The sequence below is a fragment of the Nyctereutes procyonoides genome, unplaced genomic scaffold, assembly GCF_905146905.1.
Source record: "Nyctereutes procyonoides isolate TBG_1078 unplaced genomic scaffold, NYPRO_anot_genome, whole genome shotgun sequence".
Lineage (NCBI taxonomy): Eukaryota > Metazoa > Chordata > Mammalia > Carnivora > Canidae > Nyctereutes > Nyctereutes procyonoides.
The window spans coordinates 43,267,744-43,411,922 of record NW_026575042.1 but is presented as its reverse complement, the minus strand read 5'-3'; the positions used below and the strand labels follow the sequence as shown (position 1 = coordinate 43,411,922).

Sequence of the window (144,179 nt, the reverse complement as noted above, 5' to 3'; positions counted from 1 at the left end):
GTCTTTCAACAGTCCAGTACAGCAGGGAGAAAAGGGAAGGAGACAATATGACTCTCATCTCCATGAACACTCCTCAGAAGTTGAACACTATACATCCTCTTAACTCCCATTGCCCAAAACCTAGTCAAAAGGCCAAATGTGGTTGGACAGAGGCTGGGGGACAGCCTGTATTCTAGCAGTCTCTGTCTTGAGATTCTCTAAATGAGAAATAAGCAGATAGAAGATACTGGGGGGGGGGGATAATCAGTCTTTTCTAGAGTTTCTAAATATTCACAGACTTTTCTGAAAGATGTCCTTCTCAGAGGATATGAGGAAGCTTCCTAGTTCATGAGTGTGGTTTGAGCCTGGCAATGGTACCCATCCAAAGGGGATTTTGGTATGAGTGTTTATGTTTTACACAGGATTACAGAAGGAAAAAACAACAAACTCAGTAATGAGAACTAAGTCACAATGACTGAGGTTGGATTTATGGTAGTTAGTAAAAACTATTAAAGATATTCTTTGTTAATTTTTGAAAATTTCTCTATTGTTTGAATCTTATTCTACTTATATATTACTTTTATATTTAGAAAATTCCTTTTGCATTGGTAGAAATAGGAATTATTTCAGTGGACTTTATTTTAGGAGTTTTAGGTTCACAGCAAAATTGACCAAAAGGTCAGAGGTTTCCCATGTATCCCCTACTCCCACACATGTGGCTTCTCCCACTATTATCATAACCCATTAGTGTGAACCTATTTGATACATCTGATGAACCCACACTGACACATCATCATCACACAAAGTCCATAATTTACATTAGGGTTCACTCATTGTGTTGTACATTCTGTGGGTTTGGACAATTTATCATGCCACGTATCCACCGTTACAGTAACATAAAGAGTAGTTTCACTGCCCTAAAAATACTCTGTGCTTTGTTCATCCCTCCCCCTCTCACCCACTGGCAACCTCTGATCTTTTCACTGTCTGCTCAGTTTTGTCTTTTCCAGAATGTCAGATAGTTGGAATCTCTTCAGATTGGCTTCTTTTGTTTAGTAATATGCATTTATGATTCCTCCATGTCTACTCATGGCTTGATAGCTAATTTATTTATTTTGTTAGTCTTTACTTGTTTGATTTTAGACTGGCTTAAAATATCCCAGTACCAAATTGACTGTGTGAACAAAGCAGCTAAGCGAGATAATACGTTACAGGTTGAAGAGTGTGAATTTCACACCATTAGTGAAAAGGGGAAACACAAAAAAATATCAAAGAAGCAAAATGATGAAATGAGTAATTTAGAAAAAAAATGTTCTGAGTTTAGTGTGGAAATAGATTAAATAGGACAAGAATGAGGTAGGAAATCCAGTTAGGTGCTTTGATAGCAATGTAGAAAGCTAAAGGTAGACTGAGAAGGAATTTGGAAGAAAGATCCATGTCCTTAAGAGAGGAAATTGACAGGACATATCCCATGAGGCATGATAGAGAAAGAAAGTTAAGAAAAAAGGCCTGGTGTCTAGCATGATCTTCAGGGTAGATAGTGGTAGAGTTTACTGAGGTAGAGAATACAAGCAGAAGAGCAGTTTTGTAAGAAGTCAGGATAAATGTGTTTTTGGTCTTCTTGAAAAGAAGACATCTGTGGGATGTCTTTAGAATCTTAAGATATAGAGCAGGCTCTCAGTATGACCAGTCTTCCTGCTTGCCTGTGGACTTTCAGTGATAAATCAGGAAAGTCCTGAGAAAACTGGCATGAGGGCAGCCCAGATGGCTCAGTGGTTTAGCGCTGCCTTCAGCCCAGGGCGTGATCCTGGAGTCCCGGGATCGAGTCCCACATTGGGCTCCCTGCATGGACCCAGCTTCTCCCTCTGCCTGTGTCTCTGCCTCTCTCTCTCTCTCTCTCTCTCTCTCTCTCTCTCTGTGTGTGTCTCTCATGAATAAATAAATAAAATCTTAAAAAAAAAAACTGGAATGAGTTGGTCACCCTACAGACTACAGGTATGGATTTGGGCATTGTCGACATATGGATGTTGAGTAGGTTCAAGGATCATCCTCAAGTCACTCTTGTCCCCACTTAAGTATATTTTCTTTTAGAATATGCTATAACAACGTGTAATTTGCAGCTCTACTGATATTTTATGTATAAAATTTTATATATAAGATACGGTATTTCCCCAATGCAGTTTTAAGCTCCATAACAATAAGGACTATATCAATATCTTTCTTTCCAAGGAATCCAATTGAAGATATTGAAACTAGCCTTTAGTAAAAGGAATTGATTGACAGGTACAAAAATTCTAAAAGGGTACCTATTTGAGAAAGAAATAAGAACGGAATAGTAATGATGTATGCCAAGTCCTTCAGAATTTTACCAATTTTTGATCAAAGGCTTCTGTAAGGATTGCAGGTATAAGAGTACATAGAATGAGATAATTCAAATTATAAACATTAAAGCACTTTCCACATTTTGCTTTAATTAGCCACTGATACTCGACTGTTACTTTTCTCTTTGAAGTTCTATTCAGAACAAGGCTTTCTCTAAAGATACAAATACAGAGCAGTGAGAACACTGAGGATTAAGTAATTCCTTAATTGTTGAGTGGAAAGACACTTTATGATAATATTAGGGAAACACTGAAATGTTAGCTCTGATGAACTTAATGAAACTTGTCCTTTAAATGTTTCAATCCCAATAATTAAAACCTGCTCTTTTGCTCATCAACTGCTCCTCTCTCCTAGATCTCCCCACCGGAAAACACACATTCTTGTTCCATACCTCCCTAGCTATCACTTCATTCTCTGTTGTCTTTTAAAGTGAAACTATATAAAAGAGTTGTGTATATCCAGATTGTGGTCTTCTCCACCTCTGGCGTTTCTTCAGCAAGTTCCAGTGGGGTCCCATCTCCACCACTACTTGAAATGGCTTTAGTCAAGATCATCAATGGCTTCTATCTTACCAAATAACAGATCTTATCCAATCTCTCAGCAGTGTTCAGTAAAGTTGAACCTTTCCTTTTCCCAATATTTTAATCTCTGGGGTTCTATTTAACTACTATTTATTGATTGTATGTATGCCAGGAATTGTTGCAGGTACAAAACAAAACAAAACAAAAAACACCTTGATCTTATGGAGAACTCAGACAACACTACTGTAAATAAATGAGTAAAATTTATAGTGCATCAGATACTGCTACATGCTATAGAGAAATGAAGCAAGGAAGAAAATTAAGGAGAATTTGGAAAGGGGGTTGCCATTTTATTTTTTGTTTTTATTTTTTAAAGATTTTTTTTTTTTTGAGAGAGAGAGAGACAGAGAGAGAGAGAGAGAGAGAGTGCACCCACAGTAGGAGCAGAACAGAAGAGCAGAGGGAGAGGAAGAGGAAGAAGCAGGCTCCCTGCTGGGCAAGGAGCTGATGCAGGACTTGATCCCAGGACCCTGGGATCATGACCTGAGCAGAAGGCAGATGCTTAACTGACTGAGCCACTCAGGTGACCCTGGGGTTGCCATTTTGCGCATGATGTTCAGGGAAGATCTTACTGCAAGGGTGATATTTGAGCAAAGAACCTGAAGGAGATAAGAAAATAGGATCACTTATGGGGGAAGAGCATTTCTGGCAGAGGCAGCAGCCAATGCAAAACACTATAGTTGGGGAGAACCAATTGTGTATGCTTGGGGCATGGTGATGAAGCACAAGCAGAATGGGTAAGGGGAAGAGATGGGATCAGAAAGATAATGGTGCAAACTATCAAAGGCCTTGGGGCCATGGAGAAAGGTTGACTTTAAAACTCCAGATGAGATGGAGACCCAAAGCAAGGTGTTGAACAGAGGGGTGACATCAACTACTAGTTGTATTTATAGGATCACCTGGCTTCTGGGGGGACAGAGTAGATGCAGGAAGCTATTCTAGCAACTCATGCAAGTGATGGAGGAGGTTCGGACAAGGGTAGAAACAACTGGTATATTAAGAAGTGAGAGTCTGGATATATTTTGAAAAAAGAGGTACATAATTGTAATATTTAGATGTCCTGATTTTATCTTTCATCATTGGATGTTGCTTTTTTTTTTTTTTTTGGATGTTGCCTCTTATTCTTCTTTTCAGACCTATATTCTTTTCAGCCTCTAAATGTCAACCTGTTCAAGCTTCATCTTAGTTCTTATTCTGCTTTCTATCCACGTCCCTATCCTAGGTGATCTCATTTTGTTCAATAGTTTTAAACACTTATCTGCTGATGACTACCCTACCACCCTAGACCTTTGTTGCTACCATCAAACTCCAGGCTCTTAAATTTACCTGATATCCATTTCATGGGTGTCTAATAAAAATATCAAACCTAACATATCCAAAACAGAATTGTCTGTTCTCACCCTGTATCCCCAATCTTAGTCCTTCATTTTTTCCCCCCTGTGAATAACTCTTTCAGTTACTCAGTCTAAAAGTCTGGGTTTGATGTAAGCCTTGTTTACCACATACCATCACATTCTACACTAATTATAAGATTCTACCTTCAAAATATATGTTTCACAAATCTGTCCCCTTTTCTGCATCCCCATCTGAATTTCTAACTAATCTAAAATCTTCTCTCCCCTGAACTATTACAACAATTCCCAGCTTGTCTCTCTGATTCTATTCTTGCTTGCTCAGTCTACTCTTTACCAGCATCCAGTAGGAAATCCTGTTGTTTTCTTGTCTAAAATCCTTCAATGGTTTCCATTTTCTTATACCATAGTCTTAGGGTTCTACATTTTTGGCCTATATATATATTTTTTGCCTGTATCTTTCAAATTATTTTATATTACACTCTTCAAGCTTACTGTGCTCCAGAAACACTGGCCTTCTTTCTTTTCCTGTGCTAGGATAATCTTATTCCTGCCTCAAGGCCTTTGCACCTGCCATTCTCTCAGCATGAAATAGTCTTGCCCCATATCCTTGCATAGCTGCCTTCTTGCCCTTGGTCAGAATTTAATTCAAACACTGCCTCCTCTCAGAAGGCTTACCTGACAACCGTATCTCAACTATGTTCCCCTCCAACCCTCAAGTACTCTCTATTTCATTATGGACTCAATATCATTTACTACTGTCTGAAATTATGTGGACCATTTATTCGTTTACTGTTTTTCTTCTCCAGCTAGAATGGAAGCTACATAAGAAAAGACTTTATTAAACAAGAAACCTGGTCACAGCTGTAACTCTATGCCTAAAACAGTGCTGCCTATATGGAAGTCAATAAGTATTTACTAGAAGAATGAGTGAATAAATATTATTCAACTTATATGCCATGAGAAACAATTGTGGGAAATGAACTACAACTTTTAAAACAAGAATTAAAGGGAAAAAAATAACTTGGAAGGACCATTAGGTCAGATGGACTTTAAACTCTTACAACTCTGTAACACCCCTCTCTGAAAAATTAGGTAGATTGCCCGACTTTCATTGAAATGCTATCTGGGTCAGACTGTTTTCAGAATGACCACTATAGCTCTGGCTAATTGTGTTCCTACTTCAGAGCTGAACCTGATCAGCCTTCTCTCAGTTTATCTGACACCATAGGTACTGAGGAAGCTGCAGGCTGAGGAATGAATCACAGGAGCCATTTAACTTTGGGGTGCCCCCATGTTTCCTTTATCATAACATTGCAGACTATAGGACGGTAGGAGACAAATGGTCCCTGAAACATGACTCGAACAACAGCTCAAAAGAGCCACATTAAATATGTTACCTGAGCTTACCTCTTGAGTTCTAGCTTCAAAACAGACCTGTTCGAATATCAAAAACCAATATAAAATGTATTCTTTTTTAAATAAAATGTATTCTGGTTGATGAAGGGAGGTGGATGGGGGATGGGTATCAAGGAGGGTGCTTGTTATGATGAACGCTGGGGGATTGTATGTAAGTGATAAATCATCGAATTCTATTCCTGAAACCAGTATTGCACTGTATGTTAACTAAATAGAATTTAAGTACAAATTTAAAAAGATAAACAATTAATTCTGAATTGCCTTAGATAGTGGCTATCATTAATCAAGGGACTATTTACCTCCCATTGCCTTGTGTCTTATTGCTGGGGAATACTGGAAATATATGGGAACACTGAAGCAAATGGAAAATTTTGTGTGGTTGAATGTGTCCAATTTTAATGTGGATTTCAGCTTATACTCCTTATATACTCTCATGTCAATCTGTGTAGTCCAACGGGGCCTAGAGCATCTTTCTCTATTAATCACCAAAAGTCAGTTTTTACTGTGAGATTTTTCTGATGTTGTCATTTCATTTGTTGTTGTTGGTTTTTTTTTTAATTTTTTTTCATTTGTTGTTTTATTTGGTTCTCAACAGAATGGAAAGAGAACACGCTTTTTAGTAAATAAACACACACTACACTTTAAGTGCTTGTTATGATATTCTAGTTGAGTGTCCATGTTCAAGTACTTTGTTTAGAAGAGTTTTAATGTGAGAACACTTTGCAAGCTGTGAATTCTAGGTTAGTTATTACTAAGTGAGTTGTGCAATTTATCAAAGGCTTTAATTAGATAAGCTAGTTTACTTCTTTTAATCTCCCCAGATGTTGACTGTCAATTCTGAGGAAAAATCTGTAGGCAGATCTTTTTTCCTGTCTGCTTCTCATTTGCTGCAAGCTACAACCACAAACTCTTGAAAAAAAAAATGGCAACTGTCCAGTCCCATAATTCCTGCGACTCTTCTCATTTAATCAAGAAAAATGGGCATATGTTTACTGTTGAACAACTGTAGGAATTCCTCCCTCATTCTTTGTTTTCTCGTCCCTTGCTCTTCTGTTGGCATCTGTAGCTGTGATTTGCTGATTTTGGTGATTCACTCCTCTTGCCTTCTATTAAAGAATTCCAGTTTTTAACCCACTTTACATGGTTGACTTATATCTTCTGAACAGATTTTTTTTTTTTTTGCTTTGTAATCTATTTGGCATTCACATTAGTATAACAGTTACAGCGTTGCTACATTTTCATTTCCGAAATGTTACATGCTATAATTTAGTCATTTGTGCTTTTACGTATTAATGAGTTGGTTCTTGGAAATACAAAGATACTTTTGGAAGTATCTTTAGAAGATACTTATGGATATTATGCTTAAATGTTTTATAGAAGTATACTTATAGACAATAGTACGTCTGTATAACCTAAACATTTTACCTGTGTGATTTTAAAGATGTTAAATACATCCATGCTTTAAAAGTTTAAAATGTAAAATCATTTTAAATGTTTTTAAAGTTGTAGAAGAGCAGATACTATCTTTTTGAAAGAAAGTATTCGATGTCAGAGGCCAAGATAAAAACACTATGAGAGAGGTGTGATAATTACAAAGACTAAAAGCAAGATGGCAGGAAGAAATTTGGATTGACTTGGGATAGAAAAATGTAAAAAGTATTGTGATTGAAAAGTGGATCTCATAAGATTTTCACACAGCCTAATAGCACTACATTGATTCTCCAATTTCCTTTTTTTAAACTTCCCCATAAAATGAGATATAGAAATGTATGTACACAAGAAACTTGAAAAAGTGAATCAGTTTGGTCCTTTGATCGGTTTGAAGTTGAAAGTTGTCAGGCTTTCCTGTTCAAATACAATCATAGGTATCTGCCTACAGGTTCTCCAAGTGGTACTCAAGCTGTGCACACACTGAACGGTTTAGTTACATGTTTACTCTCCCCCTCCTCTTACACAGAATTAAATCATCTTGAACCTCTATGATTATGGACAGAGTCATTGTCACAAAGTCCTTCAGACTACCAACCAACAATTGTGTACCTTTTTTTTTTTTTTTATCAGACAATCTGGGCAATTCGAAAACTTTTTCTTACTTGGCTAACCTCAAAGCATAAAACAAATCCAATTAGGCTTAGATGATAAGTGAACTAGTCAATTTATAGTGTTTACACATGTGCTTGAAATAATGGTTGCTCAGTTAACAACTCTATTCATTAGAAACTGCAATGCTATCAGATTCTTTTCTAAGACGGGTAGTTTCTCCATTTAACCCTTGCACTGCTTTTACTTTGACTATCTCCCTGTTCAGAAGTAATCACTCTCTTGCATCTACTGTTTATCATTCCCAAGCTCATTTTTAAAGTTATTATAATTGTTCCTATCCAGGAAGAAGGATATCTGGCTGGGCCACTGTCAATATGGCATCACTGCCATCACTTTCAAGGTCTTCAAAGGTCTCTGCATTGCAGAGGAGAAACGAAGAAGGATATTTTAGAGTTCCCTTTTTCCTGTGGCTCTGAGTGAGACTTTACCAATGAGTAGCACTCCAGTGATATTTGGAAGGAAGAAAAGTAGGGGTGGACAGGATTTTTTGGAGGTGCTTTCGGACAGACACTGGGCAGATGGCAAACAAGAAGACTGCAACAGCTTTCTGTCAAGCTCATCCTCTTTAATGCTGTAAGCAATCGAAACACCAAGTAATGGCTTCTTGAGAATCAGTATTGTCTGCTGGGACAGTCAGGACCTTCCCTTGGTTCTTGAGACTTTCAATGCTTTCTAAATGACCTCTTGAGACTCATTTTAGACAGAAGGACACCTACAACCTGAAAATAAAAGGTTGGAGAACCATTTACCATTCAAATGGTTCTCAAAATATACCCTAAAAACTATAGAACACTTCTGAAAGAAATTGAGGAAGACACAAAGAGATGGAAAAATATTCCATGCTCATGGATTGGCAGAATTAATATTGTGAAAATGTCAATGTTACCCAGGGCAATTTACACGTATAATGCAATCCCTATCAAAGTACCATGGACTTTCTTCAGAGACTTAGAACAAATTATTTTAAGATTTGTGTGGAATCAGAAAAGACCCCAAACAGCCAGGGGAATTTTAAAAAAGAAAACCATATCTGGGGGCATCACAATGCCAGATTTCAGGTTGTACTACAAAGCTGTGTTCATCAAGACAGTGTGGTACTGGCACAAAAACAGACACATAGATCAATGGAACAGAACAGAGAACCCAGAAGTGGACCCTGAACTTTATGGTCAACTAATATACGATAAAGGAGGAAAGACGATCCACTGGAAGAAAGACAGTCTCTTCAATAAATGGTGCTGGGAAAATTGGACATCCACATGCAGAAGAATGAAACTGGACCACTCTCTTGCACCATACACAAAGATAAACTCAAAATAGATGACAGATCTAAATGTGAGACAAGATTCCATCAAAATCCTAGAGGAGAACACAGGCAACACCCTTTTTGAACTTGGCCACAGTAACCGGAGAAGGACAAACAGTGTATGTTCTCATTCATTTGGGGAATATGAATAATAGTGAAAGGGAATATAAGGGAAGGGAGAAGAAATGTGTGAGAAATATCAGAAAGGGAGACAGAACATAAAGACTTCTAACTCTGGGAAATGAACTAGGGGTGGTGGAGGGGGAGGAGGGCGGGGGTGGGGGTGAATGGGTGACGGGCACTGAGGGGGACACTTGACGGGATGAGCACTGGGTGTTATTCTGTATGTTGGTAAATTGAACACCAATAAAAATTAATTTATAAAAAAAATAAAAATAAAAAAATAAATGACCTCTTGAAAACTACCAGTTCTGTTGTTACACCTGAGATGGTCACCAGTGGATCTCCTAATCACCCTCTCCCAGCCCTTTCTATTGTTTTGTATGCCTCTAATCTTTTGTATCAAAACTGTTAATATTTGGAATGTAATGTGGCTTCTAATTTCCTAATCAGACTCTACCTGATAGAAGCAGTGAGTATTGTTCTCTGTGATTTTAAACTTTATGCAAATGGCAATCTACTATGCCTACCCTTCCTCAAATTGCTTTTTCACTAAATTTATATTTTTGAGATGAATCCATGTTAATACGTATGGTTTTAGTTCATTCCTTTTAATTGACATATGATATGCTAATGTTTTATTTACTATAATTTATCCATTTTTTAGTTAAGTTATATTTAGTTGGTTGCCAAAATTGTATTATTACCAATGATGTTATAATGAAAATCCTTTTATTAGTTTTCTTTCTACACAAAAGAATAACACTTTTTAGGATCTATACTGGGAGGAGCATTGATGCCTCCAGTGATAGAGTTTCCTATGTCCTTCCATCCTGGTAATGTGCCAGACTTTAAAATTTCATCAATAGTATGAGTATTTAGTAGTATTCTATTATCATTTTAAATTGAAATTTAAAAATTCCTAGCCAAAAAAAAAAACCCATAAGTTCAGCTGCTTGTAAATGTAATGTAACATAAAATTTGCTTACATGTATATTTTTGCTTAAAAAGCTATTTTTATAAGTGCTGATGAAGGCTTTAAACAGGTAAGCTATTGACTACTATACCCTGTAGCATATGAAATAGGGTGTCTTGACAATTGGATTTATATTTTTATTTAAATATCTTTTGAATCAAACTACCAGTTAAAGATGAAAGAATAAAGGCATTTCTATCCCCCCTTCTCTCTAAAAGCAGCCAAATGTTGCAAAATAATAATAATAATTATTATTATAAACCCAATCTCCAATGAACTAGGAGACAGCCACAAAACCCAATGATAATGATTGCAGTTTGAAATTTGGATCTATTTAAAGGAGAATGCCAAGTAAAAAACATAGCTCTATAGAGCTAGAACAAATTTTAGAATTTTGCTAATATAAATAGACCTGATCATTTCCCTGTACTTGGCCAGCAAGATTTGGAGAGGGATGGCTTGAGAGAGTATCTCTGGGTCCAAGGATATACATCACTGTGTAGAGATGAAGTAGAGTCAAGTCATTGTTTAAAGGCAAAAGCATACATTTCCAAATAAGCAAGAATTCACAGCACAATGATTCCATCAGGATGATGAAATTTGGCCAACCAGCAGATGACTAGAGAAAACAGAGAAAAATATTTGGAAATGGGTATCGAATCCACTTAAATACAGAAATAGAGCTATATTTGCTCACACATATGCTTGTTCTCTCTGTCCTCTCTCTGTCCTCTGCCTTTCTCACTCGTCACCACATGGAGACACAGCAAGTAGGTAGCAAGCCAGGAATAGCTCTCACCAGGAACCGAATTGGCCAACACTGTGATCTTGGACTTTCCAACCTGCAGAACTGTGAGAGGATACATTTCTGTTGTTTAAACCACTCAGTGGTTTAAAAACCACTCATATTTTGTTATGACAACTTGAGCAGACTATAATAGCATATGTTAATTTTGACATGTCTTCTATACAGCTAGGAAGTTTTACATAGGATTCCGGAGTTCAGGGGAGAATTGAGTTCAGAGATAAGAATTTGGAAGTTATCATCACTTATAGTTGACATTTAAAGTCAGACTGAAGATGCATAACCCTACTGTGTTTTCTATCTGTGTGATTCCTATTTATAGGGAAAGGAATGAGATTGGTCAAGTGTGCTTGGAGTTTATTTAAAAAATTCACACCCAGTTTTATCTGTTCTTTGCTCAGCTTACTTGGTTTTGTACATAATGACTCATTTTATGCTTTCTACTTATTTCTAGATACAACCATTCCAAAAGATACTTCTATTGCTTCTCTCTGTTTAATTCAGAGAGTCAAATCTCAAGGCCCAAATCCTATAATTAATTATTGTGCTAGTCCAGACCACTGGACTAGCTAAGCTTGTATTTCTTCCTGCCTTGCTTGTTACAGGACAAAAAGTCACTACTAAGCCAGATATATATTTAGAGTGACCAAACAACACAGTATGCACAGGACTGATAAGGTTTACACCTATGGTCCTGGCATAATGACTAAGAGCATTCCCTTTCACCCTCTGAAGTGTGCTGGTGATTCTTTTCTTTGTTCTTGCTAATTTTTTTTATTTGGGTATAGTTGACACACAATGTTACAGTGGTTTCAGCTGTACCACAGCAGTGATTCAACATCTCCATAGGTAACTACCCTTGCAGTGTGCTTGTGGTTTGAGTGATACATTTTATGGTCCTCTTAACAATATTAGATGTTCCTTCTTCACAATTCATTAGGTAAGTGCAAGTTGTAGATTTTTTTTTTTTGAGTTGTAGATTTCGATTGAGACTATGGTAGTCTATGCTTGTGTTTCACACAGTTGAATAATACAAAGCAATTTTTAAAAAGGAATATATTTTGAGGGGCACCTGGGTGGCACAGTTGGTTAAATGTCCGAGTCTTGGTTTCTGCTCAGGTGGTGATCTCAGGGTGGTGAGATCAAGCCCCATGTGGGGTTCCACCTTCAGCAGGAATTCTACTTAAGTTTCTATCTTCCTCTCCCTCTACCCTGCATGCATGTGCTCACATGTGCACACATGTGTGTGCATGCTCTCTCGCAAAGAAATACACAAATCTTTAAAACAAAGGAAAAAAGTTTTAAAGACTCCTGATGTTAATTAAAATTAATTATATATTGGCAAATAGGAGCAATTATAAAACTCGGTATAGAAATCTTATTATACTATGTTAACGAAGCTGAATTTTCAAATTAAATGACAATGAAATCCCTATAAAAACTTTACCATTTAAGCCGAGAATAATAATTAAATATAAAATATGATGTTGTTTTGCAGAAACTAAATGTCCTCTTAGGATATGCTATAGTACTCATGCAAGTTTTCTGAGTTCTTCCAGAAATGTTCTCTTTTGAAATAACTATGGCATTATTATTCATAGAGCACAGCATGGCATCATTTGGCCTTCATTTTGTATGAAAACATCACCTTAATATTAAGTCTGCCTTTGTTCTTTTCTCACTATTTAAAAGTAAAGTTATGTTAAGTAGTTCCTTTTTTTAACCATAATGCAAACGTTGGTCCTAAAATTACTTGGTAAGACTTGATTATAAAGTGGTTCTCCATATGGCTAGAATATACCTGTATAATTTCCTTTTATATTTTATCCAGATGAAAACACAAAATTTGAAAAAGTATTGTGAATCTCCAATAAGAAATTTGTAGAACCACAAGATTATACAAATTTCTATTTGTAAGATGCTGCTTAAGGGTTTAAATCTAAGAAGTCACACAGTAGGTACAAATGATTAATAAATATAAACAGATACCCTTTCTTACCATAAAAAATGAAAATTGCAGCAGATGACAATTTTAAGTATTTTGGGAGTTCAAGGAAAAGGGCTCTCACCCTTACACACTGGTCTTGGGATTTTAATTGGGTACATTTCTTGAAAACAAGTTGACGACGTGTATTAAAAATGTCAAATGTGCACAGCCTTTGACTAAATAGTTTCTGCTTCTAAAAATCTATAAAGAATATGCTTAAGAAAATTCACAGAGTTACATCAATTAACATAGGACTTGGCACATAGTATATATTTAATATATATTGTATGCACACGCACATACAACCACAACACATGAGTTGCGTCAATTTGTAAGGTGCCAGGTAGTCAGTAAATCCTTGCCCTCAGGAACCTACAGTTTAGCGGTGGAGACATTAAAAATCATATAAAGATGTGGTGATTATAGCAAGTGCTATGTAAGGGAGATAGGAGTGTGTTTAATAGGGGTATTTAATGTTAAAAGATCAACAATGGCTCTTCTCAGGAAGGTCCCTTTAAGCTGAAAGCTGAATGAGGAACATGTGTTACCCAGAAGAAGGAAGAAAGCAGGATTCAATCAGAGAAGTAATAGTTGCAAACATCCTTTGGTAGGAAGAGACATGGTGAATATAAGGAACTGACATGACATTTTTGTGGCTAGAACGGTGAGAGAAGGGTTGGAATGTGGTCAATGAGGCAGGAAGGGGCCAAAAGCACCAGCGTTCTCCCCCCCCCCTTTTTTTTCAGGTTTTGTTCTTTTTTTTCAAACAACTAAGGTTTCCTTTCAAAATTTTAGTTTTAAATATCAGTAGATTTATCTTTGGAAAAGATTGCTTCAACTGTGTGTGAGAAAATAGGTTGCTGTATATTTGTTAATGAAGTTAGTTATAATTGTGTTATTTACAGTATTTTTAATCATAATGAAAAATGGAAAACAGCTTAAATGTACAACAATGGGGTTTATTTAAGTGAACTTTAGTGCATTCATACAATGAGATATTTTGAAGTTGTTCAAAATTATAATACTGTAGAACGGTCTTTATTGACATGAAAAATTATCCCCAATACACTAAATGAAGACTCTTCTGACAATAAAATATCTTTGTTCTCACCTCAGACTGGCATGGTTCTCAGGAAAAAATACAACCACTGTCATAAAGTATTGGGCAAATGCAGGTCGGGATAGGAATTAAAAATAACTCAGCAGTTATTAAGCAAATGTGTCACTTTTTTAAATTTTTACTTTATTTATGATAGTCACAGAGAGAGAGAGAGAGGCAGAGACACAGGCAGAGGGAGACGCAGGCTCCATGTACCGGGAGCCCGACGTGGGATTCGATCCCGCGTCTCCAGGATCGCGCCCCGGGCCAAAGGCAGGCGCCAAACCGCTGCACCACCCAGGGATCCCAAATGTGTCACTTTTTAAAAGGAACATATAACAATAGGCTACACAGCCCTGATGAACTATCCGATCCACTTGGGAAGTTTTATTTTCCTTGTGTCACAGAGAAATTAAAAGGCACAGAAAATTAGGGATCATTAATACAAGAAATCATTTGACTGAATAAATAAGTGTGCAACTTTTTTTCTAAGACAGTTACTTTCCTCCATAAAACTATTTTATCTTAGCCCCCTCAGAAGAAAGGGAAAAAGAAAAATGCAATAATGTGACCTCGGAATAAATAAATAAATAAATAAATAAATAAATAAATAAATAAATAAAGGAAGAATCTCAGAACAGAATGAGGCTTTGCTTTGAACTATCTAATCTTCTCGAGACTGCAAATTGTGCAATGAACAGAGGATAATTTATCTCATGAGTTTTCTCCCAATCAGGAGAAAAATACAACATGAGCCTTTCTCATGGATTTCAACATAACTAATCACATACCTCAAAGAACTCTAGAGAAGATATATGAAAAATTCATAAAGAAATTATGTATGTAGTATGTTCAATTTTTATTTCATACAAAACTTTGAAAGAAAAATCAGAATTATTTTGACGTAATAATTCACATTCTAATTCACAGTGTATAAAAGCAACTAACATAAAATCAATGTCTGAATTCCTCTGGGATGCCATTTTGCTTAAATGTTTTCAATGTAGTAAAGTTTTTGATATCTTTTTTTCCAACAGAGGGTTGTTTTCCATTTTCTTCTGTATTTTTATATTTTATAATGTATTTCAGAGAGTCAAAATATGTTGCTGCTGATGTAACAAAATCTTTAAGCAAAAATAAACTTTGACACAAACCCAAGGTTTGAGCTTAAGATTTGATTTGGATAATAATATCAAAAGTAAAGAGTACTCTGGAGCATGGATTGTTAAAAGCTCAGTCTTTGGAGTAGAACAGACCTGAGTCTGAATCACAATTTCACCAATTGATAAGCAGTGTGTTTTTGGACAATTTACTTCACATTTGGGACCTTGGGTTATAGCCTCCACGCTCATGATCTAAGTAGTAATATGAGACATATGTATGAGACGAAAACCAACAATATATGTGTAAGTTGAGTGGTAGACACAACATGTAATAGTGGGTAAGCATAGGAATAGATCTCTTCCAGGTGGAATCGTAGGTGTATTTAAGGGGTCCCTAAGGTCATCCCATGTGAGTTTCTACCCCATGCCATTTTTTAATGAAACTTTTCATACTTGCCTAAAATATTTGCCTTCTATAGAAGTAAAGAGAAAAAAAAGAAAAGAAAAGAAAAGAAAAGAAAGTAAAGAGCATACCCGGATTTCTGGAATTTGGTAATATACTTTTAAAGTAGCAAACAGCCTAGACTGCAAATACCTTGATGAGAATCAGGCGTGGGCCTGGTTGCCTCAGAAAGACAGCACGTCAGCATAAGCTATTGCACTTGTATACCAGTTTATCCTCAAGAAGTAAATAAAGTTCAACATTTCTTGGATTATTTCTTATCCGCCCATTTCATTAGAATCAACCCAAGTAGTTTGTGAAATCGAAAAGAAAAAGCAGCTGGCAGTTGTCAGTATGGTCAAGATTTTCTGCCAAATTTTTGGCATGGATCATAAACAAGTACAAGAGAAAATAAACTGATAATATGAGTCATGACTACTGCCAGAGGCAATTCTGAGTCATTTCCAAAGTCTGTTAATCTGTTTAAGATTACAAAGTCAGTAGGCACACATGCAAACTATTTTTTGGGTGATCCCTCTTCACAAAGATTGTCCTGGGGAACTAAGTGGCAGGGATGGTATAGATACACTTGTAATTGGAAATGACTTCCCATGGCAATGAACCTGCCATTGTCCTTGAATGAAGGGTAGGGGTGCACAGTGCACAGAAAACACGTTCTGCCTATGTCTGCACCCATCTGAGGGATCATTGTCCCCTGAAGAGATCCTTTTACAACTAGTCTTGCCTAGCTTCTTATTTTCCAAAGATATCCTTATCATCCCTAGCCAAGGTGATAAACTTTTTTCTTGCTCTTTGGTTAGAAATTTGGATATCAAAATCCAGTGGTCAATGGGCAACTTGGTCTATAAAGCAACACATCCTTCTCTATAATACAAATATTCATGTATGGGTATTATTGTGCTTTCAATCTGCCTTAATACCTGAGTAAATAATTGCCAAAAAAAATAATTTGCTCAAAATAAGGAGAGAATGAGAAACAAAAACCAAAAACCAAAAAACAACACTATTGCTTCTATCTTAAAACGTGCCATTAAAAGCTGAAGCCTTGTGTGTGTGTGTGTGTGTGTGTGTGTGTATGTGCTTGTGTGTATGCATATATATAGAAAGCCCAAGCCCTAGAAGTGCTTCACATTTAGACTAAATAGCAGGCTATTAGCAAAATATTCAAAGAAATATAAACATGGACTCCAAGACATAACACTCAAAAGTTTGGGGAAGGATGCTCACCCTGCAATTTTTGCATTTTAGAGATTGCAATATTTTGAACCCTATCTTGGCATTTCTTTTTACCCTCCTGGAGGCCTTGGGAGATAGAAGAACCCTGGTACTTACCTTACTCTGAAAGGCATGTCTGTTATCTGTTAAATATGTAGTGCCTGATTTCTACGCTTTGGTGCAGAAATTATATCTCTCCCAGAGTCCACCAAAGCACTAGGGAAATGATCACTGTGTTTGTTTTAGGGTTTTCCCCTGTAAAGGACCTAGTAAAAAGAGGTAAGAGCCCAAGTGCAGAAGAAAGAAAAGGACTTGGAGGCAGTGCTCCAGAGTTGGCATCACTGATGACAGCCGCCCCATCACTCAGCACTTTTGATTCCTTTATCTTCTTGGCAGGGTTTAGCTTCTGCTCATGTACCCAATTTATTAGTCTCTGAATGCCCATTACACTCTTTGAGTAGAGAAAGAGAAAGTATAGCCACCTCTTATCTAAGAACCCCTTGACCTTTCCATTTCTAGTGGGTGAGCTTTGGTGATAGAGCGAAAGTGGCTGGAGACTAAAGAGAGAGGCAGGAAGTGTTGCCTGTTTTGAGTCACTCTGGCAGTCACTGCACCAGGACCAGTGCTGGCACCTATTTAGGGGAACCGGGCTATTTATCATCCAAACTGGGACACTTCTGCCTGAGGAAAATGCTAAACTGGGCAGAGCACTGAGTCCACCCTGGCAAAGTAGAGTCACATAATAGGTATTCATTAATTATTCATTGAATGAATGAGTAAATGACCAAGAATATAGCTCGTCAAATACCTGTTCTGAGGGGTGCCATGGATAAAGGTCAGGGGGTCATTAGGGTTGTTTCCTATGGAGATCCAGTGAACTGAGGTACTGAGGTGAGGAGCTTCAGCTTTTCCTAAGGCCTGACCTTGATACTGTAGCCATTTAAGCCACCAGACACTAGTACAAGCTGTCTTAAGCATGCGGTAACTCAATACATTCTCAAAGTAGAAACATTAGATTTATTTTCAAATAAACATTTACCTCGTTTTATTTTTATAAATGGAACAAAGTGAGATCAAAACAAAAAGAAAACAAACAAAAAGGACACTGTAGAGAAACAGGGTTTGAAATGGGACTATAAAGACCTGAACCCTAGCCCTCATTCTTCATTCACCTTGCTCTTAAATATTGGGAAACTATTTAGATTTCTGTAATATCTTACCTGTAAAATTAATAAAATAAGGCAAATAAGGCACCTAATAATCTCAGACTTTCCCAGCCCTGCCTTTCCACCTCACAGGGTTATTTTAAAGGAAGAGTGACAAACCCTAGATCAAAAGTCTTCTTTTCCAAAAAATAGAGCATTGATCCATGAAAGTCTTAAAAAAGAGAGGAGGGAAAAATGTGATTTCAGATCAGAAATGAGACAGAAATGCAATATGGTAATCTAGAGTCCAAGGCTGCAGGAGGGCTTTCTTGGCCCAGAGTCCAGAAGCAAGAAGTGTGGTCAGGAATTAGCCCCTACGGGGCAAAGGAAGCAAGTACCCGCCTTAAGCAGTGGCTGGAATCAGGCTCACTGCCTGTTGCCAAGTGCTGCTCCCTGAGTTTTAAAGGAAGCTGAAATTTTCTCCCACCAATTATTATGTTTTGTATGGGGTTCTGCTTTCAGGAGTACTGCAGGCTAAGGCTGCAGAGGGAACGGGCCCAGCTTCCAATCTGGAGCTAAGATAAACTGTTGCTGAATCAGAGGCTGGATCTGTAAACCTTAAATGTCACGGTGTATTCTGGGATGCCTTTCAAAACCATCATCCTAGGTTGGGGGTCTGGTGAGCTGGGTAGGGGTAAGTGCAAAACCTGCAGGGACAGGGAGAGGGAGGCAAAGAGGGAAACTGACAGGGGACAAATATAAGAATCCATCCAAATTAAATTGCCAAACATGAAAAAAAAAAACGCTAAAAATGACAAAGAATAAGCATTTGGAAACTCATTCATTCATTCCATGCAGAACAGTCTGACAAAAACTTTAAAATAAATATGCTGTGGATTTCCAAAGAAATGCAAGTATACGTTCTTCCTTTTTAAAAGAATGACAATTTATGAAACAAAACAGTGAAAAGGAACGAGGAAGCAAAAAATAAGTTTAAACTCTTGAAAATAAAAGGTATAGTTATTAAAATTAAAAATTAATAGATGGGATAAACTTAAAACTGGATATGGTCATAATGGAAATTAATAAATTAGAATATGGTGCCATAGAGCATTAAAGATATAAAGATGGAAAGAGCAGTTGAAAAACATCATGGGTTAAACTGAAATGCTCCAATATTGATCTACTAAGAATTCCAGAACACACTGGAGGAAATGGCAGAAAAATCAGTGTTTGGAGGGGTAATTACTGACAACTTTCCAAAACTGAAATTATTCTCCAAATACAAGCAAAATAAAGAAAAAAAGTAAATCCACAGCTAGATACCTAATTATACCCCAGATCATCAATTATAAACAAATCATCTAAAAAACTGCCAGGGAAAAAATATATTTTTCTTACAAATAAATGACATTTAAACTAACAGCAACAATTTTTTTGCCAGAATTATTTGGCATTGATTCATGCCAGAAGTGAGGAGAATGTATCTTCTCACAGAGAGGGAATATATCTGTCAACATAAAATTTTATTCCTGGCCAAATTCTTCTTCAAGGGTAAGGGGGAAAAATGGTGTTTGCAAACATATAAAAATAAATAAAGGCTATCACTCAAATGTTTATTAAAGGGTGGAATTCTGATAAAATAAAAGTGAACACGGAAGAAAGTGTTAGACATATGAAATGATAGTGTGCACTGATATTGACAAAATATGTCTGAAATATTAAATAGTAACTGTTGAGACAAACATTAAATCATTTTTTGCTTGATTAAAAGGAGGCAAAATTACAACTGCAGAGAGCAATAACGTGGTGGAAGTAGAGGTTGTTAAATGGGAATGTAAAGTATGCTAAAAGTCTCATTGTGGTTGGTTGGATAGAAAACCATTTAAGAGAGATATACATGCATTTTAATAATCTAAAAGTCACCCCTAAAAGAAAATAAATATCTATAGTTTACCAATTGTGTATAGAAAAGAAATATATACAATATATCTGATATATTTGTATATATATAATATTTATATACATTTTAATATGTGTAAAAGGAAGGATAGTAATAAGATAACCCAAAATAAAAGGGCAGGAATAACTGTGTCAGTAATCTCATCAAAGTTAAATAGGTACAACTGTCTTACTAAAGAGATAATTTGTAAAGAAAAAAAAAGAAGTAAAATTAACTAAATTGTGTTACAAGGAACACCCCCTGAAGCAAAACCACACAGAAAGGCTGAGTATAGTGATGGGAAAAGATATGTCTTATAAATTATTAACCACAAAGTAGTGTAGTAATATTAATCTCAATCGAGTGGAATTTAAGGAAATGAGCATTAAGAGAAACAACAATTCCACACTGATAAAAAAAAAAGTAATGATCACAAACATGTAAAAAGCTTCAAAATATATGAAACAATGACTGACAAGCAGGAAGAGAAATAGACTATACTCATCGTGGATTATTTTAGCCCACTTAGCAGAAACTGATGAATCAAGCAAATTGGTAAAGATACAGAGACTCGGGATTGTTAACATGGGCTACTTAGATAATCCCCTAAGTGGTCTTTTTTGCTCTTGACTTCACTCTTGACTACTTTGTGGCAACATTATATTATTCCACTTACTGTTTCTGTATGATGTGTTATGCTATCCAAGAGGTAAAGTGTCCCCATTGCTCTATTTTTTTCCTCTTTCAAAATATTATCAATTAGATTTTCCCTTGTAACTCTAAAATTTGTCCTTCAAATTCTAAAAATTAGACATCTTGTTAGAAACTTGGAAAAATGCCTTAAATTTAGAAATTAATTTGTGGAGAATTGAAATCTTCTACAACATTGAATTTTTCCATCCAGGAAGAGTGTACCTCTGCATTTATTTGGGTCCACTATATCATCCTTAACAAAATTGTATAATTGTCTTCATATCATCGTTGTGCTGTCTAGAAGAAGAGCATTTGATATAAAAACTGCTAGTAGTTAAAAGTATAATATGGCAATCCATTTTACAGTGTTATTTTGGCTAATAGTGCTCTGAATGAATTCATCCAGCTTTTTCTGGTAGGTAAACTATTGAAGTTATTTTTATGACAGTCTCTTCTGTTCATGATCATTGTTTCAATCATTTAATTAATGTTTGTTTGGGACATGATTCACACTCTGATTGAGCCTTAGGATGTTAAGAAACATAAACTATGGTTTTTACCCTCAAGAGGCTTATAAATCCTAGAAAGGAAAAAGAAGAAATTAATATATCCAAAAAAGTAAACACTATAAGAAAATCCTTGGGTACAAGGAAGGAAAGAAAGAGCAAAAAGGGAAAAACAGGAAAGAAAATCACAGACTACACATTATGAATCCAAAAGTAAGTCTTAGATTCCTTTCTCAACCTACACCAATGCAAGGTGATATAGAATTCATTAAAAGCTGCACAATAATTTAAATATGTAGATAAAATAATATGGTTAGCAAGTGCATACTTAAAAATACTGTGATAAACTGAGGAAGAGCAAATTCTGAATCTTATTTCTAAACTAAAGGACATGATCATATTTTGCCACCAAATACCTTTTTTCCAGGTATCTGAATTGTTTATTTTTAGTTTAACATAGTTGATTGTGGATTGTTTTGTTGCTAGTTCACAGGCTTACCCTTTAAAAATTAAATATCTAGCAGGCATCTGAAGGACTGGGATGATTATAATCCTCCCCAAAATGAAACTATTTGTTGACATTTTAAAATGGCTTATTACTAAGATGCTGCCAAGGACTTTTAGAAATCAAATTCTGCAAAGAGCAGCTTGAAGTAGGTGAACAAAAATAATTTACATTACTCAAAAAGATATTTTTTTCATTTAATACCTAGGGCAAACTAATTGAAAATCTAAAATTATGCTGCCTTCCTATAGAGTATGAAAAGGGATTATAACATGAAAAAACATCTCTTAAATCTAAATACTCCATACCTTCCTTACTCATACCTCCACTGTCATCTCTTGCTATCAGGTGATATTTAGGTCTGTGTTAATGGATTAAGGTCCATTGATCTCAGCTGGAAAATATGAGTCACCCTCACTGATCACTGTGGGCTGTTGCCAAAGCCGCCTTCTTTGCTAGTGAAGTATGATTCTATTGAAGTCCGTCCCAAATAATCATCTGTATAAACAATGATATGTGGTTTTAAACTTGGAGCACATTTTCTAACCAGCTGAACCAACTCTTTTATTTAACTTTTACTTAAGAGCAATGCTACATGCTGTGATTTTTTTTTTTTTTGAAAAAAAAATTTGTTTTCAAATGGAATATAGTGATTGTTTACTTGATCGGATGCTGGTTGCTCATCACGGGGACAGCAAGTTTTGGCCAAGCTCCAACACCACATTCAACAATCTATTTTAATGGAATCCTTTTGACTTGTTTGGGATAAGTGTTTAAATCAGAACAATAACTCCCTCCTTTATTTAACAGAACTTGATTGAACACGTATTGTAAACCAAGCACCTCAAGGCATTTTTAGGATTAAAAATCGAAAAACAAAAGCAAAAACAAAAACTGTGAATCCTGCCTTACATAGAATGTCTCTGAAATGATGAATGCAAAATGAATTGCATCGTAGTGACCTAAGTGCTAATAGAGTTTAGTACAAAGTGCATTTCTGGAGGATTAGAATTTGGGAGGATCTATCGGGAGAAGCAGGAAGCTGTTGAAATGTATAAGGTGACTTTCATAGCAGTAGGTCAAACGTTGAGTTTATGAAGCAGAGGTGTTAGGGTCAGATAAGCTGAGTTTACCTCCTGGCTTCTCCACATTCCAGCTGTGTGGCTTTGGCTATGTTATTTGACTCATCGGTAAAGCCAGATTGATCATGTCTACCTCATCAGAGCATGTGAGAGTTAAATGTAATAATGTAGAGAAAGTGACTGGTGTAGTGTCGGGTGTAGTAAATGTTCGATAGATACGAGCTGAAATTATTAACTGCTCTGGTGGGAGGGAGCAGAATGTGTAAAGAAATAAAATATGTCTGGGACAGCCCAGGATCCAGTGACTAGGTGGTGGGAGGTGAGGTTGGGCCAGCGTGTAAAAAGCCATGTGTGTCATGATGCGAAGCTGCTCTATTCATCAACCCTGGAACTGCCTCGTGGCTTGATTCCTTAAAATGTCAAGTAGCATGCATGTTGTTTAAGATAATTTTGGATTGTTTTAATATGTATAGTTAAAATATTCCAACAGATTTACTGCCACTTGTGACACGTGACACTTCCCTTTATTGGGAACAAGAGGGGACCAAAGGCATGAAAAATGATTATGTCCTAAAGTGACTCTGCATGACCAGGGTAGTAAGAGGAATAGAATCCCTTCTTCAGGGACATTTTTTTTTTTTTTCATTATTGTTTCCAGGGAAAAATAATGAAAGAATAATTCAGGCAGTGTATCTCACAGAGGTTGGTCAATGAAACATAGTATATTTGTCTTTATGGAGCATCTACTCTAGAAATAAATAGATATATAAGATAATATTTAATCACAGATGGTGCTAAGTGCCATAAAGGAGGCAAATAGGGGGTAGACAGTGAAATCACTCTACATTAAGTATTTATGAATGGCCTTCTAAGAACAAGGACACTTAATCTGAACCCTAAAGTCAGCCATGGGAGAAATGGTGGTGGGAGGAACATCCTAACCAGAAGAATGGCATCCATAAGGACCCTTCTAGAACTGAATGGAGACAAATACGGCTGGAACATTGTGGATAAGAAGAAGAAAAGCACAAAATCACAGGGAAGAGGTAGGCAGGGGCCAGCTTACGTACTGTTTGCAACTTATTTTCTGCCTTTTTACAAACTGTTTTTCAATTAGAAAGGATTCCTATTATAATTAGAACACGCACACACACGTACACACACCTATGCATGCATGTCTTCATTAAAACCTCCCTCTTATTTTCTAAGTATTTCATAAAAATAATCAGGATAATCAGGACAGACCTCCGAAAATACAAGCCAACTAAATTTCCCTCTGGGTCTCATTTTCTTGTAATTCCAAAACTTTCACTAAAACTCTTCTTTATCAAAGATGCCTAAAAGAACCTAAAATCTCTTCAGTGAGCAATAAATTGATATGCCAAGTATTTTTTGGTCTACTATTGTATTCCGAAAAATTAATCAAAAAACTCAAACTCAGAGAAAATTGTGTTACCTTGCTGTTTGAGGATCAGGCTCCCAACTTCTTTCTCATTAGCGCGTAGTTTGTTTTTTGAAGTTTCAAATCTCTAAGGCTTACATCTTAACTAAACGTGACTGACGGTGGTGTAAAACATAATATGTTTACTTCAAAAACCTGACACTGTTTTTTTTTTTTTTTTGAAGAATAAGCACAATTCCCCTCAGAGGGAAAAAAAAAGTCATTATTCAAAATTCTCTAATAGTTTTCTCCAAGAAAATGTAATATAATTCATATTTTTGAGAAACTAATTTTAAGATCAAGGGACTTTTTCTGCTGGTCTCTCAGTAAAATAATTCTCTGTAACTTAACATACATAAACTTACGTTTTGCTTTCTAGGTGTAGCTTAAAACCCAAGACAGAGCAAGAGCTTAATGTAAAATAAAAATCTAAATACACGTTGAATTCTAGTCTCACTGATTAACGGTTATAAGCTCTCGTTAGCTAATGACAGCATAACACAGGTCTCTTTTTTGCAGTTTTGCCAACTCTGGCCTCACAGGTACTTTTTAAAGGCTACCGTCCATTTTATAATGTTCTTTCAAGTGAAGGGCTGAAAAGCTTTCTCAGCTCATCCTAGCTACTCTGAGCACTGTAAAACCTTCCTTCCCAGGGGACAGACTTCTAAATTCCTCCCAATCTAGGTCAGGCTACACCTATTATTCTCTGTCTGCCTACTGGCATTTATTTTTCTGCACAGAAAAGGGTCAGACGTTCTCTGACTGCAGTGTGTTTGTTGTTCATTTTAATTGTTAAACTAAATCTGTCGAAACAGTGTAGAATAGATAATGGAATCCTCTCACCACAGAATGGAATCTCTCTGTAGCAGGGTTGTGGGTGCTCCACCCAGATCTCCTGGAAGGCTCACCTTTCCTGCACCCACCTGAGGCTTCTTCATCTGCAACTGTCCCTTGGGGGGTTGGTGGGGGGAATGGTCTGCAGTGGCAGGAGCATGCGCAGCTGTGCTCTTGGCAGGTAGATTCACTAGGGGTTAATAGCTTCAGGGAGCAGCTGTCGATGATAAGGTTTAGAAGTTGGTAGATAAATACCCCTGCTTTCTTATCGTTCTGCTGGAACAACTCAGAGATGTGTTCTATTCTGTCTCCCAGAGTTTCCCAGGGACTCCCTGCAGCAACGTGTTCATGAACCCACCCTGTCTTGCCCCCTTCCCTTCCCTGTCTTACCTCCTACAACCTCACAGGTGTTTTCTGGAATCGCCCTCCAGATAAGCCACTAAGACTCAAATCCTTGCCATAAGGATAGCATCTGAGGAACCCAGTGTAAGGCAGAGCCTGAATATATAGAAAAGAAAAGAAAAGAAAAGAAAAGAAAAGAAAAGAAAAGAAAAGGAAAAGAAAAGAAAAGAAAGGAGAAAGTTAAGGAATAAATTAGCCAATCACTTATTTTGGAAATATTCAGGTCAATAAAATGAATAACCTAATTCTTAGGCACGCACACATATTTTGGACAAAATTATGAAAATAGATGCTGCTTTTAAAAATAACACGTATGAAGAAAAATATGGTAATCTTTTGGCCTTTCTTTCTATATTTCAGGAATGGAACATAACGAAGAAAGTACACAGGCCTCAGAATCCAGCTGATCCCCACCTCCTTCACCAGCTGTGTGGCCTGGAGCCTGCTCTCCCGTAAAAGGGAGACAATGTGAAGAAAAGCAAGTGCGGAGTCAGCTAGGCAACACTGATAGGGTGAGTGATCATCATTTCCCTTTCCTTCAGCCTAATTTTTTATACCCGTGCCCTGGAATAGACTCCTTTTTGGAAGTTGATGGGTCTAAACCAAAAACTGGATAAATGGCTAAATTATCAGCCCTTCAGAGATGACATTGTACCCGAGATACTCTCAGAAAGATTAGGATTGCATCATAGTTTTTTAGAATCTTTTTCTTAATAGTTGGGAGTCATAGAAATCTATTGAATTTGTTGGAAATTAAACATATCCTTAAAGGCTCTTTTAGTTACCTTTTTGTAATGACTAGAAGAAAGCATTAAGAATTATTCTTTAAAGATTCCATGCACTTTCTTTAATCTCCCATGTACGGGACATTCATTATTCTTAACTTATTTTTAAAATGCAGACCTAAAACTTCATGTGAAAGAGTAGGTGATAAAAAACAGTCTGCTTTTCCAGCACCATTTGCTGAGAAGTAGAAGTGTTAGCTACTAGTATTTGGTTGTAATGAGAAATCTTATCTCTAGTCCAAAGTCTGGGTAAGGATCTAACAATACTAAAATCACATACTTTTAAAAATTAGTAATTAAGTCAGTGAACATTGATTGATTATATCATAATCAATAACCATATCAATAATCAATCATATCATAATCAGTAATCAATCAATCATAGCACACATTGATGTGTGCTAAATGCTATAAAGTACTACCTTTTTAAAAATTTTTTTGGACTATTGCTCTTTGTTGGTTACTCTACAGGTTAACCAGGCCAGAGTGGATATTGGGACAGAAAGTTCTGGTTGCTCCTGTTTTATAGGTAAGGCGAGTCAGACTCATAGACGGGGGTGACGTTTCCAAGATCTCAAACCTTAACAGTGGCAGAACTGGATATTGGGTCTTCAAGTTAGCACATTTTCTTCCCTTAGCAATGCTACTTTGCTAAGTTTTTAATTCAGCATGCCAGATTATACTTATTAAATAAAACCAAACAAACAACATGATCCCTTTCAAAACCTAAGAAATTTCTTTATGGACTGTTCTTACTGAAATGAAGCAAGAAATCAAGACGTAGGGAGCTGATTTTCAGTATTTGATGACAACAGCTAGCTTTTTCCATGGATGTTAAAAATCCCGGCTTTAGAAGGAAATGACAGGAGGTGGGAGGGCTGAGGGAGTTCAGTGATGTGCCCTCGCAGGCAGCTCTGGGTTTTGCACTCACAGCATCTGGAGGCCGATTAGCTTTTGCCCGGAATAAGATTTCTTATCTCACTGGTTTTGTCTGTGAAAACTCTGCAGGGTGAAAATTAACAAATTTTTTTAAATTACCGTAAGCGACTCAGATATTTTTAGATGTCTCATATGGTCACACAGGTCATCTCCAAAAATTGAATCCTAATATTGATTTTTTTTCCCTTACATTTATCCACCTGAGTTTCACTGTTGAATCTTTTGCACATTCATTCCCAATGTTTCACCCAAAGAGGAAGGGAATGAGGTAAATTGTACGTAACTGTTCACTGTAAAGGAGAACAGGAAAAGGATCCTTGCCAAGGGCATCCGATTAAGGCTGCGCCCTGTGCAAAGTGAGGGCACATTCTAGCCTTTCTTATCGAGAGATCTGTCTGGCACTCGTCAGGCTGTGTTACTTGATCACAGCGGGATAAAAATGCACACCCAGGGCAAATCTGTAAACACCAGCTTAATCTGCATGGGAAGAGTCACTGTCATCTCCTCTGACAGAAAAAGCCTCCAGGACACATTCCAGCAGTGACAGTCACCTCGGTGTCTTAAAAATCTTGTTAGATTTATCACAGAACTGTTAGAAATGTTAGAAAGCTGCATTGGGGGGAAGAGAATAAGTATTTTCTTTACAATTTTATTTCTCTGAAGGTAAATCTAACACTGCGACTAAAATAAAAATAACTTTATTACCCTAGAACTGTAGCGTCTTCAACATTATTAAATGACAGCATCATTCTTATGTATAGTATAGCGTTAAGCAGTCTGACTACTCTGAATCTTAGCACCATCCATCTGATAGAGTAGGTTGGAGAGGATCGTCCTAATGTTTAACTTAGTATTTTTTATTACTGTGTGTCAAGTGGAAAAAACACAAAATGATTCAGGATAATATTTATGGACAGATATGAACACACTTATAGAGACACCTGGAAAAAAAAAGATCAGATATTGGTAAAAATTAAATTGTGTTAAGTAATGAAATATAATTAACCCACAAAGTATAATATTCTCCAAGTCCTGGAAATGTTACATGTGAATCTTCATAGAACTAAATTTAATGAAAGACAGATAACCATTGACCCCACCCTCCACGTACTCCTCCACGTACCAGAGAAATCTTAAGAATCTTGATTTTTGAAGTCTTGCTTCTTTGTGAAATGAAAATTCTTACCATTAGAGGTGGTTGGCAGTGGAGTAGACAAGAACCCCTCTGAGAATTCGATGAGTGGATGAGCTTTTTTTTTTTTCAGGAAAAAAAAAATCACACACAGAATATTTGGTATACAGTTTCAGGGAATTCATCAACCCCCTAAAATCCTCCTATCCTGAGTTAAGAACCTCTAATGTATACATTGAAGTGAATGATTGGTTCTGAATGTGGTCAAAGCACTATGGAGGGATGGGCAATTCCCAAAGTCATTCTGAGCTGTCATCACAGCTGGAAAATGTGGACTTTAAATTTCCTCTTAATGCCCTGCCTGAGTTCACCTGAGAATTACTTAACTTTAGGCTCTACTTCCATTTAATTCAACATCCTGGCTAATTCTTGAGTAAACATATGTTTGACTATACATATATGGAGAAGAACATATTGAAAACATTAAGTGTTTAAAAAATGGTCTACATTAGTTACTTCCATATATGCTCATTTGAATAAGGTGAAGCATCAAGAAAACTAGTTACCAGGAGCCTTATTTATCCAAGATGAATACCTAAAGGTATTCCTTAGTATTAGTGTCAGCGTTTGTAAGAAAAAATTATCCCATTAAAATAGCCCTCATGAATAATTCAGAGAGTTCAATTTAATGGAGAAAGGGAGAGACAGAAACAGGTTATCAAATTTGTTGGAAACCTGCATTGCTGCACAGCATTTTTTTTATGAGCAGTCATAATGTAGGTTATTCTTTGTTCTGTATCTACATGAAGAAGTAGACTCAACATTTACATTTTTTTACCTTTAGTTTTCTGTTTTGTAACATTCATAAACACATTTTTTCAAATAATATTTTCTGAAAAATGTTTTCTGAACTCTGGATTCCCAATTCTATTTCCAGTCCCTCTCCCTCCTCCTCCTCCTCCTCCTCCTCTTCTTCTTCTTCTTCTTCTTCTTTCTTCTTCTTTCTTCTTCTTCTTTCTTCTTCTTCTTTCTTCTTCTTCCTCTTCTTCTGTTGATTGGAACTGTTTGCCAATGTTGAAAGAGTAACAGACTTGAAGGAAATAGACAAGGGATGGTAAGCTTTATGTATGGAAAAGACCATCACTAAGGTGGTTATAGTGGACACTGGTTGTTCACCTGCTGTGTTTTTGGCGAGAGTACAGTAAACAAACAAGCAAACAAACAAACACGAAAACATCAGAAGCCACTCAAAGGAATGGTTTAGTAGAAAGAACTGAGCTTATACGATACTTGGAAGAACTGAGGGGAAAAGGTTGGGAGAGGGAGACAGATTAAGGAGAAACAGGGATAGCTATGAGATTGAGAAGTTCACCAGGCATAGAGAGTCTCTTCTTTATGAAATTTCAGGAACCACTGCTCCTCCTGCAGAGAAGCTGGATACATGTAGAATGTTTCAGATTTGAAATTTAACAAAACTTAACAACAAAGTTTTTAACTATAAATCAACAAGTGCTCTTCCTACTGTATGGATAGCATATTATTTACTACAGCAAAAAAGGAAAGATATGTCATATTTCCTGCTTTTCTCTTTTTCTGTGCCTACTATATACCATGTTAATCAACTTCCAATATATTGCAAAGATAAAGCTGCAGATGTTAATAATTATGAACCAAATAGCCACTAAGTTGTATAGTGCTGATACTTTTCAATTATCTCTTCTTTTTCCTTATCATCCCCCTCAACATTACCAAGGCTCCAAGACTTCAGGGTGGGAAGAAATTGTGTAAACTGAAGTGGCAGAAAAATCTTTGTGAGAGAGATGGCACTCCCCTCTGCCCTTGCAGGGAGTTTCTCAGGGGCGAGATATGAAGACAGTGGAAATGGCAGTTCTTAAGAGGAGCAGGAATGAGAAGGGTTGCAAGTGCAAGCTGGGTTCCCTAGGAAGCAGAATCTGGGAAGGAGATTCACGTGCTGAAGGATTTCCAAAGGATGCTTATGCAATCAGCACCCAGGAAAGAGAAGGGAAAGAAGAAGAGTGGGCAGAAGTGGGCAGAGGCTGAGAGGTAACACAGTCTCAGTATGGAAGCCTCAGCCTATCTGGCGAGGAGCCCTGCGGACGGTACAGACTTTTAGAGCTGTTCCAATTTGGGGCTAGGAGGCCAGGCCTTTATAACCCTACTTCTATTATTGGGTGAGGGTTACCCTGGGAAGGGGACATGACTTGGGATAAATTTTCTCTGTTCAGCTGTGATAAACCCTGAAGGCGGCTGAGATCTAAGGGCTCTCTGCTAGCAACACTCACAGCACTAGGAGAATAAGTCCTAGATTCCCAAAAAGAATCACAGGAAAAATGGGATGGACAAGTATTAAAACCTTTTAGGTAGGAACAACAGTACATGAGAGAAGACTCAGAAGTAGGAAAGAATGACACAATGAAAAGAAAAACCTGTATGTAAGCAAGGTATTTGTATTACTTAGGGCAAGGATAGTTGAACCGAGTCATGAAAGGGCATTAAAAGCCAGGCTGAGGTTTCCCACGATTTCCCATGTGGTAATCACACAGGAGGCTCTTCGATCTGACTTTGAAAAGGGAAGAAAATGCATAGAGAGAATAAATATGCCAATGTGTGTTGCCAAAGAAGCAGAAGGAGAATCTTGAGTCAAATAGCATGTGGAAGAATTTGATAATCACCTCTTCAATATTGTGTGTTGTTTTTTTCTTTAGTAACTGACCCCTTTACCCAAGGAGGCTTTTCATGAAGAGAGAGGTGATCAGTGAGGTATGAACATAAGTCAGGTAGGGGTTTAGGGAAAGCTCTTTAAAGTGTGACTTTCAGAGGGGATCCCTGGGTGGCTCAGGGGTTTAGTGCCTGCCTTCAGCTCAGGGCGTGATCTTGGAGTCCCGGGATCAAGTCCCATACTGGGCTCCCTGCATGGACCCTGCTTCTCCTTCTGCCTGTGTCTCTGCTTCTCTTTCTATGTCTCGAATAAATAAATAAATAAAATCTTTTAAAAAAATAAAGTGTGACTTTTTTGGCCCTCCCCTCTCTTCCTGACTGAAGCTCAAAAATGATGGCCAGAGCTCCAGAACCCATCTTGACTCATAAGGAAAAGACCAGGAGAAATCTCAAAGAACGCAACTTGCATACTCTTGAGCCACCAAACTAATGCCGATTGTCCTTTTCTTCTAGATTTGCTATTACATGAAAAAAATCCTTATGTGTTTAAGTCACTGTAGTTGGTTCTCTGATACCTGCAACCAAATGCAGTTCCTCCAGATAACCAAAGGTTTGACAATAGGCAGGGTTTGCAATTAACTTAGGCCAGTGGGTGAGAGTCTAAAAAAAAAATTATCTATCTATCTATCTATCAATCATCTATCTATCTATCATCTATTTATCTATCTTTGTCCTCAAAGGGGCTACTATTGAGTTAGGAAGATAAGACTTTTACCTTGAAAGAATAATAAACATGGCATATAGGATAATGAAGCACCTATTTAATTTCATGCTACAAAAGATATATCATATAGGAGTTGGAAGGAGAGGGAAACTAGGGAACTTGGCCACCAGAAAAGACTTCACTTATGAAGAGAAGACATGAATTCAGCTTTGAGGAATAGATAGATTTGCACTACAAAAGAAGATGGCATGGGGATTTGAGTAAAACCATCACATTGAAGATGGCATGCCTTGGAATAGAATCAGAAATAGAGTAGGTTGGCTAATATAGTAACGGAGGATGGTGAGAGACTGGCAAGTCACACAAGGAAGGGAGGATTTAGTGTGAGAGAAGGTAGGGAGCCACTGAAAGTGAATGCAGTGCAAGTGACTTTGAAGAGCCTGAGTGTAGCCTGGAATGGATTTGAGAGAAGCCTGGACATAAAGAGATCACCCAAGAGATAACAACCCAGTAACACACAGACCAATTGCTAAGACGCTGAATCATACTGTACTAGTGAGAAGGAATGGGAATTCCCATGGATTCCCATGGATTCAAAAAACATTTCTATCTTTCAGCTAGTGGGTATTTTTACCTACATCCTTAAAAAAAAAAAAAAAAAAGCAAGACAGGAACCGGTTGTGATCAATACCACAGCACACAGTTGTATTACTGCTTTGGGCAAAAGTTTCTGTTATAGCTCTCCACTGGCCTTGGGGTAGAGGAAGCCTTCATTGAGAAAACCCTTCGAGAGGATGGTGTGTTTTTCTAGCTTTTTAAAAAATTCTTTAGGCCCATCAATAAGATTTTACGGGTTTATTGATATAAATTATAATTTTCTTGTTAATTATATTATCATTTTTTGTTCTTCTGATTTTTATCACATTATAGTTAAGAGTGGGGCTCCAGAATTGGACCACTTGGGGTTTTGAGTTCTGTCTTTCCTGAGTCCCAATTCTATGACAAAGCTTAAGCTCTGCATGCCTTAGTTTCCTTATATATAAAATGAGAATGATCGTTTCTTCATTGAAAGGCTAAATGTCTACGTTAATGCTTGTAAGGAATTTAGAATGCCTTGGAATTTTCAATAAATGTGAGTTTTATTGTTATTTTGAGGTTAGTTGCTTTCTGTCTGGTTCAATGGGTCAGTAATGTGTTATTTAATAAATAATGCTAATATGACATGCTACCTATTGGGGAGAAATAAATATTTGCCAGAAGAAAAGGAAAGTGAAAGAAATCCTCCCTCTAAGTATTTAATATGGCCATTTCCTCCAAAAGTTCAATTTTTTTTTTTTCCTGGTTTCTGGGCCTCAGGCCTTTAGAATCCAATCTGTATCTCAGCTTCTGTTCACCACCTACCAGCCTCATTGTGGCCAGCTTATAGCATTCATGTTACTCAGCTTTGAAACATGGAACCTTGGAGAGGTGATCTCTCCCAATGTTCCCCCGATCTGTTTTCAAGTTACTTATCTTTTCTCAATCTTGATTCCACCTTCTGTAAAATGGGGTTCCAAATATATGTTGAACTTATTCCACTAATAATCAAGAAATTCAGGGGAACAGGTATTTTTAAAAGTGCTTTGTAAAGACTAACTACTGTTCAAATGGCCTTTATCTTCATCACTAACACCATATTCTATTCTCCATTGTCTACCCTTCACATCCAGCAGAGTTAACTGAGAACTAAATCACTTTCTTTTTAGGAGTTTGTCTGGTAAAGCCAACCCTAGGTGGGGAAATGGGAAATGGGTGATGTATGTGCCAGAAAGCTTGCCTCTGAATTCCCTCTCTTATCTGCTCTTGATGCCGCTTCTTGGTAGCCTGCCTCTGTCCTTCCATGTGTTGCTTCTCCAGCATCAGTGGCTTTCTGTAAAAATCAGACCCCCAAGAAGATTTTTCCATTTGATTTTCAGAGAAATTAAATCCCTCCCTCAAGTAACTGGGGAAAGATTTCCAGAAATTCTGAAACGCATTGTGCCAGTATGCCATTTTGAGTGAGATCAAAGACTTCAGATCAGAACATATACTGCTGGCCTCACTGGGCCTCTGACAACGCCTCAGGTCTTCTCACTGGCTAGTAATCTGGAGGCCAGTTAGTTTCATGGAGTTGCCAATCCCTGTCATGCTTAGCCCTCTGGCTCTAAAGTAGACATTCTGCTGGCCTTTACCCAGAGCTGTGTTACTGTGTGCTCCTGGACCTAACAGCCTCCTTCTTCCGAGCTCTGTGAAATCCCAAATCCACTGTAAACAGCCCCTCTCCTTCCTGAGAAATGCCCTCCATTTCCAAACCTTCCATCAAATTAGTTTCACTCCATAGCACCCTTCTGCCCCGACTTCCTTTGTGAGTAGACAACTGAGGTTGGCTTACTTCTACCTATGGATGGACTTCTAGTGGCTTCAACTATGGAGAAAGTAGCTCATGGCAGGACTCACGTGCCACTTTTTTTGCTTGTATGAATGTAGCAGTGGTTTTGTCTTTGACTTTCCTCTTACAAAAACCAACATTCAAATACATCTCTAGGCAAGATGAAAAACAGGTAACGATGTAGGATATGGGAAAGGGACCTGCAATAGCAAAGTTTTAAGTTTCCAGACCAACTATCTACAAAAAAACCAGTACATCCTAAAGTACTCTCTTATATAAATACTCGAGAAAGTCTTGAATCGTGCATTGTCTCTTTTATAAACTTAAAACTGCCATGGGGAAGGACAGCTCTTCATTATTGTTATTCTTGTAAAGACGAAATAGTGACTCCACGTGGCAAATGACGTCCTTGAGGTTGCCTGGTAAGTGAGAAACAACTCCCTCTTAGACCGCTGTTGTCTCTTGCTTGCTCAGAACCTTTCTGTGTAGCTCCAGGATCTCCCAGTTAAAACGCTCATTTTAATAATCTGGATGTCATATGAATATGGGGCTTTTAAAAAATGCATGTAATTTTATCATATAATTAATTCATTATTTGTGCTTTAAGAACATGGCCTTGCACCAACACACTCTCTAATCTTACACTTAAATAAAATGACCCCGTAAGAATGGTTTTCTGCACAGCAGAGCCCTCAGAGCTGTCAAGCTCAGATGCTCGTTTCCCTCTTAATGGAGAGGGCTTGCATGGGTGAAATGGTTTTATCCGAACCTAAACCCTTGCCATCAATAAGCGACTGGCCTGAAGGCATAAAGTGACAGAGTAATACTTTCACAATTAATTTCCTTAACTGGCATTGCTGGTCTTTGGAGACTGGTCTCCTCTATGGGACATTGCTTCAGAAGGAAAAGTGCACATTTTACAGCACACGATTGTCGCTACGTCTCTTTAATCCCACGGGGCGAAGTAAATCCATGTAAGCTTTGCAGTTCTGTGGCTGATTCAACAGAGCCTCAGAGAAGTCTATTCTTCACCAGATCTAAAGAAAACTTCTGTGTGTATGTGTGTGTGTTAAATAGCAGCCAAATCACCTGTCAGGAGAAGATAAGACTAAGAAAACTCTCATTTTGGGGGGACCTAAATACAATATTCCATCTTAATCATCACAGAAGCCCTTTGAAGCCAGCTATTATACTTCTTATTTTTTAGATTAAAAAGTTGAGGCTCGAGAAATAAATCCCTTTAGTAAGGCCATAGAGGTAAAAAGTGCCAATTCTGTTAAACTCTGAATCTCAGGTTTTCCCCACTTTGCTGCATAGTTTCACGAAAACTACAGAAGCAGTTTCTCTGGAGCCATCCTGTACTCATTTTCTCTGAGTCCTATGAAACCAACCCAAATTCCTAATTTTAAACAGGTTTACAATTTAAAACATTATTGCAGGCCGGTCATTGCTTTTCATGTGCATTAAAAGGCTGATCTATCCTCCTGTCAATGACGAGTGTGCACTTTTCTTTTTTTCTTTCTTTTCTTTTTTTTTTTTTTTTTGCTTATCTCTTTTTTAGAAGGCACTCTATAAACAACATCATTCTGATTTAGAAAAGAAAGTCTACCTTGAATTTATACCTGGTACCAATTTATGTTGTAACATTACTGACAGTGTCACTTAATTCGCCTAGTTGCCTATGGTCTAAATGTAGGTAATTTACAAACCTTTAAAATTTTCAGCTTTGCTAAATGGTACAGAGAACTGCAATTACATTTAAAATGCACTGGCGCTCTATATGTCAGTAAAAAGCACCTACAAAGACATAATTACAATGTAATTGCCCACAAGTTCATGAAGTAAACATACATTATTAGAAGGCACTCATCTGTTCAATTTAAGTAACATTACAGCTAACATATTGCATAAATAGGGAGCCATTTTGTGACTAGTTACTGTAATAACAGGAGTTTAAATTAAAATGTGGTGCCTAAGTATATGTATTCTTAAGATCATTTCAGATATGTTAATCAATACCCAGCGGCTTGATTTTAACCTTTAAAAAATGCATTTTAAATATTATACTCACTTTATGGAAATATTTACAATCAATGTATAGTGTCAGATCTGGTTGAAAACTGGGGTTGCAGAAAAAGCTTTCAAAAAGTTTGAACCCTGAGGAGAAATCCACAGATTCATGTTTGCCATACATTTAGAAATACGATGCACATATAAGAGAATGGCCAATTAAGAGCTAACGCTGTACAGAACATACAAATCTGTAGCTTGGAATCATCAAAATAATCTTGTACTGCATTATTATACACATATCGGCCCTAGGTTTCATATCTTCACCCGTCACATCAAATACGCATTACGTACGCCAAAGAATCTGAGCTGCACATTTTGGAGGAAAAGGATAATGTGTACAGAGGTCTTAGAACTCAGCTTTGGCTCAAAACCTATGACTCCCCTAAAATGATGGACTGTTCTTTTGCTTGAAATACCGTGAGGAAGTAAATGGGAGAAGCGGGGGGGGGGGGGGGCAGAAGAAAAAGGGAACCACAAACCTGAAGCTGATATCAGCATAATATGTCAGCAGTGATTATATTTGTAGTGTAAGACCTTTTGTCCTGAAGCCTCTCAAAGCACTTGGCAAACTCTGTCTCAATAGCATTTTTGCCACACCTCTAGTCCTGGGTTCAAGAACAAGAAGAAAAGAGATAAGGAAAGACAATGCCTTATCTAGTTGCCCAGGACAGATTTTAACAGAACAAAAGAACACCTTTGGTAAGATGTTCCATGAATGATTTCTGAGTAAGTGGGGTCTGTAGTACTGTGAGAAAAATCTTCTTTTTTGCTAACTTCTTTTCCAACTCGTCTCTCATTTTCCCAAAAGACAGGGTCAATTCCTGCAAAATAGCATTAATTGTGAGAGGACCACTCCTGGTTTAGGCTAACAAGACAGAAATAAGCAGATTACTTCTATGTAGACACTTTTTTTTTTCTTTTTCAATGTTTCTACCGACTTGTTCTTACTGATATATTGAAGATTTAGGCACAATAGTTGAGTCTTCTAACCTTTGTATGAAATTTAATACAATTACTGCTTTACCAATTATAGTTTGGACCTATAGATTTGAGCCAATATCTTGTCAGCCTTCCACAGGACAGAAGTCCTTCTCATTTTCTTTCTTTCTTTTTTTTTTTTTTAAGATTCTATTTATTTATTCATAAGACACAGAGAGAGAAAGACAGGGGCAGAGACACAGGCAGAGGGAGACGCAGGTTCCATGCAGGGAGCCTCACGTGGGACTTGATCCTGGGTCTCCAGGATCAGGCCCTGGGCCGAAGATGACGCTAAACTGCTGAGCCACCAGGGCTGCCCTCCTTCTCATTTCAACAGTATTTGATGAAAGTAAATTTGAACTAGTAGAAGTGGAAAGGAAGTTTGAAAAGATAAATTCCTACAAACAATACAATAAAACAGTCTTTCTTGAATTTATCATTAAGAACTCGTTAAACTCATCTCTTGGTCCAAAGTAGCGATGGAAACATTAAGAACTTTCTCTTTATTAGAAGGGATGTGGACAAATGCCAGCATTAAAAGTACTGCTTTCAACATGTATTTTTCTGGTTTCTCAGTATTCTTTGGTTTAATAGAAAATTTGGACATCGAGTAACTTCTCTAGTCCTCCATTTCCTGTTATGTGTCCCAGCACACTCTCAGCTCTCTGCCTTCTCCTGGAAGCCTTTTTAAAGATTCATTTCCAGTTTCTGCATCCCACCTTACATGTGAGAACAGTGAGTAGGCCATGACACCCATTCTAGATCAAGTCCTCCATGATTTTTCTGACTTCTGACCAGCCACCTGGATCCTGCCCAGCCACAGTCACGATCAGGACGTACCAGATGACTGGAATATGGCTTCTGTCTTGGTCCAGGCTACTTGGGTCATTCAAATCATAACTAAATTAGTAAGTACAACTCTATTATAATCCCATTAGGCAGAGTTCATCTCTTGCTTGTGCATTCTACTTGAGACATTTCTATTCTACCTTTTCACCAAAGAAGCTTGCCACCATTTTGTTTAATACTGAAGGATGGTTCTCACAGGCAGTAGGCACTGGGGAAAGAGAAGGAGGGAGATAGATTTTTCAATCTTGTAAAGCAATGAGTACTTCCCCTTTTTTGGCACTATAAGCATTACAGTGAAAGCTCATAGTAGCTGCCTTTATGGAATGATTTCCAGGCTTCTAGAAGAAGAACTCTTGTCTCTCTGAACATCTTGCATGTATGCATGTATATAAAATGTTTATTCTCACTTAATAAGGCCTGAAGTTCCACAGCCAGACCTTACTTTGAATGTCTTATGGAGTGATTGCTTTTAAGGTACAAATGATTATAAGATGTATAAGACTTTAAGCCTAATTAGTATGATGGGTTCAAAATTGATGTTTTAACTTAAAAACCATTATGACGTATTAAATTCTAAGGTGGGGGATGCCTGGGTGGCTCAGTGGTTGAGTGTCTGCCTTTGGCTCAGGGCATGATCCTGGAGTCCTGGGATTAAGTCCCGTGTCGGGCTCCCTGCAGGGAGCCTGCTTCTCCTCTCTCAGCCTGTGTCTCTGCCTTTCTCTCTGTTTCTCATGAATAAATAAATAAAATATTAAAAAATAAATAAATAAATTCTAAGGTGGGCCTGAGAAAAAATGTCTATATGAAGATTTACAAGGCATCACTTGCTTTGTGAATGCAAGAAATGCATGAGAATTCTTTAAATGGATTACTAAGAGGAGGCCTGGGTGGCTCAGTGGTTAAGCATCTGCCTTCAGCTCAGGGCATGATCCTGAGGTCCCGGGATCGAGTTTCACATCGAGTCCCACATCGGGCTCTCTGCATGGAGCCTGCTTCTCCCTCTGCCTATGTCTCTGCCTCTCTCTCTCTCTCTCCCTCTCTCTCTGTGTGTGTGTGTGTGTGTCTCTCATGAATAAATAAAATCTTAAAAAAAAAAAAAAAGGGTTACTAAGGAGAAAAACATACAGTATTATCTGAGTTCTGTCCCAAAGAAGAATCTAAGAATTGCAGCAGGAAGCTAAAGGCAAATTTGGATCCTAGGACCTGCAGAATAAGTTGCAATGAACCACTCAGTATAGAGTAGAGCCAGAGGAGTTTCACAGAGTATCCTATTGACAGGAGTCTCCAAGAATCCTTAAATTCCCACTGAGGACTGACTTTTACCATCTGTCAGGCCCAGAAAGTAGAAAGTCACTCAGCCTAATAAGGAAAGCCCTGTCTCTCACCTTTCCTCCTTCTCTTTTTGACCCTGAAATGGCTTCACACAGCAGCTACCAAGTGAAGTAGAAGGTAAGTAGGAAAAAAGGGAGGAAATTGAACTGTAATCCTTTTATGATGTTGCAAGCAACCACTCACTAGCTTGTGGAAAGGGAAAGAAAGATTTAACTTGGGAAGAAAATTGAAGTCCTGATTATCTTCTACTGGACATTTTCTAATTACTGAACCAAGACTATATCTCAAAGAGAGGCTAAAATTCATGGAATCTGGGATGACTGGGTAGCTCAGTGGTTGAGCATCTGCCTTCAGCCTAGGGCCTGCAAGGAGCCTGCTTCTCCCTTTGCCTGTGTCTCTGCCTCTCTCTCTCTCTCATTCTCTGTCTCTCATGAATAAATAAATAAAATCTTTTTAAAAAAAGTCATGGAATCTGCCCAAGTTTCTATCCAGGAGAGAAACATTTGTGTCAATAAAAAATTTGTATTTATTTTTATTTTTTTCAATGAAAAAAATTTTAAACTGATGGTGAGATAGGAAGATAAAGTTGTACTTTGATTATATCACAAATTGTATTTGTTCAACGTATGCATTATAAAAACTATCCCAGGTTTTCCCCAAACACCCCCAAATAGGGTAGTTGTAAGGTCAGTAGGGGGTGAGCAGTGGGAGTGGGGGAAAACTGGAGAAAAAGTAAGAAAAGAGAGGAAATAGCAAAGGGTAAATGATGATGGGCAGGAGAAGGCGCAGGAAGAGTGACACCAGCCAGGGGAGATGAGAGCGTTGGAAGAGCAACCTTCCCAGTGAGTTTATTAAGGAAATGAATGAGTCAAAGTGTGAATGGAAAAATAAGTGAGGTAAGCAACTTGGAATCCTTCAGGGGGTTAACTTTGAACTTTCTAGGTAGCATATAAATGTCACAACACTCGAGTAAAAATTGCCTCTCACTGGAAAGACTTATAAAATTGAAAAACAAACTATTCCTTGATTTAAACACACTGTGATGTTATATTTGATTCTGTAGTAAATTCCCAATTGGCTAATTCTTATACTTGCTGTGAAATTCATAGGAGATGAGCAATACAGAACTTTACCTATGGAGAAAGGTCAGAATCTGCCTCAGGGCATTATTTCATAGACATCATGTTTGTACATATTTATCTTCTTAGAAGGCCAACCATGTTCTCATTAGGAACACCAAACATATAAGAAGCTTTGGCAGACTGTGTACATAAGTAAACGAAAAGGGATCTTTATCTGTCAAACTGACAGAAGTGTTTATTTGCCCTTAAAAAAATGCAGTACCATTTAGATTTGAATATCTTTGCTCAAACCCATTGCAGAGCCATGTAACACCTCCCCAAAAGATTCAAGATTGATTAAAACTCCTTGAGAGTACAGACTGTTGTTTCCCTTTGCTTTTCTTGTACCTTGTAAAATATGTAAAAGACATGTATGTAGAAAACCATGCATATTTTATTTTATTATTTACTTATTTTTTTAAGATGGCATTCACCTGTTATTATTTTTTCTTTTTTATTTTTTAAGTAGGCTCCACATCCAACATGGGGCTTGGGCTCATGAGCTGAGATCAAGTCACCCACTCTACCGACTGAGCCAGTCAGGCACCCCATCTTTGCATATTTTAAAAGCACCAATTTATATATTTTACATGTATACACCCATAAATCCAGCACCAGAATCACAATAGTGAATTTATCCATCATCCCCCAGATTTCCCCTTGTCACCACCTGCCCTTCCATGCTTCCACCACACACACACACAGGCAAATGCTGAACAGCTTCCTGTCACTGTCAATTACTCTGCATTTTCTAGAATTTCATTTAAATGGAATCATACAGTGTGCGTTCTTTTTGATTGTCTCTAGATCCAACCATGTTGTGTGTACCAGTATTCATTCTTTTCTATTCATTCATTCTATTCTCTTCTCTAGTGAGTATTATTTCATCGCATGGACAAACCACAATTTGTTTACTCGTTTACCCGTTGATGGACTTTTGGGTTGTTTCCAGTTTGGGGTTACTCCAGATAAAACTGATATACATATTCATATATGAGATTTTGCTTCATGAATGTGTTTTCATTTTCCTTGAGTAAATAGCTAGGAATGGAATGGCTGAGTCATATGTTTAACTTCTGAGAAACTGCCAAGATGTTTTCCAAAGTGGTCGTGCTATTTTATACTCATATCAACAGTCAGTGAGAGTTCCAGTTACTCTACATTCACACCACACTTGATGTGATTACTTTTAAAAAATTTTAGCCATCCTAGTATGTGTATCATGTTACTTCATTATGGTTGTAATACGACTTTCTCTAATCAATAGTGACGCTGAGCACGTACTCATGTGGTTATTTACTACCTGTGTATCTTGCTTGGTGTAGTGCCTGTTAAAATATTTTGACCATTTTTATAACGGGGTTGTTTTCTTCTAATTGGGTTTTGAGATTTCTTTGTATATCTAGATACAAGTCAATTATCAAACATATGATTTACAAACATTTTCTCTCAGTGTATGGTTTGTCTTGTTTTATCCTTCTAGTAGTGTATTTTGAAGAACAGATGTTCTTAGTTTTGATAAATCCAATTTTTTATTTTTATTTATTTATTTTTAAATCCAATTTTTTAATATTTTCTTTTGGAATGATGATTTTGGGGTTTTAGATAAGATTTTTTTTAATACTGTGTTTTTATCTTTCTTCTTTCTGCAAAAATTCTGAATTTTTATAATTTTAGGTTACACGTTAAGGTCTGTTATTCATTTTGAGTTGAATATAATATTTCATATGGTATGAAATATGATTTCAAGTTCTTTTTTTTTGGAAGTCCACTTTTTGTTGCTTAATTATTTAAAAAGACTATCCTGTCTTTCCTGCATTGCTTTTGCATCAGCATCAAGAATCAATTGGCTACCAAAAAAAATTTATTGGCTACATGTGTATGGATGTACAAATGGATGCTCTCCCTTTTGTTTCATAAATTAATGTATCTATCTTGATGTTAATATAGAAACTTGATTTTTGTAGCTTTGAAAGTAATCTTGAAATCAGGTAGAGTTTGTATTCCAACTTTGCTCTGCTTTTTCAAAGTCATCTTATCTATCTATTCCAAGGTCTCTTCTTTTCCATTTGAATTTTAGAGACAGTTTGTCAAGTTTAATAGAATAGACACAACAAATTTTTTATTGAGATTGCATTAAATTTAAAAATTGATTTGTGAAGAATTGACATTATATTAACTATCAAGTATTCTGATCCATGAGCACAGTATGTCTTTCTATGTACGTAGGTCTTCTTTAATTACTCTCAGCAGTATTTTATAATTTTCAGTGAACCTAAGTCTTGTGTGTCTATGTTAGATTCATTCCTATTTTATGTATTTTGTTTCTGTTATAAATTGAATTATTCTCTCAATTTTATTTTTGATTTTTTTGTTTTTAGCATGTAGAAATAGAATGTAACCTATATTGATTTTATACTTTACACCTTTCTAAACTCATTCATTGCTTCTAGTAGCTTCTATTATAGATTCCATCAGATTTTTTAGATATACAGTCATGTAATGTAGGAGTAAAGACTTCTGTTTCTTCCTTTCATTTTGGATGTCTTTTCTTTTCTTTTCTTTTCTTTTCTTTTCTTTTCTTTTCTTTTCTTTTCTTTTCTTTTCTTAACTTACTACATTGGGTCCAACACCCAATACAATTGTCGAATAGAATGGGTAAACTTGGAAATCCACGTGTTGCTCTTGATCTTAGGGAAAAAGCATTAGTGTTTTACCAGTAAGCATGATGCTGACTCTAGGTTTTGTAGCTGTCTTTAATCAAGTTGAGGAATTTTCCTTCCAGTTTTAGTTTAGTGAAGGTCATTATTTTTTAATCAAGTATTGATGTTGGATTATCTCAAATACTTCTCTGCTAATATTGAGATGATGTATGGTTTTTCTTACTTGTCTGTTAATATGGTGAGCTATGTTGCTTGACTTTTGAACACTAGACCTTATTCCATAGGCAAACCCTATTTGCTAATGATATAGTAAACTTCTTTATACATTGTTGGATGCCATTTGCTAAAATTGTGTTAAGATTTTTTTTTAGGAATCTATATTCATAGAAGATATTTGTATGTAGTTTTCTTATAATGTCTTTTCCTAGTTGTAGTATGAGAGTAATGTTGGCTTCAGAAAACGGGTTGGGAAATATTCCCTGATCTTCAATTTTCTAGAAGAGTTTATGTAAAATTGATGTTATTTCTTCTATTCCTTCTATTAAATGCTTGGTAGGATTTTCCAAGGAAGCCATCTGGGCCTGGAGTTATCTTGGTGGAAAGGTTGTTAACTCTAAATTCAATTTCTTTAGTTTATTTAATAGAGATAAGGCTATCAGGTTATGCAATTTCTGAGTGATCTTAGATAGCTTAACTCTTTCAAGGAATGTATTAATTTAATCTGAATTGTCTTTTTTTTTTTTTTTGGCCAGAAGTTTTTCATGATATCCTCTTGTCATTTTAATACTTTTTAGAATCTTCAATGATGGTATCCTTTCTCATTCCTGAAACTATTTATTTGTGTTCTGTTATTTTTTTCTGATCAGGTTACTAGAAGTTTATAAATTAATTGATCTCAGGGAAGCAGCTTTTGGTTGCATTTATTTTCTCTACTGATTTTCTGTTATCTATTTCACTGCTATCCTCTTTGAACTGTATTATTGTCTTTCCTGTGCTTTCTTTGGGTTTCGTTTGTTCTTCTTTTTCTATTTTGTAAGGTAGAAACTGATGTTATTGATTTAAGATCTTTCTTATTTTCTAGCGTAGGTGCTTAGTACTATAGCAAAAAAACTATAAACCTAGCATCGTTGCACACTGAAATTCTCTTTCAAAACCAAAATGATTTTAGTGGTTCTTTAAAGTTAAGCAGAGTTACCAAAGATGTAGAAGTTCCACTGTTTTTATATAAGGAACATATTGAATAAAAACGTAAGTTGAAATTCGAAAGGTGGAGATAAATCAAATAAAGAAGGATCTTGAATGTCATTTTAAAGAATCCAATCCTTACTTATAGACAAATAAGAGAACTCTTGAAATCTAAGTAAAGGTGTGCTATGACAAAGTTTCACATTACATTAATCTCTCTGGAAGAAGTATCAGTTGGGTAAGCAAGAATCCGAAAATTATAGTCCATGGGCAATTCCAGCCCACTACTTGCTTTTTGTGAATAAAGTGATATTGGAACACAGCCATGCTTATTTGTTTACATGTTGTGCTACAATGATAGAGTTGAGTAGTTACAACAGAGACCATATGTCCTGCAAAGCTGAAAGTATTCACAATTGAAGACTTCACAGAAAAAGTTTGCCGACCCATGGATTAGAGTGAGTCAAGAATGATTTCAGAAACTAATTAGAAAGGTTCTAGCAATAATTTTAATGAGGCACTATAAGAGCCTGACATTTAACAGAGTTTCTCAAATGTTTAGCATCATTGGACCACAATTTTCACCATTTCCTTCAGCACTAAATCAAAACCAGGAGGCATTTTGTTAACCACCAACTGGTCTCTGCGAATAAAGCAGTATGTGGGCAAAGCAGTGTGTGGATTGGCAGTGCTGCTTTATTCATTCAGCAGCGCCTTTCTCGATGCTCATATTGCTCGTGCTCCCTCAGAAATGAGCCTGAAGCACCTTCTCCAATCTATGTCACGGCTCATAAAGTAAGTATTCTTCTTCTGTAGTTTAGGTGTTCAGAAAATAATATAAGTTATTGAGTATATATCTTCCCTGTACATATATATTAAGAATGAGTTCCTACGCTGGAGGTCTCATCCAACTGTAAGTCAAAATCTTTTCACACCTACTCAGTGTAGTAATTCTCTTCCTGATTGTGTGCTATTGACGTAAAAACCAAATGGTATCACTGGATAAGGAATTTTGCCAACAGCTTGCCTTGCTTTCTTCTGAGCATAATACTTGTCACTTTGCAGATGGTTTTTATGTGCTTCTTGGCAATGTGTGACTTGCAAATGGTTTTATTATGAACAAAAGAGTAAATTTTGACCATTTTTCTATTTTAGCAGAAAAACTCAATATCATGTTATAAAGTGTGATTTGGGGATTATTCTGGAGAAATCTGATTTTCTTACCAGTGAAGTAATTTTGCTTTTAAAACTAGCGTAAGGGGCACCTGGGTGGCTCTGCAGTTGAGCATCTGCCTTTGGTTCAGGTTGTGATCCTGGGGTCCTGGGATCAAGTCCCACATCAGGCTCCTCACAGGGAGCCTGCTTCTCCCTCTGCCTATGTTCCTTCTTCTCTCTGTGTGTCTCTCATGAATAAATAAATAAAATCTTAAAAAAATAAAATAAAACTAGATTAAAAGTCTTCATAGCTTTATGTCACTATTTGAGCATGCTTTATAACAGATGACATCCTGAGGATTAGAATGGCCTCTGGCTATTTGAATAAAATCAGTTTCAGATATGACATGTCACATTTTGTATTTCCAGTTTTCTTATCACGTTCTTTTAAGATATTCCCTTAGTCCTACATATATCGATTTTATATTTTCATTTTATAATTTCACTGGAGTGTTGTTCAATATTTAAAACTATGGCATTGGGTACCTAGGTGGCTCAGTTTCCTAGCATCTGCCTTCAGCTCAGGTGATGATCCCAGGGTCCTGGGATTGAGCCCCACGACAGGCTCCCTGCTCAGCTGGGAGTCTGCTTATCTCTCTCTCTCTCTCTCTCTGCCACTACCCCCTGCTTTTGCTTGTTCTCTCTCTCTCTCTGTGTGTCAATAAATAAATAAATAAATAAATAAATAAATAAATAATAAATAAATAAAATCTTAAAAAACAAACAATGGCATTTATTCTGAATACTCCTATTTGCTTTACAAGAATTTTGCTCCTCAAAGACCAGCTCTTGAGGCATTTATAATTTTCAAATTTAGGGACTTACAGCTATCAATTAAAATAAAAAAATACAGATTTAGTGTATGTGAAATATGACAATAGGCAAAAGACCAGGTGAGCTGCCTCCTGATAAGTAAATGCAGCTGAGATAAACTGATAAACTCATTCTTTTCAGTACCTTCACAACCTTTAATACTGTAAAGATTATTACTCAGCAAGTGTTTGGATTTTTAGGAAAATCTTAATCAGCTTTCTTTTTCAAACTTCTGAAATGTATGTGAAAAAAGTTGTAGTTTTTATATCCAAACTGCCAAACTCCCTGTGGGCCACTAGATCAATTGTCATTCTTTAAGACCCCAAACTATAAATTTTGGTTAATATTTAAGTAATATACAAAAGCTATACAAAAATGCTTATTTAATCTAGCTAAACTGCTATATATTTCAGTGTTAAGTGAGCAAGTATATACAAATTGCACTTAGGGGAATATAATCATTTTTTAAATTTCAAAATTATTTATTTATTTATTTATTTATTTGAAGGGGGTAGGGGCAGGCTCTGCACCTAAAGTAGAGCCATGCAGGCCTCTCTTTCCTACCCTGAGATCATGACCTGAGTCAAAATCAGAAGTCGGATGCTTAACTGATTGAGCCACTCAGGCACCCCTCAATAAAATATTTTAATCCAATATCCAAAATATTATCACTTCAGTATGCAATCAACATCACAAAATGAGATATTTGACACTCTCTTTTCATTCTAAATCTTTGTAATCTAGTGTGCGTTTTTGCACATACAGCATCTCAATTCAGACTAACCACATTTCAGCTACTCAACAGCTACGTATGACTAGATGCTAACATGCAGTTCTTTACATTAAAGAAAATTAGGGAAAGAGAGTAAATGTTATTCTTGTCCGCTACCCCATGTTGCTACTAATTCCATAATTTCTTTTCAATTTGTATAGTCCTTTCATGCTGGTTATTTCATTTGATAGGAACATACCTTTCCTTGATGGAAACAAATGGGCAGAAGCAATAAGAAAGGAAAACAAGGAAATTAGAAGTCAGGGAAATAAACCTAAGAAAATACATCAGGCAAATCCTCAATGCCAGACCAGGCAGGCTGGGGTGTTATTTGTCAGTGGTAGGGAGAAACCAAGGTTGTGAGCAGGAAAGGGACAAGATTGGACTAAACAGGCAGCTAAATACAGCATGAAACAGAGTGGGAGAGGCTAGAAGTAGTTCAACAGGGAAGCACTGCATCGGATCTCAGGAAGAAATGATCTAGATAGAAGAATGGAGAGAAGAGACAACTTTGCAGTGTCTGGTACTCAGGAGATCCCAATATTAGTTTCCTTCCTCTTTTGGGGTTTGGGGAGTTTTTTAAGGGACCTTCTAGAAAGACGTTTCCATCTCCTACTCTCAACTAACAAATGTCTTGCATATCTATTACCCGCCAAGGACTATGATAGACCCTGAAGATATAAAAGGGAGCAAGTCAGGCAAAGTTCCTGACCTCTTAGGTCTTATATTTCCTTCAGAGAGACAAAAACCAGTAGTCAGATAAATGAAATGATTTTGCATAGTGCTAAGTACTCTAAAGAAAATAATAATGAGTGTCCTGGAAAAGGAACCCGGAGGCAGTGACATTTAGACGGAGAGCTAAAGAATAAAAGCTGGAGATGCAAGAGGTCCGGGCCAGAGTATTCCATGTGCAGAGTCCTGGAGGCTTGAAAGAACTTGTGGGGTTCAAGAAACTACAGAACAGTGTTGCTAGAGCATAATATGGGTGGGGACTGCGTCAGGGTTATAGGAAAAGGGGCAAATGAGCAGATGAGTCATGGTGATTCCGTAGACCATGACAAGGAACTGGATTTTATTTTCAGAGCAGTAGGAAATCACTAACGTGTACTGCCTAAAAGGTTGGAGGCAAGTGAATGGCATGATTTCCATTTTAAGAACACTCTTGCTGCAGTGGGAAGAAGCTGCTTAAGGCTGGTAAAGGTGGACGCTGGAATATATTTCAGTTAGCAGAGCAGGACAGGTAAGAGATGATGGTAGCATGGCCTAAGTTACAAAATGTCCTTGGAAAAATGAATGAACCTCTTTAATATTCTTGCAAAAATAATCCTCTGTGATTGTGCTACAAAAATGTCAGATGACGTTAAGCATATTGTCTTGTCCTGTCATGCACATTTTTTGAGGAAATGCTACTACAAATTCAACATGAAATGAAATCTTTGTTATTCTAGATATTAGAACATTGTTACAATCTTAACCCCTATTTTTTGAAAGATTTTATTTATTTATTCATAAGAGACACAGAAAGAGGCAGAGGGAGAAGCAGAGTCCCCGCAGGGAGCCCGATGTGGGATTCGATCCCAGGACCCCAGGATCATGACCCGAAAAGGCAGATGCTCAACCACTGAGTCACCCAGGTATCCCTTAACCCCCACTGCTAAAGGCAAAAGAGAATTACTTCTAAAATGTCAGTTTCATTTTAGTTAAGGTGGTTAGAAATCTCACCCAGGAAAAGAAGCAGCCATTAGGATTCCATGAGAAAGAACAATCAAATACAAGCCCCTGAGCTAGGAAGGGGATTGCCATGGTCAAGGAACAGACAGTAGCCCAGTGGCTGGAGCAGAGTAAGTACCTGTGAGCATGTGGTTTGTGATCCATATTAAATCAACAAACATGGGATTTCTTATTTATCTGTCCCTTCCACAATGTTAGCCTGCTGTAGCCATCAGTAAGAAACAATTAGAGAGAGGTCTCAGGCTACCCCACACTACCGTAATTTAAATTTCACAGTTGTCTCACGAAAGCTGAGAAGAGCTCCCTTACTTCTGGTGAGCTAAAAGCAGAAACATTGGTTCTAAAGAGGATGAATGTATCTAGAGGGTGCCTGTGTACCCCCAAAGTTGTGACAATAAAGCTGTTTATGGTTTGATCACTGCCTCAGTCACACAGCACTTTGTTCCACACCCTCAAATATCAATCAACACTTCTGGAAAAATTTGAGGAACTGTCTCCTGCAGCAATTGTCCAAGCCACTTCACACATGACAGCCTTGCCTCCTCCAACCCTGGGCCCATCAAACAACCACAGAGAAGCTTCTTTTCACTGGGTGGTACAAACAAACTCCCTAAACCTAAATCCTAAAGGAGACAGGAAATCTATAATAAAAATTTTACTGTAAAGAGTAACTATAAATAAATAAATTGATGGAATTATCATTTATAGTACTGTTTATATATTTATTTCCTGTCCCATTCCACAGAGCATTTAACGAAGCCTAAATAAATACTGGTGATACAAAAGGCTAATATTAATGGCCAAACGAATCTGATTAAAGGGAAAATGTGATTAAGGATAAAAGGTCTTTTTTTTTCCCTTGTGCTATGTGTTTCTATAGAATTTAGAGTACTGGGTCTTAAAGTTGGCTCATTTTTTCTGGTAGCTAAAAGCAAGACTATAGCATTACTTATTTGGAAGCATTACTCTGGATTATCCATTATCCAAATGAAGATGCCAGAAATCTCTCTCTTATTGAAGTTCCACTGACAAAAACCTTCCCTCATATCTTCCTAGAGTAGTTGAGCTATTTTTATATTCATTCATTGCCTAACATGTTATATGTAATAAATAATAAATGTTGAATGAATCACTCATCTGTTATTACCTTCTACTCGCTTAATTTGTTCATTTTTAAAAATTATTACTCAAGTTTTAAGACATTTTAAGATAAGTCCCACAAAGTACATATCTAATAAAAGATTGTCTTGGTAAAAATTACGCGTGTATGGCAGGTTGTTGGGAAAGGTATTTTGAAATATCCAGACTTTCTTTTCCTCTTGACTCATAGCCCATAATACTAAAAAGTCAGGATATTTCTTTTCTTATGTGTGACTATGTGATATTTCCAGAGCGGTAAATATGCTTAAGTACTTCTTCATTAGGAACAAATTATAGCAAAACAAAATTCTGAAGAAGTTATGATTGTTAGGTTCATTCTTGAAAACTTGGTTGGATTAAAATAGCCTCTCAATCAAAATATGGATTGATTAAGCAATAATTTTATACCTAGATCTCAAGAATTACCTGTCTCTTGGCCATATCTACTTCATCATCACTTTTAAGTACAACATTAACAAGAACACTCAGAATGTTTAACACGTGGGGCTCCTGGGTGGCTCAGTTGGTTAAGCATCTGTCTTTGGCTCAGATCATGATCCCTGGGTCCTGGGATAGAGCCCTGTGTCAGGCTGCTGGCTGAGCAGGGAGTCTGCTTCTCCCTCTCCCTCTGTTTTTCCTTCCCCCTCTCCCCGGCCCACTTGTGCTTGCTCTCTCTCCTGTGTTCTGTGTGTGTCTCTCTCAAATAAATAAATAATAAAATATTTTTAAAAATGTTTAACCTGTGACGCTGTTACAGGTAAAAGCAGGTGTGAAAACTACTCACAGACCTTCAATAGTTAATAGTTAATCTGGTTGATCAGAGAACACACAGATAATTCTAATAGAACAGAAATAATTGAGTGAAATGGACTCGATAGTCACTTACTATCTAAGTTAGAGGTATCACTGATTTGTTCTATCACAAACTCAAACCAATGGATGCAATGAAATGTCTCTTTCCCTTCCCATTTAAAAAACTCATATGTTAAAACAGAAATACTGAAACTTTGGAGCTGAAGGAACATTTTGGAAAATAGGAAAAATGCCCAGAGGGCTGCATAGAGTTATGATATTTAGAAGTTCTAGTACAGAGTCTTACACTAGAAATGCGTAAAGCATCTCTTGCCTATAGAGCTGTCAGCTGTATGTATAATTTATAACTTTGAGAAGATACATTAGAACATTAATAGTTAAACTAGTATCACATTAAATCCAGAATATATTCTAATAGACCTTTATAGGTGTGTTACCTTTTTAATATTAGGAATAAGAAGCAGTATGTTAGTAATTAAGTAAATACTATAGTAAATATAACTTATACTTGAAGCTTATCACTCCCCAGGGAACAGATATTTAATTTGTGGTCATGATAATAACAGCCTAATGAACTTCACATCTTTCAGGAGAGCTTAATAAACTTCAAAGTAGACAAAACAAGAATGTATGAGTAAAAGTACATCCTTAGCCTTTCATTAGGCAAAATGAGCATGAGTCCTGGCCCAGCATGGCTTCCAAAGTTAGCACTCCCAACTACAAAGCAAATGTATGCAGAGAAATGTACAACAAAAGACATAGCTTTTAAAGCTCCAGTTGCATTTCCACAAATGTTGCTTACAAAAGCCACCATTCTCTGTGTTAACAAAAAGTTGTGGATCCGTTCTTCACTAAATCCTCTTTTCTTGCATAATCCACCTTGTGCACTTTAGCTTGAGTGTGTTTTATCTGATCTAATCCTGGGCTCATTCACTCTCAGATAGAAGCAACAGGATTATTTCATACTTAAAGAGGTCCAATCTTTATGTGATCCATAAGAGGACACCTGGCTGATACAGAATTTAAGCAAAAGATTAACCAGGTGCTCAAGACGCATAATGATTTCAAATATAATAACAGTTTATGATAAAAAGAATTACAGTCAGACTATATCAAAAATGCATTTTAAAATGCACACATTAAGGTCTATTCAAGTCTATTATATAGATATTTTAATGCATGTAATGGTCACACACCTATACACATATGAGTATTCATTTCAAGAGAAGAATGCACACTTTATTAGGAATTTAAGATCCAAAGAGCATGTTCACATTTTCATTCATGTCTTTCTTTCATATTCAGCACATCTACAGATTAAAATGGGTTGAGTAGGGCTAGGCTTTGTAGCTTAGCAAATTAGTCCCTGGTTTTCTCTTTTAATGCAGTGGGCAAGAAAGCTCAATAGAAAATAATCTAAGCCCCCATGAAGCTAGAAAACATGGATTAGTATTAAGTAAGTCTAGCTTCCTTAGCTTGGCTCTACAAGATCATTACATTATAATGTGTGTGTGTATGTGTGTGTGTGTGTGTGTATGCACTTGTGTGTGTGTGTGTATATATATATATATATATATATATATATATATATATATATTACATTTGTTGATCGTGTACATGTTTCCTGTGGGTCTTAGATGCTAGCTTATCACTACTAATATGTCAAAGGCTGATATTCACTAAAAATAAATGCAACTTTCTGATTCCAGAATCTGCCAGTATTTTAAATACAAAAAAAATTAAGTTAAAGCCAGAGCTATAGAAATATTCTTTTTGACTACAAAATCTATATAAAAATCTATACAATATACAGTTTCTATTTTTTTCCTTGAGGTTTGTATACTAGTTATTTTTATTTTTTTTAAGATTTTATTTATTTATTCATGAGAGACACAGAGAGAGAGGCAGAGACACAGGCAGAGGGAGAAGCAGGCTCCATGCAGGGAGCCCGACATGGGACTCGATCCCGGGTCTCCAGGATCACACCCTGGGCTGAAGATGGTGCTAAACCGCTGAGCCACCTGGGCTGCCCTGTATACTAGTTATTTTTAAAAGGAGGCAAGTTTCATAGGCACTTAAGGAAAATGGAGGATAATAATAACATTGATGTGTATCTTGTAGAGTACCTCTTGGTTTTTACATCAGTATCAGAGAAATGGAATATGAATGATACATGGGAGAGATCAGAAACTTCAATAGCAACACTTGACTATTTTAACACATCAAAATTTGTCAAATAAAATTAATCATCCAAAGGACCAAAAAGCCAGTTCCACGTGGAAATAATGTAGATCAAAATTCTAAGTATTACTCACCAAAACTTCCTCATCTCCCTGAGGTTCAGTTTCTTCACCTACAAAGTGAAGGAGATGAACAACTCTTAATTCCCTTTTTATTTTAACATCAATCTCAAATAGATAAAGATCCCTACATTTCACTGATGGAAAAATACCTTCCAGATATTTACACTTCTGATAATTTAGAGTGATATATCAATTAATGAATCTCCAGGAATAAAGAAATTTGATAGAAGGATTAGAATGCTATTTAAATAACAATAAGTTATGAGAAACTGTGCTTCTGTGATCATTCAATGCAAGGAGTTTTGTTTCCAACAAGCTGCATGTCAGTGTAGGTGTACAGAACATAAGTAATCTTTAAGAAAAATGTAAAAGTGAAATAACCTACCTGTACACCATGTGAAATAAAAGTGAAATAATCTTTAAGAAAAATGTAAAAGTGAAATAACCTACCTGTACACCATGTACCAGGTGTACAGAAGATAAGTAATCTTTAAGAAAAATGTAAAAGTGAAATAACCAGTTATAAAAAATTACATTATGTGATTTTGAAGTGCATACTATATTGCTCATAGTAAATTCATAAATTTAATCTTCAAAACTAACATTGAAAAATTTGTGAGAAACAAAAACTAAAGGCTGAGTTTATGATGTCAATACTTGATCAACTTAATTATTCCAGTTTTTTAAAAAATGACAATCTTTTTCTTCAGCAATATATTGGTAAAATCATAAAATTATTTTACCTTTAAAATAATTGTGGTCATATCGATATGACTAAGATATATGTCAGAAATAGAATTAAATGTTTTCAAAATTAGTTCTCTAGGTTAAAATGAGTAATGGTCACATGCTCATCACACATGACCACTGATCATTGCTATTAGTTGGGCCAGATCTCTTTATTCTTGTTAATCAATAAACTAAAAACTATAGCTCTCAAAGACAATTAAAATTTAGATGCATAGCTGACTGCACTGCAGTTAATCCTGGGCATAGGTAACTTAGATTTTCATTAGCAAAATAAAAAATAAAATAAAAAGTGAAATTTACATGTATAAAGAGTGGCATTAAAATATACCACGAACTTGGAAATCCAAAGAGAAAACGTGCGGAAGAGTGAGGGTGGAGAAGAAGAGTTGCCTATATTGTCTCCATACAAATAATTGGTTAGAACATAGAAGGAATTATCAATATCTCAAACAGAGAAAGCAGTGTGTTCAGATACATACTTCTATCACTGTCTGGTGATTATTATTTGCTCAATACTAGTTCAAACACTTTACACAAAAAAATATGTCATTAATACCCAGGCGACCCGAATGAAGAATTAAAGTATTATTTTTCTCTCTGTTTTACAAATGAAGAAACTAAGACTAAGAAAAGCTAGGTATCTTGCCTCATGGTAAATCTAAATCCTTCTCACACTTCAGAATATGCATTATTTCAGCGACTACTCAAGTTTGGTCTCCATTTGTCCCCAGCAATGATGCTATAATCTACTCCTTTGAGGCTCTTCAATGTCAGTAAAGAAAACTGTAAGAGGAAGAAAACATTTTGTAATTATTGTGTGATCATGGGCCAGCAGAGAAGCCTTGGAAATTCTACGACTTTTATGATCCATATCTCTATTCCTTCTAGAACTGTTTTTGAAGTCTAGGGACAATCTGAATGGATATGAAAAGAAAGGCTGGGCATTTATTCTTCCTTGGTTTGTCCATTAATGGAATGGGAAAAAAATTTCACAATACATGTGTTTGACTATTAAAAACTCTGTCCGACTTCTCAGAAACTATATCAGGTTTGTACCATAAACAAAAAACTTTATGAGAAAGTTTGAAATTTAGCAAGGATATGCAAGTGTTGGAAATCTGTTCCGACTGAATAGGTGTCTGTTTTGATTGATCAGTGGTCATGGCACAACTGATTGTTAAATGCTTTCAAAGTCACTCTTGACTGATGGCAAATAACCTTATTCACTATGGCTTCCATAAAGTTATATTCTCAGCCATTAGTTAAGTAGTATTTGTCCTGAAAATGTCAATGCCTATTCCATGCCTAATGTTCAATTGGGATTCAGTGATGCTTTAAACACACGTGGAAAGAAAACATTGGAAATTAAAGTATACACACAGACATAAACATTCATAAACATGTAAATATTAAAATTTTATATTTCTATATACACATGTATGTATATTATAATACACATAAATATGCATACATAGGTACATACACATGCATTTTTTTACCTTATTGTCTAAAGGAAATGGTTGCTTTCACAGAAGACAAAAATAAACACAAAAATAAATGGAGAGAAATTAAAAATAAATTGCAAAGACACAGCAATGCATATATATTAGCATTAACAACATGTAATATAGAAAAGGAGAATTCCATATTTTTTCAGCATACACAGCCCAGTACACCCAAGAGAGACTTAATTAAGAAGCTTCTAAACTGCAAGTTTATTAAATGAGCATACTGAAGAGGCTAAATCTTTACTTTTAAATACAATTTAGGAGTCCTACCCTGCTGTTACTTACAGTTCTGATCATTTGTTTATCAGGAACCTACAATTTACAGTTGCTACTTATACATTAGATGATATTGCATTTTAAATGCGTTATTTTTTTCTTCTGAGCCAGAAATATTTCATTGGCATTTATTTATTAAGTATCAATATATAGATTTGCAAATACTATGTTTCTTATCATAATTTAGAAAAGTCCTTCGCAGGTAATTTAAGAAACACAAAAATCTTAAAATCTACAAATGATGTCACCAGCCAGAAAGAATAGTTATATCATTTGCATATCTTCATTGTCTTCTATAAATACCTGTACGCACACACCCACATATTCACCTATGTGTGTATACACAGCCACAATCTATTTTGAAAACTGCCAACATTTTACCTTGTTAAATTTGGAAGAGGACAGAAGACTTTATCTTTGGGACATACCAATCTCTTGTTTGGCAAAACTCTCAATAAACCCTAGCTATTAAAGGATAAAGATCTTCCTACGGCATGGAAAGTCTGAGATTATGAAGAGCTATAAAATTCTGCAAAATGAAATGGAAATCTCTCTTCCCTGGGGTCTCTGGTGACATTTCAGGGTATATAATGGTGAGGTAGACCAGAGTCTTGAGTAAAGAAGAAATAGATTTAGATTTTGTCCTCTCTTTCCAGAGATTTCTTGTTGTCTGTGAACACTCCTCTTCCTTCTCTTCCTCTTCTTCAGTAAGAGAACTTTGAATTTACTTGGGGAGGCACATGGTCCTGCAGCTAAAAGGGCCATTTAAGATCTCTTCAATGGGATGTAACCAGACATCTCATTGTGTAGTTCTATCAAAGGAAATCTTCATCCAAGCCAATGAGTGAATTTCCTCCTACATGTAATAGCAAAATGATCACTGGAGTTCAAATGTTCAACTTGGAAGCATTGGGGAGAGGCCATGCTTTCTGGCCAAGAAGTTGTAGGGTCTTGATCTTTAGTCCCAGTCACGGACATCTCCCTCCTGAGTCCTCTCACACTGTTACCTGGGGGGTTGCTGTTAGAGCAGAATTCATGTTGTGACTGATAAATTCTCACTGAGGTAAAGAAAACTGGAGAGAATTTATTAGGGGCATAGGCAGTTTGATTAGGGAGAGGTAGTCTGCTTATCGATGGATGACACAATGAATGTCAAGGAGACAGATGGGATCTTTTGAGGAAGGTTTCAATCTCAGTCTCCAGAAATTGTGGTGCCAGTGGCTAATTTGAAGGTTTTATTTTTCCACCACATTATAATTTCCTTCTTTTTTTTTAATCACAGAGACTTCAGTGAAATATCAGGAAAAGGTTATATTCTGTTATTAGTTATATTTTAGAAAAGTGAAGAGTTTTACCTGTTTACAACCCATGAAGTGGTTGTAAATGAAAGATTATCTATAGTGGTTATAAGAGTGATCTCTTATAGTGAGGTGACTGGCTGACTGGACAAGGGACACCAGGACGAATTTGTGGAACACCCAAGCATCCCTTTGTTTTTCTCAGAAATAGTTGATTTAGTGAGGGGACCCCAGTAGAAATCTGGACTTCAAAACACAAGATAACTTATTTTCCAGTGGAATGTGATAGATAATGACAGTCCTAAAGATGAAAGAGTGGAGATGTGGAGTTATTAATGCATGCCCATATAACCCAGAGGATAGCTTTGAAACCCTGGTAATAGTGGTAGCAGTAGTAGTAGTAGTAGTTTAAAATATTTACATTTATTTTTAAAAGAGATGATAATCTCCCCCTAAAGACTTATTTCATAAAATGAACATCTAAATTCCTCATCTATCTGTTTTTTAGGAAATGAGTTAACTTCTTCAGTTATGCATACTGATATTGAAAAAGGAAAATGCCACAATTTCCAGACTCACAGTGAATGAATGTAGCATGATACAAGATAAGGACATTTCAAGTAATTCTGACAATTCTACGGTGGCTTATAAATGCAGTGAACAATAATTAGCAGGACTGCAAGGCTTAAGTTGGAATCAGTTGATAACTAAAAGAATATGGGAAGAGAATTAGAAACTATGTGAAATAAAGAATAAAATGAAAATCTAACATATGTTAAGGGGTCAGTTGAAAAAGCAAGGAAAAACATTTTCATTCTTGTAGGAAGCCTGTAGAAAAGAACAACAATATTTTTTTTGGAGTGCTAAATTTTGAGAAAGCTAAAACTCATTTTGAATAATTTTTTATAGAGAAAATTCTTCCAGAGCAATGATTATCATTTTATAGTGTTAACATTATTTTAATTATCCATAAGCTTTCCTTTTAACAAATTATTCACTTTGAATGCTGTGTTGTGTCTTTAAATGACTATTATTTATATTATTTCTAGCACTTTAATTTTGATGGTGAATATTTTAGGTTAAAAAAGTAATTGCTAATTTTGGGGGAAGTTTTTTCTATTTGTTACTTTTTAAAGAGAGATTTTTTTTTTTCAAAAGTTGTCTAGAGTGCAGAGAAGAAAGGTAATTTGTCTCTTTTTACAATCTAAGCTGTTTAAACTCTCAAACTTTCTTCATGGTAGAAAGAAAAGAAAAAAGAAAAGAAAGAAAAGAAAAGAAAAGAAAAGAAAAGAAAAAAGAGAGAAAAGAAAAGAAAACAAAAGAAAAGAAAAAAAGAAAAGAGAGAAGGAAAGAAAAGAAGAAAGGAATGAAAGAAGAAAAAATAGTCACAGGCATTGTTTCTAGGCTTTTTTAGGGGTCAGAAGGAGGATATTCACATTCATCACATCTTTTTAACAATATGATACCTTGAGAGTTCCAGTGCCACTTCAGGACCTGAGAACTTTTACTTCATCTCTTCTACATAACATAAAAACCTCCTGTTTTCTACACTGGAAATTCTGGTTCACAAGGATGCTGGATATAAGATAGAATATTCTATATTCATTTGCTTTATATCACTTTATATATATATATAATAGTTTAGAATAACAATATGGATTATCATCACAAGATATGATTATGGAATGGTTAAGACAAATTTTGCATGTATTCTCTCCATTTTCTCCCCATTTTTTAGGTTTGTGATAGAACTACATTGCCAGATCGTTTTGCCTGTATATTACAGCCTCTTTTCCTTAATGTCTTTTTAATTCTTGTTTTATAAAGAACTATGTATTTAGTCCTGAATTTTGATTGCCTAAAGTTTATCTCATAGATTTTTTTTAGGAAAGATCACTGTAATAATATTCCCTGAGGTCTGCCACTTTGATAAGCATTTGCCTCTGTCCTCTATACTTGAAGGTAATTTTTGCTACATGAAAAAAATATTTGGTTTACATTTTCTTTCCTTAAATATCCTAAATATATTACTCATTTAATTTTCTTTGGTATTAGAGAGTTGCTGTCAAAAGCTCTGATGACAATCTAATTTTATTTCACTTAAAATCCCAGAATCATTCTGCTTAACTACACATAATATATTTTATTTTTCTTGAAGTCCAGGAATTTTACAACTTGTTTTGATGTTGACCTTTATGGATTAATGTTCTCAGGTACAAAGTATATTCTTTCAATGTATGTTTTCCAATTTGTGTGTTTGTTTCGAGAACAAGGTATTAAGTTATAGGTCTTCATACTGCTTCTCCTCTCTTGCTTTGGCTTTGTTCTTCAGGGACTCCTATATTCGTATATTGGATCTACTTTGCCCACCTTCACGATTTGTCTCTTTCTTTCAAATTTTTAAAATCTTCGTATACTTCTGATTTAAAATCTTTTCACCCTCTTTACCTTTGTAATTGTCCTAAGGCAAGATATTGTTTCATTTACTCTTGAGTATCTACTAGCTTAGTCTTCATTTTTAAAATCTTTCCTTATATTTAGAATTTCCTCAACTTCTGTCAATGATTTCTGAGGTGTTCAAATTCATGTTTCTGTTGTCCTTTCTTATCTTGAATCTTTTAAAATGTCTTTTAACTTATTTTGAAATAGTGTGTAATAGTTTTGAATTTTTTTAAAAAGTATGCATGCTTTCCTTGCCTTTAGAAATGTTATGCTACTCCTTTTCATTCTTCTATTGTAACTTTATATGGTATTTACCTTGATATATTTCTGTTGCATATTTTTATGTGAATTTACTTTATCTGTATTTTTTAGAATAAACTTTAGTGCAAATAACTTGCTAACTTCAAAGAGTTCCCCACTGATGTAAACTAAAATGCATACTCATAAAATAAAAAATATATATAAGAAGACATAAAGTGGTATGCATTAAATATATGAGGATGGTTGCTTATGGAAGGAAGAGGAGTAGAAATAGGGATGGAAGTAAGGGGAAAAAAACACCACATAAATAAAAAAAAAAAAAAGAATGCCTTATGTGGACAAAGGATGATAATGTCATGAATTGAGAAGCATCATTATTTCCATCTTCTGCACCTGAGATCCTTCCCACAACAAAATGGGTGTATGAAGAGAATGTGTGTTTATCGTATTAAAAAAATGGATAAGAAAGGTAATATTTAAATCACCTTTAATTCTACCACTTAGGGATATACACCAGGAACTTTTTTTTTTTAAGATTTTATTTATTTATTTATGATAGTCACAGAGAGAGAGAGAGAGAGAGAGAGAGAGAGGCAGAGACACAGGCAGAAGGAGAAGCAGGCGCCATGCAGGGAGCCCGACGTGGGATTTGATCCCGGGTCTCCAGGATCGCGCCCTGGGCCAAAGGCAGGCGCTAAACCGCTGCGCCACCCAGGGATCCCTACACCAGGAACGTTTTGGAATATTTTTCATGTCTTTTGTCCTGTCTGTATGTGGGCGTGTGTTCTGCAATATTCATAAAGTAAACTCTCTGTGTTCACATGAGAAATCCTAATTCTAATCACTCTATAAAGGTCATCTAATCTTGCTTGACATTATTTAATTTCTGAGTTCTCTATTTCTTGTTTTCGATCTTTTATCTTTTGAATAATATTCTTAATAACTTTTAACTTATTTTGAAATAGTCTGTAGTAGCTTTAATTTTTTAAAAGTATGTCGTTATAGCATGTTTTCACTGTCTTTAGGAATGTTACGCTACTCATTATTTTTCTTTTTGTAGCTTTGTATGGTATTTTACTGATAGATTTCTATTGTTTATGCTATGTGAATTTACTTCATCTGTATTTTAGAATGAAGCTTGGTATAGAGAGCTTCCTAATGTCAAAGAACTCTCCATTGGTGTGAACCCAAAATGCCTTAACCCTAATTAATATAGATGCTTACTTAATGTTGGTATACTTTAACATTTGTTATTTTAAATTTACATCATGAAAATTAGTGATTGGCTCCAATTTTTGCTACTATGCATAAGGCTGTGATTGGCATTCTTGTGTACAGATATTGGTCCCAGTGACCAATTAGTTCTGCGGAATACATTCCTAGAAATTGACTTATAGGTCATAGATCATATATTTCCTTATACCTAATCAGAAATGTTAAGTTTGTAAAACATTAACAGGGTATCAAAGTGTTCATTTTACCACTGTCATCAATAATTTGTCATTTTGAGGGGCACCTTGGTAGCTGAGTCTGTTAAGTGACCAACTCTTGATTTTGGCTCTTGGCTCAGGTCACAGTTTCAGGATCCTGGGATTAAGCCCTGCATTGGGCAACATGGTGTGCAAGGAATCTACTTGAGGATTCTCTCTCTCTCCTTCTCCCTTTGCCCCTCCCCCTACTCACGTGTGTGTGTGTGTGTGTGTGTGTGTGTGCTCTTTATCTCTTTCTCAAATAAATCAATCTTAAAGAAATAATTTACTAATTTGATAGGTTAAAAATTATATCTTTATTTTATTATGTATTTTTTGATGAAGAATAAAGTTAAACGTAATCATATTTTACTGATATTTTAATTTCTCTTATTATGAATTATCTATTTTGTAACTTAATTTGTAAATTATTTTCCATCCCCACAACACCCAAAATCTTCTTTCTATCCCACAGAATGGTACTTCTGTCCATTTAGTTCCTATGCAATGAACCCATGACTCTTCCTTGCTCCTCATTCTCTATTACATTTATATTCAGTCTTTTCCCAATTTTCCTGATTATGCCTGTATATAGGCATTATATATATATTATATATAAAACATCTGCCCAGTTTTCTCCATGTCCATGGCTACCATTCTAACTTCAGCTACCTGGTCTTTGAGATTCTGTTCCCCTTCTAGTCATTTTCCACACTGCAGTCACTGTGATTTGCAAATATGGTCCTCTCTAATCCCTTATGGCTGAAAAGCCTTCTCAAACACAAGATGTTGTACTAGCTCTTTTATGACATTCTTATTTTTATTAGATCCTAATACATTATGTTTTCCTCATTATTCTTTTCTAATAATATAGAAATTTTGGTTTGTTTTGTTCCTTTGATATGAGATAATTTATTTAAATTTTCTGGTGGAAGAGCTTCTTTATTATCATTACTAGTAACAGGATTAATTGCATTGTAGTCTGACAATGTTGTTCGCTTTTGTATTTCGGGAGTTATTTGTAACCTAATATGTAGCTAATTTTAGTAGATGTTTATGCGCCACTTGAAAACAAGGCATATTCTGTACTATGAGGAAAAAGTGCTTATTTTATATCTGGACTCTATCTTATGGTTTTCAGGTCTTCTATGTCCTTGCTAACATTTTGTCCCCTTGATGCATTTAGATCTGAGCAAAGTGTGCTAAAGTTTCCTATTTTTAATATGTGTCTGTTTCTCCTTTCATGTCCTATCATTTCTGCTCTATGAAAGCTGTACTGATATTTGGTGAATAGATATTAATATCTTCACTGTGAATGGTAGCCTTTAGCATTATAGAGTGTCCTACTTTGTATTAATTCTTCTTGGCCTGAATTCTACCTTGTTTTAGATCAAGATCATGGCCTCTGCTTTCTTCTTACTTGCCTTTATTTGATATATTTTTGCTCATACTTTTATCTTTAGTCTTTTCAATTCACTTTATTTTATATATGTCTTTTGCATACAACATAAAGTTGAATTTTGCTTTCTTAGTCAATCTGAAAATCTTTCTCTGTATTACATAACTTAAGTCCACTAACATACATGGATGCGACTAATATGTTTGGTCTCAGTTCTATACTATAGTATTATGTATTGTAACTGTGTATAAATGTAGGTATGCCATTATGTTAGCTGTTTTCTTTGCCATTTTTTTCTTTGTTATTTTCTTTGCTATTTGGACTTTTTTAATGATTAGTTTTATACAGATACCATTTTGTGAGACTTTAAACAACTTCTTCTAAAACTGCTTTTTTTCCCTTTAATCAATGTCAGCAAGAAACTGCTTCTTTTCCTCTTTTTCTTATTAGTATATTTGTGTTGATGACTGTTGAGCAAAATATACTTATGCTTCAAGTTCTTATCAGTTTTAAATAATGTATTTTCATTCATAATACCAGTGAGTCGGTCAGCAAGTTTATTCCACTTTTTATTTACTTGATGCCTCCTCTTCCCATTTTTTTGGTTGCATTATTTTCCTGACATCAGAGCCTGTAGTATTCACACTGCACTTTGTCACTTTTATCTCCACCTTTTAGTCTGTTAATGCTTACTGCCAAAGCCCCCAGACCTTATAAAGAAGCTTCTCCAGATATGATGTTTTTCTGAAACTCCTTTCTGTAGTAGATTCCTCAGGAAAGTTTTATCAGAATAACATTTTTTCAAGTATTGCATGTTTATAAATCCTTGTAGCCTAGATATCTAAATGATATTTGGCTGGATATAAAAATCTCAGCTCACTTTTTTTTCTTGAATAGTTGAACAATGGTGCTTCATTGTTTTATAGTTTAAAATTTTGCTGCTGAGAAACGTGATGTTACTTTCATTTTCTTTCCTTTATTTGTTACTCAATTTGTGTGTGTATATGTGTGTGTGTTGGTGGGCCTCAGGGGCTCAGGGTGGGTCTGGATTTCCAAAAGTTGTTTTTCTTTATTTTTAAAGTCTAATAGTTTTACTAGGCTATAAATCTTGGTTTTGACTTCTCTGATTCCATGTACACAGAGTCTTCTTTATTTTCTAGAAAAATTTTGTTGAACTATGGTTTTAAATAATTTTTTTTCTCTTCCATTACTTTAGTGTTCATCTTTAAGAACAATCATTAAATACTTATTTAACTTTGCAGGCTTTCTCCATCAGTTTTCAAATCCTTTTATTATTTTTATCTTTCTGTTTTGTTTTCATTTGTTAGCTATCTATCTTACCTCCTTTATGGCATTCTGCATTCCTCTTGGCATCTATTCACTTCTGTGTTCTGCTTACTTTAGATTTATTTATTTATTTGTTTGTTTGTTTATTTATTTATTTATTTATTTATTGGAATGTGCACACACACATGCAAGCAGGGGAAAGGTCAGAAGGAGAGAAAGAATCTTAAGCAGGCTCCACACCCAGCTGGGAGCCCAATGTGGGGCTTGATCTCACAACCCTAGATCATGACCTGAGCCAAAATCAAGAGTTGGTTGTTTAACCAACTGAGCCATCCAGGTGCCCCATGCATTAGTTTTATTTCTAAATATTTTATTTTTCTTTTTCAATTAACTTTTGATTTTTGCCAGTTCTTCCTTCATATCTTCCTATCATCTAGCCACATTCTTTTTGAGATTTAAAATGTCTTTTTTTTTTTGAGATTTAAAATGTCTTAATTGTGCTAGTCTTCCAAAATTTCTAGCATTTTCTTTATGTTACTTTGAAATATGTTAGAGTTCCCATCTGTTTGAGGCCATGTATTTTCCTGATGTGTTCTTATTGTCTGTTGGAACACATCACTACATCACTATATTTGCAATAACTTTTACTAGAGTTAGATTGTATTTTCCTCCACATTTTAAAAGGAGATACATTTCCCTAGGCTATTAGAAAGCGGCTCCTTAGAAGGGGAGCAGACAATAGTGTAGCTTTCCTGATATTATGGTCCTGTGGTCTAAATGTTTGTGTCCCCCTTAAATTGATATATTGAAATTCTAACTCCTAAAGATGATAGTATTGGGAGGTGAGGCTTTTAGGAGGTGTGAAGTAACGAATGGGATTAGTGCCTTATAAAAGAGGCTCAAGAGAGACCCCTAGCATCTTCCACTATATGAGGACACAGCAATAAAGTGCCAGCTAGAACCAGAGAGAGAACCTTTACCTGACCATTCCAGCACCCCAGTCTTGGACTTTCAGCTTCCAGAACCATAAGAAATAAATTCCTGCTGCTTATAGGCTATATATATATATATATATATATATATATATATATAGCAGCCTGAATGGACTGAGTCATATGGCTTAAGGGCTTACTCTTCTGTTGTAACCAAAAGGGTTAAGAATATGGTCTCTCTCTACAGATTTATCTGCTAGAAAGATTTTCAGCCCTCAGAACTATACATAGCCCATAAACTCTACAAGCCTCATCGACCTGGACAGTGCTTTCAGCTTCAGATGTTATATCTCATTGTTAAAGTACATTTTAGGAACTGTATCCTCCTTTCTACCCTCTCCCACCATCTGATACTTCAACCTCTATTTCAGTCATTTCTGCTCAATTTTGTTTCTGGCATCAAGCATATTTGTTTTTCCCAGTTTTCCCAGAGTGAGTTCTGTCCCTTTGAAAATCAGAGGAGATTGGGAAGGGGGTTACTGCATACTTCACTAATTCTCAAGGCCTAAACTGTCCCAGGCTCACACACGGATTTTCTTGCACTGACTTTCACCTTGGAGGCCATGAGAACTTTGCTGCACGCCCTCTGTTGTTCTCAGATCCATCCACTCAGGTTTCAGCTCATGGTAGTCTCCTTTCTTCCCTTGGAAATACTTGCCATGAATGTTCTTTTCCCCCTTGGTTTGTGGTATGTGCTATAACACTTTTTCACTCTCAAGTTGTCCCACAATACATCTGTTGATTTGTGCAGGTCTTTTTCCTGGCTAAGCCATACCCATCTGTATTTTGTAGTCCATTCACATTAATAATTTGTAAAAATATAAAGCATTATAGTTTTAGAGTTGAAAGAGTCTCTAGGTAACCCCTACAGTAAATAACTAATTTTTCAGATTTTAAAAAAACTCAGATTTTCTCATAGTCAGAAGGCTTGTAGCTATTACCACACACTGTAATGTTTAATCACCTCCACAATAATTGTATTATATCTCAACTCTACAAACAGATGGTAAGTACCTCAAATTTAAGAACAATGTCTTATTCATCTTTGGAACCTTCTATAGGTATCTGGGACGGAGCTATGGGTATAGGGGGATCTTGAAATGTACTTACAGAAGTGAAGTTAAATAAATGCCTTTGTTCAATATTTAGTATTGTTCTAGGCACTTGGTATTTCTCAAGTAAGAAAGAGTTTTTTTTTATTATTATTATCTTGCTTTTCTGGATCTTATATCCTACCAAGAGTAGACAGATCATGAAAAATAAATATAATAAATATATAAATTATGTAGAATGCTAAAAGATTAAAAGAAAATAGAACATAAGAAGAGAGATCTGGAATGGAGGATAGTGGAATTTTTAATGGTATGATCATCATAACAATAGTGACATTTGAGGCAGACTTAAAGCAAACAAAAGAGCTAATCATGAAGATATGTTGGGTGTTCTACACAGAAAAAATGGCAAGGCAAAAAGCCCTAAAGTGGTAGCCTAGCTACAGAAAATAACAGTAAGGAAACTCTAATGTGACTAAAAACACAATAAACAAGGAAAATAATCATACAAGTTGAAGTAATTGACAGGCTGGTGGGAGGGGGTCCTGTATTAAACAGGAGCTAGAGTTAGACCATGCAGGTTCAGATGCTACTGTGAAGATTTTAGCTTCCACCCTGAAACAGGAAGGGATTATAGAGTTTGGGAAATACGGAATATCATGATCTGGCTTATATTTTTAAAAAGATTACTCAGGGAGCTCTGTTGAAAATGCATGATAGAAGAAGGAAGGGTGGAAATAGGAAGACCAGTTAGAGGCTGTTTCAGGAATGCAAGAGAGGGGTGGTGGCTTGACCAGGTGATAGCAATGAAGATGGTGCAAACTACTTAGTTTATAGGTAGAACCAACAGGATTTTCTTATATATTAGATATGTGATGTGAGAGAAAGAATCAAGGATGGCCCTAAGGTCCTTGGTTTTAGCAACTGATAAGATTTACTTATTCTGGTTTGCTCAGGAGTTTCACAGTTGCTGAAGTTTGAAAGTTCTTCATCCTGAGGATTCCCTCAGTCCCCAGGAAACTTGGGTGGTTGGTCATCCTAGCAACCTTTGTTTTGCAACCAAAACGAAAGCATTGCAGTCTCCTGAAGCTCTAAGTAGAGTAGATTTTTGGAAGAAGATCAGGAGTCCAGTGTTGGACATGTTAAGTTTATCTATTATACTTCTGAGTGGAGACACTGAGCAGGTGGTTGGATATACACATCTGGAGTTCAGGCAAATGGTCTGGACTGGAAATACATGTTTGGGAGCTCTTGATTTATTTTTTATTTATTTATTTATTTATTTTTTGGGGGGGAGCTCTTGATTTAGAGATAACGTGTAAAGTCCTGAGTCTAGATAAGGTCATCAAGAGAATAAGTGTAGATTGGGAAAAAATTCCAACATTAAGAGGATCACAGAAGAACCAGGCACAAGAAGATTGAAAAGGAAGATTGAAAATGAAAGGGAGGATGGAAACCAAAAAAGTGTGGTGAGCTAAAAGCCAAGAGAAGGAAAGCATACCAAGGAGGGGAAAATGATCAATGGAGTAAGTAAATGTCAGTGAAGGGTCTAGTAAGAAAAGGGTCGAGAGTGTGACTATCAATTGAGCAACATGGAGGTGAACCTGAAAAGCAAAGTCTGGGTTATGTGGTGGGCACAAGAGCATAATTGGAAAGGACTACAGTGGAATGGGAGCAGAGTAATGTTTGCATATTAGTGGGAATGACCTGGAAGAGAGATAAAAATTGATAGTATGAATGAGAGAAAAAGTGTCAGGGATTTTCTGAAGTACGTGAACGAGGACAGATTCCTCAGCAAAACCACTTCCAAGACAAATGCAGATCTAAACTGTCTACACCAGACTCTTACCAAAAAATGACATGGCATGAAATGAAATAAAATATAATTAAATAAAATTAAGATGACAGAAAAACAGAGGAGCTTTTCAAAATATTAACTACTAGATTTTGTGCTACAGTTCCCCTGATGAAGTTTTAATCAATCAGTATGCTAGTTTAAGACTAAATTATTTAGGGCAGCCCGGGTGGCTCAGTGGTTTAGCGCCGCCTTCAGCCCAGGGCGCTATCCTGGAGTCCTGGGATTGAGTCTGCATCGGGCTCCCTGCATGGAGCCTGCTTTTCCCTCAGCCTGTGTCTCTGCCTCTCTCTCTCTCATGAATAAACAAATAAAATCTTTTTTTTAAAAAAAAAGATTAAATTATTTAGTGAACAAAATGAACCAAAGTATTACATAATCTTCCATCTCTACAAAATATCTGCTTGCCTTTTACTAAAGTAGAAGGAGGCACTGACAATAATTATTTTAGAAGGCTTTCTAACCAATATTTACTGAAACAAAGATCAATTTCAGAGTAAAAATTCCATTAACTTAATTATCTGTTTTCTCAGAACTTTTTCAATTAAGCAAGTTATAATTTTTTTGTATTGAAATTGGATGAATGTACAGATAGACTCTTCAGAATCCTCTTTGAATTCCCGGTTCCATGGTCTACAAAGACTCATCTGGATATCAATATAAATGTATTCTTTTCCTTATGTCATTTTTCCTCATTTCTTGGATTCTTTTACTCTCAACCTGTTTTGATATTAAAGTCGAAGCCTGTATACTGTCTCATCCATACAGTTCTTTATGTTGAGGCCCACTCTGCTAACCTCACCTAAAATGAAAATTGGATTTTACCAGCAAAAGGAAGGGAGGTGAAAACGAGACCAGATGACAATAATTATAGAAGAGGCACTAATTAACACTATCAAAATGAAACAAATGTGCTTTGTTAATATGTCACTTGCACACGATTGCTCCCCAGCCTGAAGAAATATCCTGTACATGATGACACCATTGTGTTCTGTCATAATAGTGCTATTAATACATCTGAACAGAGTCTAAGCAAGACTTTGCAGCTGTCAGACAAAAGGTATGCACTTTCATTTCCAGCTAATCTTTCTAGTTCTGATTCCAATATTATTTTCTTGTAATTATTTACATGCTTTAGGCCATAATCTAAAATACAAATAGACATAGGAGGCCTAAATAGTTTATGTTATCTTAAAGGCCTAAATACATTGCTATTAAATTTTATTATGTGACTTTTACAATCCAGTTAAAGTGCTTGAATCTGCCTTTTCATTCTGAATACAATGAATTTTATGAATTCAGCCATAAATATTCTTAGATTTAAAAAGTATTCAGGAATGTTTAAAACAGTCAGCAGAGACTGCATGCTTTTCTCTTTCTTTTCTCAAAAACATGCCAGGATGAATGAAAAGAGCTAAAAATAGAGTATATTCTATCCTTAATGAAAAGTCGAAAGTGGCAATAATCACACACACACACACACACACACAGCCTCTGAAGCATATGTGCCAAATATAACAAAATTTGAAGGGAATCAATAGACAACATAGAGTTTCAATATGTAGCTTTTTTGTTTTTAATCTCAGGGGGCTAATAAGTGAGGCAATTCTGAGTGGTGCTAGGTTGAAGAATGGGAACAGAAGTGAGCCATGAGGAAAGCAGAAAGGCTCTCTGGCACCTTATCCCCAGCACTGTCCTTCATTAGTGAGCAGTAGAGACTCAGAAAGAGGTAAATTTGCCCTGGGCCAGGCACATCAGAGAATCTCATATATTTTGTCTATCAGAAACATGCAAAAGCAAATTCATTACTACACACATAGGCCCCTTGGTCCCAAAGAGTTCAGTGCTCAGCACTGGCACCATGCAGCTAAATATAGACTCTGGGATTGACATCTTTCAGACTCTGGGAGAAAGAACTCAGAGAGAGAGAGAGAGAGAGAGCACATGCATACACACACACACACACACACACCACATATACACATGAGTGGTGGGGGTGGGGCAAAGGGAGAGAAAGAATCTCAAGCAGACTCACCACTGAGTGTAGAACACTATGTGGAGCTTGACCTCACGACCCTGGGATCATGACTTGAGCCAAAATCAAGAGTCCGAGATGCTTAAGCAACTGGGTCACCCAGGCACCCAGAACTCTTGTTCACAGCTCTTGCTGAGTACATCTGTAAGTCTTGGTGAACTGCAGGTTGTGCCACAGGGATGGGTACAGTATCAAGTTCAAGAAGGATTTTTGTAGCCAAAGCAACTAGGGAAGGGAAAGAGACTAATTTTTAAAACCTTTCACTTCAGATAGTGTAAATATAATATACCTTGTACAATAAAGATTAGTTTCCCAATAGTATCAACCATCAATTTTCTTGCTCTTCTTCTTGTTCTAAGGCTTAGTTCCCGAGGTACTCACAAATCGCATCAGTATTTGTAACAGTTCGCACACAGGGGCTGAGGAATGTTCACAATGTTAAACAATTTACATTCTTCTTTTACTTATATAAATGAAAGTCTAGATGTAACAAGCTAAATATAGATCCCTGGCATTGGGGGATATATGAAAATTGAACACTAGGATTGTGTGTAGATTTAAAAAAAAAAAAAGATTCATTCATTTATTTGAGAGAGAAAGTGGGGTGGGGGAGGGCAGAGGTCGAGAATCTCAACAAGGAGATGATGACCTGAGCCGAAATCAAGAGTTGGAAGCTTAACCAACTGAGCCACCCAGGTGCCCCGTAAATAGCATTATTTTAATAAAATATTTACTAAGATTTAATTTCTATGGAGAGTGGCTGTTACTGATCACACTAGATTGAGGTTTCATCTCATTTGAAAAGCTCTTTGAAAGAATTGAACAACATACTGCTCTTTTTGGTTTTCTTTAAAATGTCTCAGCTTTGGAGCATTTGAAAGAATGAAATCACTTTAGACTTTAAGGGATGGTGAAAGTAGAGCAGTTTGGAGAAAACATTATAAAATATTATAATTGTATCAATGAAACAACTTACAACTTATATATTCCCATTGGAAAGTTCAAACATGGTTCACATTTGTCAGACCACCAGGAATAAATGTCAAGGCTGCATGTGAGACCTATCTACCATTGACTACAGTCGTTCAGTCTGAGATCTTCCCTTCAAATTTTTTAGGTTAAAAATAAACTAATTGATATACAGCCCACTAAAAGAGAAGGTTTTATAAGAAGTCATGTATAAGGCAAAATCTACTTTCTTGAAGGATATTTTTGGAAAAACAAAACCTCACTTACATGTAGGTAGGTTAAGCAGCAAACAAAAGCACTTGAGTTACAAGTCTTTCACCCATCACTTCTAGTGAGGCGGAGATGTCCTCACGATGGTCAAACTACTGAGATCAAGAAGATGCTGGCAGATGTATCCATAGCCAAGGACAGGAGAGTGATCCGAGAATGCATACAGTATGGCTGCCTCACACCCCATGTCAGGGTCCTTCAGTGCAAGAGGTAGTTGAACAGCCGAACACAAGCAATGCGCTGTGTCCAACCCTCCAGCTACAAGTCTAATGATCAACTGGGGGAGCTGGAAGAGAGTTCAAGGGGGGTCCACTCACAGGAATCCTAGCCTCATGCTGAGCTCCTCCACAGCCATAAGAAGCAGGAAACAAAACATCTGCAGAGCCAATGAAAAATATCATTCAAGGGAAGATAAGTAATGTAATAAATGAAAGTCAAGAAGACATTTTGGAACACTTACTCCAAAAAATAGAATGCATGTTTATAAAATGTGCCTCTGGACCTTAAGGAAATTTGAAAAGACAGCTCTATGTATAATAAAATCTGTAAATATTACTTCTTATGCCTTATCCTTTGCAATAGGTCCTATAGAATTACTCTTCTGAAGTAATATTTAAAACATTAGTAAAAAAAATAAAAATAAAAAATAAAAAATAAAACATTAGTGATTGTATATTAATTCATCTTTAATATTTTTCTGTTCATTACAGTAATAAATATGTGAATTTAACAGGAGAAATAATTTAAAATAAAAATAAGAAAGATTTGCTCTTCCAGACATTGGAAGACTATTATAAAAATATAATCAAATTGTTCCTGGGTTAAAAATGGGGAGAAAAAAACAATGGAATACACTAAAAATTCCCAAAATGGAACTATATATATATATATATATATATATATATATATATATATATATAAGAATTTAACATATAATAAAATTGGCATTTTTCTTATGGGGCAAGAGGAGAGGATGGATTAAAGAATAAGTGGGATTGGAACAATTTGATTTTGATTAAAAAATACTTCATCCTTGCCTCATACCAAAGATTTCAAATGAATTAATGCAAAAATCTGAAATGAATTAATGATTTAATGGGAAGAAAATAATCACAAAATAAAAAGAATACTTAGAAAATTATTTTTATTATTTTAAGGTAGGAATAACTTTCTTTCTTTTTAAAGATTTTATTTATTTACTCATGAGAGACACAGAGAGAGAGAGAAAGGCAGAGACACAGGCAGAGGGAGAAACAGGCTCCATGCAGGGAGCCCGATGCAGGACTTGATCTCAGGACCCCAGGGTCATGCCCTGGGCCGAGGGCAGACGCTCAACCACTCGAGCCACCTGGGCTGCCCTAGGAATAACTTTCTAAGGAAAAGACAAATAGTTTGAATTACACAGAAATTTATAGTGAACAATACAACAAAGAAAATGTAGGATCATGCATAAAAGAATATATGTGCCCATAAAACATGAAAAGTTGTCTAGGCAGATATTTTTCAGGTAAGAAATTTGTTAAGGCTTCAACATCAACATTTTTAGTATTAATTTGAATGTGAATTGTGCACTGATACCTTTATAGACATCAATTTAGAAATATAATTTGAGGTTATTAGTTCTCCTAAGAATGTAATTAGGTAAGTGTGTTGAGGGTATATGTACAAGGGTGCTTATTGCAGTTTCGTTTATATTTCTTAAAATGGTAAGAACTTAATGTCCATTGTTAAGGGGGTTTACGATCATTTAAAATGGTTGACATTAAAAAGTGCACATACCATATTATTAAGAGAAAAAGAGCGGGTTACACAAACAGCTCAAGGCAGATAAGCTCCAAGTCTATTTTCTATTGATGCATAACTAGAAATATTAGTAGCAGTTATCTCTGGGTAGAATGTATTTTCTTCATAATTTTCTGAAAAGTTTGCAATGAGTATGATTTTTTGCTTGTAATAAGAAAAGATGACATGGCTCTTTTCTTATTTCTTAAAAGTCTTACTTAACTAAACAAGTAATGAATGAACTAATTCTTTTATGTAGTCATATACCTTCACGCACTATTATTTTGTGGGAGCCGTGGGAGTTTTCCAATTTCCAGTGACTTTATCACTTTACATGTAACTCTCTAAAAAAATGACTTTATTCATTTTTAGGTAACTTTATTTCAAACCAAACATAGCACTTGGAAGCCATTTGAACATTTAAATAAATGATTAAAATTTGAAAACAACACACGCTTTTGCCATAATTGCTTCATTTTTAATTTCCCTACTCTGTCCTTAATGAATATCATGCCTTTTTTCTTTCTGTGATGCAGCACACCAGTGATCACCTCTGAACCAGGAATATGTAAAATTCCCTTCCCACACCGTGCTAAGTACAATACATATGTTTTTGCCTCTCAGTGTATTGTAATTAACTTGCTAAAGTTTCACAGGACATTAATCTACCCTTTTATTTTTATAGTTCATTAAGCACATTATTATGTCTGTGTTCATATTTTACATTCACAGCACTCCTCAAAACAATTTTATTAGTTATTTCTCACCTATTGTTATTAAAATTTGAAACATAACCCAACTAAACAAACACACTCAAAAATAAAATTATCTCTGGTTCTAGCTCTGGAGACAATCCGGTGTAACAGGTAGAGCTATGGGAGGTCCAGTTCCAGATCAGAGCTGTTTCTACCAGTTCTAAGTCAGTTTAAGAAAACCTGAGATGGTCAGAACAATACCTGATTTTACCTTTGAGTCTTACCACACTACGTCTGAATTTTCAAAACTGCGTTTAGTTGATATTGCATGCAACTATGAATTCTAAAATTCGCCATATGGACTAGATTTCTTGTTAGCACCTAAAGGAAGTCCATTTATTGATCCATAGTGTTTCCATTTTTCTACCTGCCAACATGGTGTGTTTCTCTGCATTTTCATGTATTTTTATTTAACATTCCTCGAGAACATGGATTGGGTATGTGTCATTCCCTTTAATTACATGTCAAGTAGAAAACCAGGTGGTGCTGCTGCCACTCAAGCAAAAACAAGCAAATACAGAAGTCCTCCTGGACTCTTCTTCTTCTCAATTCATCTCCAAATTCTGTGAATTGTTCTTTTAAGTGTACATAGGACCTTTTATTTTCCCATCCTTTCTGTTCATCCCCTTGACTTTTTCAATCGCTTTCACATTGGCCTTCCCACACATTCCCACCAGAAAGATCCTTCGAAATTCATGAGGACATCACTTGGACCTTTAAAACCCTCAGTGGCCCTCCTCATCTGCCTGGCAAGAGTCAAGCTCCTTAGCTGGCACTTAGCTACACTCCCTTCTTTTACCCTCCAGACTTATCATCTCCCATCCACATTCATACCTGTGTGGACCCCTCCCTAGGTTGCCCTTTGCTTCCACCACCTGCAATCATCCCAGTACAATCTTGTGGGTCATTTACAGTTTTCAAACTTCCAGGTGTGCTAGTATCACAGGTACTTGGTCCAAGGGCCCCACACTTGAGACCCCAAGAACCTAGGTATTTCTGATACAAATAATGGGCACTGTACCAGTGATTTTTCAACCCAGGCTGTGTGTTAGAATAAAGTCAAGTCTGGAAGAAAGGTGGGAAAGCACTCACGAGATGTTTGGAACAATAGTGTGATGTAAATACCGCCCATGTACTTCTAATGTTCTGCAAGAAACCACTGAGCATTGAACTTTGAAAACACTGCTTTAAAATACCACGTTCAGAAAACAGTGTTTCTGTGAAGAATTCCTTGATCCTTCAGACACAATAAATCACTCCCCTCCATGGGATTGATTCGCTGCTAGAATAAAAGCCCTGAAAACAGCCATGCCGTATTTGAATTTGCAAACTCAAACACCTAGACAATTCCTATATAAATGCTCTTTCTCTCACATTCACAGACACACACACTCTCTCTCACATACACATATACCCTTACTGCTTCTCACTGCCCATGTCTCTCTCTCTTTTTATTCTTGTTCTCCTGCTCATGAAACTTTTGGGACAATCCTCTGGAGCTAATGGTAATGTTCTCTGCCAGATGAGCTAAACGGTCAGAAACTATCCCAACAAAAATCAACCAATCAGTGAAAACCACTGGATGTTCACTAAGCACCCAGTCTTATAGAAAAATAGAAATAATTAAACAATGAAATTGTCCTTTGAGAATATAAACATTCTTTTCCTAGCTGAAAACAACCTTCACACTATGTATTGCAGTCTAGCACCTCCTAAATTCTGCTTTGGCTAAACTTTCATCCTTCAGCTCTACTCTTTTAAGTGTCTGAGTGTGAGATTGCACGTATCTGATTTAGTGAAGGTCTCTGTCATTTCCCTACCCTGAAAATGTTCTTAAATATCATAGTTTTATTCCTTCCCCCCCTCCTTCAGTGCTATTAGATGATAGTCTGAAATTTAGGATTAAAAACTTATCTCTTAAACAACCCTTCAAGTCAAATGTCCCAGCCCACGAAGCCATAAGGATATGTCCATGGTAGCCATGTAGGGACCAGCTTTGCCTACAGTGCGTTCTCTCTGACATCACTGCCACTTAAGGGACTGCGGTACTATCAGCCTATTTGGTGACAGCTCTTTATGAATATATGGGAGAGCTAGTACACACAAGAAAAACTTTATAAAAGGTCTTTAAAAGGAACATACACAAACAGAGCAAAACCAAGAAAAAGAGGACAGTACAGGGTTAGAGTGGGCAGAAACTCCAACCAAAAATAAAAGCTAAGAAGTGGTTATAGTCCTGAGGAACATGAAAAGGGGAGAGATTGGCATGAAAGTAGGGGAAACAGATTCAGGGTAGAGAAGAAAATGAGCCCTAGAAAATATTTCAAGGGACATGAATTGTGGAAGGACTATTAGAATAACAGTAAATGCATGTGAGTGTTTCTCACAAAGATCCATTCATGGGCATGGAGAAAGAAAACAAGATAAGTGTTTTCTAACGCTACTAATTGTTTTCATTAAGCAATTATGTGCTTGCCTGAACCTTGAGCACATGCTGTTATTTGTATGAAATGTTTACCGCGCATGCTTGCTCCAAAGGAAAGAAAGCTGTTAAAATTGAGTTGAGTCCTTGGGGTGCCTGGGTGGCTCAGTCGGTTAAGTGTCCGACTCTTGATTTGACTCAGGTCGTGATCTCAGAGTTGTGAGATTGAGCCCCTCGTCGGCTCTGCACCCAGTACAAAGTCTGCTTGCGATTCTCTCCCTCTCCCTGCCTCTCCCCACTTCTCAAATAAATAAATACATCTTTAAAAAAAGTGAGTTAGGTCCTCGAATATTCTAATATAATGCTTTCATAGTCTGGAAGGCACAAATACAGATATGTTTCATTTGTGAAGTATAAAAATAAATTTCACTTTAGGCTCAATACTTTGGCTGTATCCTTGTATCATTACTCATATTTGTTTACTTATATATATGTAGATATTATGTACATTTTTATATATGTATGCATATTTTATTTATATTTTTCTTACAGTCCTCTCACTCTGAATTCTTTCATATCCACATAGAAGGAGCAGCCTGGGTTTGGAGAGAATTTCCAGCTAGCCATTACCTAGGGAAAATTAAGACTATGTTTATGGAGAGTTCATTCTGATTTAATCATTGCCAACATATGCTCTCTCTAGACAACTGTTTGAAAATAAACTGGAAATGTCAAAGTCCAAAAACCGTGTGAACGGAAACCTTTGAATTTTTATTGGCTTGATCTAGACCTCATGGCCTAACCATTCATTAGCAATGCAGAAATAATTTTTGCTAAAATGGTCCTAAAATGAGTGGTGGCTGGGTGACTCCATCAGTTCAGAATCCAGCTCTTGGTTTCCACTCAGGTCATGGCCTCAGGGTCTGAGATCAAGCCCCATGTCAGGCTCCATGCTCAGTGTAGAGTCTGCTTCAGATTCCCCCCTCCCTTCACCCCTCCCCACCCAAAAAAATATATAAAATCTTAAAAAAGAAATGGTCCTGAAGTGATAAATCAGCCTCTCTGTATTGACATGGAATTTGATGCCATATCAAGGAAGTCTAAATATTTAGATAAGCAAGCACAGTGCAGCCAACAAGTCCTGACCTTTTTGTTGCATGTTTCAAAGCTGGTTAGCAAGTTAACTTCCTGGTTTTCCTTACCCTGAAGATTCTGAACTGGAACTGCAATAATGGTAAACCACTACGAAGGTAACACTGCAATACCGAGGGGTTTGCTTACTACAGAGTTCATAGAGTAGGGATCTGTCACCTGTTCTCCAAACTTCAGAACCTCATTCTCACATTTGGTAAATATTTGGTAGTCCCCTACGTGGTAAGCTTTTCCATAGTAGAATTTTTTAATTCTACATTTTCCTCCTTTGTGCTAGATGCATTTTCCACTTATCAGATGTACTTGTGTGAGGTTTCATTAGGAAGCAAGAACTGTGAGGAGAGGGCACTGGGTGGGGAGTGGCAGAGATGGAGAGTATCTGAGATTGCCAGTGGTTGTGGCAGTTTTCTGTCATGGAACCAAATGAGGTTCTGGGCTCAGCAAAGGAAAAGCCTGACATCAGTAAAAGCACTGTGGTTCTGATGTGGGCAGTGGCAGTTCTGCAGTGTGACAATTAAAATTATTACTGTAGCTGAACCTAGAATGTATTCCCTCAGTCCTTCCAAAAGTTCTGCTACATTTCTAATACTTCTCAATAATCCCCTACTACTTAAACGAACTAGAATAGATTCTGTTATCTCCAACAAAATCATAATTTAATGTAGTACATCTAGTAGCTATTATTTCATTTTACAGAAAAAAAAATATTGGAGACTCTTCCTTTCAAGAAGTAACATTTCTACATGGACAAACAATACTGCTTGACTGCTACTGTGTGATCAGAACCACACTACATGTTAGAAAAAAAAAACCTGTTAAAATAATTGGGCAAGTCATGCTCATGCAGCATATACATATCTAAAGTAATTTTAAGTAATGAAATGTTTTAAAGTAAGCTGATTTGTTGCAACTTAGAAAATTGAAATAAAATGTTGGTACTGCCCCTCAAAAGAGAGCAGTCTTCACCCAGATTTTCCTATTTTTTGTGAGACATTTCCTATAATTTTCTTCCTTTACTAAACTTCTGAACACAAATGGTTCAAAGGGTGATTCATAGAGAACCTGAAGAAAGAGATAACTGTCAAGTGATCAGAAAAAATGAAAAAGATCAGGTACCAATTTCGGCTTTAAAAAATCTGAACTCTCTTCGAAGGATCACAAGGGTAGCGATTCTGGCTTTACCATCAGATCAAAAATTTGGTGGGCCAATGCATTGCTTTAAAAAAAATCTCATTCATAGAATCCTAAAATTTATAAAACTAAGAAATTCACATGATCTAGTTCAACAACCTAATTTATAGGTAACCAATGAACCTCTGTTGTGGGAAGGGGGTTGAAATACATATTTATGCATTTCCTCATGCCTATGTGTCTTTGCCACCCATCCAAAACATGTGGGCAAATGCCACTTTCAACTAGGCCTTCATGCTTCCCACTCTTCTATATCCAGTAAGCACACCCCCACATGTGTATGTGTGTATATATAACTTTGAAAAATGTATCTTACATTTTCCTTTCTATGACATCACATTGCACAATTAGTGGTTTTTAGAACCATTATACTTTGCTTCTGGAACAATACACATAAATCCGTATATTTATACACACATACAAATATAATTGTGGTGGGTGTAATGACATGAAATAAGACTTAAGGGTCTTTTACTTAGAATTAACCTGTATCCGGTGATGATTTATGGGAAATACAAAGAATAGAATGCCATGCAGGTGTTAATTGTACAGTACAAGTCAGTTGCAAAGTTAAGGTACATATAAGGAATCTAGTCTCTTAGCTCCAGAACAAAAACCTCCATTCCAGCCTCCTCCTCAATACAAAATTATCTTGGAAGAACAGGAAAATAGCTCACAGAAATGCAACAAAAGTTTGTAAACAATCGAAATTCAGCACCAAGGAAGACATAAAAAGTCCTTAGTGAGTCAGACTTGAAGTTTATAGCTTTGTTTTTTCTTTAGTCTGCATTTCAATGGTTTTTCTATTTGTGTTAAATATAAGTGAAGGGAAAGAGGGTTTTATTAGAGGTTTGTTGACTAGCTGCACACCCTGATATGCCTTACATGTGCGTTGAGAACTTTAGCTGTCAGGTACAGATGGCAGGGCAAGTATTCTTAGATTTGAGTGGCTATGCTCCACAAATCTCACAAGCACATATTTTGAATTAGGTATAGTTGTTTTCTCTATCAACTAAATGCTGATATTTCCCAGTAATCATATAGAATTTCAAAGTCTGTACATATATTGTTTTTTTAGAACAAGATGGTCAATGAAGCAGTCACTGTGAAAACCTCATGAGAACAATTAAATCTCGGCAATTAAGTTGATGACTAAATTTGGCGTTAGAAAAATGTTAATGACATACTTTCTGTAGCCCTTTCTGGAAGGGCAAACTTTCTTATCCCCCCCTAATTCCTGTAATCAAAATGGCTAGGCACAAATGATTAAAAATATCATACAAGTACTTGGAACTGGGACCTGGAAAGATACAGCTAGAAAGAGCTGGAAGACATATTCTCAGGAGGTCAAAGTTTCCAGCTCCTCTTATTATTTTTTTTTTTTGGTACCAATATGTATATCCATGAGGATTTCTTTTTAAAATAATGAGCCCGAAAAAAAAAAAAAAAAGCACATGAAACTCCACAGCTTTTTGCTAATCCGTTTAGGTTGAGTTTTTATAGTATTTTATATGGGGAAGAGAAACAACTTATTATTTGTGCTCAGTGACCTTAAACTCTAAAAAATGAGGGTTGAAAGTTACTGGAAGAGGAAGGAGGCAAAAATCCATAATTGATCTAAATATAAATGTGGACTTTTGTGTTGAGTGTACTTCAAAACTGTTTTTGAAATGATAGATCTGTTACCTACATAAGAGTTTTTCCAAAACAGTTGTTTTCCTAGTATTGCATAAGGAAGAACTAAGGATGTAAATATATCATCATTTCATTTAGCAAAAATTTGAGTACAAACAATGTGCCAGAGGTTTTGTTAGATCCTGGAGCCAGAGAACAAATACTCTACCTTCAAGAAACACAGTCTATTGGAGGAGTCAGGTGCAATATTTTAAAGTAATTATGTGAGGGGCCATGGTTTACCTAAAAATTTAATTTCATTTTAAAAAAATTTTTTTAATAATATCTAATTCCATAATTATACTATCAAACAAAACAAACCACAACCCCCAAATAACTACATACCCCTTTTCCTATACAAATCTCCCATACTCACACAAACATTCTTTCACCTCCCCTTCAAACATTATACAAATCCAACCATAACAACCACCCGAACAGTTGTACTTATTTAAATATGTATAGTAACTACAAACAAATTCTTACACACACCCCTCCTCCCTTACTCTCCAATCACCTTCATTTTTTCTAATAAAAAAATAAATAATCCACAAATACTCACTCTATATACATAAATCCCCCCAAAAATCCCCCCCCCCAAATAATTTCACACTTTATTTTATCATCAATCCCATTAAGAGATATTACATCCCAGATCGAGATTATTTATTTCTGTGATATGATACCCATCTTCGTAAGCATCCTACTCAGATAAAGTAACCCCCTTCACACCACCCCCTGTCTCTCCTTCTAACATCCACAACACACCAAACACATATCACATTACCATATATTCCAATTCACGCCTCCTCACATCGCGCTCGCACTCCATAGACCCCCCTCAAACGTTCCTCTCACACACTCGCTGCAATAGAAATTTGGTCCGAAACACACCCACCACCATAGGAGTTATGTTTGTGTCTCAGAGACCTAGAGAAGATAGATAGGAGATAAGACACCTCGTCACGCTCCACTTTTTAATTCTCTATCCACTCCTCCCGATTCCTAATATTGCCTACCCTCCACCCCACCCAATGACAGATTCTCGTGTGATAGATTATAGAGACACCCTAGATATAGAGTGAGTGTCGAAATGGACACATATGTATAGTATGATATCAGTGTGTGTGTATTACTACACTCGTGTGCCCCCTCGCGCAGGCTGCGCTAGCACTACTGACATTTTAGACTAGATAATTCTTTGTTGGTGTGGGGAGCTGTACTCTGCATTACAGGATGTTTAGAAACTTCCCTGGCCTTTACTCACTAGCCAATGGAAGACTCCCCTCCTCCAACAGTTGTGAAAACCAAAACATCTCCAGACATTGTAATATATCCTCTGGGGGACAAAATCACCGCTGGCTGAAGACCACTGCACTAACCTAAGTTATTGCAACTGTGTTCTACTGCGGCAGTTCAAATGGGGCTCAAATCTTTTACTTTCAGTAATAATATAATATTGAAAGATTATCAAGTGACTTGTGTAGATAGTATCCAGTCACCAAATATCAAATAACTCACAATAAAAGCCAAAAATATCCTGGATAGACACATATTAGGAAAAGTCCCATACTGGTACCAGCATCATAACCTCTGCTGGTGACATTTTTGTTCCTTCCCTGAGCACACAAGACAGGCCCAGCTCCTCTGTGACCTGTAAGAAAACTGGAATGAATAAATCTTTCCTAAAGCGATCCTACACTCTAACCCATGGTTCTCAACCTCAGGTGCCCTGTGGAACCTTCTGAGGAGATTTAAATAATACTGAAACTTTGATTACTCTGCAATGTTCTGATTTAATTTGAAGAATTCTGATACCCCAGTTACACCTAGAGGTTTAGATTTAATTGGATTTAATTGGTGTGAGGTGAGGCCTAGGTATTAGAAGTTTTAAAAGTTCCCGTGAGATTTTAATGTGCTGCCAAGGTTGAGAAGCTCTGCTCCCTTTACCTTACCTAAGGCTACGAATCATCCTTTTTTTTTTTTTTTTTTTTTTTTTAATCTCCAATTTTGTTTAGGGATGTTGGGAGGCAGTTAAATCTTAGTTCAGTTATACATATATATAATTACATATAATTAGTTTTTATAAAGGTCATAAATTTAGTGTCGACTTTAAATCTAGGAATTTAGCTTTTGGAACTAGGAATTTAGTCTTTAACCCCCTGTTTCCCAAACTTGTCTGCACATTAGAATCACCTGACTTTTGTTTTTTAAGCTCAGGCCACACCCCAATTAACTCACCATTCCTGGGGTGCTCCACTACGTCAGTTATTTGTGCAGTTCTCCAAATGATTCCAAGGAGCAGACGCATTTGGAAACCACTGCTTTAATCAGATCCGGAAAGGGATCTTATTGTTTGAGCCCAGTAGATATAGATCATTGGTTCTCATCTTTAGCTGAGCATTAGAATTACCTGGGGAGATTTTAAAACTCCTAAAGCCTAAGCTGCACCCCAAGTCTATTAAGTCAGAATTGCTTGGGGTAGCAGCCAGTCACCAGTAGTTTTTAAAGCTCTGCAGATGATTCCAATGTGCAATCAGGCCGTGGGTTTCAGACTTAAGCACGCATCAAAATCACCTGCAAGGTTCAACAAACCAGATTGCTGGATTCCATACCCCAAACTTCTAATTCAGTAGGTCTATGTTGAGGCTCAAGAATTTGCATTTGTAACAAGTTCTCAGTTGCTACTAATGTTGTTGGTCCAGAGGCCACACTTGCAAATCTAAATCACTGGTTTAGAAAATCAGCTTAATACGTGAAAGATGGAAAGTGACACATGAAAAATTAAGTTTAACTTTCAGGAATTTCTTCAGTGCTGCCTAGTTTACTGATTGTCGAATTCTTCTGGTAAGTGTGCTTGCTATTATTTAAAATCCCCATGATGAGGGGCGCCTGGCTGGCTCTGTCTGAAGAGCATGTGAGTAAGCTTGAGCTATGGGGTCCTGAGTTAGCACCCCATGTTGGATGTAGAGAGTGCCTAAAAATAAGTAAATAAAATCTCCATACAAATTTTAACTATTTTAATATTTTCTTCTTTTTCCTATATTAATTCTCTTCCATTTGAATTAGTTTTCCCTTTTTATGCCTTGATGCTTCTTTTTTTCCCCCTCTTACATTTGTAGATGAGATGTCAATACACAAGTATAGAACCTAAATTCATTTTATTATCCAAAATGAGGAGTATCTATGTGCCTGGTAGTAAATACAATGTCTGATGAAGGAACCATGATTGCAAAAGTTGTGGCCCTACAGAGGGAGAGATGAACACCTGTAGCAGAACAGGCTCTGCTGTAAGGCGTGCAGATTGTCTATCAAATGCTAAAGTACTTATCCTGCACAGAAGCTCTAAGAAATATGGAATGCTTGCCTGGTTTCTCTAGCCCTAGGACTCACCTGGAAATCTTAGATGTCTGCTCTCCTACTTTAGAAAGTAATACGTACAACTTCAGCCAAATGATGAATGTTTGAGTCAACCACTCAAAAAGCTCTGAAGGAAGGTGCTAAACGTGCCATTCTATAGCCCCATCATGTCCTTATTTCTACAACAATCTAGGTAATGCTATTCTTCTTTCTCCATACCTTCTCCAGCCCTCACAAAAAAAAAAAAAAAAGAAAAAGAAAGAAAAAAATATTTACTCAGAAACAAATTAGGGAATTAGAGAAGATGATCAAATAAATAGTATGGAAGTAAACTTCACAATTAAAAAATAACAAAACAGCCAGACAGAAAATTAATAAGTAGAGTACTTGAACAGCATCTTACATCAATTGGACCTAAAAGATACGTACAAAATACTCCACCCACTAACAGCAGTATATACACTCCTCTCAAGTATATATGGAACATTATCCAGGGCAGACTGCATGTTATGCAACAAAGCAAGTCTTAATATATTTAATAAAGTTGAAATCATACTAAGCACCTTTTCTGACCAAAATGAAACATGACTAATAGAAGGAAAACTGGAAAATCCACAAATATGTGGAAATTAAACAAGATTTTTTTTAAGATTTTATTTTTAAGTAATCTCTACACACAGCATAGGGCTCAAACTCACAACCCTCAAAGCAAGAGTCCAATGCTTTTCTGAATGAACCAGTCAGGTACCCTTAAACAAGACATTTTTCAACAACCAATGAGTCAAAAAAGAAATCACAAAAAAATTATAAAATATTCTGAAATAAATTAAAAGAAAAAAATAACATTCCAAATTATGGGATACAGTGAAGACAGTACTAGGATGGCTGTTATTGCTTACAATAAAAAAGAAAAATTTCAAATCAATAGCCTGAGTCTATACCTTAAGGAACTAGGAAAAAAAAAAAAAAAAGAACTACACCCAAAACTGGCTGATGGAAGGAAATTATAAAGTTTAGAACAGAAATAAACAAAAGAAATAGAAAAACAATAGAGAAAATCAATAAAACCAAGAATTATATTTTTGAGAAGATCAACCAAATAAATAAAACTTTGGCTAACTTGATTATATAAGAAACAAAGGAGACAACTAAATTGGAAATGAAAGAGGAGACATTATAATCAATCTTACAGAAATAATTCTAAGAGAATACTATAAACAATTATATGCCAGTACATTTCGTGACCTAGATAAAATAGATGAACTAAAGACACACAACCTGCCAAAACTAAATCATGAAGACTTAGGAAATCTGAGCAGATCTTTCACTAGTAAAGCAATTGAATCAGTAAACAAAAACCACCCCAAAACAACAACAAAAGCCCAGGACCAGATGGCTTCACTGGTGAATTGTACCAAATATTTAAAGAAGAATCCACACCAATCTTTTTCAAATTCTTCCAAAAACTGAAGAGAACACTTCCAAACTCCTTCTATGAGGTCAACATTACCCTGATACCAAAGCCAGATCAAGACAATACAAGAAAACTATTCACCCATATCCCTGATGGATATTGATGCAAAAATCCTCAACAAAATACTAGCAAATAAAGTTTAACAGCACATTTATACACAATAACCAAGGATTCCGGGATTTATTCCTGAAAGAAAAGGATGGTTCAACATATAAATTCAATCAATCTAATATAATCACATTAACAGAATGAAGAACCAACACCATGATTATCTCAATGGATCCATAAAAATATCTAACAAAACTCGATATCCTTTCATGACAAAAAAAACCCTCAACAAATGAAGAATAGAAAAAAAACTAATTCATCATAAAAAAGGCCACATATGAATATCCTGCAGCTAACACCATAGTCAAAGGTCAAAGACTAAAAACTTTTCCTCTAACATCAGGAATAAGAGAATGTCTGCTTTTGCCACTTCTATTCAACATAGTGCTGGAAGTCCTATCCAGAGCAATTAGGCAAGAAAAGAAAGCATGTATATCAAAAGGAAAAAGTAATATCTCTGTTAAAGACACAATGACCTTACATAGAAAACCCTATAAAGCTTCCATACAAATAGCGTTAGAACTAATAAAAGAATTTAGCAAAGTTGCAGGATATAAATTCAATAGACAAGAATCAGTTGTGTTTCTATACATTCACAATGAATGATTCAAAAAGGAAATTAAAAAAATTTATTTACAACAGCATCAGAAAGAATAAATATCTACAAATAAACTTAATCATGGAGGTAAAAGACTTATACACTGAAAACTGAGAGATGTTGTTGAAGGAAATGAAGGAAAACATAAAGAAATGGAAAGACAACTCATATTTTTGGATTGGAAGACCTAATATTACTATCATGTCAATACTACTCAAAGTGATCTACAGCTTTAATACAATCCCTCTCAAAATCTCAATGGCATTTTGAAGAAACAGAAAAATCCACCACAAAATTCATGTGGATTTTCAAAAGACGCTGAGTAGCCAAAACAGTAAGTTCAAAATGGATCAAAGACCTACATATAAGACCTAAAACTATAAAACTCCTAGAAGAGCACAGAAAAAAGCCTTCATTACATTGGATTTGGCAAGGATTTTTTTAATATGACCAAAGCACAAGTAAGAACAACAACAAAAAAACAGGCTAATGGAACAATACCAAACATAAAAACTTGTGCACATCAAAGAACACAGTCAATGTAAAAGCAACCTACACAATGGGAGGGAATATTTGTAAGTTATGTATCTAGTAAGGGCCAATATCCAGAATATACCAGAACTCCTAAAACTCAACAACAACAAAAAATAAGCCAATGAGAAAATGTACAAATAGCTTGAATAGACATTTCTCCAAAGACGAGATACAAATGGCCAAAAAGCATAGGAAAAGACACTCAACGTTGCTAATCATTGGGAAAATGCAAATCAGAACCAGAAAGAAACATCATCTCACACCTGTTCTAGTGGCTACTGTTAAAAACCAAAACAGAAAATAAGTGTTGATGAGGATGGGAAGAAACAGGAACCCTTGGCATACTTTTGGTGGGAATGTAAAATGGTGTAGCCCCCATAGAAAACAATATGATGGTTTCACAAACAATTAAAAATAGAACTATCATATGATTTAACACTTCCACTTCTGGATATATTTCCATAAGAATTGAAAGCAGAATCTTGGCGGTGCCTGGGTGGCTCAGTCGGTTAAGCATCAGACTTTTGGTTTCGGCTCAGGTCATGATCTCTGGATCCTGTGATGGACCCCATGTCAGGCTCCACACTCAGTGCAGAATCTGCTTAAGACTCTCTCTCCTTCTACCGCTCCCTCAAATAAAGAATTAAAGAAAAAAAGCAAGATCTTAAGGAGAGATTGGCACACCTATGTTCATAGCAGCACTGTGGATAATAGTCAAGAAATAAAAACATTCCAAATATCTATCCACGGATGAATAGATAAACAAAATGTGGTATATACACATAAGAAAATATTATTCACCTTTAAGAAAGGAGATAATTCTGCTATCCGAGGGCTTTTGGACAGTTCTTCCTGGAGGGTTTTCAGCCAGACGGCCTTGGACTTGAACTACAGCCTTGGTTTTTCCCTGGGGGATTTAGCTTGCCATTTCTGTGGATTTTGGACTTTACAGCTTCCATAACTGTGTGAGCCAATTCCTTAAAATATATTTATATCTTTATCTATATCTATCTCTGTGGCTGTGTGTGTGTATATATATATATATATATCTCCTATTCTGTTTCTCTGGAGAACTCTAATTTAGAACACTGAGTAATAAATGTATGAAACTTCAGGACATTATGCTAAGCAAAATAAGCCAGTCACCAAAAGACAAATACTGTGTGATTCCATTTAATGAAGTATTCAGAATATTCAAATTCATAGAAACATAAGAATGGTGGTGGCTGGGCCTGGGGAAGGGGGGGAAATGGGGAGTTGTTTAATGAATATAGCATTTCAGTTGTGCAAGATGAAAAAGTTCTAGAGATTGATTCCACAATAATATAAATATACATGACACTAGTGAGCTATACACTTAGAAAAGGTTAAGATGGGACGTTTTCCGTTTTATGTTTTTTTACCACAATTTAAACAAAATGAAGCAAAACAGAAAACAGTGATATGCTGTCAATACTTGCCTGGTTCTATTCGTTCTGAAACAAACTATAGAGTTAAAATTGGGAAATGTTTGCTATAGCTTCAATGACAAAGAGGAGATGTGAGTTGAAATGGACACCCAAACTGAATTTGAATCAACATTTTCCAGTTCGCATTACAAATTGTAACAAATAAACAAGTGGACAGAAAGACAAATGATATATTTTCCTATATATAGCATACAACGATACATGATGTATAAGGGCAAGGACTAACGCCTGCATTGCACTATTGGTGGCGAGTTCCTTATGGGATCTTAAATCTATTGAGTCAACACAGGATATGTGAGAAAACTGAAGTGTGTTCAAAAAAAAAATCCTTAGAACTGAAAATATGTATTATAGAAATGTTAGTGGCATATGGAAGTTAAGTGTTTGCATATAAAAACCAAGAGATTCCAGATTTCTTGATGTATATATTGGAGTGGTAGGAAAAAGTCAGTTATTACAAGGAGGATCAAGTTTATTATTGCAAGGACTAAAAGTAAGATCCCATGATACTCACAGTCCCATCCCCACTGAAGGGGAGAGGATTATACAGGTCATGTGGGTGAAAGTGCAGGACTCATTGAGACTGTCTTGGAACTCTGCCTACCACATAATCTGAATTTTTACATATCTGACTCCAAACTATATCACTTCCTACTCCATGGCTGAGTTTCACTTTAACCATGGAGTAGATGAAAATCCCATTCATTCCTATCAAAAGTCCTTACAGAACATTTTTTCAAAAGGAAAGCTTATGGATGGGCCAGCCCAGCATGGAGATAGAAGAATCAGCATATGCATGGTTGAAGGGGTGTCGTTTGACCACATCTGCCTGAAAGTGTCTTCCCAGGCTTGCAGTGAAACCTGACCTCACCTTCAGTAGAGTCACTCTGTGGGATCTATGCTCCAGAAATGTATCCAGTTGAAAGTCAAGAGATCGAGTTGGCTAGGATGGGCCCATTGAGGGATTCAAATTTAATGTTGATGATGTTCTTTAACAGGAACACCTCAGTACTTTTGGATTGACATTACAAGCTTCCATACGTGTGTCTCCCAACATAATATTCAGAAAACAATGACACTTAAAATCCTATGTTGACTTCAAAACCAAGATATTTCAATAATTTCTGCCTTTGTTTTTTGGAGTCAGATCCAAAAATTCAATGCCAAGACTCATGTCAAGAAGCTTACCATTCTACAAGTTTTTTGGTTTCAGGTCTCACAGTCAAGTTTTTAATCCAATTTGAAGTAGATTTTGTGTATAGTGTAAGATAGTGGTCTGGTTTTATTCTTTAAATATGGTGGTTCCCCTTTTGCTTAATCATCTACAGTGCTGTCAGGGTTATTTTCCTTCACGTTATTCCATATTTCCTAGTTACCAATGCAGATGGAAACTATAGGAATTGCACCATTACCTCTAGGAGGCTATTTTTTGTTTTGTTTTGTTTTGTTTTGTTTTGTTTTGTTTTGTTTTGTTTCAAATACATTAGTAAAGTTATGTCACATTTTCTTTTCCCCAGGGGAAATTCCTTAGCTTTGTATAATGAATAAGATGTCTTTATTAACAAATCTCAGAACTTCATCATTTATTATATCACTTTAGCTTAGCTATATTCTTTTTCCCCTTCTGTTAAAAAAACATTGTAGGTATTGACTAAAACATGACATTTATTAGTTCTCTGTATTTTCCTGTTCGTATGTCAGTGGAACATAGCATGATCCAGAGCACCCATGATGTTCTCTTCAGGCAAGAAAAGGCACATGTTTATATAAACTATTACTTACAATATGTGTAACAAGTGCTGATAAATTGTTGATTCAATGTCCTAGCTGATTGTGCACATGTCATACATGCTATTTAAGGCAAGTGACCACATTGTATAGATTTTTTTTCTTTAGTGTCTGTTAAAGTAATAGCACAGGAAGCATGTTATTATAACCTACAGGGATCATAAATACTAACCCTATAGCATTTTTATTACCAACTTATATCAAAGGCAATCTGGCACTCTTTACACATAAGATTCTCCCATTAGTAAGCAGTCTTATATTACACACATAAAATATTTGTAAGCATTTTAACTTGGCCAAGCTACTGCAGCTGTGTCACATTTGTTTTTCCTTATTTTAATATGAGCTTATTTAGATGAAATTGGAATTGCCTTCTTCTCCTCTAGATGACAGGTCTGGTTTAGTGCCAGGCCACTTAGTGAGGTCTATCAAACAATGCTCTATTATGTACAGTGGCATAATTCGAAAATCACAAGACCACTAACTCATAACACATGTTAATATGCCCAGTTAGTTCAAAATCTAGCTTTTTACAGATGATTTTATATTCCATTTAAAAATGTTCTTTATTGCTTCCACTGCAAATAGTTCATCTAATCATCTCTGAACTATTTTAACTTCTTTTTTTTTACATTTTTTTTTATGGAATACAAAGCTATATATACAACTAAACAAACACACCACAAAGAGACGTCAAATCAAATTTGAGTTAACCTTTGTGTTGTATCACCTTGCTCTTGGGAAAACTATTAACTGGATTAAAGAATGTGACTTGCCCTCATTTCCCTATCACTGCCTTTCCTACTCAACCTTCGCCTAAAGTGTTGTCATTCAGGGACGTGGGGCTTGTCTAATATCCTGGTGGTTCCTGCCACCTAATATCCTGGTGGTTCCTGTCACCTAATGTATTTCCAGTGCTATCATATGATACCAAAGTAAGAACTCCTCCATTTCCTCTCAAAAGCTATGACCAAACAAAACAAAACAAAACAAAACCCTGAGACAAGAAGACTCAAATCCTCAGATAACATTCTCCAAGGTAAGTGACCAACAGAGGTTTTAACCAATACTTGTTTTCATGATTAATTTGAAAGCCTCACCCATCTACTGGCACAAACACTTCCTCAACCCTATATAATTTAATAACAACTTCTCTGAACATCTGTTTACAACAGGAAACATCATCACTACCCTGAAGACCCCCATTGGGGAAAAAATCCTGCTTTCTCAATTCTTGTGCCTTATACTTTAATCTCTGCTTGACTGTTCTGGATTTTATCTGTTGGCTCAGCTCTCAACTGACCTTTATCCTAAACACCGTGTAGCTCCAGTTTTATGTGACAAGTTACATATACATGTATATTGACTTTTTTTAAGATTTTATTTATTTACTCATGAAAGACACCCAGAGAGAGGCAGAGACACAGGCAGAGGGAGAAGCAGGCTCCACGCAGGAAGCCCGATGTGAGACTCAATCCCAGGACCCCAGGATCATGCCCTGAACCAAAGGCTCAACCACTGAGCCACCCAGGCATCACATATATATTGAATTATTTTCCAAATTCTATGAATAATCATTAACTTCTATATTAGTGGGTTTAGTCTTCTCTATATTAGTGTTTTAGACTACAAAATCTTTTATGGCTGGAACTATAATTATTTTTTTTAAGATTTTTTAATTTATTTATTTGACAGGGCGGGGGAAGAGAGTGTGCACAAGCAAGGGGAGCAGCAGGCAGAGGGCAAAGGAGAACCCAAAATGGGGCTCCATCCCAGGACCCTGAGATCATGACCTGAGCTGAAGGCGGCCACTCAACCGACTGAGCCACCCAGGCACCCCCGGAACTATAATTATGACTGAAAAATAAGTAGCATCACAGGGTCCTGATTAGGTACCACCTAAGTTAGCAAATTTATGTTGGGAATAATGAATCAGTGCATCAGAGACATCCAAAAAGGTACCCCAGTGGGAAAAATCTACATCCAAAGTGTTGCTAAATTGATTAATAGAATAATAATAATATATTGCCCCTGTAAGTTTCTGGTAAAGGGCACAAACAGAATGTAACTGAAACAAAGAAAGTAGAGGGATCCCTGGGTGGTGCAGGGGTTTAGCGCCTGCCTTTGGCCCAGGGCGTGATCCTGGAGACCCAGGATCGATTCCCACATCGGGCTCCCGGTGCATGGAGCCTGCTTCTCCCTCTGCCTATGTCTCTGCCTCTCTCTCTCTCTCTCTCTCTCTCTCTGACTATCATAAATAAATAAAAATTAAAAAAAAAAGAAAGTAGAATGTGAAGAGGAATATGGCCAAAAGTCCCAAAGAATAATGTTTTTATAGTTATTACATGTTGCAAAGTTTTAATGCAAACTCAACTTTAGATATACATGTATAAGTGTGGTAAAATTTCATTCAGTATTAGGTAACTAGACAAAAAAATTGAGTTTGTTATGCAAAGGATTATGTTTATTATTTGAGTTTTAGTTTCAGCTGAAAACATTATTGAAAAGGATTACAAAAAGCACAGGACAATTGTTTTGACTGAATTTAACACTATAGTGATTTTCTTTTTTCCCCCCTTCCCTTAATCACCTGGTTTGTTGATATATTTAGCAGGTTGATTGAGTAGTCAGCATCACAAAATTCTATAATTAAGTCACAAATAGCTAGTGATGGGTTCTGTTCCTATAAAAATATTCTAAAGAAACGTTTGCATGTATTTTTTAAAGCTTTATTGCAATTTTGCCATTAAGCAACAAAAATAGCAAAGGGTAAAATTCCACATTCATATAATAATCAAATATATTGTTCTCAATGTCTATGAGAAGAAACATGGAACCAGATTACTTACTTTTCAGACAAATGTTAGGATTCTTAACCAATAAAATTTTCTTCTGCTCTCCTCTTACAACAAACACAACTGATGTGTGAACTTTGAAGGATAAATAAGAACACTTTTGTTTTCTTTACATAATCAAAATTTCCAGATCTTATCATTCATTAATTCTATATCATTTTTTAAACTCAGTTTTTAAAAATAGTAATAAAAACTAAACATTTTTTAGAGCAGCACATAATAGGTTTTCAGTTTGGGGATTTTTTTTTTTTTTTTGATGACTTCTAAAAGCCTTTTGATGTGGACTCCAAAAAAGGCATATTTTTTTTTTCCCCTTAGAAATGTATTTTAAAACATTAAAACCCTGAGAATTGTAGAACTGGATATTCTCAGCTGCAGCTCTGAAAAAATATGGGTAGAGAGACGAAGCCTGAGAATAAAATTTTAGACACTGGATAACGAGGAGATTTAGTGTCAGAAGCAAATCAACTGGCCAAATAGCAAAGAGGCCCTCTCGGAGCAGGAGAGCTTGAAGCCAGTTGAGTTATTTGGGAGATGGGGAGAGAGGCCCACATGACCGGCGCACGGATGGCGTGCACATGGCACCTTCCCCCACTGTGCCTGTCCAGTCAGCTCTGCCAAGTGTGGGCTCATGATTCAAACTGACAAGAACCTTGCTCCCTCCCTGATCCAGAAAGAAAGAGCCTTGTCAAGTTGAATATCCTGCTTGCTACACAGGAGCCGTGTTGCCAGGAACAATGGGGGGAACTCAAAATGTGCTCTCAATCAGCAAGAGGCCTTGGGCCCTGGTGTGGCTGCTCCCAGGGCAGCAAGAAGTGTAATTGAAGCTTAAATGTCATTGCATTCTTTTTAGAGGAAATGCCGGTTTGTTTTTGTTGTTTTGTTTGTTTTGTTTTTCTGTGGTTCTTTGCTTACTTCTGAACTTTGAAAATAAGTTCGTAATACCTCTTTTTTAAGGAAAACAAATAACTACTAAACAAACTCTTGCCCAAAAAACCAAATTCAATTCAACCAAGTAATAAACACATTAAACTCCACTTATGCCAGGCAGAGGAGCCATTGGGGGGTGCGGGTGTAAAGATGAATAAAATCTTTGGCCACGGGGAAACTGACAACAGCCTGTACAGAGTGACTCTGTGCATTTGGAAGACGCAGGAAAACTACAAAATCTGAAGGCTAAAGGCCTGCTTTTGATGGCTTTTTTACCTTTGCTCGCTCTGTGATCATTGGCCAGTCATCTGACTTCTCCTGAACCCTATTTTTCTATATGTAAACTATTTATGAATAACTAACCCAGAGGGGAAGGTGAGAGAACTAAATGATATGATGTGTGTGTGGGGGGGGAAATGCATTTTTTTTATGTACGAAGTTACAAAAGTTAGTTATAATTTGGCAGGAAGCAGGCAGGCAGGACCCATGGTTTCTAGCTTGCACTCCTAACTTGATCTTGCTCTGTATTTTCAGACACGAGGTGTCTTTCAGAGCTCAGATTCTGTCTTCCAACAGACTATATTTCAAGAAAGAATTAAGTATAATAGATAAGAGGAAGTACCAAAAATAAATAAATAAAGCCCTGAGGAATAAAGGATCATATCCAACTGGGGCAATAGCAGAAGGCTTCTCAATTAGAGCTAACATGTACCTAATGGAAATGGCACAGATTCCCACAATGGGATGCTTTATATTGGTTTAAATGCCTAAAAACCAGTGATCACTTTCCTAGGCTTTCCATTCACAACTCCAATCCACTGTGTGCGAGCATTTCAAAGAGATTGGTCATTAACAAGTGAGGGAGCAGGATGCAATGCACTGGCACCTAAAGTTGGCTCTGCATTTCCATCCTTTATCTGGAACAATAGAGTGAAAGGCATCTGTGCTTGGAGGCTGTAATTCCCACCAAATACAGTTATGTCTTCCTGTGGTTTGAAGGGAGACTGTCTTCAAAATGAGAAAGATTTCTAGGAAATAAATTTGCTGTAAAGTAGTGAGGAAAGGGTGAAAGAGAAGGTTGTTGCCAGATGGAATACAACCCAAAAGGTCAATGTTGACGTTTGTGAAGGAAGCGCTAGGTCTGTGGCCCTGCAGCATCAGAAATACCTTGAATGCTCGCTAGAAATAAATCTACTGAAGCAAGAGCTCTGATTAGAGGTTAGAGCCTGGAACTCTGCTTTTAAAAAGAAACCCAGGAGCGCCTGGGTGACACAGTCAGTTAAACATCCAACTCTAGGTTTCTGCTCAGATCATGATCTCTGGGTCATGAAATTGAGCCCCGCATGGAATCTGCTTGAGATTCTCTCTCCTTCTCCATCTGCTCCTCTCACTTGTTCTCTCTCTCTCTCTAAAAATAAATAAATCTTTAAAAAAAATAAAATAATTTAAAAACAGAAAAAAAAAAACCCCACACTAAGAACGAGATTTACGAAGCTCCTGTCCCAGACAAAATTTTTATGTGTTTAAGAACTTGTACTACCCTCTGATACTCTCCTGATTCAATCGGTGGAAGACTAGCTTCTCATTAGAGAATCGCGGAATATACAAGTACTGGGGACCCTCCTGTGTCAGCAAGTCACAGCAATGAGGATGCCTCTTTTCCTTCAGTTTAGGTTAAATCCTATAGCACCCCAACTGTGACACTTAGCACATTTCACTGCACTGATCTATCAATGTGTTTCTCTCCCTACCCCTAACTCAAAGATCCTCAAAGGTAAAAACCCTCTCCTTCATTTTTACATCTAAGGTCCTCACACAGTGTCTGCCAAATTCCAGATGCTCAATAAGTGTTCATTGACTAGAACTAAAACTTTGATGCCAAAGAAAGTTGCCTCAGCCATGAATCTTATAGGAGAGCCAATCCCAGAGTAGCAGCTGCAGTTGGCAGCCATGGAGCGATCAACAGGAGATGACAAATGGTTGGTTTGGCAGGAGTGTGGAGTTAAGGCTGGAAACAAAACAAGGCAGTCCCACAAAGGAATGTACAGTCTGTATCTATTATAAACTCTAGTTCAAAGAAAAACACAGAGGAACAGAATAAAAACAACTTCAAAGAGTCAAGCATTCAGCAATATTTATTAAGTAACCACTCTGCGCCAGGTACTCTGCTAGATGCTGGGGATGCAGCAAAAAGCTAAAAAGACATGCCTGCCCTTCTGGAACTAATGGTCATATACATATGAAGGTGCTATGGAGGAAATGGAGAAGGGGCTATGAGAATGTGTAATAGGAAGGCCTGCGTGTAGCTGTAGCTGCCAATATAAGGACTGACGGGGTGCTAAGGAAGATTTTTCTGAGAAAATAAGTTATAAACAGAATCTTGGAAGGATAAGTAAGCAATGATCAAGAGAAGAACAATCTAGGCAGATGAAGCTCTATACGAAACCTCTGACGTGGCAAAATTTTGTTGTGTCAGAGGAAATTTAAAATATTTTAGATAAATCGTCAGAACGATAATTCTTAGTGCTTCTTGGTTCCCAAACAGATCACTACTATTTCCTCTGGCTGGCTGCTGCAAAATCTGCTTTTCCCTACCTACCAGAAAACCAGAAGCTCCAGGATGGTCTTTCTATCCCTACACTGCTCCCCAAGTTGTTCCATCATGGTGACATCTTGAGCCACATAAGTTCCAAAGGAGAAGTCGCTCGATTGGCACCTCCATGGTCTGAGGATGTAAGAGAGGGAGGATTTGGGGGTATTCTCAGTTGACCAAAATACTATGCTTTACAAAATAAGCTTTTTGGACATGAGAGAGAGTTTTGTGGCCAAATTGTATTTTCCCCAAAAGTAATGACTTATACAGAAGGTTCGTAAAAATCAATCTCTTATGCCTGTGATGGGTCAGATTGCACCTCAACGTCAAGCAAGCTGGCATGATGGAATACCAGAAGAGTTGTATTTCTTGGCAACCCTTTTTGCCCCCCCCTTTTTTGCCACAGTTATTAAACCTATCTTGACCCTTGATATTATCTAAAAAATGTATTTTTCTCTTCTGAATGAAACTTCTAGTAGAACTACATTTCTTCAGGGGGTGGCTCAGCGGTTTAGCGCCTGCCTTTGGCCAGGGCATGATCCTGGGGTCCCGGGATCGAGTCCCACATCAGGCCCCCTGCATGGAGCCTGCTTCTCCCTCTGCCTGTGTCTCTGCTTCTCTCTCTCTCTCTCTGTGTGTGTCTCTCATGAATAAATAAATAAAATTTTTTAAAAAGAACTACATTTCTTCTGGTTGGTATATACTTCATCTACTCAAGATTATTTTAATACTAACATTTTTTGAAGACCCTGAGTGTCCTCAAGAAATTGGTGCTCTTCAGTGGCTTCACTCTCATTGTACAAAAATAATTTGTATGCAATGTTTGTTCTTTGCCTAACAAAGAAGTACTAGACTCTTATTTTGATATATTATATGTGCTATATGCAATGTTTACCCACTAGCTGTTTCAGCCTAGAGAGAATTTTTATGACCAACTAACAAACCCTAAAACAGTATTTATAATGTAAATACTGATATACCATTATTTATACTTCAGTTCAGTAGCAAAAATTGGTTCTATGATAAATAAACTCACGTTACCCAATCGTTAGTCTATTGTAGCCACACTGACAAGTCATGCCACAGGCAATACAATATCACTAACGAAATGAATTAATTTATCTTTTTCAAAGGCACATTGGGGAATTGGAAATGTATGTTTTATAGCAACACTCCAAATAGAAAATATGTCTAATAATTCAACATTTTAGGTAGACATTTCAACCCATCAAGTTTATTTTATTCAACAATTGTTCACTGAGAACTTCCTATGTTCCAGGTACTTTTCTAGATGATGAGAGTAAACTGTACTGGGGAAAGGGAAACAGAGGATAAACAACAACAAAAAAGACAAGGCAATTCCACCTTCTGATAATTGCTATGAAAAGAGAGAGAGAAAAACCCAAAAAGCAGGAAAATCAGGTTGATAGAATAAGGAGTTACCAGAAGACTGTATTTCATAAAGTGACCAGAAAACACTTTACATCGTTTCAAGGCCTTTTTCCACTATAAAAGTCATGGTGATAAATTTACATTGGACCCCATGAAATAGCTTATAATCAACATTTTCACCCATAAAAATGACAATTTCTTATGGTTCAACCTAATAGCCAATAACCCTGAGAACTAACAGAATTTTAAGAGCTATGATTTTTATTATTAATACTTTCTTTCAAACTCATAATTTCTCTGAGTCTGAATTCTCAAAGACTTAGTTTTTTGTTTTTGTTTTTTGGTAGACCCTGGATCTAGATGAAAAATCACTTCATAGGTCAGATAGACTCCTGAGCAGTTTGTCCAGTCCATAAATAGACTTTAAGGACATGATGTCCGAAGAAGAGGCTTTTCCAGGATTGGAAGGAACATGGTGGAGCTTCTGTAAACAATATAGTAGCAGAGCACTAGCTTCAAGGCTTGTGTGCACGGGTGAGAACATAATGTTTTTGGAGCTGTGCTCCTTCAAACTCAGCTTTGCCGGCTGCGAGATCTATAGCATGTCACTGAAGCTCCCCTAACCTCAGTGTTTGATCTTTTAAATGAGAATAATTACCCTACCCTGCAGGATTGTTGCAAGTCTTATGGATACAGTAGGGTAACATGATATGCACATTCACTTAGTGGTAAAGCAAATTCAAATTTACACTCTTGGGCCTCAAAAGTGAGGGGAAAGGAAAGATAGAGAAATAGCACTTTTTAAAAATGTAGGAGATTCCATCTACTTACATATTCAAAGAACTCACATGCCAGTGTGAGTGAGCATTAACTGAGAGGTGTGAATCCATACTTCCTTCGGCTGGTCTCAGGTCCCATGCATCTCGTGGTGTAAGCTTCTCGCCATCTTGAGTTATTTTTGTAGTGTTTTAGGATAAGCACTTCTCTTTAAGTTCAAGCTGACTATTTAATCTGTGAATTAAAACAAGAAAGAACATTCTGTCCCAAAGCTGATAGAAAAAACTGTTTTTTATTATTAAGAGATGGAGAGATTTTATTAACTGGTTTTATTTATTAAGAGATGGAGTTTCAGTCTCCATGGTAATGTTGTTTTAAGAGATTTCCAGGAATAATTTTGATATTAATGAATTCGGCTCTATAAGATGACTTTAGAACCTAAACTCACAGAAGATGCAGCGCTAAAGTGAGATATGTCAGGTGGCACTAGTAGGGCCTGGCAGACTGTAGATGATGAACAAGGTTATTTTCTCCTTTGAGAAAAAAAATGGGATCCTCATTCAGGGAGTGGACTGTCAAAGAGTGGACATTCAGGCTGTCGCAATCTGAATGCCCATGGACAATGCACCTCTTTGGTGCAATTTTGCACTTTTCAAGCTTGTTCTTGTGTGTCACTGTGTTCTGACCAGCATAATAACTTGTAAATGATATCTCATACACTAGAAGAATTTGAAGAAATTCATATATTCAGTAAACATTTCTTGGTTGATTTAATTTAAAATTGATATTCTTTCAAAGTCTTTTTAGTTGCATCGCAAGTCCCAATTTATAAGCAAGCATTTTGTCCAACAGGAAGTAGATGGAAAAGCAAAAACTGCCTATCATCCTCTTTCTTTTCTGTTTCTCATCTAGGGGGAAAAAAGCCATGTAAATCACAATAAGGAGCAACCAGCATAGCTGTATCAGAGTTAGTATCAAAGTTATTTATAAGGGAAAATTCTGAGTGGTCAATACTCCTTCTGTTTAATGGGCACCCGTGCCTTTAAGATTTACTACACATTTAAATATCACTCATGATTCTAAGGACATTAAGCTGTTGTTATCATAAATAAGTCCTTATTTAGAAGTTTTATGGGAAAAGATAAGTTATTTTTTGCAATTTACCTTAAAACATTATTCTGTGCATTATTGGGGAAAATAACTTCTTTGTTGTTATGAGGAAGACACATATAATTCTAAGAGTACATATAAAATCAGATAGAGAAGTCTTCACATTTCTATAGTTTTCGTTAATTTGTAGGTTCAAATGGATCTGATGAACTAGAAATGTAGAAGTAAGCGTAACAAAATTGTTATGTTTTTGTGTCTGTAAATGTGATTCACAACTCTGGTGGCAGGAGTTGGAGAACAGAGGAGAAGGTATATATTTGAAGGAAGCCTTGAGAAAGAGATGGACTTCGTAAAATAAGCAGCTTAGATAATAAAGCTCTTATTCATATAAGCTCTCCAACCAGTATTTATTTAAACAGCTAGATTGGCAGCCGTGAGAAAAGGACATATAGGCTGAGCATATATACTGAGCAATTTGAGAAAACCTCTCTCACACACTCTGTAGCATTTGGCAGAAATATCTTCCATTTGGAACATTCATCATTTTCAATTTTTCAAGAATTGTGGTAGCTCATTTTCAAAGTAAGAGCAAATTATGGTCCAGATGGGTTTGTTGGTGATTTTTTTTCCTGTCATTGTTGCAAATGTATTAACATAAAGTATTTTAGGCAGAGCGATGGTTTCATCAGTACATATGCATTAGCTGTGTACAGGCTCTGACGAGCTCTATGACTTCAGGTGGGTGCCTTGTTCATCTCTCCCGAGAACTCCCACTCCGGCTAACTTTGGGGACCAGGAGCAGAGGATTCTCAGAGCAGCCACACAATGTTAAGGACCACAAACAAGTGGACAGTAGTGTCATGGACACATTTTCCAATCTATTTAGTGCTTCCCAAAACACTAAATAGAATTTGCTACCTTTGGTGGAGGTCTCCAGGGGTCATGGTCTTGGAGAACCGATAGGGGTAGAAAGAATTCTTTAAGCAGGCTCTATTAGAAAATAAGTGTCCCTGGCCTCACAAATGTCACAGCTTAGCTAGACATCAAGGCCCTGACCTGTCACATATATATTATACCTGAGAAGTATCAGACAAGCTGTTGGACTCTGCCAAAACAGCATCTCTAACACAGGCCAGACGTGTGAACGACAGGTAAGGGAATTTTCTGCAGCTCAGCAAGGAGAACAGAGCCGAAGACCATCCCTGAGCTTGCAGAAGGGGAAATGTGATTCTTCACTGCAGGATACATTTCTTTGTTCATTTAGAAAGACATATCAGAGGTGGTTTTAAAAGTAAGCTCATCAGTTTATAAATGCAAGCTTTACAAGGAGTATTTATTTAAACAAATTGTTTAAACACTCCACCAGCACAGTGGACTGAATCCAGACTTGAACTTAAAGATGCAGGGTGGTCTAATATTATGAAAGGGATGTGTTTCTGAAGACCTCACATCATTCGACTTGCACATGACTTAAGGTGGACTTTCCCATGGGAGTAAATATACAGGTTGTGTTTTTGATACGCATAAATTTCCACCCAAGGCGGCTTAGAGACACTTGGCCCTGATTTTTGTTTTTTTTGTTTTGTTTTGTTTTGTTTTGTTTTGTTTTGTTTTGTTTTAAATCTTGCAACCAAGTCAGGTCACACATTCTTTTTTCTTCCTGTTACTTTTCTTATTATTTTTGCCCAGTTATATGAAGTGTATGAATCAAAAAGTGCCCTATTTTTCTTAACACTTTCTCTAAAACTACTCCAAATACCTTCTCTTAAATTAAAAAAAAGCACGGGGTGTTGTGGGATTTCTAGATCTTCTTCAAAGAGTTGTTTTTTTTTTTATTACATCTAAACATCTTTCCAAAGTCTATCATGTTTTCAGCACGTTTTAACACCGCAACTTAAGGAGAACTCAAGCAACATAGTTTTAGGATTTTAAAAGAAATTTTAATGTTAGTAATTCGAAAACTAATACTACAATCATTACCAAAATTACTCAGAAAATTTCTGGTGCATGTACAGCATGATTGATATTACCTATTTTGTACTTCTGTGTGTCAGAGAGCGATGCTGCCAGGTGACAGTAGCACAAATACAATTTCTGTTTTACTTCCCCTATCCTTCTAAAACTGCACAGTTCTTGGCCACTTTCCAAATTTGGTGTACAAAATGAGACTAATATGCTATCGTGCTTTGTGCAATTCACTTGTTTCAATAAAATGACCTATACAATAAAAGCCACTCACTGACAGAGACTATATGATAGGTACTACATCCAGTGACCTTTATCCTTGATTTTTCCCATTTTAGAGGTAAGGAAATTGAGATCCTGATTGGGTTAAGTAATGTGAGAGAGTTGTAACCTAACTCTGTGGATTCCAGAGGTTACTCTTACTTTGCCACTGTTTCTGAATGTAGCGCCCTTTTGAGAAGGATTTAATAATGGTGATAAAATAACGGATATGGATGTGATAGCACTTTAAGGCTAGATTTTAGGGAATTAGGAAGAGAGGAGGTGGTGAGGATGCAAAGTCAGTAAGAGCTGTCCTCTGGATGGAGCTATTTGGCATCAAAAATGAGAAGGAGAAAAACAAGATTACAGGAGGCCCCAGGTTGGAGAGAAATCTTTTTAAATTTAGGATAGAGATTTGTATATTCATGTACCTCTACAGAAAGTAGGAAACATTTAGAAAGGATTTGTCTCATGTTAACAGAGATACAGATAAGTCTAAATGTCTGAAGAGGCTCAACTATAGAGAAAACTGTGAATTAGGCAAAGAGTGGTTTTACTTTACTTTGCATGTTTTTACTCTCTTCCAGGGCTGTCTCCCCAAAAAATAGCAACAATATTTATAACAGCTGCACATATTAAACTCAGTAAATTTAATGTCAATTTACATTAAATGTATGTAAAACTCTAAGCAATATTCTAAGCACTTAATCTACATTAACTCACTTAATTTTCACAACACTTAAAATAGGATAGTATCATAATCCCAGTTTTATGGATGGAAACCATGGCACAGAAAGATTATGTAATTTTCCCAAATTGTCCTCTGTCAAAACTATTGTGTTGTCTTCCAGGATCCTATTTTCATGGCCCATAGGTCTGTCTCTATCCACATCTCTTCTTGCCTTTATCAAAATGTATGTGTCCTGTGTCCCCAGAATCTAACTATAGAATTCATTGATTAAGTAGATTCAGACCAAGTCATTTAGCCCAATGTGTCTTATTTCCAAGATAGCCTATCTCTATCCAATAAAAGAAGAAGGTTAGTAATAGTTGGGGTTTTCTTATCAAAATACACCAATTCACAGAAGTAAAAATCATTTTACACATCTCAAACGAAAATTTATTTGTCTAACACAGACATTGTGTTACAGATTTAGAACAGAATTTGGTTTAGATTTCTTTTTTTAAATTAAAAAATAGGGAAATATAAATTGACAATAGGTCTTACAACAATGTATTTTAAAATAAAAATATAAAAAACATATTAAAAAATAAAAATATAACAACCTTGCAGTTGTATATCATCTTCCTATAAATATGATTTAAGGGAATAAAAAGAAGGTGAAATGTACAGATCGATAAAGACAAAAATGTTAGACATATAGAGAAAAAGAAGAACAATCCAATTTCTTGCCCTAGCAAATGACTCATCCTTCAGCATAGAACCTCTTCTTTTTTTCTAAAGATTTTATTTATTTATTTATTTATTCATGAGAGACAGAGAGAGAGAGAGAGAGGCAGAGACACAGGCAGAGGGAGAAGCAGGCTCCAAGCAGGGAGCCTAAAGCAGGACTTGATCCTGGGACTCCAGGATCACACCCTGGGCCAAAGGCAGGCACTAAACCACTAAGTCACCCAGGCATCCCAGTATACAACCTCTTCTTATAGGACCCAAATTCCTCATAGGTTTAGATTTCATCTTCCAATTCTATCACCAATCCTTCTCCAGCAATATTAGCTGTCCTTCATGGTAAGACTTTCAAGAGCCAGAACAGTTTCCCCTGAAAGAACAAGAAAGTCAGAAGGCCAGATGTGAGTCTGAATCTCCTCTTTTTTTAGTTTGGTGAACTTGGTAAATGCCTTATCCCCCATGTGGTAGGCAGAACAACGTCCTTCACCCCTAAAGATGTCTATGTCCTAATCCTTGGAATTTATGAATACAGTAGGAGAATTAAGCTGCAGATGGAGTTAAATTTGCTAATCAGATGACCTTAAAATAAGAAGACTATCCTGGATTATCCAGATGTGTCTTTATTTAAAAGTAGAAGAGGGATTCAGAAGACAGACCCAGAGAGATGGCGGTGTTAGGACTCAGTGCCCTGTTGCTGGTTTTAAAGGTGGAGGGAAGAAGCCATGAAATAAAAAGTGTGTACAGTCTCAAGAAGCTGGAAAAGGCAAAGAAATGGATTCTCCTCTAGGGCCTCCAGGAAAGAATGCCGCCCTACTGATAACCTTGATTTTAATCCAATGACAATGGATTTCTGAAATGCAGAACTGTAAAATAATACATCTGTGTTGTGTTAAGTCACTATGGCTGTAGGGATTTGTTACAGCAGTCATAGAAAACTAGTCACTCCCTAAGCCTCTTTCATTTTTCTTGTGTAAAACAAAGATACAGAAAATAAGGTATAATCTCACAGAATTCTTGCAGCGGAGACAAAAAGTTACCATGAATGTGAAGAGAGCATTGTAAATTAAAAACACCACAAAATTTTTAGATACTATAACTCATAGGACTATTAGTCCTTCATGCCCTCAAACTTCTTTAAAGAATATTCCATTGAATTGATTGTACTCTCAATTTTATATTTGACATTAACTATTCTATTAGTATTTATGAAGAAGTCAGAAATTGGCATTTTTGATATACCATAATATATAACTTGATTCTGAAAATAAAACATGAAGTACAGTGCTCTAAGCAAAAGTTCATAGATTTTGTTGGTAAATACGCCAAATTATTTCATGGTCTGGACTAAACAAAATGGCCCTAGCTATGGTTTTAAAAATAAAATTGTCATTTGTAGTTCACAAAGCTTGATGCAGAAAACTTCAGAAATCAATGAAAAATGTTGGATTTTCAAAACCTAAGTTTTTATTGAGAGTTGCTAATGATAACTCTAAAATTTGTTCTGACATTCATATACAAATTTATGGCATTTAAGGAAGATGGCAGATCGACTAGATCTATATAAATGCTAGTTATCATAGACTAGTGGTTCTCCAGAGGTCCAGGGACCTCACGGTTCCAACCACTCTTTCATGGAGTCTAAGATGTCAAAACTATTTTCAAAGAAATACTGTTTAATAGCAATGTTATTTAATTTTTCATTCTCATTTTCCTACATGCATGTAGTTTCATGCAGGTGACTATTGATAGATAAAACCTATATAAACAAGTCTAAGAGGTCAAAACTCTTTTCAAAGAAATACTGTTTAATAGCAAAACTAATTAATTTTTCATTCTTATCTTCTTGCATGCATATTCATACAGGTGAGTGCTGATAGATAAAGTCTATATGACAAAATTCTTTGGGGTATTTCAGAATTTTTAAGAATAAAATGTGGTTGTGAGGTATACTGATAAGTCAGTTCTTCAGACTATCCAAGATCAATCATAGGTAGGGAAATGTGATGGCTAATTTGTATTCTCATACAAATGAGAATTTTCTTAGGAAAGAAACACAGTTGAAAGATTTATTAAGAGGTTTCCTTATGGTTAGAATACCATGAGAAGGGCAGCCCGAGTGGCTCAGGGGTTTAGCACCACCTTTGGCCCAGGGCCTGATCCTAGAGACCCAGGATAGAGTCCCAGGTCAGGCTCCCTGCTTGGAGCCTGCTTCTCCCTCTGCCTGTCTCTCTCTCTCTCTCTCTCTCTCTCTCTCTCTCTCTCTCTCTCTCTCTCTGTGTGTGTGTGTGTGTGTGTGTCTCATGAATAAATAAATAAAATCTTTAAAAAAAAAGAATACCATGAGAAGAGCTTATATAGGGAAATGGGGTGGGGTTCGGGGGAGTAGCAGCTTATTCAATAGTACCCTGATGGCTTCAAATATATGATACAAACTTTCCAAAAATGTCTTATTTACTCCAGGGGAGTAGTTCACACCTCATTACGAGCCCACAATTGCAAATAAATGCACGATAATGAGAGCAACAATAATATTGCAAAAATATGCCAGGATAACTACAAAAGAACAAATTTGTACACAGAATTCTCCCCAACCATAGAGCAACCTTTGCCAATTACTAATATCCTATATTAACTATATAATCTAGTCATTAATATCTTTCTAAAAATTATTTTTGACTCATTAGTTGATGATTACAGAATGAAACATCCTTGATATATTCTCCTTTGATTTCACTGCAATTCTGTCTCTCGTCAGTGAGGGGACCCCATTGATTTCTTTTATGAAAATGTCACAGCTGCCAATTCCTCTTTACTTTCAGTGCAGATAAGGATCTCCCTCCTAGGCCTCTCTGAAATATGTTGGTTTTTTTCCCCCCATTTCATGTAAATAGATCAAAAGGTTTCAATGATTCATTATTTTCATTCTTCCAATTAAACTTATTTGCTACCTACTACATTTGGAATGCCTAAAAAAATGGTTTTTCAGCTTTGGAAACATGGTGAGGAATAAGACAAAAAGAATCTGTGCCCTCACAGAGTTTACATTTGGGTAGAGGAAGACAATGAATAAACAGGTATACAAATACATGAAGTATTTCACATAATGAGTAAAAACAAGGGAGAAAACGCAACCAAGTAGTGTTAGAGAGGATGATGGGAGTGATATTTTAGGTAAGATGGTCAGGGAGGTCTTCCATGGGGACTTGACATTTAAGGTGAATCTCAATAATAAGGAGAAAGCCATGTGAAGAGTAGCAAAATTATTTAAAGTATACCAAAAGCTAGGTTCCTAAAGCTTATTAACCATACATAGTTTCTAGAAAATGAGGAAGACAAAGAATGCATAGCTGAAGCATGGTGAGACAGAGGAGATCTTGTAGGTTATGCAGGACTCGTAAATAGGACATGGTAAGGAGTTTGAATTTTATAAAGTTCAAAAGGAAGTTACTGAAATGTTTTGGACACATATTGCATGGGCCCAAAAGTGACACAGGGAAAATAGTTTGTATTCGAATAGTCCAGGCAAGAAAAGACAAGTAAATTGGGTAAGATGGATGCTTCAGGTTATACTCTGGGGGCAGAGCCTACGTGTCTTGTTGTTAAATTCAAGGTAATGAAAAAAAAAAAAGATGGAAGAATCAAGCAAGGCTCCCGTGGTTTCCAGCAGATGGGCCGTAACCTCTTTTGTCTAGCTTTCAAAGCAAGTGCCCCCTTTCTATCCACCCTGAGTTCCCCTCTCTGTTCTACAAAACCCCCGTTGCCATTCTTCCTTATTCTTGTCACATGTAGTGCTCATTCTCACTTTGCCCAGAAGGTTTGCAGTCATCACTCACCCACGTTCTCTAGTGCTGATTATTACAGTTCACATTCATAGCTTGTATCTCCTTATTGAAATTCCATATTTTATTATTTGTTTTTTTTAATTTTTTTTCATATTTTATTATTTGTTGCTTCATATTAGTGAGTATTGAGTCCCCAGTAATAAACAAGGTTTTCAGAAACCACACACTGACTAGCCACATTTGAGAAATAAAGCCTTGCTGATTAATGATGAATTTTATTAAATTTAAAATTCTGTTCTCATCTGTTATGCCAGTCGGCCTTTGGCACATCTCTCTTTGTACTTCCTCTTGTCCTTCAGGCCTCAGCTCAAATGTTGCTTCTCAGGAATGCCTTCCCTGATCACTCAAGCCCAAGTGTCCACTACCCCATGACCCAATTTTTTACCATGTGTTTTTTATACTTATTCCTTGTAGCACTTATACCTAATCTGATGCTATCGAATTTACCTGTTTACTTGTATATTATCTGTTTTGCTCATTAGAAAGTTCACATGATGAAAGCAGAACTTATCACTTCCTGGACCCTATAGCAATTACAATAGTGCCTGCCCTAGAGTATCATATTTTTTGTCAAGAACTGTTCCAGGTTCTAGGAATAAAGAAATAACAAGACAACAAAGATAATTGCCCTCATGAATTTTATATCCCAGTGAAAGGGACCCACAATACAAAAGATCAATAAATAAAAATATAGAGTCTATTAGATAGTGCACCTGGAGCTCTTTAGCAATGGTCCAATTTGCTAAGGGTCTGAAACAACATGAGGAAGGGGGAAAAGAGGTGGGAGATGCAATCCAGAAAAGTGGGGGTAGAAGATGAGAGTAGATAATTTAGGGTCATTGAGGTCAGTCAAAAGATTTTGGCTCTTACTCTTAGTGAAATGGGAAATGACTGGGAGATTTTACATAGAAAAGTGCCATGAGATAATTTATCCAAGTGCAAAAGCAGAGAGATCTACAGAGAGTCTACTGCAATGACTCAGGTGAGAGATGACGGTGGCTTCCAATGGAAGAGCAACAATGGGATGGGGAAAATGATTGGCTATGATCCTTGATAAATAGTTGTTAAACTAATGAAAAGTAAAAGGTTTCCCATCTCAGCAGTGATGGCTAAGACTTCATTTAAACATATAAGCTCGTAAACTGAACAAAAGACATGTCCAAAGACTTTGTAATTAGATAGATATTTTTAAATATCCATAAGTATACATTTCCACTTTTGTTAATATAAATTCATAGAATATTTATTCATAGACAGGTTACATTTACTTTTATAAAATGCCAAATGGATTATTCATCTGGTTTATTTACTCTAAACGCATACATTTCCCTTTGTAAGTAATTCCAACAAGATGGTGGCATTTGTAGGAAATTCAAGAATATTTTTGTTTGGAAGGAGAAACAAATAAAACAAACTTGAGCCCTGTTATTATTCTGTCTGCTTTGAACATAACAGAGATGATAGTATCGTTTAAAATTCTAAATTAATAGTTTTATGAAAATGAAAATCCTTTTCCTGTCTGTAATAGAGGTATTTTTAAATTTATTTTTATTTTTAGTGTTTTTATCTGACACTTCCTAATTGCTTCTTTTGGATGAGTGCTAATATATTTTCACAGTGCTACCTGGCTGGATGTCATCCTCAGACACAGACACTTGAGTTCTACTTTATGTTTACCAGTAGAACTGGTTTTGACTGATTCTGTAATGAAGTGTATGTTCTTGAGCTGTCTTCAAAAAGAAAAAAAAAAAAAAACAAAACAGAATTCAGAACATGTGAAATTTCTTTTTTTAAAGAAATTAATTAGCTTGGTGAAATTGCCTCATTGTACCTCTTTGAGTTGGTTTACATTCAAATCATTTTTTTCAAAACAGAAAAATCTGTCATTAGGTGGAGTTAAAAATCTAAACAAGAGATCCCCAAGCTCCAAATCATGTAAATTGTAATACCCGTGACAGTTTACAACTTCTTTCCCCCCAATGGGAATATCCTATGTGGTTTATTACAAGCCATCAAAGGCAGAGCTCTCAAAAACTGCAATATGGTGTCTCAGCAGCTCTCACAAAACCCAGCTCAAGCTGATAGGTTGCAAAAAGTGGAAAACAAACAAAAGCAAACATAATATTTTCAAAATATGCTGATGCGCACAAATCACTCATATTCTGTAGCCTCAGTGCCTATAGTTTGCTTCAGTCAGCTTTAGAAATGCTTTGGGATATTGCACACATTACAGCACATTTTACAATCATCTAAAATGCACTGGCTTTTGATATCAGTACACCAATCACATTCTCTTTGGTGCACAGAGGCAATCTCGTTTACATTTCTAACAGATCTTTGGTTACATTCGGGCAGTAAGGGCACTATTATGAATAGAATAGAAAAAGATGGCCTGTGTTTGTTTCTGAATTTTTGTGGAAGATATTGGCTTGCCATCTCTCACACAGTTCATAAACAAACTTGGTAAACATCAAAGGCTCTAGCATTACAACCTGCTGAGCCTAGATTACACACCTCAAAAGTCAATGTTACCTCAGTGAAAACTCTTCTGAAATTTAAAATCAAATAAAACTCAAAATGTCCAAATGGTTTCTTTAGAACTCAGGCATTGTGTGGGAGGATGTTTTTTTTTAAACAATGATTTTACAATGATTGGATCATTAACCCTACATTTACTCAATTATGTGCAATCCCTCATTTGTTTGGTGCACGTTTGTTGCCTCTCCATTTATCTTCACACGTATGTTCCACATATGCTTTGGCACTGGATATGGGAAATACTGGATGTAGTAGAAAAACAGGACTACAGATGCCCCTTTTATTACTTTTACCATGCACCATACTAGTCATGTTAGAATATAGGTAAATTGGGGGCACCTGGGTGGCTCAGTGGTTGAGGGTCTGCCTTTGGCTCAGATCATGATCCCAGGATCCTGTCCTGCATCAGAGTCCCTGCAAGGAGTCTACTTCTCCCTCTGCCCATGTCTCTGGCTCTTTTTTGTGTGTCTCTCGTGAATAAATAAATACAACTCTTTAGGAAAAAAAAGAATATAGGTAAATTGTTCTTGAATTTGAGATTCAAAGATCCTATCGCTAGCAGTGGTAGCCACTTACAAGCATATCATTGGCCTTCATGAAGACTTATTTTTCATGATTCGCAACTAACTCTGTTTTATTGATACACACACACACATACAAATACGGACGGCATAAACAATTGACTAACTTCAAAACAAAGGCAACATCAAAGTGAGAAAGAGTGACATAAAAAAAAAAAACAAACAAGAAAAAAAGCCCAAGACATCTTTTTTCTGTCCAGTTTTGTGTTTCTACCACGAAAACACATCTGTGAGAATGAGAATTTCTCCTACGGGAATCCACAAGATCATGTTATATATTACCCTTGATTATATATCAAACACAGTTATGTGGGAAAGATTCCAAAAATCTGAAAGAATTTGAGAGAAAGTATCTCTCGATTCTTAAACTTTGATTGTTCAAAGTGACTCCAATCGGACACTAGTGATATAGTTCATGTAAATCTTCACTGCTAATATTGACTGCTAATAAGTCTTAAGTCTCAGATATTGTATATCTACAGTCCAATTTTTATCACCTTACTAGCCTGTGCCCTCAAACAGAATTTATTGCTCCCTCATGTGTGACCTAATAGCACTGACCTAATTAATACCTGCGACATGACAACTACCAGACTGTATTACAATTACACATTATGTGTCTGTTTCCTCAGACAGCATGGGCTTCTTGAGAGCAGGGCCATCTATTGCTCATCTTTCATCTCTAGCCCCCATCATCATGCTTGGAACATAGTAGCTGATAAATGTAAATGTTGAATAAATAAATTTCAGCTCAAACCACTTTCTTTGTATCTCAGTGGAAAACCATCAGCTAAAAACATTTGGTCTTTGCCAATGACATACTTTCAAAATGTGATTTCCCAATGAAGATGCTAAATCATTCTTGTGTTTGTATTATAATGTTATGAAAATGATAATTTTGGCAGAACCTCTAGTCTGTGGTAAGGGTATTTAAAATCAAATTCAAGGGGATCCCTGCCTGGGTGGCTCAGCGGTTTAGCGCCTGCCTTTGGCCCAGGGCACAATCTTGGAGACCCGGGATCGAGTCCCACGTCGGGCTCCCGACATGGAGCCTGCTTCTCCCTCTGCCTGTGTCTCTACCTGTCTCTATGTCTATCATGAATAAATAAATAAAATCTTAAAATAATAAAATAAAATAAAATATAAAATAAAATAAAATAAAATAAAAAAAATAAAATAAAATTCAAGAGATACATTGCTCTATACTTAGTAGCATGGCTATTAGTCTGACAATACCCACTGGGATTCCCATATATTGCTGGTTGAAAGGCAAAAATGGAACAGCCTCTTCAGAGAAGTTGGACAATTTCTTAAACATTTTAACATATACTTATTACGTGATGCAGAAATCCCACTCCTAGATAGTTACACGAGAGAAATGAAAATTTATTTTCGCACAAAATCTGTACACTGATGATTAGAGAGCCTTTCTCTGATCACCAAAACTAGAAGCACTCCAAATGTCCTCCAAGTGATGAATAATGAACAAATTGTAATAATCCCTTCAGTGGAACTCAGTGATCCCTGTAACAATATGAATGAAACTCCAATGCATTATGTTGAATTTGAAAAGAAGCCAGTTCCAAAAGGCTGCATTTCTCTGATTTCATTTCTATGACTATATTAGTTTTCTATTGCTGCATAACAAATTACCACAAACTCAGGAGCTTCATCCATGTATGAGCTCACACTTCTGTATGTCAGCAGTCAGGGGAAACCCAGTGGGTTCTTTGCTTAAGATCTCACAAAGACAAAACCAAGGTGTCAGTCAGGCTAGGCTGTTACCTAGAGGTTCCCGAGAAGAAGAAACTTTCTAAGCTTATTTAGGTTGTTGGCAAAATTCAGTTCCAGAATTCAGATTATAGGATTTGGGTGCTTCTTTCCCTGCTGTCTTCAGGAAAAGACTCCTCATGGCTTCTAGGGGCCATGCTCAGGGCCTTTCCATATGGCCCCCTTTATCAGAAAGCCACAGGGGAGCACCTTGAATCGCCTCCTGCTCCAAATCTCTGATTCCTTTTCTGTTAGCAGCTGGCAACAGTTCTCTGCTTTTGAAAAGCCTGTGTGGTTATGTTAGGCCCACCCATATCATGCAGCATAATTTTCGGAGTTTTACGGCCAGGTTTGTGCTTCCCTCAACAACTTCCTGGAAATGGCAAAACTATAGGGAAAGAGAACAGATCGGTAGTTGCAAAGGGTTAAATGTTGGGGGAGGGGTTGGCAAGAGAACCTTTTTGGAGTGAATGAAAATGTTCCATATCTGAGTTTCTGAATTTCTCAGTACTCTGAACTCTTCACCAGATAGTGAATTTTACTGATTGTTAATTTAAAAAAATAAATTAAAAAAAGAAAAATAAATGAAATGAAGTCCCTTTCTTCTAAGATAGACTGAGCTACATTAACTCTCATCCTAAGTGAATCTAAACCTATTATTTCTATTCTTGATCAACTTGGGGACTATATAAAGGACAGAATAATCTATAATAAAGCACTCTAATTAGAAAACCTAAACACAAATTGGAAAGAGTCGGAGTCCTTTATTTGTGCATCACTTTTTAATTTTATCTCACATTTTTACCAGGAATTTTTGCTCAACATTCAAAGCTTCTAGTGAAATCTTATCCTCAACTACGTCAACATCTGATTGCTCTCTTCCCTGAACCTCAGATAACACTTGATTTTATGTCTTCAGTTCTTTTTGTTTAAATTTTATTTATTCGGGTAATCTCTACACCCAACATTGGGCTCAGACTTGCAAGCCAGAGATGAAGAGTCACATGCTTTCTGGACTAAGCCAGCCAGGTGCCACTGTCATCAGTTATTTATTTTACTAAAACGTTTTCTCCTAAATTTTGCTTAATCGCAACTTCTGGGTATAAACCCGAAGTCATACTGACCAGTCTCCCTTTCTAATCTTATGTCTAAGCAATAATCAGGCCTTATCCATTCTACATGGTCACACCTCCCACATTTACTCCTTTTTCTTCTTTCCACCATATTCACTAATGCATAACTCTATTGCTTCTTAATTAGATCCCTGTCATAAATTCATATCTACTTCCTGTTTTCCATTTCCAAGCATTCTGTTTATTAGTTTTACCTTCCTCTGCTATCAATTTAACCTTTCTAAACTACTGCCCCAACTATTTAGTTTTCTTCTTTAGAAATTTCAATACCATCCTTCACATTGAAAAAAGTCTAATCTCTCTAATGCTGACACTTATGATTTTCCCAAGTCTAGCAGAAATCTTCCTTTTTAGTTTTTTCCCTTTCATATATTATATTATATACAATGAAAAGATTTTACTGGAAACATGCCCCAATATTTTAGCATGTGTCCATGCTATTTTTCCAATCTGGCGTAACATTTCCCCTATTGAAATCTGCTATCTTATTTTCAAGGTCCAGATGAAATAAAATTCCTTCTCAGACGTCCTCCCTAGGGTCCCACCACTCTCAGCTAAAAGTAAGTCTCTTTCCTCTCAACATTCACAGCATTTTTCCTTGAATATATTTTGTAACACTCTATATATTATATACATTAAATTTTTGTAGTTGTCTTATTTCTTCCTATTTATCTTGAAGTCCCTAATATTCTTCAGAAATAAGATTAAAGAATTTTTGAATGGATTAATTAAAACATGAATTTGTAGTAAGTAAGTGTCATGCAACCAACATTGCCTGGTAGAAGCAGAAAAGAGTTAAAAAAAAAAAAAAAAAAACCTTCCAACGTGCACTAAATTGGCAAGAACTGACCAAAAGGAGAGGTGAGGTACCACTTCTATCTCACGGCAAATGGTTTAGTCAGAGATTAAGCGTATATGGCCGTATGCTGCTGAATATTGTGCACCTACACTTAGGCCAGACATAGGCATGACCTCTGCCTGGGCAAAGAATAGACACAGAAACCCAGGGCTGGAGAATGGCATGATCTTTGTCTCTGAATTTATGCGAAATTGGATGAAGAACAAACAATGTGGTTTAACATCACCTCAACCGACGAGAGTCTTCACCATGAAATATGAATAAATAGAGCTGGAGTATATTTGGTAACATTTCCTCACCTAATTGGCCTCATCCTTTCCCCTAGATGTTTCTAACCTCAGAGAGGCAGGAGCTCCAGTTTTGTGCTAGACGTCTCCAGTAAGAAAAGAAAGGTAAGTTAATTACCAACCAACAGAACAGGATGTGAAAGTCAAATCTTCCTTTCTTAGTTTTAGCTAAGACCTCCAAAATAGAGAATAAATATTATAGGTGTCGAGAACTCCAAAATGAGGGACTAGACCATTTATGCATGATGTGCAAAAGAAGGTGGTTAAGAACCAGTCTTCTAATTCCCACTTTAACACTATCCTTGTGGATATTTACAGGTTGGAGAAACCAAAAAAAATGACTATTTCTAGGGAAAGAATTTCTTTGGGGAAAACTATTGAATTTTCCATTGCCTGTGAAAAAGGGGTCAGGGTAGAAGAGACCACTTGCAGAGAGTTTGCTGTGTCTTCCCGTATCAGGTAGCATTTGACCTGCACCTGGGAGATTAAAAGGCTAAAGACTGACTGGAAATGTTTGTGTAGCTGGAGAACAAAGAGAAATGATGACGTTGAGGAAAACTTCACTTGGCAGAAGCAGAGGCATGAGTTTTCCATGAGCCAAACACGGACCATGTGAGAGGGAGCCAGGCTCAAGTTGGCCTGAAGAGGACTTTCCGGAGAGGGATTCCTGGAGTAATGGTGGAGCCTCATCTGTGAGAGTCTGTGTGGCACGGCCATCCCACACCCTGGGAACTGAGGTTGTAAGCAGCTAGCCAAATGGAGACCTCACCGTAGGAAGTCATTGCAACTAGAGCATCCCAACAAGGCGTTCTCCAAATTATCCATATAATCACCCTCTGGGAGAATCAGAATTAGGAACCCCGGGTGTCCTTCCTAAGAAAACCATCACTGGATTAAGTTGCTGTCGTCAAATGAGATATTTACCATGTCAAACTTCTCCTTTTCCTCCCTCCATCTGTAAGAAGGATTAGAAACCTTAGTCAGCAAGGGAAGTAGAGACTGGGTGGAGGCACTTAGGATAAGGAACAAAGATGGAGCCAACCATGCTCTTCCTCTCCCTTGCCCTATGCCCAAAGCAATACCAAGCTGGAATACAGAGACCAAGCATTGATTTTAAGTGAAATTCATGTTATTTTTTTAATGTTACCATAAATAGGACATTTTCATAATGCCTGTGAGAACTTGCTTCTACCAACACTGACTGTAGGACTTATAATCGAAGGATGTCCAGGGAAGTTATGGTACTTGCTTCAGTTCTCATCCAAGGAACAGAAAACAAGTCTGGAAAAGAGGTCTGAAAGATTAAGGTGAGGATGACAGGGAGTGGAGATAATAGGGAGAAGGGAAATAGAGTTGTATTCCTGGGGCACCTTCTCCCTTTTTCAAGGTGCTAGTTATCTTGCAGACACAACAGGCCAATTAACCAAAGGAATATACAGTGGAAGGCAATCATTCACACAGCTTTAAGGTGCAATTTCATCTCTGTCTTTCTATAGGACATGTTTACTGACAATTATGTTTCCTTAATAAAGAATTTGAGGTAGAAAAAAACGTATCGATTACATTAGTTGTATTTGGTGAAATAGTAATCACTGCCTGGAGAAAACTGATGTTTATGCTACCTAACAGGCAAATACAATCATATAAAAGTGACCAAATTTCTTTTTTAAGATTTCATTTATTTAGGAGAGAGAGAGAATGTGCAAGAACTCACAGGTGTGTGTGAGCAGGGAGAGGGACAGTGGTGGGGAAATGGATAAGCAGACTCTGCTCTGATGCAGGATTTGATCCCAGGACCCTGTGATCATGACCTGAGCCAAAACCAGGGGTCAGATACTCAACAGACTGAACCACCCAGGTGCTCCAAAAGAACCAAAATTCTTAACTGGAGTACCCATGATTGTTTGAAATAACTGTATACAACTTTCACATTTACCTTTTCAAGCAAAAGCAAGTCTAAAATTTAATGCTCCCTTTGTGTTACTCTTATAACATTTCAGTGATATTTATTTTACCTCTTTTACCCATCTAGTGCCTTCCTACCTTCTTAATATCCAGGTCCCGGAGGAACAAGAAAGAAACTAGCAAACCTTTTTATCTTAACTTTTCCAATTAGTGAAATAAAGCATTGAAACCCTTTATCTCTATTACTGAAATTGTGAATTCTCTCCTTTGAAAAAAAATTGCTTTCAGAAAACAGTTAAGAAGGAAGAAATCACTTGGGGGGTGTTCAGTGGAAAATTCTTATTGCTCCTAAAACTCAATGGTGTCTATGTTGACCCTGAAAGAAAAATTATTTTTAACATTTTATAGCATGCAAAAGGTAAGGCCAGAGAAATAAAAATTCAGACTCCATACTTCACAATTATCAGTCTAATTGGTTTACAAATGTTAATTTCATTTTCTTGTGGTAAGGGATCATGATTCATATTTTCTTATCACAGTTCTTAGAACTTCCTTTATTCCACAAATATTTATCAAGTGATCGTTATATTGCAAGCACTTCCCTGGACATTCATATACGTGCTATGTAGTTAATTGGGTCTGTCACTAAGAAGACTATAAGTAATTCAATAGTATTGATGTTTGTATTTTGTCTCCCAATCTAGCGGAGAACTGGTATTCTCTCTAATACAAAACCTTTCCAGTAGTCCAGGCCTGATTTCTGGTCAGTTTTGAACCTCAAGTTCCTAGCGATTGCTGGTGACTTCATTCAAGGGCAAATACAAGGTGACTCCAGGAATTTAGGTCTGGACTGACAATGACTATCCAAGAAAGAATCCACACAAGCTTCACTGGTTTTCAAAGATCCTGTTAAATAACAATATTTTATTATATTCTCACCTTGAATAAACTACCAAATCCAGATCCAGATTGTTACTAGTTCAGCCTCAGAGGGCTATGGGTAAACAGTTAGGGCTGACATGGCAACAAAAAGAAAACATGCCTTGCTAAATTTTCCTTTTTGTACCCAAAACCCTTTTTGTTATACATATGGCTCCAGTGGGAGTAATTACAATGTGTCCAATGTCATCCTTTAATAAACTTTTTTGTCCTATGCAAGACTAGTCTTTATATGTTCCATAAAGCACCTGGCATATTGTGAGCATTTAAGAAGTGTTTAATGATGCAACAATGGCAACTAAGACTCTAAACCTTGGTTTCCTGTGGCTATTGTAATCTAAGTGGAACTCTGCTATGACAAAGGAGGAGGAAACCTCACTTTGGTTACTGCAATTTTATAGCCTATTATCCCATCTGATCTGTTTATTAGAAATCCTCACACTCTATTTTGTTTTAAAAAACACTTGGAACACAATCTAGTTTTGAGAATAAAACAAGTTCATCTTATACAAGCTCATAAGTATCTATAATTCTCTCATTAAACCTTATTGAACATGATGAGATCTGCAAGGGATAAAGGAATGTTACACGAGAAATGGCAGGACCATTAGAATTTGGCTTAATTCTTATAATTCTTATTAAGAATTTATAAATTCTTATTAGAATTTGGCTTAATTCTAATAATTCTCTTAATAATGAGACTCAGGAAATAAAGAAAATTGAACTTTTCTTTCATTACCAAAATATATTTTTAAGAAGAGGATTCCAGAAGCCTTGATGATAAAATGGCCACTATCAGGCAATATACAGAAAGTAGCAAATTCAAAGGATGACCTGATCATTTTTCTTCCATAGGGGGAAAAAAGTTTCTATTTTTAACTTGACACAAATAACATATGCTCATGAATTCTTAGAGGTGGGAAAATTTTAGAGATTCTTTAGCCCAAGTCTGAGACCAGGCATGTACAGATTATTTAGTTTAACAATACTGCCATTATCAGATATTAAATGGTGGTCTTAGATGCAGAGGGTCATATTCATGTTTTTAAGGGTCAACACCAGCCAAATGATCAAATAAAAAAAGACCCTGGAACAGGTAAAACAAAGGACAGAGGGAAGAGACTGAGAAAGTAACTCAGAAAGAAACATAAAATTGTCAAAGAAATGGCTCCAAAGTCAAAGAGAACTCCATCTCTTTCCCCCTCCCCCCACTTTTAAGAAGATTTCACTTTATCTAAAGAGTAAAGCACATGCTTTTAGATCCAAGGGTACCTGGTTCAAATCTCAGCAGGGGCAGATTTCTCACAAACTAAAAAGGCACTCTCCCTATTAAAGGAACTGACTTAATACAGTTATATGGACCATTACTGTACAGAATGGGGATTCACAAACTATTTTCTAAATGGGGCCTTTTTGTGCATGTACAGTAATTCCTATAGAAGCCTTTTACAAATAAAAAAAGGAAAAAATGTGGGGGAAATCTAAGAACCCATGATTTGAGCCTTTAATAACTATTGGTGTATTAGAGACAGCCATCTGCAGTAATATAGCAGATCAGGTCTTCCTGGAAATGACCTGAAAAAGCATTCTAACGATAAAAGCTTAATATTTGTGCAGACGTCAGATGCCTAGAAAAGATGAACAAAATACACCTTGAAGTTTGGCCTCAATGTTGGACCTCAAAATGCATGGTTTCCATGGAACTTCATTTAAACAGGAAGTAGCACTCAAACAGTTCCTCAATAAAGACACTATTTTGCTTGAGATTTCCACAAGAAGACTTTGTTGAGCAAAGTTTTATATGACACCATAATTTGACTGCTGAAAATGAAACCATGGAAGACATGTGGTAAACATTCTATCTAATCCACTTTAGAAAAGAACTCTGAGGAAACTATTAGAAATCTACCATAAATTTATACATGGAGAGCTAGGCTTCATTTGGTTCCACGTATTTGTGAAAATTTATATCACTCACCCTGAGAACAATCGTTTAGAACAGAATAATATTGAATTCTGAAAAGACTTCCTTCTTCACCAGTTTCATTGTATATATACTCCTCTGGAACCTACTAGAATCTAAATAATTCCAAAATTGGGGAGAGATTCCAAAATATGAGTGACCCAACACATAAAGTCTTTTCAAAAGTAAAATTTGTTTCCTACAGAATAAATCTGAGCACTGGGTCAACATTTCAGGTAATAGACATCAGAGAAAGTAATTTATTTGACAACTACAATTCATCCCCAAGTTTTAGGAGCATCTTATCTTTATCGTATTAGCTTCAAGTGACAAAAATAATAAAATTTTAAAAGCTCAAACTGGTTTAAACTGGTTTAAAGAAAAGATGTAGAGAAAAATTTTGGGTTTTATTTATTTTAATAATAAGAACTGGTTTGGGAGCAAAGATACACACAAAAGTTTGAAGGATGACCTCAGAAGTCAGCCTACTTCTCCCTGCCCCTCAGGTGGTCTTCTCCTTAGGTTGGCTCCTCTCTCAGACAAGCACCCCTCTCAGTCCAACAGGAAGGCTGCCAGCACCTGCAGGATTGCACACATGCTCACAAACTCAAGTCCTATTCCCCTCAACATTGCAAATCAAAACCTTCTCTTGAAAACTCAAGCCTGAATTATTGTTTGATTGAACTGGCCCAGGTTTAAATGTTAAAATGTACAGGGATTTCCTTTGATTTTAGCCACTGGAGATAAAAGCAAACCATGTGGATTTCTTTGGAGTTTGAACAAAAAGAGTGACCAAAGGACATTCTTTTGGCTCCAAATGTCTTCTGCATAACAATGACTGACTCCATAAATTCTGACCTGGAGGGGCACTCGGGTGGCTCAGTGGTTGAGCGTCTGCCTTTGGCTCAGTTTGTGATCCTGGGGTCCTGGGATTGAGTCCTGCATCAGGCCTCCTGCAGGGAGCCTGTTTCTCCTTCTGCCTATGTCTCTCCTTCTCTCTGTGTGTATCTTTCATGAATATATAAATAAAATCTTTTTAAAAAATTCTGAACTGGAGTATACCTAGGAATACACATGTGCATACACATACACACACAAATATCACACACACACAACAAAATCATACAATTTTGGAAACTAAGACTGAGCAATAATGTAGCGTCAGAATCTGGAAACCATTTTAATGACATATAAAGCTACTGAGTCCTGCTAAAAATATAATCTTTATAACAAAAAAAAAAGTAGAAGCATAGCTGATCCTCAATAAACATGAATAAAAAAATGAAATCATAAGAAGAAAAACAAGGTGAGTGGTGTGTCATGGAAGCTGACAGAAGTAACTACTTCAATGAAGGCAAAGAAAATCTCATTAATAGTCGGAGTGTATTAAAAACGTGGGGACACCTGGGTGGCTCAGTGGTCGAGAGTGTTCCTTCAGCTCAGGGTGTGATCCTAGGGTCCTGGGATCAAGTCTTCCATCAGGCTCCCAGCAGGGGGCCTGCTTCTCCCTCTGCCTGTGTCTCTGCCTCTCTTTCTGTCTCTCATGGATAAATAAGTAAAATCTTAAAAAAAAAAAAAATGTGAAAGCGTCTTCTTCTTAGCCACCCGGCACACTTTTTGGATCCACATCTAGTCTTCCCATTGCTTGAATTTCTCTCCATAGGAGAGATATATAATGAAAAAGAATTATTACAAGGGGAATTAGACCTTCTTCTTCATGATACCAATGTGGTAGGCTTTGCGGGCGATGTATACAAAACCTTTATTCTGATGATATTCCATATGCTTTGAGAGAAAAAAAGAACCTCAGCTGTTGCACAACTGAAACAGCTTCAGGCAGAATCGGGACCAGTCATGATGATGTTTGATCCCGAAACTACAAGGAAGATGCCGTCAACCAGAGATGGTCGGATGTTGGTTGACTCACTGGAGGATTTTAGGCAGGAATGTTTAGATACATCCCACAGGTATGAAAAATTCCAATATGAATGTGGGCATGTCTTTACATGGACATGTAAAGGAATGACATGTTGGAATGTCTTTACTTCTTTAGAGTGTTGGTTCCAGCAGCAGATAGAAGTGCTTTGAGTTCACTCTGGGGAAAACTGGCCTGAGATCTTAATGTGGAATTGGGATGCCTCCATGGAAGACCTGACAGGGTTAAAAGAAACCACAGAAGTGATTCTGTGAGCTCTCCCTTTAAGCCTCTTCGGCAGCAAACATGGCTCATCCACTGGTCTTGGTTTGTTTTCTTCACCCACCCCAAAGGGCATGATAACTTTATTGATCTCTTCCTTTACCAGCCACAGTGTCTTGATGTAATTCAGATGATGTGTCCACTTATTCTGCACCATTTGACTACACCCACCATAACAAACAAAACGTCTGAAAACCCCAACGGGTGTTAAAAGCTTCCGTTAAAGTTATTCAACAGGAGTCTTACACATAGAAAGACCCAGTGACAAAATTAGTTGAATGTTTATCTGTTAACTTTGGCTTCAGTAGGGCTCAGGAAAAGCTGAGGGACTGTGAATCAGTACTTATGAATGATTTCTTGGTGGCTTATTTTGAAGATTTCACTGAAAATGCACCTCTCATCATACTTGAGACTTTTTATTCACCCACCAGTGTATCAACATTAACATGTTGGCAGACAAACTAAACATGATTCCAGAAGAAGCTGAAAGGTGGCTTATAAATGTGATCATCAATGCAAGACTGGGTGCCAAGACTGATTCTAAATTAGGTCATGTGGTTATGGGTGACAAAACAATCTCACCCTATCAGCAAGTGATGGAAAAGACCAGAAGCCTTTCATTTAGAAGCCAGATGTTTGCCATGAATATTGAGAAGAAACTTAATCAGAATAGTAGGTCAGAGGCTCCTAACTGGGCAGCTCAGGATTCTGGCTTCTACTGAAGAAGAAGCCATCTTGTGTAAAGACAAGATGAAAAAACTATAAAATAAAGATGAAACAAAAAGCCATTTTATAAAGGGTGACATACATTTGAGAAACAATATATGGAGTACACATTTTAAGGAATTTGAATCAAATTGGCTATTTTTTTTAAGTGGAAGTGAGTTCGGGAAGCTAGAAAAATCCTTCATGAAAAAATCAAATTTGATATTAAGCAACATTCGGTCCTGATTAACATTTAGTTATGGTTTGAAAATTTTAAATCCATAAAATAATTCATTCATCAATTTGGCAAATGAAATAATTATTGACCTTCATGATATGCAACTTGGGATATAAACTGAAATTAGGGAACTGCTTCTCAGAGTATCCCTATGAACAACAAGCAGGGGAAGGTGGGCATTTGTAGAGTAGGAAAAACTCAAAGAGAGTTCGTTAGACTTGGAGGGTAAGTTTAAGGAATACTAAGTGTTGAGTGAAGAATAATTTAGGGAAAATTAAATGATTGACTCTAAAAGAGAGTTGATCATGTTCCTTTCACAATAAGAAATTAATAGACTGTGCCTCTATATACAAAAAGAGTGGGGTTGAACATGACGTCTAAGAGATAGATGTGAACAAATGTCTGCGCCAGGGGATATGGCAATAAGGTGCATAAGTAGGACAGTGGTATCCAGAAAGAATCTCAGTATGGCAGGGCAGTTTCTAGACAAATCTCAAATATTATCCAGTGAAGCTCAAAAATTTCTTCCAGATGGTCTTCCTAACATGTCTACCATTATATTTATTCTTTGACTTTTGGGATTAATAATTTATTTAACAAACTCTGTTATTAATTTTTGCAAGGCTCACTGAAAGGAGTCATGAAGTCTGGAAAGGCGGTTTTCCAGTAGCCCACGGGATAGCCATGTTTTCTAAAAACATCTTTGCTCTCATCAAAAGGTGGAATTTGGTTTTGGGAGAACAATGCTTTAAGACTGGCTAATTCAAGAGATTTAATCCAATAATATTTAATTTCAGAATTCCAAATCATAGTGCAAAGCATTTTAGCCATAAAATTGCTCAGAGCCTCACATGCCTCAAGTGGATAATAGAGATAATGGGCACTTCACAAGGTCATTCGAAAAATTAAATTGGATAATATATAGTAAACCACAGCACAATGTACAGCACTGCATAAATTGATTTTTTAAAATTTTGCTTTGACTCGATTTCCTAACTACACACTAAAAAAATCCCCACATTTGTCTTAGTTTCAATAATCCATATTTAAATTTTCTTGTCATCCTAAAAAATCCTGGCAGTGAACTTCTCAAGTGGTTAAAGTCACTTGACCTTTAGCCTCTGGCTTTAAAAATCTCTCAAGAGATATGTTAAATGGCCCAGAAATATATTGCCTGTCATGTCTTATTGCTTAATTAATGGCCAACTACGATGCCCTGTATGGACTGCCCTGAAGTAATTGTGAACTGATCTTGTACTCAAGGAAATGAATTGGCTTCCCATCAGCAGTTGTCATAGAACATTCACTGTATTGAAATTTCTGTAGCCCTTAGAGTAGACAGTGCATGCAAGGGCTGGCTAGCTGAGCACGCAAACATCAGCTGAGCAGATAAAAAATGTTTTGTCGCTCACTGTACCAGACGGCGAATCATACATTACCGGTTTCTGAAAACTGCTTTGGGTATCGAATAAAAAACTACCAAGTAAGCATTTTTATTTTAGCCATATTTGTGATAGAACCGGGTGTCACTGGATTCTCCTAGTAATGATAAAAAAAAAAAATCATGGTTTGAAATTGTTCCCTTTGAAGACAGAACTCTGGAGAATGGGAAGGAAGCAAATATATTGTGAAAGTTCATGACACTAGATGAGTGGTAGAAAATTAATCCCAGAATAAAAGAAAAGCTGGCGCTACTTTAAATTTACTTTCAACAGAGAGAGCCATATGACCTGACTTGCTGATAAAATGTCACCAAATAATTCTGGAACTGTCCGGATGGATACAAGATTATTTACAATTAAATACTGAATTTTAATCCTCTCAGAGTCTCTGATCTACTCATCTGTAAAGAACTCAGATCACTAGTACTTAGACATTCATAATATTATCCTCAAAATAACATTTTCAGGATATCTATCTATGAAGCTAGGACATCTCTAGCTTTAAAAACTTACTTTGAGCCACTTTGAGACTGGAGGGTAGGGTCCAGATGGATCCCTCCGTTTAAAAGCACCCATCCCTTTACCTGGGCTCTGGTTAAGGAAGACAGGGGAAAAAAAGGAGAGAGAAATAAGTGGCAGGTAAAGATATGAAAAAAGAAAAGAAAGATCAGTGAAAAATAGAGAGAGGACTGGGTGAGTAAGCAAGCCAGGATAACTTAAAGTTCCTCAGATAGGAGAAAACTGAGGCAAAGCTGTCAGGGCCAAGAAGCAGAGCCATAGTGCTATTTATAAATCAAAATGCTGCGTTTTCAAAATAAGATGATTTTTTCAGAAATTATTAAACTAATTCTTAATTTCATCTTGGCACAGTGGCACTTTCCCCATTTCCTCGCACGGATACCCCACCCCTGTGAACACGCCAGATCTACTCACGAGGGTCAATGGCCATGGCACATGACCAAGAGCATTAGGGCCCCGTGGCAGTTACTCAGAGGCAACTGCAGAATGCATTTATTTAGGACACCACCCGTCCCTAGGGTGAGTATTTGTTTTATGGTCTTGGCTTCTCAACCTGACCCCTATCCGGGTTGCCAAAAGTAACATCATTCAATTTGTAACTCAATGTTTCACCAACAAGATTCCTGTTTTGTAGAGGCACAGAAGACAGAAATCTTTGAAACTAAAAGGTGCCTGGATTAATGGGGCTGACACACAGCCCAGCACTAAAGGGCAGAGGACCAATGAAAACATTCTCTGGGGTCTGTGTCAATTCTGTGTCTAGGTAACTTTGCCTTCCTGCCTAACACGTGGATTGTGTATCATCCTTAAGTTGCCATCATATTGAGACATGAAATTTGGAGGATTTGAAATAAATGGAGCTAAATGGAACTTTTGGATAAAGAATCTCTGCTTTGTTCAGATCTGTTAAAGTAATAGGGAAAGCCACAAAGGATCAAGGCAAGAAAGGCCCCAATCTTTGTCCGATGAGTGATAAAACAGTATTACGTGGGGAAAAATTGGCCTGACCTTCCCCTGCGTGATGCTTCCGCTGCCTCAGTGATTCTCACTTTGCTCTGATAGGTAAAGATTGTCCCCTTTCCCTGCAGAAAAAGTCAAAGAACAAAAAAGGGGGAAAATTCTCGACTTGATTCTGAAGGGTTTTTTTTTTTTTTTTCATCACAGTTGGACTCGTACAAGCCAGTCGGTAATCTTATTTTTGTAGGCAAAACAAAACAAAAACCTGCCTTTTAAAAGAAATTCTTTGGATCACTTTCTTTACAACCTCTACTCTAGATGTCAACTCACATTTCTTGGATGTATTAAAAAAAGGGCGGGGGGAGGCAAAAAACTCTTCCTCACTTGAAATGATAGTTTTTTCATTTCTTTTAGGCTATGGTCTAAGCTCTGCCAGGAATGGACGGAAGGGAGAAAGACACAAGGCCCCCTCAGCTGGCTGGAACAGCAAGTAAAATGCATCAGTTGGCAGAATTTTGCCACCGTTCCAAAGAAACTCGAAGCGGGTTCCCACCCCCACCCCTCCGTGGATGCCCTTGGAAGGCAGAGCTCCATGGAACCATGATATTAAGTTGCAGACTCTGTTCATACAGACCAGAGCTTTTCTGTGACATTACTGTCAAACAGCCCCCTGTGTGACTAATATTTTTAACAGCATGCTATTTAAAATTTGACAAGGATATAATAATTCATTCTTCAGATAGTCAACATACTACGAGAGTAAGTCATGTCTTCAAAGTATCTTTCAAAGGGGCTATTAAAAGTAGGTTAAATTTTTCCCCCTACAGCATGCAATTTCATTTTGGCTCTAGCACTTCAACCACATAAAATTAAATTTTGACTCGAGAGTGACCTGCTGAAAATTAGATGGAAAAATAAGGGGAAAGATGGAAATTACTGATTCAAAGAAAACTAACATGTCTGTCTGCAATTTAGCATACAGTTTGCTAAGCCCTCTGAGAATCTTATGTTTCTGGTAGTCAGTATTTTCCTCTTAGGATTCGGACTGTATTTTTAATGGAAATGTTGTAGAACTTAATGGAATGTAATATCTTGTGATATATAGACTTAAGGCAACACAGGAAAAAATTATCCACACATATTTTCTGCCATAATCCTCGTCTCTACTCCCAGCCTTCTTATAACCTATGATCTAGCCACCCAAATCAACCAGACATTCTCTAAACTAAACCATGCTCCTTAAAACTCTTACAAAGTTGTTACCTGCTAGTCCTACTCCTTTGAAATTCTTCTTTTCACTAACAATCAAAATTGATCCTAAATTTTTTATAAAAATGAAATGCTGAAACTCTACTTTTAGATGGGTATAAGGCAATAGAAAGTAATGATCATCCTTACAGAGTACAGCTTGAGTTCTACTCAAGAAGACTTAGAGACGTTTACTGCGGAACTACGTATGGTATATTCTAGGAGGCCAGTGGGAATCACAAAAATGTCGTAGAATATTTCACCAGTGGATTTTTGGGTCTTCTTCTTTGAATTGTTGTATTAAATTTCTTTAAAATTTTGAAGGTATAGTTAGATAGACACACATGCACAAGCATACAGGTTGGTCAGGAGAGGCTGGGTGGTGCTGTGGTAAGGAGGATAATGTGTCCAAATGTCAATGGTTTAACAAAACCAAAATTAAATTTTCGACCAGGCAAATCCACTGCAGTCTCCTTGGTTATTTTCCACTGCACCTGTACTCCACATGTTTACTTGGCATTCTGATGTGCTTTGCTCCCATAGCACACATACCTCTGTGATCATCTCTGCAGAAGAAGGGCGTGAAGCGAGTTCAAGTAATCAAATGCTTCACTCAGCCTCTCTGCTCATATTTCATTGGCCAAAACATGTCCCATGGCTAAAACCCACCATCAAGGGGGCAGAGAAGTGCAATTATCCCATGCGCCTCATAGAAGATGAGAGAGATTGGTGATCAGTAGTAGCGCCTACCATAAATGCAGACAGAATTTCTCAATCAAAAGCCTTGCTCTTCTTGTATCTCCAAATTACTCTCATCTTTACTCTGTGGCTTATAATTATTGCCAAGAGCAAAGTGTATTACAATGCTAACACTACTGGCATTCATCCACAGATGCTGATTTATTTTACCATTACTTAAAGAAGGACATCATCCTTCAAGATCTCAAGTGTTTTGGGCATCTAAATATATCTGTGTAACATAACTTTTCACAAAACATTGAAAGTATTAGAAAGAATGAACCAAGCAAAGAGAATATGTTACAAAATCACCCACAGTAAAAATAACCTAAGTGGAATATGAGATAAAATCCTTTAAAAACAGGTTGATATTTTCCTTTTCTATTCTTTTACAGGAGAAATGTGTAGTCTATACCTGCCAATTTTAACGGCTTGGCAATTCTTCCAAGGATTTACTCATGCCATGCATTTAATGACAAATGTATCGGCATCATCTGAGATGGGAATTGAGATGCTCAAAACTGCAGTCAGTATCTCCTATTGCTTTATACTCCATCAAAGATGATGCAAGCTGACTTCAAAGGGAGCTCAGTACTTGCATCAACTCTGCAGGGGTGTTGAGTAAAATGAGGAATGAAAAAAAAAAAAAAGGAACACCATTATGTTTTGAATTTCAAGTCCTAAATCATTATTTCCTAGCTGTGCATGAGGTTACGTAGACAGAAAGTAGAATATGACAACTGGTCATGTCATTGGGATGATGATATAGGAGGATCGCGAAGCTTAAGAAGGGGAATTTTTTTAAAGTCACATTAAAAAAAAATCTCTCTCCCCTGGTGTTCAGATATTCCTAGGACATTTTTCAGTGATAGAGTGACACTCTGGTACACCCATAATGTCCAGGTGCCTGCTGAGGATTGACCTGTTTCAGAACTCTCTTCTCAGGAGCAATAATGTGCTACCCCTGAAGATAATTAAATGTGAGGTATCCAAATAGTCACTTACGTCTGCCGTCGGGCCTCTATTTCTAAACGGGAATTCGTATAGCTATTTGTCAGTAATGGAGAATTCACTTGTTATTAATCTTTGAAAGCTAAAAGTATTCAATTTTATTTTAAAAATACATTTATTTTGCCATTCCAAAGTGTGTACAAAATGCCGTCTCCCACTTGGTGCTAAAGTCATAGTGCGGACTTAAAGGCCTAAAAGAAATTTACATGATCCATTTATTTTAAAAAAAATCTTTGAAAGTGCCTAAGTATTTAGTTACAATTTCTAAAATAATATTTATATCGAAATGTGTGTGTATGTATGTGTGTGCATATTTAGGGACGAAAGGCAAAATAATGTATAGTACTAATTCTGGGTATATATTTAAACATGATAGAATTCATATTTATCTGAAAAGCAAGAATGCCTCTGGATTTAGTTAAGTATCTCAGTATAGTAACATGTGATTTATAACGTTCCTGGAAGTCTTTTTTATAGCAGTACTTCTGAAAAATAAATGAGGAAAATTTCAGCCAAGGCTGTACTTAAATTATGGTGTTATGATACAGCATGAAAGCACTAGGAAGGCACAAAAGGCAAAATGAAGCTGGAACTCATTGTGTTTCTCCTGGTCTCATTTGAGGAGAAGCGGACTTTACCATAAACACTTGGCTCTTTTTGAACTAAATTATATTAGGTGATCTTCAACATTTATTACATAATGGCTTTTTGTTCATTCTACAATTTAGAAAACACACATCTACAGCCCATAGAATCAGGTGATGGTTTTGATACAGAAGGATAAGAAATCTTGATAGTACTTAGATTCGTTGCCTCGGTACCGATTACGCTGCTGAGACGTCCCCATTTTCCCAGAGCTGGTCCTGTCACCATTCCTCATTGAAGTATTTAGTGTTTAGATATTGCTAAAAGGTCCCTTTTCACCATAGTTCCTGAACTGTACCTTTTGTTCCTTATGTACATTTACCATTATGAATCTGATAGCCTTTAGATCAGCGGTTTCCAAAGGAGGACACGTGGAACTTAGCATCTGTGCAAGTCAATTCTTTATATAAAGGTAGATATAATTATGCTTCATCTTTTTTAGTGGTGTTTATGCCTTATAAACTAAATGGTATATTACATATAAAAGTACTCGTATTTCTGAAAAAAAAAAGTACTTGTATTTCATTTTTTATTTTTGCTTCTGTTTTTGTTTTTTAAGCTTTTAATTTACATTCAATTTCATTAATATATACTGTATTATTAATTTCCAAGGTAGAATTCACTAATCCATCAGTTGCATGTAATACCCAATACTCTTTACTTCAAGTGCCCTCCTTAATGCCCATCACCCACCATCCGCCCCCACCTCCCCCTCCAGCGACCTTCAGTTTGTTTCCTATAGTTAAGAGTCTTATGGTTTGTCTCCCTCTCTGTTTTCATCCTATGCTATTTTTCGTTTTCCTCCCCTATGTTCATCTTTTATTGTTTCTTAAATTCCACATGAGTGAAATCATATGGTGTTTGTCTGTCTCTGACTGACTTGTTTCTCTTAGCATAATACTCTCTAGTTCCACCTGCATAATTGCAAATGGCAGGATTTCATCATTTTTGATGGCTGAGTAATATTCCATATTATATATATATATAACACATCTTTTTTAGCCATGTATCTATCGATGGACATCTGGGCTCTTTCCATATTTTGGCTGAAAATATTTGTATTTTCATTTAAAAAATAGATAATATACATTTAAACATTTATAATGGGGCAGCTCGGGAGGCTCAGTGGTTTAGCACCACCTTCCGCCCAGGGCATGATCCTGGAGACCTGGGATTGAGTCCCACATTGGGCTCCCTGCATGGAGCCTGCTTCTTCCTCTGCCTGTGTCTCTGCCTCTCTCTGTGTGTCTGTCATGAATAAATAAATAACATCTTTATAAATAAATAAATAAACATTTATAATGAAAAGGACATACATGAAGTTTCAGATCACTAGTCCAGATATCATTAAGCAAAGCTTAAACATATATTTATTATACTTTAAATGGCCAGATGTAGTTTTAGATTAATACAGAATGTACCTAGATTGGCAATGGAAAAATTATTGGTGTCAGACAGTAATTTTGTCAGAGATTCAGCATGAATCACACAGGAAACTATCCTAATGGACAAGACTCACGCTTCTCAGATCCATTAGATTTGTTTGATAATTTTATTTCCTAATGTAAAGTGCCTGATCTATGAAATTAGATTAAAATTTTGATGTAGAAAATTAGTTTTACATGTAAAGTTGTTGACTAATAATCTAAAAGTCAAATATTTCTAAATAGGACTAGTAACTTTCTGATTGAATATCTTCTGCTCCTGGTATGTATCTACATAATATGATGAGTAGAGAATAACTGTCAGTAAGAGCCTCCCCGCCAAACCAGAAACACTGAGACCTGCTATGTGCCACCTAACATTTCACCTTTGTACCTGCAAGATTTCGTATAACATTACTCCAACTTCATAAATAAATTTTGGTAGAAGTAGAATGCTAAGGAGTATTTTTAAATTAACATGCCATCCGGACAAGTTTGTAAGAGGTGATTTTTTTTTTTTTATACCTTCAAAGTGATGAGAAGATACAATTACTGAAATGCTTTGGTGTTATAGGAACGGCATTGCTTATTCCTCCTTTAAAAAAATATCAACTACTTTAATAAAATTCACAAATCTCTATATTCTAATACTTAAAATGATATATATGTTTAAATTCCTGTATCATCAGAGCAGCCTTCTCATTCCAAAAATACCACAATAGCTTTACTCTCTGCTACTTCACTTCTCTCCTTCCCCTTGTCCCTTCCTTTCTCTCTGTTTCCTCCCCAATCCTATCCTTCCCTTCTTTTCTGTCTTTCCCTCTATTTTATTCTCTTCCCATTACTGGCTCAATCACCACACAAGATATAGGATATAAAACAACTTTTTATTTCCCAATGTTTTCTTCTTGAACCTATAGTCTTTTTCCCTGAGTAATTTCCTTTGAATAATAGTTATGTCTGCCTTTTATTTTAGAGCAGTAGTCTTAAAAACACTGACATTTCCATTATTTTATTACATATATTCTTCTCCCAAATGAAGAAACACATTTTAAAAATATATTTTCTACAGCGAGTAATATAGTTTGATCAATCATCAATAAAGGCCTAAAGCAACTTCCTGCTTGATATATTGGCACATTAGAAGATGAGGCTAGGCACTGTGTCAAGCTAGGGCAATAAGGCTAAAAGATAACAAAAACGAGGCCGAGAATAAAAGGTGTTAAATTCTACATTCCATATAGAATTCCTGAACAAAGTCAAAAAAGAGAAAAAGAAAAGCAACACACACACACACACACACACACACATTCTGATGGAGAGATTGAAATGGCATCAGTAGAAATGTGAGATTTTACTACAACCTAGATGGATGGATAGTTGTCAAATGGTTAGGAAAGAGTGCGTGTCAAAAGGAGGCCACTGACTTCAGTAGATGGTATGGCCTGGGCATTTTTAAATTTTGGGTCCAAGCTAAACTGCAGATAACCTTGCTGCCCCTTTCTGCCTCCATCTTCCACACCCCTTCCATGGACGTAGAAGTGATCCACATATGATTTGGGCATCAAATCAACAGATAATATTTATTGAGCACCTACTATATTCCTGACACTATACTGTATATTAGAAGGGTATCACTAGAGAAAAAAAAGGAAAAAAACCCTCTCCTTTACCCCTACCCCAGTCCATTTGAACTAGAAGAGCTCCTCATAAAAGTCTAACTTAAATGACAGAAAATAATCTAAAACATCATAGCTATGTTTCAGTAGTTCTTGAGGTGACCAGTGTCATAGACTACTCTGATATCCATTTGAGATCCTAAAGCTTAACTTAGCTTTTCTACACCCAGTGTAGTTTGGCATTAGACTGGGAATTAGCCTGTCTCTGTGCAGTAATGCTGCCACTAAGCTTCCAGCCTGCCTCACCTGTTACAATTTAGTAAGAAAAATAAATGACAGCAGATGTTATACCCAGTTACATTAGGGAGAATTGCACCCATTTAGTTCTAATCAAGCCATTTTTCACCCAGCTGAAGAAAAGATAAGTTCCTTTTAAAGGGTTCTGAATCAATGGGAAAATATTTGCTGAAGCAATGAACCCGAAAGAGATAACCTGACTACTCCTGGGGGAAACATTTTCTAAAATTTCCCACGATTCGATATGCTATTCTGTAAGAATAGAGTGTTATAAAAAGGATATATTCTGGTTTATATGAGGATGAGAAGAACTCCTTTATATATTATTTTATTTTCATGCATTTACTTGAAAAACATTATTTGGGTTCATTATACAAAAAGAATTGTGAGCAACAATGCTCCAGTCCTTGAAGTCAATTCAACTTAATGTCTATTTGGAAAGAGAACTTGGAGAACCAGGGAAAGTGAGACAATAAAATAAAACCAATCAAGCAAGATTAAAAGACAAAGTCTGATGAAGTTGCCAGTCTTAGATATGAATCTATGCGACCTTGGGAAAGTTAATTAATCTCTCATTAAGAGAGCAATTGTTACAATCATAGGTTCAAAAGAAGCAGCTGTGAGTTTTGGAGTGTGAGACTTGTTTGCTCCTAATTGCGTAATCACCCTGAACCGATATGAGCAGGCTTTTTTCAGGTCCTCATACCTCAAGTTGGCTATTCCAAAATGGAAAATTATTTTTCTCTTTCTCTCCTACTTTCCTTTTTCTTCACTTGCTCCCGGAGTGTTGCTTTGTGCTTGTTGTATGCTAGGCAAATGCAGGGATGACTACTATTCACTCAGTGTGGCATTCCCTACGCCAATATCCAATTGTCTTATTCCCACTGACTGTCATGATACCCAATGACTGTGCATGAAAGCTCCAGCCTTCTCACCTAACAATTACTGTTTCTAATAGACAAGTGAAACATCAGAGTCAGACCGTGATGCTCTATTTCTAACCCCACATTTAAGAAAACCCACAATGGTGGATCTCCAGTGGAGGCGGGATTGAAAAGGCTATGTATTTAACAGGCCTAGGTTATCAGTACAACAGGACACCATCCTATGACTTCCCTACTTTCCTTCCTTCACCCCAGGCTTTTTTGTATCAGTGTCAGGGAAACTATGGAGACAGTCCACTGAGGAAATTCTTATTTGTTATGCTTATGTTCATAGTCAACTCCATTCCCTTCAAATACTACTTTCATACAGAGTGGATAAGAAAGGAAAACCTTTTAGAATTCAAGTGCTTCAGTTTCTCAGCTTTCATAAGCTTCATTTTTTATCTATAACTGGCTGAATTTTTTTTTAAAAAATGGCCCATATCAAGTAGTTCCCAAACTTATCTTCCTTCTTGTGATATTGAGATAATATGGCAAACACTTTTATTGACCCCCCCCACCTCCACAACACACAACTGTTCTCACATGGATGCTCAACTCGACTAGATTTTCCTGCCTCCCCTGTGATTAGGGATGGGCACATACCCTCTCTCTGTCTAGAGTATCTTCCCCAAATAGCCAAGGGGCTAATTTTTCATTGATGTAATGTGAAAAAAGTAAGCAGAACTTCTACTTAAAAGGCACTAGCCCTGAACATGCTGTTCCTTTTTCCTTCCCATTGGCTAAAAATGAATAGAAACGGCTGGAGTTATCTTGGAAATCATACATAGAAGATGGATTTCTAGAATTTCAAATGTGAAGCTCAGTGACGAGGACTCTTGACTACATGTGGAAATCATGTAGGGAGCTTCTCAAAGGAACCAATGGCTGAGCCTCAAACACAGGATTCTGATTTAATTATTTTGGTTTGGGGCCCAGGAATATTATTATTGTGCTTGTTTCCCTGGTTTTCTAAAGGTAAGAACACTGAAGCAGAGGCCAGTGCAGTAAATGGCTACTACCTAATTCGCCCTTCCACGCTTCTCCCTTCCCTTGAGATGGATACCCTTACTGCCCTCAAGCACAAGATTCAGCAAATCTAAGCCTACAGAGAATAGTCTCCCCGTAGAGGCTAATTGAGATGGGAGATTATATAGGAGAGAATCAGTTATCCATCTAAAGCAAACGATACAATGAAACTTCCTCTTCAGTGACTGAATCTGTCTCTCATGGGTCTCTGCTCTCCCTCTTGCCCAGGCAGCCAGAGGGATCCCTTGAAATGATAACCAAATCATGCCACTCAAAGGCCTGCATTGGCTCTCCATTTTACTTGGAATAAAAGCCGAAGTTTTACAATGTCTCACAAGGCCCCACACACTACGGTCCCTCTGAGCTCAATACCTACTTCTCTTCCCTCTGCTTATTCTGCTTTGTTGTTCCTGGAATTCGCCACATACTTTCTACCTCAGACCATTGCACATACTCTCCTTCTATCTAGAACACTCTTCCTTAAATAGCCAAGTGGCTAATTTCCTTACTTCAAGTATTTGCTCAAATGTTGCCTCACTCTCCTCCTCCTCCCCTCCTACTTAAAATTTTGACTTTCCTACCTCTCAGCATCCCCAAATTTCCTTTTTCTGTTCTATTTTTTAACTTGAAAATTATTACATTACTGGAAACTCTATACTTTTTTATGACGTTTACTCCATCATCTTCCCCCTACTAGAATGTAAGCTCTATGAGAATAAGGATTTTTTATTGTCTAATTTGTTCATTCCAATATGCCAAGCCCCTAGAACAACATAGAGTAAGTACTCAAATATTGAATGAATGAATAAATGAAAATACCTAACTCGTTTTAGAAAAGATTTATTATTCTACTATGGAGAAACCAAGGAAGTAAAAATGGTTTCTGTCCCCAAGTATGTCAAAGAAGGGTATACAAATTTGATTTTGGAGGTAAAGAAAAAGGTGCCAACATTGTGTGATTCATAGGCCTTCAAGTAGAACTCTCACTCCAAAACACCTTTCTACATATTTACATACACACACACACACACACTCACACACACACACATTGCCTATTGCTTTATGTTAGCATTGGATTTCAATCTTGGGACTTTATATGCTAATGTTTAAAAGAAATTATAATTGAAAGGAGAGAATAAAGTGCTAGCAGGTGGGATCGATGAATGATAATTCTGAGAATGGAAGAGGCAGGGTCTCGGAAGAGGGAAAAGCAAGGTCTGTAGAAAATTCACTTGCTTCACAATATTGCCTAGAAATGACCCAGATCACACAAATCCATTTTATTCAATGGAGGAAGGTGAGAAATCTGCTGTGGCCCAATGGCCAGCCAGCACATAGTAGGGAGTCAATAAATATTTCTTTAATAAATGGATGAAGGAAGAGTAAGCAGTGTAATTTATCATTGTCTTTTTCTCACTTTTCCCTATAAAAGAAGGTCTCCTTATTTAGATTAGTATGCTCACTTTTTTTTGCTCTTCCTCTCCCCACAAAAAGGCTGTGAGGTAAAAGGATAAAACAAATGTTTCAGCATAAAAACTATGTGTGATATCTGTGCAGTATCTTCCATCTGTACCTGCTGTGCATAATTTCAGAATTCACTGCTTTCATCAAGTAAAGAAAACCCATTTGCTCTTTCATCTGTGTATCATATCACACTAATTTTCATCAAAACCAGCCAAACCTTTATGGGCTACCAGTCCCCAGGCTTCCTGCAGGACTCCCCTGTCTGCCTCTAGTATAAGCAGAATTAGGCTATGACTCTGAACTGTGGAAAATTTCAGTTTTTGTAAGCTACAATAAGCACAGTGTTTATATCTGGAAAACTGGCTTATTGATTATTGATGATTATTTTCCTAAACAGAGAGTCTCATGAATTTCATATGCTCATGCCTTTTTTGATCTTTATTCCAAATTCGACATCTTCACATGCATAAAGTAGACCAATCTTAAATACAAATAAATGGGTTATCATATTAATGAGAAAATAAATATTTTTGCTCTGACTATGCATCCCACCTCTTTTTCAGGAAGTTCTTATTCTCCATTCGAATCCTCATTCATTTATTTGTAAGTTCTTTGTCTTCTGTGCCTCAGATGACATTCTGATCTGTTCTTAGTTAAACCTGAACACTGATTCGCAATCTTGTGACAAAGATGATCTAGATGACAAAGCTGCTCCAGAAGTTGGTGATGCAAAGGTCTACATCGAAGCTGCTGATATTTATTGCTGAGAGGACTGCCTCTATAAAAGCTAAAATAGCTATGGTTTGACCACAGAATGTCATCACTGAAAGAGCTGGGTCCCAAGGCCATAAAAACTCTAATAAGCCACTCAATATGCCAAGGCCACATTATGTGTTCTGTAACCTACCTATGTATTCTGAAACCTACAATGCTGTGTTTCATACCAAAATGACATCAATCATTCCTTCTCCCATTTGTATTTCAGTGCATTGAATGCTTTGAGTTTTGTGCTTTAAACATCTTAAAAAGTTTTTAGTTACAGCTTCCATTTATTATGGTTTTGGCTAAGTGCCTTAGTGGCAAATGGTGTGTATATCAGAGAAGAAGGAAACACATGAGGAAATCAGTTGGGGTAGTCAGTAAAGGAAGACAATATAAATTAAATATTACCATTTTCCACAGCTTTCCATGACAAATCCATTGTATGCTTGGTCTCTCTCTTTCCACAAGATGATTTCCTTCTAAAGGGGCCTCACAAATCCCTGAAAAGTTTAACTTCCTGGCAGTCTTGTCCTCAAGCTTCCCCAGTTACTTCTGTACATATTAACTCATGATAAAATATAAGATAGCATCATACCATCTCCAGTCTGCTATGAAAAAATTTTCAGAGACTACAGGTTTTATTAATAAAGTCAATCAAATATGGGATTATTATATGGCAGGTATAGTGACAAAACAAACTTTAAGTAAAATTTAATATTAGTTATATATTGTAAATTATAATTTATCTTTTCACAAAAAGAGAACAATCCTATCAGTGTCATCTTCAAGTAAAAAGTACAGAGTTGATGTACTGTCTTTGGTAAAAGTACAGAAATCAGAACACTAAGAATGAAGATTATATATTTGGAGGAGAGAGAATGGAGTATAAGTATGTCTGAGTGAAAAAATACATAAAAACAGACAAAATAATTAATGACATAATAAAAGAAAACTTTCCTGAGGTAAAGAAATACTTTATTCTATAGATTAAAAAGTATTAATCACTTTAAAATAAATGATTTAACCAAGTGTGCTTTTATAAAAGTAGACGTGCCTAAACTCAATCCCTGAAGATTGATTGATAACTGTATTTTTAAATGCTTCAGAAGTGATTGTGATATGTATCTTTAGATTGACAACGATTCTTCTAAGAGTACTTATTATAGAGAAGAATAAGTACATATCTAGATAGTTTCTAAAAAAAAAGTGAAGGAAGTAGGAGGAGAAGGAGGAGGAGGAAAGAAAAAAGAAGAGAAAGGTAGTTCATGTTTTAAAATCAGGAAGAGAGTAGGTAAGAGTTGTTTATATGAGTTAGATCCTTACCTATTTTAATATGAGGTTTATAGATATTGGACAAAATTAATAATTTAATAAATGGTAATATCATCACATCATTTAGAGAAAACGTAATAATCACTGAAAAACAGTTACAATTGGTACAAGTGGCTACTTCCGCAGGCTAGGACTTTTGGTGTGAAGAATAGGCAAATATTATAAGAATATGTATAACAGTTCTATCATGTCTGTGCATTATTTTCAAATACAATGTAAACAATTAAAAGGTAATAACATTGATATTTATAATAGTTACTAATATTTATTAAACATTTATCCTTTCCAAGTTCTACTAAGCAGTTTAATTGCATTACCTAATTAAAATTGAAAAACATTTATGTGTATTTATTTATTTATTTATTTATTTATTTATTTATTTATTTTTGTTGTTGTTGTTGTTTTGAAAAACATTTAAAAGAAACCCTAGATGGTAGGTAAAATTATACCTATTTTCTGTAGTAATAAACAGAGGCTTAATGAAGTTAAGTAACTTGCCTAAATTCACAGAATTAAAATTCCCTTCTAGGGTTAATGTAAATATCAATGATCATGACAATTGAACAGAATTATGAAGAACCTCTTTCTTTTTTTTTTTTTTAAAGGTTTTTTATTTATTTATTTACGATAGTCACAGAGAGAGAGAGAGAGGCAGAGACACAGGCAGAGGGAGAGGCAGGCTCCATGCACCGGGAGCCCGACATGGGATTCGATCCCGGGTCTCCAGGATCGCGCCCTGGGCCAAAGGCAGGCGCCAAACCGCTGCGCCACCCAGGGTTCCCGAAGAACCTCTTTCATATCAACATATTTACCATCTTTTAAGAGTATTCTGGGAAAAATAAGCTTTTTCTTCAGTTTTACACTTCCAGAAATTATATGCTGACTGCTAGTCTTCATTTTGTTCAGATTATGTTAAATTTCTTAACAAAAATAACACAGTAAAGAACATATTAAAGAAGGTGTCACTTTTGTGTTCCTCTAGAGAGTCTCAAGGTTGCAACATCATTATTGAGAGATTGTCAAGGGACCCGTAGGTGTCTCAGTGGTTAGGCATCTGCCTTGGGCTCAGGTCATGATTTCATAGTCCTGGAATCAAATCCACATTGGGCTGCTTCCTCCCCTTATCCTCTCAGCTCACTATCTCATGCTCTCTCCTGCTTTTTCTCTTTCTCTCTCTCAAATTAATTAATTAATTAATTAATTAAATTCTTTTTTAAAAAACAACTTAAAAATAAAAAAAAAGATTAAAAGAGAGAGACTGTCAGATATCACAAAACAGCTTTCCTTTGGAAAAAAAAAACAAAATATAAATGACTTTGCCTTCTTGGTTTGATGTTTTAGCACAAAGACTAGTTCCTCACTTCTTCACTGCTTGTGTTCTCCATTCTCCATCTTCGAAAAAAATCATTAACCTCTGACATTCAGTATGGAGAAATATGTATGCGGACGCTTCAAGAGGAACAAAATATTACACCAAAAATAACATATAATGAACCAAATTATGGAGTAAATGTCTGTCCAAACATTTTTCTAGAATAGGAATTGGCAAACTGTGACCCATTGGCCAAATCCAGCCCAGTGCCTGTTTCTGTTTTGTGTATCCCAGCAGCTGCAACTGGTTTTTTTGGGGGAGAAAAAAACTGAAGGAAGAATAATATTTTGTGACATATGAAAATTGAGAAAGATATAAATCTCAATCTCCATAAATATGGTTTTATTGGAGCAAGGTCACACTCCTATATATATGTATTGTCTATGACTGCCCTTATACTACAACAGAGTTACAGTTGCCATAGAGACTAGATAGCCCTCAATACTAGAGCCTACAATATTTACTATCTGGACCAGAAAAAAAAAATTCGCAGAAAAAATTACCATCCTCTGTTTTGGGACGATGAAAAATTTCTAAGTGCGATATTAGCTATTACTTTTTTTAAAGATTTTATTTATTTATTCATGAGACACACGGAGAGAGAGAGAGGCAGAGACAGGCAGAGGAAGAGGCAGGCTCCAAGCAGGGAGCCTGACGTGGGACTTGATCCCAGGTCTCCAGGATCACACCCTGGGCTGAAGGCAGCAGTAAACCGCTGAGCCACCTGGGCTACCCCGATATTAGCTATTATTAATGGGAAATAAACACTGTCCAGTTGCAGAGCTCTTAATGACATCATCACCACTTCCAGGGAAGTAACCAAAGGTGACAATGCAAATGTAATGTACTCAAGCATGTGTATGAATTCACACAAAATATTAGGAGAACAAATGTAGTAAGAAAATAGTTCGTTTTTATTTTGCTAACATTTAGATATATGCTGGATAAACCTCAAGTTTGTTGGGGACATTTTCCCCCATAGTTTAATTATTTTCAATAAAGAGACAATTGCTTCTATAGGAAGAAAAGCATATCCTGGTACAGCTGTATCAACAGAATATTCTTTCGTTTTGGAATGCAGTTGACATTGCATGTCAAGTTTGACATACTTGGCCAATGATGCAAAATATGACCTCCATTGTCCATGAGCATAAGTTCGGAAGACTTCCCCTGAGTGAGTTTTATTTATTTTATTTATTTATTTTTTTGTTTTTTGGAGGAAGGGGTCTAGAGGGTATAATTATGGGTCCCTATTTTATGATTCTATAATTTATCTAGTTTATTTAATTTATAATTCTATAAAGCATTTAATTAAACACAAAAGCATTCAATCTTCTACAACATATTTTTCTTATATAGAATTATACAAACACTATAGATCTGTAACTCAAACTACATACTAATCAGTACCCATGGCCAATATGAGGAGAAATGTGTGGAATTATTATTTGCCATTGAAATAAGAATATTCCTCTAGCATCTACCTATTTAAATAAACATTGTTTTGGCTTTTAGCATTCATAAATTCTCTTAGTGAACAATAAAAGGCAACAATAACAAAAATAACAATAATAATACTTCCATGTTTCAAATGTGTTCTTAAATGATTCCACCTAATTCTCCCAAACTCCAGGTCTGGAAACATACCAATAAAATAACTTTCAGTTGGTTAATCCAATATTCGTGGTCTATATTGTATCAAAAACCCTAATTTGAGTAAATTTCAAGATCAAATTGGCTTCATCCAATAATTCATGAATTGGGTAGCATTCCATTTAGCAAATTGAGAGGAGATCCAAAGAGCTGTCCAAAATGGAAGACTTTAATAAGCAGAAAGGAGTAGGAGCAGATAAGCCTCCAAAATGGAAGACTTTAATAAGCAGAAAGGGGTAGGAACAGATAAGCCTCATCTTTTGGGAGGACAGAAGCAGTCTGTTAAGCAGGTTACCTCACTGCTGCTGACCAGGAAATTTCAGATTGAATGGTTTAAGATAATATTCTTAGGAGACATTGAATTTCCAATCATGTTAGGTACCAACTTTTGATTTCCTGAGGTGGAGTTTAGCACACTTGACTCCATTTTGGGTCTCTCTCTCTCTTTTTTTTTTTCTTTCTTTTTTTTTCCTTTTTAACACTACCAAACATCTTGATTGTCATTTTAAGTTGTTACAATAAGAACCTACTAAAATGTTGAAGGCTTCTTCATTATAGTTATATTATAAAGTTATATATATATACACATATATGTGACAAGCTACACTGTCTGACTTCTAGAAGAATTAAAATTTATATGCATATGCAACTACAGGTTGATATTCACCTATCTAAATAAGTAACCATAGCTTGATTTATTAACCATGAAGAGGTACTAAGGTTGAAGAATTCAGAAAGTCACATTCTCTATACAGTCATTAACAGACTGAAGAGCAAATTTAACTTTATCCATAGTTCCTGGAAATAACAAGGACATCACTAAATCATTACTGTAGGAATTAAAATATTTTCCTAGTATATCTAAATAATAGGTGGTGGATGAAACACATTTTACATGATCTTTCACTCCTTTGATGTATTGAAAGCATCCAATGTTGCTTAGGCTTACCATGAGAATCAGGAGTCCATTGTGAGATATTAAATAAATCATTTCCTTGTTGAAATGATGTAGCTTTACATGATAAATATACTTTTAAGAAAGAAGGTGAGTAATGCTTCTTCAACGGACACTGAACTTCCCACTAAATCCTCTAACCTTAGAAGAACTCTAAACAAATGATTTCTTCCTAGACCTCTTCTTCCTTTCTACAGGGAACATCACTGAGATGCACCAGGTTCTACTTGCCATCCATTTCTTCTTCTGTTTTTGTTTTTGTTTTTTTTTTGTCACAAATAGTCAAAAATAAGTTGCTCATTAGAAGAAACATCTCCAAGTTGTTGCCAACTTTCAGAGATTATCTAAAGACATTATCTGTGGGTTTCTTTAAAAACAAAAGGTTAAAAAATAAATACCTAGAATCTAAAATTATGTCCACCACCCTCGATTCTTTCCAGTTATGGTGGATGAATTGCTCTTGCAAATGTTAAGTTCTGATGACTCATCACCTTAAATTATTGTTCTGAAAGAACAGTGCAAAGGATATTAGAAGTGTTTTCAATAAATTGCACTAAAAAAAAGTGTCCATATTTCTCTTTTCTCTGATTTCGTGTGTTCAAGAGAATCACATGGATGGGACATTGGAAGCAGTTGCTTGGATGCATATGGCAAATCTCCCATCTCTGAGTTTATGATGGATGTCAGTAAAGTTTGTGGCTGGATAACAGTAGTTCTACATCAAGGAGATTTATGGGGAGGATGCATTTAGTATTATTCATGAGCCACTTAACAAGCTTCAGCCAAGGATACAATATAGCCTTTGTTTATAGTCCCAGGAGGTCTTCAGAGGGCCTTTGAAAATTGAAGAGATTTTTTGATAAATGGTAGAGGATCTTGAGGTGGGCTTGAGAGCTATAAGTGTATTTTCCTGTTACCTTGAAGAGTCCTACATTTCATCCTAACTTCCCTGTTTCCTCAATAAAAAATTATCAGATATTCTGCTGGTATTTTGTTTTGCTATTGTTCTGCTACATTAAATAACCAAGAGGGACACATTTTGTAGAAAAATGTTCATTTCACTCTCTATTACAGGAAGTTGGAGCATCTTAACAGGCTATCCAGACTATTTGAACAGAAATGAAGCAACATATGTTTGAAACTGTCTTTTATATTATATTCTTTATGTTTATGACCCACATTCTTCTCAATGAATCATTATTTATGGCAACTTATGTGTATAATAGTTTCGATTTAACCAAGAACTTCAGTTCCGCAGCTAACTGAAAGACCTGGGAATCAGACGATTGCATTGGTGTGGCTGGGCTGAATTAAATTAGGAAAACAATTCCACCAGTCTTATTAGTGTGAGAAAGAGAAGGGAGCTACCTGATAGGGCTGTTAACTAAGGGCGATAGTTGATATATTTCGATAAGATGTTTAAAAATATTTTGGAATATCACCGGTTTTCTGAGCAATTTGCAACCAAAAAACAAAGAGACCTTCGGAATGTAACCATATTAATAAGCAAAAAATGAAAGTATTTTTATTTTAGTGAAAGCACAGGACATGACAATGATTTCACTTGACTTAATTCTTAAAAATGCTTCAGAAGCATGTTTATTCAATCCATTTCATGGTCACTTTGCATAAGGTCTGGAATTGGAGTGTGCCTGAGATTGCAGTTTGAGGTTTAAGAAATAGCTATTACCATTGGAGAGGGAAACCTCATTGGAACGGCATGGTTTACAGGCTTTATTTTATAGCTAATATTTTTTATGCAGAGAGCTTCATGACACATAAAATGCTTCACTCTCAGCCCATCTTCCCTTCCATTTTCAATTATGGAGCTCCGGTCAAACTGCAAGAGGTAGGACCTCAGACTTCCCATCCACTACAGTGTCTGATATGACTCCAGCATGGAAACGATTCACAGAATCATCTGATCAAGTCCTTGATTTTTTAGATGCAGACACGGACAAGTTACTAGCAAAACATCACACCATTTGTGAGCTGAAAGAAAACTTCTTTGTAAGAGTTTCTTAATCTATCTCTTATCAAGTCCCAAGGATGTCTGAGGATGGTTTATGTGCCCTCTGAGATAGTCAGCCAAACTACTAAATCAACGTACCTGGAGAGAATACATATTTTTTAAGAAGGCATATCATCCCATAACTGCTTGGAATGGAAACCAAGTTTAAAGTATAGCAATATTAAAACATAGAAACTTAAATATAGTGTGGCTGTTGGAAAAAATGTGAAGCCATCATAAACAATCTACTGGCTAGATACTGAAAAATACACCACTTTTAATAATTCAACACACACACACAAACATGCTAAAATAATTTGAAGGTTAACACATAAAAGCTGGGACAGAGAGAGGAGGGAAAAAGAAGGCTCACTCAAAAATTCTATTAATCCTCACTAATGTTCTGTTTTGCCTCCCCTAGGCACTAATTCTTCGGGAGAATGCCAAAATGCTAGATGATATTACCTTGAGTTTCCTGAGCAGAGAGCTCCTTTTAATAGTATGATACAGCAATGTTTATGTTATAAAGGCTGGCAAGCAAACGGGGGCTAATATCTGCAAAGTGGAAAGCCAATCTGGAGTTCAGGAAAGGTATTTTGTTTGCACCTCAAATGAGCCCAGAAGCTGGTCAAATAATTATCATGGTCTTCCTTAATTGTTGACATCAATTACCATGAGTACATGACATTGGGAGTTTTGCCGGGGCCAGCATTTGAAAATCGAAGACCATCTCTAGGAACATATTTGTTTATTGACTCCTGTGGCCAGTGGCAGCCAGCCCTAGCTTGGGCAGTGAAAGTGGTACATTTCTTCACTTAGTCATAGGCATTTTTAACATCCCGCTAATTCAAATCTTCAGACTATTAGTCTATATTGTGCAAGGCAGGCGTGCTTAAAAGCAAAGGTGCTGACAGTTTGCAGATAAAGGGAGCAAATGTCTTTTAAAAATCTCTCCAGGTGCTTATCAAATTCTATCAAGGCGGTGATTATAACAGGAAAATATGATAGGGTTCACTGACAAAGGTGATGCGAGTGACTGCCCACAGAAGCTCCGCCATAAGGATCGGGGCCTGGTATTATGTCTATTTTCTTTTTTTTTTTTTCTATTTTCAAAGTTAAACTTATCCATATAATCATTTCTCTGGAAGAATGAGAGATCATCTCCAAAGGTGAAAAGCAGCTGGCCCCCTCTCTCTGCAAAGTTTCATCTCCTTGTTTATAAGAAGCAAGGGATTTAGTTTCCAAATGTAAAGTTTCCATTTG

General features: G+C 36.4%; 1 pseudogene; it reads left to right on the top strand.

Annotated features, from left to right (window-relative positions):
- Nucleotides 1-30,162: 30,162 nt before the first annotated feature.
- On the top strand, nt 30,163-121,294 carry LOC129506969 (eukaryotic translation initiation factor 3 subunit E-like; annotated as a pseudogene).
- The last annotated feature ends 22,885 nt before the right edge of the window (nt 121,295-144,179 follow it).